This window comes from Phascolarctos cinereus, unplaced genomic scaffold, assembly GCF_003287225.1.
Source record: "Phascolarctos cinereus isolate Bilbo 61053 unplaced genomic scaffold, phaCin_HiC Scaffold_2;HRSCAF=192, whole genome shotgun sequence".
In the NCBI taxonomy this organism is placed as follows: Eukaryota; Metazoa; Chordata; class Mammalia; order Diprotodontia; family Phascolarctidae; genus Phascolarctos; species Phascolarctos cinereus.
In genome coordinates, this window is record NW_027555625.1 from 3473946 (window position 1) to 3614519 (window position 140574).

Consider the following 140574-nt stretch of genomic DNA (forward strand, 5'->3'; position numbering starts at 1 on the left):
GGCCTCAGTTCCCACATCTGTAAAATGGAGGCATAGGACCAAGTACCCACTAAGGATCCCTGGCAGCACCGAGCTGGTGATTCTCTAGCCCATTCCTCCATGCACCTTGATCAGACTAAGTGGTGAGTCTGAAGGCCTGGGGCAGGTCAGACCCACTAACCAGGGCATTCTCCAGTGCTCAGCCCTGGGCGTTCTTCTCTTCTCCCTCTCTATTTCTCTTGGTGGACTCACCACGACTCTATGATCATGTCTGTGCTGATGATTTTCAAGTCTCTTTGTCCACCCCCTTCTCCTTACTTCCACTCCCCCTCTCCAATAGGATGTCCAGGGTAGATATCTTACACTCAGCATGGCCCAAATGGAACCCATAAATCTTCTCCCCAAAACCTCCCTTCTTGCTAACTTTCTTCTTGCTGGGGAGTTACCATCTTCCTCCCAGGCACGTGGGCAGCTCATCCCAGCCGATGGGACTTTCTACCTTCCTGACATCTCTCCTATACACCCCCTCTCTGCTCCAACCCTGTTCCCCAGCCAGGTGCAGGCCTTCATCACCTCACCCCTAATGTAGCAGCAGTAGCTCCTGAAGGGGGTCTGCCTTCCTCAAGCCCCCCCCCCCCCATTCTCCACTCAGGTGTCGATCTGATCCTTCCAAAGGGCAGTTCTGCCCATATTACCATCCTCTTCAATAAACTGCAGTAGTTCCCTATCACCTCCAGGCTCAAACATAAAGTGGTCTGACATTCAAAGCCTCTTTCATAACCTGCACCCTTCCTGGCTTTTCAATATTCTTCCTCCTGACGCTTTTCCAGGTGCTCTACCCTAACACAGAGACGCCCGCCCCCTGGCTGTTCTCCAATGAGACGCTGCATCTCCTGACTCCGGACATTTCCTCCACTGTGCCCTTCGCTTGCAGGGTTCTCCCTCCTCATGTCGGCCTCCCAGCGGCCCGGCCTCTGTCGAGCCCCAGGTAAAAGCCCCCTTAGGGCCAGCGCCCTCCCTCCGAGATCATTTCCACCTTCGGCCAATGCAGATGCGATGCACTCCCAAGCTGTTGCTCAGCCTCCCCGGTCAGACCACACTGGGGCAGGGATCGTTTTTGGCTTGTTGGGGAGACGAATCTCCACGGCACCTAGAACAGTGCCTGGCGCATGGTAAGTGCTTGAGAAACGTTTGTTGACTTGACAAGTTGTGAGCCCGGTTTAGACTCTGGGCCTCAGCTTTCCCTTCTGGGAAATGGGAATTGTACTAATTACCACCACTCCCAAAACCTATCTCAACAGGTCATTGTGAAGAAAGCCTCTTCCAGCCCTGAAAGGCGGAGGTTCCTCCCCGTCTGCCCCGGCGGTCTAGGAGGGTCCCGTGGGTACACTCCCTGCCCTTGCCGCTGACTGGGCGCCTTTTATGACCTGTCTGGGCGTGTGTGTGAGTGTTTGACTTTCCATTTGGAGAGACGAGTGCGCAGCGTGCCTGTGGCTGTCCGAGGACTGCCAGAAGGCGCTCAATTCACGTTTGATTTTCTAAGGCTCTTTTAGAAGGAAAGCCCGCGTCAGGACCCCAGGTGCACCCCGCCTCGGAGGTGGGACGGGAAGCCGCAGCTGCGGACGCAGGAGCACCACGGCCTCTTCATTCACCGACCAGACAGGGCAGGGGCGGTGGGGGGCAGAGGGGTGATGGGGGGGGTCACAGAACACTGGGCTTCTGTCCTGCGGCTTAGGGAAGAGCATGGCTTTCTCTCCTGCCCCAGCCCTGCCCTGTGTCGGCTGAGTGACCCTGGACTAGTCTCACGTCTCCGAGCCTCATCGGAACACTTGCCTCAGGATTTTCCGCTGGAGTATGGGTCACCAGAGGCAGTGGAAGTCCCTTTTGTCTCTCCAGCTCCCCTACTGCTCCACTCCTGCTTTTGTCTTCTTTGACCCTTGGGGATTTAATAACCGCGAACAGCGAGCGCTGCTCCTGTAACTGCGTGCTCTTCCTAGGCATTTATTACCCTAGTATTCAGGTCATTGATATGTATGTGTATCCCTGTCTACTGGTGTAGAATGTAAGCTCCCTGAGGGCAGGGACTGTTTCGTTCTTTGTCTTCCTTGAAACACAGAGCCTGACACACAGCGGGCACCGTGATTGATTGCGTGATTCGTTATGCATGGATGGGGCACTTCGGCCAGGAGATTTTATCACTTAATACCAAGTGAAGTAAGCAGAAATCAATACAGACAAGGACTACGACCAGATAAACACCCGGAGCTGAGCCAGAGAGCTGGATGCTGGGTGATTCCGGATGATCTTGGCCCAGAGGGAGGAGATCAGCAAACGCATCTCTTTTCTTTCACTGAAGAAGTGGGGGCTATGGGTGTGAGATGTGGCCGACTCTGTTAGATGTGCTCAGCGAGGCTTGGTTTTGCTCCTCCCCCCTTCTTTGTTACTAAGGAAGGCTTACTGAGCAGAATGGGGGAGGGGGGAGAGACGTACCTAAAAAATAACTGATATAAAAACAAAAGCAACCAATTAAGAGTCACCAAACTTTTTTAAAGGTTAGGTAAGTCTGCAAGCATTTATTAAATGCCGACTGTGTGCCAGACGCTGTACTTTATTTGGTTGGTTAAGTGACTTGCCCAGGGTCACACAACTAGTTAAGTGTTATGAGGCTGAATTTGAACTCAGGTCCTCCTGAATCCAGGGTGCATGTTCTATTCACTGTGCCACCTAGCTGCCCCCAGACGCTGTACTTTATAAGCACTGGGAATAGGCAAAAGGCAAAAAGAAAGTCCATATTCTCAAGGACCTCTCAGTCCAATGGAGGAGATACATGCAGACAATTACACACAGGCCACATCGTGGCTGATCAGTAGAGGAAGAGTAGCAGAGAGCGTCTGGGGATTGGGGAAGCCCAGGAAGCCAGCAGACGTTGAAGAGGAGGGAGAGGATTCCAGGCATGGGGGATGGCCAGGGAAAGTGTTCAGATTCAGGAAATGGAGGGTCTTGTTTGAGTGACAGCCCGGAGGCCAGGGTCACCAGATCACAGAGCATGAGGTGGGAATGAAGTACAGGAAGGCTGAAAATGTAGAAAGGGGCTGGGTTCTGAAGGACTTGGATTTGATCCTGGAGGCAACTGAAGTTTATTGAGCAGGAGGACTAGGTCAGGCCTGTGCTTTCAGAAGATTGCTTTGCCAGGTGAGTGGAGGATGGACTGGAGTGGGGAGAGATTTGAGGCAGGCAAACTACCCCACCCCCAGCAACTACTACCATAGTCCAGGCATGAAGTGATGAGGGGCTGCACGGGGGAAGAGAGGGCGGAGCATCAGAGGAGAGAAGGAGGCGGATGTGACAGATGTTATGGAAGTAGAAACAACAGGCCTTGACAACTGATTGGATATGGAGCAGGGGAGGGGGCTACAGTGAAGAACTGAAGGTGAGATGACTGAGGAATTAGGAAGGGAAGACTTGGGGGTGGGGGAAGATCACAAACTCAGTTTTGGACATGTTGAATTTAAGATGTCTACTGGATATCCAATTTGAGATGTAAGACTGGAGGTCAGGATAGAGGTCAGGGCTGGACAGTAGATCTGAGAATTATCACCATAGAGATGATCATTGACTCCATGGAAGCTGATGAGATGATGAAGGGAAGCAGTCTAGTGGGAGAGGAGCAGAGGACCCAGGCCGGAGGCATAGGGGACATTCATGGGAATGAGGAGCATGAAGATCTTGCAAAGGAGACAGACGGAGAGGTCAGGTAGGAGGAGAGCTAGGAGACAGCAGCATCAGGAAAACCTAGAGAGAAGATGGTATCAAAGGGAAGAGAATGATGGACAACATCAAGGTCAAGGAGGATGAAATGAGATGGTACTTTAATGGAAGTGCTGTTATTTCTGACTTTCTTCAGTGACTTACCAGAGTTCCTACAGGTGGAATCTGAACCCAGCTCTTTGGATGTAGATGGCCAGAAATGGGTCCCCTACTCAGGCTGTCTCTCAGTAAACATTAATGGAACACCTGTTGGAGGAAAGTCTAGAGGAAAATTCAAACCCCTTAGTTGATGTTAGCTGCAGCTAGCCTCACTGTTTATTCTCTGGCTTAGGTCTAGACAGGAACAGGTCAAAAGATCTCATTCCAGAAGCTCCTTTTTCTAGAAAGGAAGGGGATCTTGTTCCCTTGACTAGTCACTGAACTTGGGACCTTTCCTCCACCAGACTTCCCTCTGGCCTTTGCTCACTGACCTGTTCCCAGGTGTCCTCTCATCCACTCATCACTTGCACAGTTCCTCCTGGGCATCCTTTAAAGGCCAGCTCCCACATTACCTCCAGAAATCCTTCTCTGGTTCTCCCTATTTGGTAAAGGCTTTTCTCTCCTCTTGGAGCTCAGTGACTGGGTGTACTGTGTCTGAGATGCGCTGACCAAGTCACATGAAGCATCACGGTTGCCTTTGTTGGTGTTATCACCTCCTTAAACTGGGGGAGGTGAGCAGTGCCTGAGTTTAGCTACTCTGCCCAACTCTAGGCTCTGGTCACAGCAGGTGCTCACGAAATGTTTGGGGAATTGAACAAGACATCTCTGTCCCCACGCCCCTATCTGTGGAAATCTTTCCCTTTCAGGGACTTCTGCAATGTCCCTCCCCAACCTGATGGTAATTAAATTGCTAATTACCAACTTAATGGTAAAAACTTAAAAGTCCTGAGGACTGAGCTCGTTCAATGTAAGGAGCAGGATTTAGGAGTTCCTCAGTGTAATAGCAGACATTTCTCTAGCATTCTAAGATTTACAGCCCTATGAGGGGAAGGGGCAGGGAGGGGCACAGGCTGTCAGACGAGGCTGGTCTGGATTCCCAGCAGTCCCGAGGGCGGGGGTGGGGGGCAAGGCCAGCCCATGGGTGGGGGGCCGGTTTCTCCTCCCCCAAGGGCCGGGCTGCTGCAGGGCTGGTCTCCAGCCCGAGTGGGGCCGCGCACTCCACTGCAGGAGCTCAGGACAGGATGGCCGGTGCGATGGGATTCCGGCTTGGAGCTAGCCCTCTTCGCTTCTTCGTCTTCCTCCTCCTCCTCTTCCTCCTCGTATGGGTGCCCACAGCTCGGGGGCAGCCTGCTCGTCGGAGCCGTCGCCAGCTGGGATTGCGCAAACTGGGGGGCAGCCTTGGGACCACCCTTGGCTCTACCGGCTACTCTAGGGCGGGCCAGCCCCAGGTGTTGCGCGGCGGCGGCGGCAGCGGCAGCGGCAGCAGCAACAGCAGCAGCAGCAGCAGCAGCAGCAGGAGCCCAGGTGAGGAACCCGCGGCTGACTGGTGGACGGGACGAGAGGGACGGAATGAGCTCTCTCGGATGCGGCGGAGGAGGGAGAGGAGTGAGCGCAGCCCCGACAGCCAGGAGCCAGGCTGAGGGCTCAGCGGGTGGGGAGCCCCGGGACCAGACAGGCACCAGCTGCGCCTGCATCGCACACGATTCTCTCTCGGGCAGAGCGGGGATGGGCAGAAGGGAGAAGCAGCTGTGGCCAGGGAAGGCTTCTGACCCTGCCGCTAACGGTTGTGGGGCCTTGGGCAAGCCTCAGGTCCAAGTGGACTGAGGTCTGGCTAAAGAGACTGGGAATGTGGAACCCAGCAAGGGAAGTCTTAGGGCAGGGCGCTGTCGCAGGGCAAAGTGTATGCTTTTCTTTACGAAACAGTCTATTGTGTGTTTTATGGAAACAAGCTTGGAAAACAGAATTAACTTGTATATCATACTAATTTGGGGTCAAGTAAAGTTTCGGAAAAGCCAAGGGCTTCAGGACCCAAACGAGGTTGGGAACCCGTGATTTCGGGTACACGAGCTAGGCTCAAGTATTTAAGGGACTGACACACAGAAGAGGGATTAGTCTTATTGAGCTTGGCCCCAGGTGCAAAGAGAGGCCAAATGAGGCTCAGTAGCAGGTAAAACTTCCGAACTAGGAGAGCTGTCCCATCGTGATCCCCGCTGGGTTGCCTCTAGTGGGGGCTGGGTGGGAGGGAGGACTCACCCTTACTCACTGGGACCTGGTTAAGCCAAAGGTGGTCCAGATGTTGCAGTGGAGAGATGCCACGAGGGCCCCACCAAGTTGGGCATTCTGAGGTTCTGCAGTTCTCTGCTCTGAAGTCTCTTCAGCTCCTGAGGCTGACAAGGCTGGCCCCAGCCTATGAGTCTGACCCTCCAAGTGCTGCTGCTGGCTGCCATTACTGCCCCTGGCTGAGAGGCCCTTGGTGAAGCAGCTGTGGAGCGAGGAGCTCAGCTCCCCACTGGCATCTTCGGAGACCACTCCCATCAGGCTTTGTGTTGGAGAGCTGTCAGGAGCTGAGACTGTGGCTCTGGGGAGCATACCCCTGAATCAATCATTCTGCTTTCACTTGAAGGTCTCCGTAGGCGCAGCCAAAGCCCTCTTGTGGGACACTGACCTGTGACATTTCTCTGAGCGCAAGGGCAGCCATGGACTTCTAGGTGGTACAGTGGGAGAGCTCTGGATCTGGAGTCAGGAAAACCTGGGTTCAGATTCTGCCTCTGATGCATACTCACCCTACGACTCTGAGCAAGTCATTTCTCTCTGTTTTCTCATCCATAAAATGAGGGGGTTGTATCTGGTTACCTCTAAGGTTCCTTCCAGCTCTTACTTTGTAATCCCATGATCTTTGTTATCTTCATCTGGGGTTGAGTATTCAGTAGATGCTTCATAAATGTCTATTTACTTGGGATTCTCTTCTACTGTTAAGCCGGCCAGGCAGTATACCCCTGGGAAAAGCTGCTCCAGAGAGTGGCAGGCAGAGGGCTTCACTATGGGGGGAGGTTGGTCCTCCAAAATTGCACCATATTGCTGGCCAGTGGTCAGTCAGTCTTTTCTCTACCTCTGTCTTTTTCTCCTCCATGCAGACATCTGCAAGAGCCAGCCCTTGGACCTGGTGTTTATCATTGACAGCTCTCGCAGTGTGCGGCCTCGGGAATTCACCAAAGTGAAAAGCTTCGTCACCAAGATTATTGACAGCCTGGACATTGGGGCGACTGCCACTCGGGTGGCCCTGGTGAACTATGCCAGCACTGTGAAAATCGAGTTCAACCTCCAGACCTATTCTGACAAGGCATCCGTGAAGCGGGCAGTGTCCCGGGTCATCCCTTTGTCCACGGGCACCATGTCAGGCCTGGCTATCCAGACGGCCATGGACGAAGCCTTCACTGTCGAGGCTGGGGCCCGCACTGCTTCCTTCAACATCCCCAAGGTGGCCATCATGGTGACCGATGGCCGGCCGCAGGACCAAGCGGAGGAGGTGGCAGCACAGGCACGGGCAGCAGGCATTGAGATCTATGCCGTGGGTGTGGACCGAGCAGACATGCAGTCGCTGAGGACGATTGCCAGTGAGCCACTTGATGACCATGTGTTCTATGTGGAGACCTATGGGGTGATCGAGAAGGTGACCTCGAGGTTCCGGGAAACTTTCTGTGGTAAGACCGAGGGTCAAACCCTCATCACAAAAAGGTGCTGGTAAGCGAGCAGACTCCTCTAATGGCCGTGGCCAAAAAGGTCTGTCTCGTTCTGCATCTTGAGCTCATTCTCTCCGTCAGGGTTGGCATGTTTCATTCTTTGTCCTCTGGCTTTGTGGTGGGTTATTGTGGCCATCAGAATTCCCAAGTCTTTCCCAGTTGTTCATCTTTCCAGTACTGCTATTATCGTAACAATGGTTTTCCTGGCTCTGCTCACTGCACTCTGTATCAGTTCATACGAGTCTTCCAAGGTTGCTCTGGAACCATCCATTTTATTATTTTTAGAGATCATCTTGTTCCATTTTATAGATGGGAAAATAGAGGCCCAGAGATGTTACTGCACTTACCTGTAAGTCATAGTCAGAACTTGAACCCAGCTCTTCTGACACCAGGCTCAGGGCTCTTACTTTCTCTAACTGAAGCACAGGACCTGAAGGTGGAAGGGGTCATCTAGTAGCCAATCCTCCCACTTTCCAGATGAGGGAACAGGCTCAGTTAGTGCTTATATAGGTGGTGGGGCACCATGGAATTTGGAAGCAGATCACCTGGGTGGGGGTCCTGCTTCTGACCTTGACAATTGCCATCCTCGTGGGCCTCATTGTCCCCACCTGAGGAGGCTGGACCTACTAGCCTGCCCTCACATTCTGCAAAATTCTTGCTGCCCCTCTAGGCTTGTTCAGGGAGTGAACACCTCTGTATATTTAGTGAGCCGACCTTTGTGGGAGTGATGACTGGACAACCCGAAGCAATGACACTACTTTTATTCTTCCTTCCTTCCCCTGAACCTTGCTCCATTTTCTTTTACATCTTCAGGTGTGTATCCCCAAGGACGTGGCTCCTCTCTGTCCCTGCCCATGAAATCTTGGGAGGCTTTAGTCAGGCGCTCCTCATTTTTCTAGGTTGGCTCTTTAACCTGAGAATCAGGGCCTGCGCACAGAGCTGATAAATCAGTTAGTTAACAGGCATTTGCTACATGCCAGGCACTCTGCTAGGCACTGGGGATGCAGAGAAAGGCAACAACAGAACCCGCCCCCTGGAAGTGCGCCAGCTGATCTGGGAGCCGGCTGTGCGTGCAAACAAGATACAGGCAGAAGTGCTGCTCCTCTCCAAGGCAGGTATCGGAATTCAGGGAGATCAAGAAAGGCTTCCCGCAGAAAATGAGCTCCAAGCCAAACCTGGCAAGATGCGGGGAAGCTGAGGGTGTGAGCTGGGTGAGCCTTCAGGGGAGCAGCCAAAGGCGGGGCTCCCAGGCTGCAGCAACTTGGCTGGGGTGGGAGCCTCCGTCCGGCCCCAGGGAGCCAGCCGCTTCCCCCGTCCCTGCTGTCAGCACCTCCAGTCTGGTTGGGGTCCCTTCTCTAAGCGAATGGGCTAGAAATCATAGGAGCAGCAGGGTTCTGGAAAGCGCCCAGGCCCTGAAATAGGACTATTCTCAAGCAGGGCTAGGATGGAGCAGGAACAGCTGTGACCATCGGCGGCTCTGCATTTTATCCCACAGGCAGCTGAAAACATTTCTTTAAAATATACATCTGTATTGATATCTCGTTTGTATATCATCTACATTTATCCTTTATCCATTCCCCAGACACTTCCCAGAGAGCTGGCCCTTATATTAAAGAAGAAAATGAGAGGAAGTTAAAAAGGTTCAGCAGAACTTGCCAACGTATTGAAAAAGTCTGGGGTTATGGACAGTGCCCTGCCCCATAGCTGTCCCCCTCCCCTCTGTATAAAGAAGTGTGTGTGGGGTGGGGGGGGGTCTTCTCTTACCTGGAGTGAATATTCTTTATAGATGCTTAGCCTCAGAATCAGAGACAGAGATGGAGAGAGACAGAAAGAGAAAGAAAGAGAGACAGACCAACAGAGACAGAGGGAGACAGACAGAGACAGACAGAGAGAGAAGTGACCTTAGGCATGGACTGATCAGAGGCTCTTAATACCAGAGCTCAAGGAAAGCTCTTTGGGCCTCAGTTTTTTCATCTGTAAAATGAGAATGATAATACCTGACAGGGCTGGTATGAGGCAGAGTTTGAATCCAGGTCTTTGGACACCAGAGCCATCATGCTTTCCACTGTCCTACCCTCCCTTCATTCCACTGCTAAGTGGATGTCTGGTAGAATTATTAGCAATAATATTTATAACAATAGCTCATGTTTCTAGAGCACTTGAAGGTTTCCAAGGCTGTGAATGAATCCTGTGAGTATAGTAGTATCAGTATTATTCTCATTTTACAGATGGGGAAACTGAGCCTTAGGAAGCCTAAGAGACTTGCCCAGCATCACCCAGGTAGCAGGGGCAGGAAGGGTTTGAGGTGGGGTCTCCTGACTCCAGGTCCAGGGCTGTAGTCACTAAACATGCTGACCCCAGCACTAGCCCCTCTGGTGTCTATGGGACAGAAGGTCTTGGGGGACCAAGAAAGAAAAGGGCTCTCTGTTTATCCAGTACCATCATGCCTGGTAGGCAGCTCTGCCTCTGGAGCCCTGAAGGCCAGCATCAAACTCTGGTCCCAGTTTCTCTCTGGCTCAGTGTTCTGCTACCGAAGGTCTTAGCACCAGGTCTGGAGCACCTCAAGCTGGAATCTCCGTCCCTGGCACAAAAGGGCTATTTGTTCAGGGGGAGAAAATGAAGTTCTGTCTGGGGGAAAAGGACATCGCTGTCCACTGCTTGGGACGACATGTGGTTCTTCGTGCTCTGGAAATCCTGCTCAATGAAAAGGCCCTTCTCGGGCAAATATTAGCCTTGTCCAGGTGCCAAGGGCAGCGGGGCTGGGGCCTCCTGCCTGCCCGCCCGCCACAGGCACGCCAGCCTCTAGCCTCAGACCCCCTCAGCTGCTCAGGTGGGACTCAGATCACAGATCCAGCTTTCAAAAAGATGTCACTGGGAAGGACCTGTTGTCTGGATGAAAAGTGTGATGTCAGTCGGCTGTCCTCCCCCTCAAATCCTGACTTCCTTTCTGTTTGTCCCTCCAGACTGCCCTCAGTGATGAGCTCAATACCCTGGAGAGCTCACAGGGCCAGGTGGGCAGCCTGAGAGAGAGACACACACACACACACACACACACACACACACACACACACGAATGCACACTCATACACATACATGTACACACACACATACTCACATACATACATTCACACACACTCATGCATACTCATACACATACACTCACATATGTACTCACACATACACACTCACATACATCTACTCACAGATATACACACATTCATATACTTACACTCACTCACACATTTACACACACACTCACACACTCACATATACATGTATTCTCACACTCATACACTTGGACACACATACATTCACAATACATGTGCACATACACTCACATAGACACACACATATACTCACACAATACACTCACATATATACACACTCACACACACTTATACACTTACACACACTCACAATACATATACACATACTCATACACTTATATAATACACATTCACATACCACACAATCACACACGTAATCATATACTCACACACACATACATTCACAATATGTACACCCACTTAAATATACACATATACTCATACACATTCTATATATCACAATACACATATACTCACACATGAACACACACATGAATACACACAAAAATGTGCACACACGAACACACTCACATATACACATACTCTCTCACACACACTCATACACTTGGACACACATACATTCACAATACATATACACATACACTCACATATTACGCTCACACATACACACATATACTCGCACTCACAATACATGTACTCACACACATATATATGTACATACACTCACAGATATACACACTCACGCACTCACAATACATATACATACACTCATACACTTATATAATACACATTCACATACCACACACTCACACACATAATCATACACTCACAATATGTACACACTTAAATATACATACACACACATACACATTCACATATACACACTCTATATACCACACATATACACTCACACACAATCACAAATACACATATGCTCACATACATACATTCATACACATACCACATACTCATATACACACACTCACCAACATTCCCAAGGAACACACTCTCACACACACACACACACACACACACACACACATTCCTCCACACTCCTCTACACACAGGTGTCTCTGTCTGAGCAGCCACATTCACACGTACGTGTCAGAAAGTTTGTCTTCCTTCCTTTCCTGTTTGCACATTTGGACACGTCCATCACTCTGAGCCAAGAGTTTCAAGTCAATGATTTTTCTGGGAAAAATCTTCTGGAAGCCATCCATGGAGCCTTCAAAATTCGGTTTCTGGTGGAACATGCCTAGCATTCAGAGCTGATCCAGAGTTGCTCTTGAGGGGCGGGGCAGGTGTCCCTGCATCCTTGGGCCTGGGCCAATAGCAGAGATGAATAAATCACCGTTACCAAGAAGGCCAGAACTGGAAAAAGACTAAAATCCCCTGCTCCAAATTCAAAGACTTTTTCATTCAAATGAATCTAAAAGGCATTTGATCAAGTGCTTACTGTGAATGAATGAATGAAGTGCTGGGGACACTAACACAAAAAGCAAAGACAGTCCCTACCCTCGGGTAGCTTATGCTCTAATACAAAGAGACAACACGTGGGAACTGCATCACAGATGTTGAGGGGGGCAGGCACTGTGCTAAGCTATCAAGTCAACAAGCATTTAAGTGCCCACAACAATGCGTGATGTGTGAGGTGATTTGTTAAGGTGCTGTATGAAGTGATGGCATACAAAGAAAGGGAAGGACAAAAAACCAATCCCTGCTCTCCTAGGGCTCAAGGTTTGTCTAAAGGGAAGACAGTGTGCAAATAACTAGAGAAACAAGATGTTTTGCCAAGTTGACAAGCATTTATTAAGCATGTACCAACTGCTGTACAAAGTGCCAGGGATAGGGGCAGCTAGGTGGCAAAGTGCATAGAGCGCCAGCCCTGGAGTCAGGAGGACCTGAGTTCGGATCTGACCGCTGACACTTACTAGCTGTGTGACCCTGGGCAAGTCACTTAATCCTGATTGCCTTCAAAAAAGAAAAAAAAAAGGTTCCACAAAGTGCTAGGGATACCAAGAAAGGCATTTCCTCCCCAACTGACTTTTAGGTGGTCAGAACTGGCCCAGATGGATGCTCTGCTCTCTCCCTCGGGCACCCCCTCACACACACACACACACACACACACACACACACACACACAAACACACACACAGTGTCCTGTTCTAGCATGTCGTCCCGCTCCCTCTGTTCCAGCGTGTTTTGAACCTGTGCCAGCAGTTTGGAGCTTTGCTGCTCTGATGCTACAGGGTTGTCTGCCCTGGACAGGGATCGTTGGCCGGCTCCAACACCTCTGGTGCTGTAGGGTTGCCTGTCCGGGCGTTTGTGGTTCAGAACGTTGCGGTATTGCTGCTGAACCCCGCCGAGGTTTCGCTCCTGCGGGGCTTTCACAGCCAGGACACATTTCCACAGCCTGGAGCCAGGGTCCCCGTGGTGCTAGGCAGAGGGAGGGAGGGCCAGAATGTGGTGGTGTCTTTGGTTGTAAGCCTGTGCCATGTCCTTGGTTGGGGATGCCAATGCAGCCTCTATGCTGATAGTGTGGGAGGTGGGAGAGGCATGCCGAGTGAGCTCCGTGTAAGCAGCCTCAGTTTATGGTTTTTCTTTTTAAAAAAAACCTTTTCAATTCTAGGCTTCCTAGGCCATAGAGATGCTGAAGTTGCTTTATCTTCAGAGCGCAATTTCTGTTTTGGAGAGGTCTGAGAGGTCATGGGGATCAGAGAAAATGCCTAGTCCACCATTTGGCTGCTCATATGATCTGAATGGCATCTCTTAAATGGAAAAAAGAAACTTTTGACTGCCTGTTAGCTGGTTCATCCCAACTAACAGAAACTCTCCCCCGACTTCTCCTGGCTAGCTCTGGACCAGTGTGCCCTAGGCACCCATCAGTGTGAACATGTCTGTGTAAGCGATGGAGGTGGTGCCCATCACTGTGAATGCAGCCAAGGATACACCTTGAATGAAGACCAGAAAACTTGCTCACGTAAGACTTTGGTGTGACTTCCCATCAGCAGGACAGAAAAGAGAGGCCGCTGCCCTTTCAGCCAGGCCTGCCCCCAGCAGCACTGAGGGAATCCTGGGAAATGCTATTGGCCGAGGCTGGGAATAATCCAGTCTATCTCTGGGTCTGGGACACAGAACATTAGTGCAGAGAGGGACCTTGAACAGATGATTCAGAACTGGGAGGGTCCTTTAGACATGGAACAGTGGTCACAACTGGAAGGGGGGGCAAGCATTTATTAAATACCTGCTGTGTGCCAGGTACTAGGCTAAGTACATCATAAATACTGCTCTCAAACCTCACAACAAGTCTGGGAGGCAGGTGCTATTATGATCCATTTTGTAGTTGAGAACACTGGGGAAAACACTCAACTAGTAAATGTTTGAGTCCAGATTTGAACTCAGGGGTTCCTGGCTCCAGACTCTATGCACTGTGACACCTCTAAGTGTCTCTAAGCAGCAGATGGACCTTAGAACTTAGCACCTAGAGTGGCACATCCTGGAGGCACTTTGGAGATCATCCTGCCCAAGCCTCTCTGAGACGGGAGGGGGACAGACTAGTCAGTGATGGGTAGGGTGTTCTTCTGCTCACACTGTGCTGTGACCTTATTGGCTGCCTACTGATCTGTGTACCTGCACTTACCCGTCTTTTGGCAGCTATTGATAAATGTGCCCTAAACACCCATGGGTGTGAACACATTTGTGTGAGAGACCGGGCGGGTGCCTACCACTGTGAGTGCTATGAAGGTTACATCCTGAATGAAGATAAGAAAACCTGTTCAGGTAAGGGTCAGGGTGGCAGCCTGGCACCTGCCCAGGCTTGGTGAGGTGCCTGGGGGGATGGCCCTGGGGGGATGGCCCTGGAGGGATGGCCCTGGGGGGATGGCCCTGGAGGGATGGCCCTGGGGGATGGCCCTGGGGGGATGGCTCTGGGGGGATGGCTCTAGGGGGATGGCCCTGGGGGGATGGCCCTGGGGGAGCTTTGGTCATCTCTCTTTACCCTCAGGGTGGCTTTTTCCCCATATTTTTAAACAATGAGAAAAGTGACCTCGTGCTGGCAGGGGGCATGGAGACATATGTGTTGTCTCTGGGGTCAGGCCTGGCCTCTGTGTGTGTAAACATTCCCCTGAGTTCACTTGCCCGTGATTGTCTTGGCCCTGCTCTGGGGCCAGTGTGAAAGGGGCCCTGGCAGGTATACAGTAGGACACCTCAGCTGGGCCTCCCCTCTTTCCTGACCACCTGAGTGGCCACGTGTCCTCTAAGGGCCTCACCAATGATGGGGTAACATAGTTGCCTACCTCCCTCACAGGGTTGTGGGGAGGGAAGCACGTCATGAAGAGGACAGCTTCTTACATACGTGTGAGTGAGAGCTGTCCCTCGATAGTGTCTAGAATACAGGAGGAAACAGTCCCAGAGGACACAGTGGCCAGGCTTGGAGACTCCCGGAGGAGGTTCCCAGAGACCTTCCTCAGAGGGTGTAGCCCCCGCCCCAGTGATGCTCCAGCTCAAGGTCGGGGTGTCCACTTTTTTTTTTGTCTGCTTACTGCTATACCTTTCAGCTAGGCTTTCCCAGCCTCCTAGCTGGCTGGCCCGCCCACCTGGGGCAGGGAAGATTTCCAAACATTTCAGCACATCTGGGAGAGAGGGTTGGGGTTCAGGATCTAGATTCCTCAGGAAGGCTGGGGATGTGCCCCGAGGGACGGGTCCCCCAACTGCACCCCACTGTCCTCCTGCAAACCGGGAATGCTCTTTGCTGGTGTCTTTGTGGGGCCTCCAAGGCTGCAAAGCCACAATGTCCTTGGGGCCTCAGCACAGCCATGTTGAGGTGGACAGTGCAGAAACCAGTGGCCCACTTTGTAGGGAGGCTCCTAGAGATGAAGGGACTTGTGCAGGGTCATGCAGCTAGACCATGCCAGGTGGGGTTCGAACCCAGGTCTTCCTGACCCCAACCCAGGTGTGCTATTTGATAGACCATGCTGGGTCTTGCGCTGCCTGGATGGAGGGTCCTTGGCAGCCAGTATCAGAGGTATTGTGACTAGGAGAATAATCAGCACGGACAAAGCATCAGCAGGTCCTTGGGGGAGAAAGTGCCAGGCTTTGAATGCTGCCGTGAATGTCTGCATGGGGCTGTGGGGAAAGCAGCCCAGTTGGGCTGTGCCCAGGGTGCTCTTCCTGCCCGTCTGTGCCCAGGGCCGATGGTCCCAATGACCTGCTTGGGCCCCAGTGGCCTTCTTCCTTTACCCAGGCCCAGAGCAGGGTTTTTCCCCTGGGCTGTAACCTGGGCAGTTCAGCTTTGTTCTTGTTTCTCTTCCCTATCCCGGCCCCTCTGTTTGGCAGCTCAGGACAAGTGTGCCCTCGGTACACATGAGTGTGAGCACATCTGTGTGAGTGACAGGGCTGGAGCCCACCACTGTGAGTGCTATGAAGGTTACGTCTTGAATCGGGATAAGAAGACGTGTTCTGGTAAGAGCCCCTCGGCAGCTTCCCTCCCCGAGCTTTTCACTGAGGGCCCCTCAGCAGGGCTGAAGAGGCTTTATTAAGCACCTACTGTGTGCCAGGTGCTGGGCTAAGCACTCGGGATACAGAATGAAAGGCTTCTGAGGGCCCACAGGCTCAGCCTACCCCATAGAGCTGCTCAGGACAGGCTTGACTCTGGGCTGCTCCAGGAGAACCTCGCACTGGGGGCTTAAGCACAGCAGCTGGAGAAGCATTCCACGGGAGACGGGCCGCAGCGTCCCCCTCTGGCCGAGTTCTTCTGGGATTTAGAAAGTCAAGGGAGACTTAGCTCAAGAGCCTTCCTGAGATGGTGGGGCTCCCCCTCTGGCAGAGCTGCCGGTAGAACAGCCTGGGAAGCACAAGGGAGCGGCCCCTTAGCCTTAGATGGAGGGATGTTGCCGCCTCTCCCTTGTTACCAACTCAGAGAATAGTGGGACGTCAGACGTCATGGGGCCTACCTTCTCATTTACAGCAAATACTCTGCGGCCCAGAGCAGGGAAGGAACATGTCCAAGGTCATACAATCACGGGCTAGGACCAGAATGCAGGCCTCCTTGCTCCCCTCTGTTCCACACCTTTTGCATTCTCTCTTTTCCCGAGGGGGCAGTAGAATGGCCAGAGATCAATTCCCAGTTCTCCTTTGGTCATAACATCCCTCACTTGCCCATAGCTCTGCTGAAGCTGTGATCCCATGGGTGGGTATGGGCATTCCCTCCACTGGTGCTGATTGCAGCCCACCCCTCTGTGTCCCACTTGGCCTCCTCAAAGGCCTCCTCAGAGAACCTCTCTCAAGTCTGGGAGGCCTTTCTGTGGCTCCTAAAGTTACTTGGGACCAGGGCAGCCCTTGGGCAATCTTTCTGTATCTCTCACTCACCGCACGACCCCATCCACTTTTTTTCTGGAAAAAGAAGAAAGAAAAAAATGAAAGCCAGGGCTGTTGGACACCCATTTATTGAGAATGTTACCACGTGCCCAGACTGTGCTTGGCAAAGGCACCAAGGAGGGGACAAACCGATCTCTGTCCTCAAAAGTTCAGCCTGGAGCTAGGGAGGTGATGGGAGAAGAGAAAGAGGCTTGGCCTTTGGGGGCCAGACGCCCTGGGTGTGAGTCTTAGCTCTGGGACTTCCTGAGGGTGTGATCAGGGTCAAGCGCTTTTATTTCTCCGGGCCTCAGTTTCTGAACCTGTCAGATGGGGGAGCTGGACCGGATGACTGACTTCTAAGGGTGAGAATGTGTGTATCTGAGTGTGTGTGAGTGTGTGAATGTTTCTCAATGTGTGAGTGTGTCTGAGTGTGTGTGTGTGTGTGTGTGTGTGTGTGTGTGTGTGTGTGTGTGTGTGTGTCTGTGTGTGTGTATGTGTGTGTGTCCTGCAGCTGCTCAGGGGAGGGCCCATCTTTAGACTAGTAAGGGAACAGACTGACATTCTGTGGCTGTGTGGTTTTTCCTTTGTGTTTCATCTGCACATGTTTTCCTCCTTCTCCTGTGCCCCCACCCCCCCCTTCCCCTGACAGCTCAGAACCAGTGTGCTCTAGGCACCCACCGCTGTGAGCATCTCTGCATGAGTGACGGGCCTGGGGCTTACCACTGTGAGTGCCGCCCGGGGTACCACTTGAATGAAGACGGGAGATCGTGCGCAGGTGAGGCCTGGGCTGGCGGGAGCAGGAAGGCCCAGCGAGGGGCAGTCCTTCCTTAATGTGACTTCCAGGCTTACGTTGCAGGCTCCAGCTCAGCAGACACAAGCTCCCTGACTCAGGGACCCTACCCAAAGGCTGGGGAGGCCAGAGCTGCTGCCTAATCATGGCTTAGGCAACCTTCATGAGTGGCCCAGAGGTGGTTCTCTGTGTAGGAAGGTGATTAAGGCTGAGGGGATGTTGGAGAGAGCACTGGGTCTGAAATTAGGGAGTCCTGAGTTCAAATCCAGACTAGCCGTGTGACCCTAGCCAAGCCATTTTGCCTCTGTTTGTCTCCATTTTCTCATCTGTAAAATGGGGATAACAATAACACCTAATTTCCAGAGCTGTTGTGAGAATCCTGTGAGACAATAATTGTACTTAGCCCAGGGCTTGGCACGGGGCAAAATACTCTACAAATGTTAACCTTCATTAGCTACTCTTATGATTTTGCTGGTTGGGTCACCCTTTGCATTTCCCCTTTATCCCTGAGAAGCCATGCATGCATGCATTGATTGATTCACTCATTCAGCAAGTCTGGGTCGAGCATTGCTGTGTGAGTCTCTCATAAAACAGGCTTTCAATCATCTTCATGGTGTGGCAGCAACCCTCCCATGGTTCTTGAGCGGTAGGGCCAGTGGGTGAGAGACCTTGCGTCTGCTGTTCAAGGACCCTTGTAAGTTCAGCAGGTATTCTCCCCAGGTCAGTTGTGGGAAGATGACACCGTCAGGGCCAACAGGTCTCCAAGACCTTCCAGGAAGTCAGAGGGGTTGCAATCTGCATTAGCACAGAGCCTAACCCACCGATCACTCATAGCACTCTGAAGGGCTGTGTTAGGTGCTAGGGTTCAGTGTGTGTCTTGGGGGAGGTGGTCTTGAAGTGTGAGACTGCTGTTTTTCTACACCCGTTTCCCCCGCTCCAGGGGCTGGCCAAGTCAATAGATTTTTTTTTTTTGGTTAGGCAATGAGGGTAAGTGACTTACCCAGGGTCACACAGTGAGTAAGTGTTATGTGTCTGGGGCCACATTTGAACTCAGGTTCCCCTGAATCCAAGGCCGGTACTCTATCCACTGCGCCACCCAGCTGCCCCTTGCCAATAGATTTTTAAAACCCCTTCCTCCCAGGAGGCTCCCAGGTTTTCCAAATCCTGATTGTTCTAATGCTGTGCTCAATGTACTTGTCTGCAGCCATTCAAGAAGCCCAGAGACTCGTCTCGACTGAAGATGCCTGTGGCTGTGAAGCCACATTGGCCTTCCAGGAGAAAGTCACCTCCCGCCTCCAGAGACTTTCAGCCAAGCATATCCTTTTCATCCCCTTCTTGATCCTTCCCGCTTGCCTTCAGCAAGGATCCACATGCTGTGGTTGACCCAGCCACTCGATTGGTCAATCAGTCAACTGACTGGTTAACAAGCAGTTATTAAACACCTACTCTGTGCCAGGCACTGGCATGGGTGCATGGAATAGAAGAGCCCTCCCCTCCAGGAGCTAGCCGGGGGAAGGGTGGGTGTGCAGGTATAACTGACAGAGGTAAAGGTCATTTGGTGGTGACAGAGGAGGAGGAGGAGGAGGAGAGGCCAGGCACTAGAGGATCCCAAAAGGTGCGTAGAGAAGCTGGCACTGCGTCCTCTGCGAGGCAGGGGGAGGCGGAAGGACAGGCCAGAACGGAGGAGGGCAGGACCTGCTTGTCTTTTTTTTCTAGTTTAGCGCCTGGTTAGGTGTTTACCACATGCTTGCTGGCTGGCCATCTCCAGGCAGGGTGCAGCTCCCAGTGACGGGAGATAGCACATAGTGAATGGGGAGCTAGCAGAAGGCCAGTCTGGCTGGACCCTAGTGAGTGGGAAGGGAAGTGACCTGCCATCAGGCTGGAGGGGCAGGAGGCTGGTGCCAGGCTGTGAAGGCCAAACAAAGGAGTTTCATTCATTCTATTAGCATTTCCTGGGCCCTCTTTGTGTTCTGGACCCCATGGAGTCACAGTGACAAACACACATAAGACACCTGCCCTGGAGGAGTTTGCATGCTTTGGGAGCTAAACAATCTGCACCCCAAAGTCATGTTCCAGAGCGAAAGCGCTTGGGGCTGGGGAGGGGCCTGGGGACAGGCTAACTGGTGGAGGGGGCTCGCGACCAACCGAAGGGAGCCACGGATCTTCCGAGAAGAGCGCAGGAGACAGTTTTCTGTTCTTTGTAGAGATTCCGTAGGGCCACTACTAGTGTGCTCCAAAGTTCTTAGCATAGAGGGTGGTGAAACAGATTGACTTGGTTTCTCCTGACCGTGGGCCTCCTGGCAGCCCAGCTCATGTCATATTCCTGTGCAGGTGATGCATGAATACTAGGTTCAGAGGAAGCCTTGAGCACTTACCTTACCAGTGTGGGGCAGTAGAACCCAATGGGGCTAGGTTTGGAGTCAGAAGAATTGGTTGGCCCCTGGGCCTGCCTGTCACCGAGCAAATCATGTCTGCTCTCTGGCCCTCAGTTTTCACATCTGTAAGATGAGAGTATTGGATCATTATGGCCTCTGAAGTACCTTCTAGGTACCAATGGTTCTCTGATCCTAGGAAGGCTTACCTCCCAGGAGAATGAATGGGTTCTCTTCCCATTCATTTGTAGTCCTTATTCAGGAGGACTCCCTTTGGGAGGAAACTCTCAGCTACTCAGTAGGGATTGCACAGTTCATACTCCATCCATGCCCAGCCATGGCACTGGGGCATGATGGCACCTGCAGTCACCGTGTGTCCAGAAAGCCCACTCCAAGATTGTTTCTGAGCACCATGGGTGCTTCCCCAAACACCCCAGCTTAGCCCTTGATCCACAGCCCATCCTTAGGAAACCCCGAAATTTTGAGCACCCCAAGTATCCTGATACAGGGGACGGGGTGATGGTACTGTGGATTTTATTGTTTTTTTCCACTGTAGCCTCAGGAGAGTTTAATAGAAAATCGATATGAGAGATTAACATGGAATCTGAGGCTTCCTGAAGGACAAAAAGTCCCTCTGGTCTCACAATCTTGATTATCTCTCAAGACCTGTGGGGTCTAGCTTTCTCTTTCTGGCAGGCTGTGCTCCTTTCTCCTCCTCCAGGTAGAGGAGAAAGGAGTTTGGCTTTGACTTTGGAGCATGTGTCTGAGCCGGGTGGGCTGGCCTGTGCAGAGGTGACAGCCTGTACCCGTTTCCCTGCATTCCTCCACTGAAAGGCACTCTTCAAGTGTCAGCTCGTAAAAATAACAGTGGATTCCCAGTGTGGTTTGTCAAGGCAGACTTGGGTTACCAAACGATGGGGAAAATGTGATAATAAATTCAACTTTTCCAAAGCTCTTGCCATAAACGGTGTTGACCTTAACAAGGAGTCACTTGACGATATCTTGGAGAAGTTACAAATCAATGATTTGAGACAGGTCCGCCGTTAGAGCTGCCATCCTTGCCCCATCAGGAGTCTGACAGCGCGCCCACAGGGTGGACGGGGCCCTGGTTTCCATCGTGCCAGCTGCCAAAAACATCACTGAGCAAATAGCAAGAGGAATTTCCAGAAACTAATATTTTTTTCCTTCAAGCAAAAAGCAACCCATGGAGAATAACTGGGAGCTTACTATATACCACCTCTGCTTTTAGAACAGCAAGGTGCCCACATGCTTCCCAATCTCACCCTAGCTGGGGGCAGCTCCCTTCCCATTCCTTGAGAATTCGATCGCTGAGTCCTTCAAAAGAAGCAAATGCTTCCCTCTCCCAGAACTGCATCTCTCTGAATCAGAACAGTGAAAAGGCTGCAAAAAAGCACAATGAGATGGTTCCCTCCACAAATTCCAGCGATTAATTGAGACATTCAGTTCTGGAATGACTACATGCTTATATCAGAAAATGAAAACAGTGGCCGCATTAACACAGGAAACTTTTCATCCCTTTTCATAGCATGTATCCTATTCACCTGTCTTATTAAAGTGTTTCTTTTCAAGTCTGTGTCTCCATTTGAATGTCTAGGTTATCCAGATAAACGATGGCACTATAATGGAGAACCAAGACCATTTGCTGAGTGCCCAGTTCGGGCTTCCATTTTGTCTGTTACTGTTATTGTTTGGGGTTGTGCACAGTCTGGAGACAAACACACACACAGATGGTTCTCCTTGTGCGCCAAGGTCACTCTCGTAGTCCATGAGGCCCCCTACCTGTACCACGAGGCTCCCCAAGACCTGTTCAGCTGTGATGTGGGCTCTCTATCCTTGTATCAAAAAAATGTAGTCATAAACTCTTTGGATAGAAACTTTAGATATTAGCATAACAGGGAAGCTCTGTTTCAAGCATTTTTGTAATTTAATAACCAACATGATTTTAAAAAAGAAACCTCATGCTAGGATTTTATTAACATATAAATTGGCTTGAATGCATTTTTATGACCACGTCTTTTGCATACGGAATACTGTAAAGTATTCTGGATCATTTTTAGTCATGTTGTATGAGTTGGTCTGTGCTATATTTAATGTTGGATTCTCACGTAAGTTTATATGACTTGTAGAAGAATAAACATATATTACTCACCTGAGACATGGATGTCATTTCTGCTTTCTCACGATGCCTAGTACCGCCATTAAAAGGGTAGTGGATTGAGGATTCTCAGAGAATCAGTCTGGATTCTCTGTATAAAGTCATGAGGTGTGGGATGGGGCGGGGCAGGGGCACCCTCCCTTCTCCATGGCGCCTCCCACCCCACATGGCTCTAGGCCAAAACAGACCAGGTCCAGTCCTGGAGGAACCTGGCCCTAAAGAGAGGGGAACCAGGCTCTCCTCAAACTCCCTGGATCACCATGCTCCAACCCGTGCCCAGAGGATATTACATGGCTCTTTATTCCTCCACCGCACAATGGACACATACATGTGCCCTGGAAAATACTTACAAGGTGATGCAGCAAGTCATAGCTCCTGTGATACTCCAATCAACATTTGTTAAGCACCTACTGTGTGCCAGGCTCTGTGCTAAGTGCTAGGAATCCAAAAAAAGGCAAGAGACAGTCCCTGTCCTCAAGGAGCTTACAGTCTAACGGGAGAGCCCATACGCGCACAAATAAGTACACACAAGCTACGTGGAGGAGAAATGGGACATGAGGAACAGAGGGAAGGCACTGGAATGAAAAGGGGCTGGGGAAGGCTTCCTGAAGGAGGTGGGGCTTTACCTGGGACTTAACAGAAGCCAAGGAAGTCAGGAAGCAGAGCTGAGGAGGGTGAGCATTCCAGGCCTTGTTCACGGGACAGCCAGGAGGCTGGTGTCCTGGGATTGAAGAGGACATGTTGAGGAGTGAGGTGTAAGGAGACTGGAGAGGGAGGAGGGGGAGGGTTAGAAAGGGCCTTGAATGCCAAACAGAGCATTTTGTATTTGCTTCCTGGGGGTGACAGGGAGCCTCTGGAGTTCACTGACTAGGGCGTGACATGGTCAGACCTGTACTTTAGGAAAGTCACTTTAGTGGCTGAGTGGAGGATGGAGTGGAGTGGCCAGACACCAGAGGTGTCAGATGCTCCGCCCTGCCCCCCAGCAGCTACTGCACCAGACCAGGCATAAGGTGATGAGAATCTGCACCAGGATGGGGCAGGGGCAGAGGCCAGGAGGGGGAGGAGGGGAGATTGGCAGGGCTTGGCACCAGCTTGGTTTGGGGGGCACCCAGGATGACTCCCGGGTTGGGAGCCGGGGGACCGGGAAGACTTGGTGCCCTCTTGGTTGGTTACTGTCCTCTGCTCTCGAAGAGGACCAAAATGGCATCATCAAGGTCCACTGTGTCAGAGTCTGGCAGATCAGAGCAATGGGAACTCCGAAGGCTCAACCACAGGCCAGCACAAATAGCGCACATGAGGATTTGGAGTGCAGAAGTCTCTGAATTGGTGCATCTCACATTTCTTTTGAGCTATTGCGATTCTGCTCTGTTCATAGAACACAGCACCTTCTCTGATGAGGGCATGCTATGCTGGGCGGTCCTGTGCCAGTGCCTCCTGTAACTCACAGTCAATTCAAAGTTCTTTAGAGAGACTTGGTGAGTGTCCTTGTATCACTTTTTCTGACCTCCATGTGAGAGCCTTCCTTGCATGAGTTCTCTTTAAAATAATCTTTTAGGCAAATGTACATTTGGCATTGGAATAACATGGCCGGCCCATCAGAATCGTACTCTCTGAAGCAGAGTTGGAATGCTTGGCAGTTCAGCTCGAGAAAGGACCTCAGTGTCTGGTATCTTATCCCGCTGAATGATCTTCAGAATCTTCCTAAGACAATTCCTGGCGTGGCGCTGGTAGACTGTCCAGGTTTCGAAGGCATACAACAATGAGGTCAGCACAATGGCTCTCTGTAGACCTTCAGTTTGGCAGTCAGTCTAATAGTTCTCCTCTCCCACACTTTCCTTGGGAGCCTCCCAAACACTGAGCTAGCGCGGGCAATGCCTGGGCTAACCTCATTATTAACATGTACATCTCTGGAAAGCACACTACCAAGGTCAGTGAATTTACCCACAGCATTCAAACTTCTCCATTGTCTGAGACTGCTGGTTCCACGTATGCATGGGAGTTGTGGTGCTGGCTGGTGGAGCGTCTGTGTTTTCTTGGTGTTAATTGCTAGGCCAAAATGAGCACAAGCAGCAGAGGATGGAGCCACGCTTTTTTTGCATGTCAGCTTCAGAGGCTGCATTGTGTGTCCACAGGAGAGGTAGGAGAGGACTGAGGTTTAGGGGAAAGATGAGGAGCCCACTTTTGGATGTGTCGAGTTTAAGCCATCTACTGGACGTCCAGCTGGAGATGTCTGAAAGGCGCTTGGAGATGCAAGATTGGAGGTCAGCAGAGTGTGAGGCAGGAGCTGTGAATCATCAGCATTTTTGTTGTGTTGTTCAGTTGTTTTCAGTCATGTCCAACTCTTTGGGACCCTTTGGGGGTTTTCTTGGCAAAGATACTGAAGGGGTTTGCCAGTTCCTTCTCCAGCTTATTTTACAGATAAAGAAACTGAGGCACACAGGGTTAAGTGACTTGACCAGGTCACATAGCTAGTCAATGTCTGGATTTGAAATCAAGAAGATGAGTCTTCCTGACTTCAGACCCAGCATTCTACCCACTGCACCCCCCAGCTGCCCCATAGAGATGGTAATTAAATCCACAGGAGTTGATGAGATCACCAAGTAAAGTAGCATAGAGGGAAAAAAGACAGGGCCCAGGACAGAACCCTAAGGGAAACCTGTGGTTAAAGGGTGTGGTCATGATGAGGATCCAGCAAAGGAGACACAGAAGGAGTGGTCAGAGAGGTAGGAGGAGAACCAGAAAGGAGAGATGGTGTCCTGAAAACCTAGAGACAAGGTAGTATCCAGAAGCAGGGAATGACCAATGTGTCCAAGGCTGTAGAGAGGCCAAGGAGCACAAGGCCTGAAAAAGGCCATCGGATTGGGCAGCTGAGATCATCAGTCACTGTGGAGAGAACAGTTTCAGGGCAATGATAAGGTTGCAAGCAGAAAGTGGAGGCACCGTCTTTTGGGAGAGTTTAGCTATGAAGTGCAGAAGGACCATAGGATCATACAGGACCATTGTCGGCAGGGATGGAGAGGTCTAGGGAGGCTTTTTGAGGATGGGGGAGAGTTGGGTATGTCTGTAGGCAGGAGGGAAGGAGCCAGTGGAGAGGGAGAGTGAAGGTAGAGGGGTCAACCTTGGTCAGGAGTAAGGCTACCTCATACTGTGAGACAGGGGTGAAGGAGGAGAGAGGGGCAGAAGGCACCTGAGAGACAGGAGATGAGAATGAAGCAAGAAGAGGGCGTTCATGGAGGACAGCCACCATTTTTTCCTGTAAAATGTGAGGGTCTCAGCTGAGGGAGTTAGGGTGGGAGGAGCCACAGAAGAGCTGAGGGATGAGAAGGTCTGGAAGAGCCTCTATGGAGGGTGGGGAGCACAGAAGGATTGCCTGACAGCAGGGAGGGCCCAGTGCAAATTTCATAATATACATGGATACAGTCACAACGGGGGCATGATTTTTCCCACCTTTGTTCAGCAGCACGAGTGTAGGAGCAAGGGTGGTGAATGGGAGTTACTCAAGGCTGAGGCTTGGCTAGGTATAACTGGCACCATAATAGGGGGCCAGGGATTCGAGAGAGGAGGCCAGTGTAGAGTTGAACTGGTTCACCAAGGGGTCAAGATGGGGAGAAGAGGAGAGAGTACAGGGCAGATGAGAACCAATGGTCAAGGGAATGGAGGTCACAGCGCAGATGAAGAAGGTTATGTACGGGAAGGCAGAGGGTGAGGCGGAAAGCCCATCGATCGTGGTCAAAGAAGGGGATTTCACGCCTCAGCCCTTCACATTCCTGGTTCTGACCTCATCACTCATCGGGAACTCTCTCCACTCTACCAGTTGAGCACTTCCTTGCTGGCTCTGTCTGTCTTATCTCAGCCCTCATCCTCCTGAGCTTCTCTGCCTCCTCGGACACTCCTGACCTCTGCTGTCTACCCTCTCTTCTGTTTCTCCTACTTGCCTGGTCCTTCTAAGATGCCTCTGAAGGACTGGCATCTCTGCCCTGCTCCCCGAGGCTCTGCATTGAGACCTCTTCTGTCCTCTCTCCTCATGGAGCTTTCATCAGCCCCTGTGGGTTTAATTGCCTCCCAGCTGGAAGAATCCAGCCCCGTTCCCTCCACATCCCCAGCTGTTTCTTGGGCATCTTGAACCTGACGTCCCAGGACACCTGAAGTTCGTCCTGTCCAGAATAGGGGTCACTATCTTTCTCCCCCAAATGGACGTCTCTTGTCAACCTCCCTCTTTGTGGAGAGCCTTGCCATCCTGGTACCGACCAGCTTCTTCCCTCTTGGCTCCCAGCATCTACTCAGTCTCTCCTGTCCTGGGAGCTCCTGGAGCCCAGGGACTTGTTGCATCGCCAGTGGTCGGCACACAGGAGGTGCTTAAGAGATGTTTATTCCCCCCCCCCCCCCCCCGCCCCGGTGCTGAGCCTCATCTGTCATGGATCGTGGGGGAGGAGGGGCTGTTTCCAGGCTCTCCCCTCTCTGGTCCATCCCCTGTCAAAGTGGGGTTCTAAAGCAGAGGTCGCCGTGGCCCTGTCCTCAAGAAGCTCCATGGCTCCCCATGCCCTCTGGGATTAAAGATTAAATCCTCCGCGTGGCATCTGCAGCCTTTCCGGCCCGGTTCTAGCGCTCCCTCGGTCCAGACTCAGCGTTCCCCACACCTCCCCTTCACTTGCTCCATGATCCAGGCAAAGGGGCCCGCTGCTCTTCGTTTTCCAGCCACTTTATCATCTCCCGCCTCCACGCCTTTGTCCTGGCTGCTGTTGTCCCCGCCTCTGCTCCAGTCCCTGTTCTGGCTGAGATCTCCCTACCCCAGTCCCAGTCCCAGTCCCAGTCCCGGCCCCGGCCCCGGCCCCGGCCCCCGGCGCCTCCGAGCGCCCCTCCCCCTCTCCTGCGCCTGCGCCGCCACGCCCACGCAACTTACGTAAGCACGCACACGCTGTCGGGCGGGGCCGGTGACGGCGGTTGCCAGGACGACAGCGGCTCCGGAGCGGCCCGGCCTGAGGAAGCTCGTCCTCCGCCGCCCCCCGAGGCTCCCGGGGCCGCAACGCCATGTTCATCTACCTCAGCAAAAAGGTGGGGGCGCGGGGGGGGGGGAACTGAGACACCGCGTGCCAGCCCGCAGCCCTCTCCCGGGCAACTTGAACCGAGGCCCGCCCCCACTCCCTATTGCCGGGGGCGCTGCCCTTCTTAGTAACGGCCGAGTCTGAGCCCCGAAGTCTGCAGTGGGGGGGTCCCGGGGCCATGGCCGGGACTATCGGGGTGCACGCAACGGTCCCCCTTGGCCATAACCGGCCAGCTGCTCAGCCCGTGGCCCGGAAAAAAGATCTGGGGGTTTCAGTGGACCCGAAGCTCAGTGGGGGTGATCCCGGAGGGGCAGAGAGGCCAGGACCAGCCGGTGGGGGAGGACAAGGGGGTGGTCGCTGACTGAGCACCTACTGTGTGCAGGGCCCCCGCTCTGGGGCCATGACCGTGGAAGTGGGGTCCCCTTGGGGGCGCGGGGCTTCCCTGGCGCCTCTGCCGGTGGGCTTCGCGGCCAGAGGGGCGGGGTCGCCTCCTGGACGCCCCCTTCAGGTCTGACCGCTGCGGGGCACATCCCTGGGGTCCCTGGGCTCAGCGGGTGCAGGGGGACCCCCCCCATGCCTCCCCCTGCCCGTCTGCGGGGTGAGCCCGGAGCCTGTGGGGAGCCCCCTCTGAACCCCACCTCTGACCCTCAGGGTCACTCCGGCCTCCTCGGCACGGTCCCCCTGGGCTTTGGGACGCCGCCAACCTCCTCCCCTCCCCCTCCTCCTCCACCCATCCTCCCCAGGGCTCCCTGCCGGCTCTGGGCGTCCCCCTCGTCCTTTAGACCCTCCCTCTCCTGGATCAGCCTCTCACTAGTTTATCCAGCCCCGACCTCCCTCCTGGCCTCGGGCTCTCATCCGCAGCTGCTGCTTGCAGGTGTCCTGCACACAGTGACTGACTCCTCCTCCTCCTCCCTCCCCTCCCGCTCCCACCTTCCCCGCTCTCACCTCCACCCCAGCTGTAGAACGCAGCCCCTTCTCTCTTGTGCTTTCCACCCTGGGGCCGACCTTCACCCCTTCGTGCCTGGACTGTGGCTGCGGGGGGGGGGCGCCTGCCTGCCCCCTCTCCAGTCCGTTTTCCACATAGCCACCAAAGAGATTTTCCTGAAGCGCAGATCCCACCGTGTCACCCCCTGCTCAACAAACTGCGGTGCTCCCTGCCACTTCCAGAAGTAAAGACGGAAGGCTTTGTTTGGCATTCAAAGCCCTCCCTATCCCCCCCCCCAGTCTCCTTACACCTCCCTGCCCCCGTGTCCATTTTGATCCATGTCCCCGGCCTCCAGGCTGCTCCCTAAACCAGACCCTCGGTCTCTTGGCTCTGGGCATTCTCTGGTTGTCCACCAGGCCTCTCTGAACCGCTGACCTCTCTCTGCCTTCCTCTGAGTCCGAAGTAAAACCCCAGCCCCTCTTCATTCCAGTGTCTCCCTTCGGTTACTGGTCTCCTGTTTCTCCTCTCTGCAGCTTGCGTTGTCTGTCTGTGTTTGAGTGTTGTCTCTCCCGTTGGATTGTAAGCTTCTGGAGGGCAGGGACTGCCCTTTGCCTCTTTTTTGCATCCCCAGCACTTGGCACAATGTTTATTGAATTGGATTGTCCAGGGTCGACCTTGCTCTAGTTCCATCACGTGGGCGTATAAGTCATGTTCCTTCCTAGTGAGTGTCAAGGTCATTTTGACAGGTTCGTTAATTTTTTACCTCTGTATTCCTTAGCACTGGGCCTTGCACACAGTGGGTGACTAATAAATGCTTATTGACCGAAGGGCATCTGTATTCCATGATTGGTTCAGCTGTTCTCTCATCAATGGGCGTTCTCTCGATTTTTTGCCACCCTACAAAGAGCTGCTGTAAATATTTTTGTGCACATGGGGCCTTTTCCTCTTTCTTTGATCCCTCTGGGGGACGGAATTAACGGCGATGGGGTTGGGAGTTTCATAGCAGCCTGCTTTCCAGAACGGTGGGACAGTTCACTGCTCCCCCAGCAGGGCCCTGACCTGCCTGTTTACCCTCAGCCCCTTCAGCATTTGCCCTTCTCCACTTTTGTCAGCTTTCACAACGTGATGGTTGTCAGGTGCAACCTCTGAGTTGTTTTAATTTGCATTTCTTCAATTACTGCTGGTTTGGGGCATTTCATTGACGGGGCTATTGATAGCTGGGATTTTTCCCTCTGAAAATTGCCTATTCATATCCCGTAACCATTTATCAGCTGGGGAATGCTTCTTCTATTTTATACATCTGAATCAATTTCCTGTCTCTCTTGGAAGGGAAACCTTTTTCAGAATCCTCTGGCGAAAGATGTCCGTCCCCCGCCTATTGGCTTCTTTTCTGATTTTAGCTGTATTGGTTTTGTTTGTGAAAAACTGTGACCTTGATGTAATTAACTGCTTTACCCTCCTTTGGTCACGAGCTGTCCTGTTGTTCTGACGGGTAATTTCTTCCTTGCTGCTCTGATTTGTTGATGAGGTCATCAGCTGCTGGTGGGATACTTGCTGCGGTAGGGTGGCTTCTACCTAATTTCTGCTGGACTGCTTCCCAGTTTTCCCAAAAGTTTTTGTCAGATAGCGAGTTCTTGCCCCAAGAGTGGGGATCTTTGGGTTTGTCAAACACTTGGCCACTGTGCCCGTTTGCTTCTGTATCTAATGTCCCCAGTAGGTTCCACTGGTGGACCTTCCTGGCATGAGCTGTGGCCACGTCATGTGGCCCATCGCTGTTGCTGAGTACTGTTTAGGACATGGGGGTGTAGGCCTTCTTCCTGCCCTTGGTTTTTCGTTATTTCCACAGGGCCTTATCCTGTCCTTACCCAAATGAGATTGTGGGTATAAAGGACTTGGCTAGACCTTGAAGTGCAGGATAAAGGCCAGTTGTGGTGGTGGTGATGGTGGTGGCTTCCAGTAGGGTGATGACAGCATTCCTAGACAGGAATTCCTATTCCTGTGTTTATAGAACAGTATGGGGGTGTGCTGGTAAATGTTTAACGATCAGGCTCTGTGGAAGAAAAAAGGGTGCACAGATTTTAATTTAATTTGCATTACTAATGCTTTCTTTAGTCTAGATGGTCAACAAGACAAGCCTTGGCAGAGTGATTTCTAGTTTCTGACATGTGAACGCTCTCACTGAAAGTTTAGCAGTCAGCTCCAGGAAGCTGGTTGGAGCTGGTTGTAGCAAGCTCCTGGTTGTGGAAGTTCTTGACCTTTTGTTCCTCCAGATGAATTCTGTTATTTTTTTCCCTAGTCCTATAAAGTAATCCTTTGGTAGTTTGATTGGTGAAGCACTAAATAGGTAAATTAATTTAGGTAATATTGTCATTTTTTATCATGGATTGACCTACCCATGAGCAGTGAATATTTCTCCAGTTATTTACATGTTTTTAATTGTGCAGTGTTTTATAGTTGGTTTTTATAGGCCCGTTATGTGCCTTGGCAGGTAAGACTCCCAAGTACTTTATATTTTCTGTAGATATTTTAAATGAAATTCCTCTTTTTATCTCTTCCTCCTGAGTTTTTTGGGGAGTAATGTATAAAATATATGGTATATATTATCCCATATTATTATGGTGCTATATATTTATTTTTGTCTTACAGTTTTGTTGTTTCAGTTACTTTCTTAGTTGACTTTCTAGAGCTCTTTAAACTATCACAGCATCTACAAAAAATAATAGCTGTTCTTCTTTGTCTGTACTTGTTACCTTAATTTCTTTTCCTTGTTTTATAGTTATAGCTAGCCCCATTTTTAGTGTTGTTTAAATAGAAATAGAGGTAATGGGCCTCCTTGCTTCATCCCTGGTTTTATTGGAAATCTCTTTTGTTTATCCCCACTACAAGTAATGTTGGTTTTTAGTTTTAGATAAGATACTGCTTGTTATATTAAGAAAAAAATCTGTGTATTTCTGTGCTTTCTAGAGTTTTTAACAGGGATGGGTGTTGTATCTTGTCAAAAGTTTTTTCTGCATCTATTGATGAAAGCATATGATTTTTGTTTTTGTTATTAATGGGTCAGCTGTATTTGTAGTTTCCCTAATTTTGAATCAGCCCTACGTTCTGTGCGCAAATCTAACGTGGTTATAATAGGTAATCTTTGTGATATGTTGTGGTTGCAGTCTTCTTGTTAAGGTTTTATTTAAAATGTTTGAATTAATATTTGTTAGGGATACTGGACTCTAACTTTCTTTCCCTCTTTTGACCCTCCCTGGTTTTGATATCAAGACCATATTTGTATCATAGACAGAATTTGGTAGGACTCTTTTCTTTTCCCTTAAATTTTTTTTTCAAGCAGTTTATAATACAGGCATTACTTATTCTGTAAATGTTTGGTAAAATTTGCTTGTAAACCCCTCTAGTCCTAGAATTTTTTCTTTTGGGAATTAATTTATGGCTTATCCAATTTCTTTTTCTTTTTTTTCCCCCATGTAAATGAATTTTTAAAAAAAATTTTTATTTTTAGTTTTCAACATTTACTTCCACAAGATTTTGAGTTCCAAATTTTCACCCCCACATCCCCCTTCCCCCCACCCCAAGATGGCATGCATTCTGAATATCCCTTCCCCTAGTCTGCCCTCCCTTCTTTCTCTCCCCCCCTTCTCTTATCGCCTTCCCCTTCTACTTTCCTGTAGGGCAGGATAGATTTCTGTACCCCATTTCCTGTGTTTCTTATTTCCCAGTTGCATGTGAAAACATTTTTTTAAAATGTGTGTTTTTAAAACTTTGGATTCCAAATTTTCTCCCTTTTTCCCTCCCCACTCACCGTCATTGAAAAGGCAAGCAACTCAATATAGGTTATACATGTAGGCAAAACACTTCCATAGTAGTCATGTTGTGAAAAACTAACTCTATTTCCCTTAATCCTATCCCCCCCCCATTTATTCTATTTTTTTTCACCCTGTCCCTCCTCAGAAGTGTTTGCTTCTGATTACCCCTTTCCCAATCTGCCCTTCTCTGTCATTCCCCTGCTCTCTTATCCCCTTCTCCCCCTATTTTCCTTTAAGGTAAGACATATTTCCATACCCAATTGAGTGTATATGTTATTCCCTCCTTAAGCCAAATCCTATGAGAATAAGATTCACTCATTCTCTCTCACCTTCCCCTGTTTCCCCTTCCAGTGTAAGAGCCTTTTTCTTTTGTTTTCTGTGAGATAATTTACCCTCTTCTACCTCTCTCTTTCTCCTTCTCCCAGTATAATCATCTCTCACCCCTTATTTTTATTCTCCAGTTATGACCCCTTCATCTTCAACTCACCCTGTGCCATCTATCTATCTATCTATACCTATATCTATCTATCTATCTATCTATCTATCTATATCTTTATCTATGTATACATACATGCAATTTTTTCCCTCCAACTACCCTAATACTGACAAAGGTCTCATGAGTTATAAATATCATCTTTCCATGTAGGAATGTAAACAGTTCAACCTTAATAAGTCTCTTATGATTTCTCTTTCCTGTTTACCTCTTCATGTTCCACTTGAGTCTTGTATTTGAAAGTCAAATTTTCTATTCAGTTCTGGTCTTTTCATCAAGAATGCTTGAAAGTCCTCTATTTCACTGAATGACCATTTTTTCCCTGAAGGATTATACTCAGTTTTGCTGGGTAGGTGATTCTTGGTTGTAATCCTATCTCCTTTGCCCTCCGGAATTTATATTCCATGCCCTCGGTCCTTAATGGAAGCTGCTAAATCTTGTGTTATCCTGATTGTGTTTCCACAATACTTGAATTGTTTCTTTCTGGCTGCTTGTAATATTTTCTCCTTGACCTGGGAACTCTGGAATTTGGCTACAATATTCCTAGGAGTTTTCCTTTGGGATCTCTTTCAGGAGATTGGTGGATTCTTTCAATTTCTATTTTGCCCTCTGGTTCTAAAATATCAGGGCAGTTTTCCTTGATAATTTCTTGAAAGATGATGTCTAGGCTCTTTTTTTGATCATGGCTTTCAGATAGTCCAATAATTTTTAAATTCTCTCTCCTGGATCTATTTTCCAGGTCAGTTGTTTTTCCAATGAGATATTTCACATTGTTTTCTAATTTTTCATTCTTTTGGATTTGTTTTACAGTGTCTTGATTTCTCATAAAGTCACTAGCTTCCAATTGCTCTATTCTAATTTTTAAGGAAGTATTTTCTTCAGTAAGCTTTTGGACTTCCTTTTCCATTTGGCCAATTTTGCTTTTTAGGGCATTCTTCTCCTCATTGGCTTTTTGGACCTCTTTTGCCATTTGGGTTAGGCTATTTTTTAAGGTGTTATTTTCTTCAGTATTTTTTTGGGTCTCCTTTAGCATCACTCTCAGTTTTTCCTCTACTTCCTTACTTGCTTCTCAAAATCCTTTTTGAGCTCTTCCATGGCCTGGGACCAATTCATATTTTTCTTGGAGGCTTTGGATGTAGGAGCTTTGGCTTCATTGTCTTCTTCTGGTTGTGTTTTGATCTTCTTTGTCACCAAAGTAAGATAATATAGTCTGACTCTTTTTGTGCTGCTTGCTCATGATCCTGGCCAATTACTTGAGTTATAAACTCTTTGTTAAGGTAGGAGTCTGTTTCCAGTGTGGAGAATGTACTGTCCCAAGCTTCAGGGGTTTTGTGCAGCTGTTTTCAGAGATACTTCTAGGGACCTGTAAATTTTCAGTTCTTCCAAGATGCTACGATGAAGGGCGAGGTGTTTACTCTTTCCTTGGCCTGTGCTCTGGTGTATAAGTGACCGCAAGGACTCTTTTCTGCCTTGGAGCTATGAGGAAGATTTCCTCTCCACAGCCACTGCAAGCTCCACCAAGCCAGCGCTTCTCCTCACCCCAGGACCACCACCACCCAGAACTGTGACCCAGATCCAAGCACAGGCAAAGCAAGAGAATCCTGCACCAGCAGAGAGATCCCTGCAGTCCCCCTCTGATCAGCCACTGGATTCCCCCTCAGTCTGTGGGCTGGAAGCTCAGGAGGCAGCTGCCTCCCAGGGCCATGCTTGGGTAATGAAGCTGAGACCCCGCCTTCCTTTCTCAGCACTGCAGAAACAGACTTTTCCCACTGACCTTCTAAGTTGTCTTTGGTGTTCATGGGTTGAGAAGTCTGGAAACCACCACAGCTGACTGCGATTCAGTCCTCTGAGGACCTCTCCAGGTTCGCTGCGGCCTGCGCACCCAGGCTGCACTGTGCTTTGCTCCCAGCCCGACATGATATATGTCTCTGATCAACCATCCAGATTGTCTTGGGCTGGAAATTTGTTTCACTCTGTCTTTTTGTGGGTTCTGCTGCTTCAGAATTTGTTTAGAGCCATTTTTAAAAGGTATTTGGAGGGGTTTGGGGGAGAGCTCAAGCAAGTCACTGCTTTCACTCCACCATTTTGTCTCCACCCCCCCATTTCTTTTTCTAAGATTGGGTTATTTAAGGCTTCTCCTTGTTCTGTTACCCTGGGTGTTCTATATTTTTGTAAATAATATATATTCTTTATTTTTGTAAAAATTAAAAATTATATATATTTGGAAAAAGGGTACAAGCCAAGAATAAAGTAGAGGGAGATTTGGTGCATGACTTTTTGTTCAAAGATGATTGTGCACTCCACTCAGTGTAGTCTCTGGGGCTGAGACACAACAGAGTATGGATTGTGCTACTTTTGGCCTGAGAGTTAACACCAAGAAAACAGAGGTTCTCTGCCAGCCAGCACCATCCATATGTGGAACCATCAGTTACAGGCAAAGGACAGATTTTGAATGCTGTGGACAAGTTTACTTACTTGGCAGTATACTTTCCAGGGCTGTTAACCTAGATGATGGGGTTGACGCACGTATTGCCAGAGCTAGCTCAGTGTTTGGGAGCCTCGGAAGGAAACTGTGGGAGAGAAGAGGTATTCGACTGACCACCAGACTGAAGGTCTGTAGAGGCATTGTGCTGACCTCGTTGCTGTATGGCTGTGAAGCCTGGGCAGTATACCAGTGCCATGCCAGGAAACTGAATTGCTTCCATTTAAATTGTCTTAGGAAGATTCTGAAGATAATCTAGCAAGATAAAGTACTGGTTCTTTCTCTGAGGATCTTTTTCTGAGGACCTGTTACTGAGAGCCTTTTTTTTCTTTTTTGGTGAGGCAATTGGGGTCAGGTGACTTGCTCAGGGCCACACAGCTAGTAAGTGTCAAATGTCTGAGGCCAGATTTGAACTCACGTCCTCCTGATTCCAAGGCCGGAGCTCTAACCACTGGGCTACCTAGCTGCCCCTACTGAGGTCCTTTCTTAAGCAGAACTGCCAAGCATTCAACCTCTACTGCAGAGAGCCAGTTCTGACGGGCTGGCCACATTGTTCGAATGCCAAACATACGCTTGCCTAAAAAACTATTTTACAGAGAGCTCACACAGGGTAAGCATTCACATGGTGGTTAGAAGAAGCAATATAAGGACACTTTCACTGTCTCTTTTAAGACCTTGGAGTCGATTGTGAGACGTGGGAGATGCTGACAGCCCAGTGTCCCAGCACGGCCTGCCCACAGTGAAGAAGAAGGTGCTGTGCGTCATGAGTGAAGCAGTGTTGCAGTGGCTCAGAAGAAAAGTGAGCCTCATATTTAGAGCCATTTCCCCTCCCGATGCCCCTGTGCACTATTTGTGCCCATCTTGTGGCGGGGCCTTCACAGCTCACAATTGGCCTGATCAGCTACAGTCGGACACAGCGCACCTTGACCAGGACAGAGTGATGTCACTTTGGTCCTGTTCAAGCATGAAGAGCAACAATTAATCACATATTTATCCATTTCATTTAGATTGTCAATTTTATTGGAATTGTTAAGATTTATTTTCAGTTCCAAATGCTCTGCCTTCCTTTACCCTTCTTCCACCCATTGTGAGAAGGTAAGAAATACAATAGCCATTATGTATATGAAGTTATCCAAAACATATCTTCCCAGTGATGATATTCTTTAAAAAAGCAAGAAAAATAAAGGATATTAATTCCGCCCCCCAAATCTTCCTTCCATAGCTCTAATTTCTTTGCCTTTTTTTCCCCCCTCCTATTGCTTTCATTTGATTTTTAAAATGATTTTTCATCCCTATTTAAAACCCCTTGTCTCTTTTAGGGATTCTAGTTGAACATGTACGTAAGCTGCATTTTTCTCTGATGGTTTGCTTGCTGACGTTTTAGAACACTCCTTAATTCTGGGTTTGTTTCTTGAGCATTGCTTTCACCATGATAACTCTTTGTTGTGATGTTCTTCTTTGCTTTGTTCATTCGTCCATTTTGCTTCCTGACTTTGCACTTTGTATTAGGGCCATGCTCCCTGCACGCCTGGAAAGAATATCTGGGCAGAGTTTGTGTCCTTTTTGGTCTTCCAGCTGCTTTCTTGGGGGTATTGAGTCTTATATTTTTGAGGATCTCAGGGATAGCTAAAATTGGGAACCTGCAAGCTGTCATTGCTCCTAAAGTGGTCTGATCCAGGGCAAAGTCTGATTGCTGCCCTTCTGGTCTGAGCTCTGCAAGTTTCTGACTGGGGTTTGGGTCTGTGTAACACACCTGTGTGCTTGCCCTGGTTGGAGTTCTAGGAGAATGTCCCTGGTGTCAGCCTCTTTCAGCCACATAGAAAGCTTTGCAGGTTCAGAGGATAGGAACTGCAGGCTCCCCTTTATTTTGGGATTCCTGCCCTGGTTATTGGCCTGTTGGCTTCAGGCAGGATTAGACACAGAAACAAAAACCCACCTCTACTCCTGAGAGCTACGTGGGGGCTGCTTCCTTCTGAACTTGATGAGCCTATGACCACCCCTGATCACAAGTCCTCTTCTCAGTCCATCTTGGAACTGGGTGGCTCTGTACCAGGCCAGGGTCCCCTCGTCTGGGTCTGGGACCTCTTCTTACCCTGTGGAATGGCATCAGTCCCCCTTCTGGTCCTGTAGAATGCTCTGTGTGATGCTCCCCTGTCCAGACCTCATCCCTAGCGTCCACAGACCCTTTTTGCTGGCACCCCATGCTGGCCTGGGATGGAAATAGGACTCACTGTGTTTTTTTTAATTTTCCCTTGGATTTCCCAGTTAGGACTTGGTGTGGGGCATTTTCTGGGTCTTTGTGGAGGAGCTGTGCTGGGGAGTTTGGTTGTAAGTCTTCCTGATAACTCTGCCATCTTGTCTCTGCCTGTCAATTCTGTGATTTCTAAGGGGCCTTCTGGCTTTGATATTCAGTGATCCCGTGGGCTAAATAAGGTAAACTGTGAATTGTTTGTAGTGATGAGATCTATTAGGAACAATATTTTGTGAGAGGAAAGAATTAGAAAATAATTTAAATGTCAATTTGGAGGACATTTGCGTGACTATGACCTTTCTTTGGTGACAGGCTTCCCAGTCTGGTCCAAGGCATGTGGGTCTTAGATGTGGAGATCTTCGTGGGAGGTCCTAGCATTGACCTTACACTGATGGTTTTACCGAATGTTCTAAATAGAGTGTTTATTACACAGAAAAGGAAAACAGAGTGCAGTTACATTTGGGGATGTTAGGTCCAGCAGCTCTTCAGAGGAGATGAGGATACTACAGCTCACAGGATTTCAATAATAACAGTTTTGTGAGAATAAACCAAATTCTAACTGAACGTGTATATAAATTGTGAATTGCTTGTGGTATCTGTGTACATACATACATATTTGTGGTGTATGATAGAATTCTCACATAGACTATTTTGTTTTGTCTGCTAGTAGCTTATAAATGCAAAGTCCTGATCAGCTTTAGCTAGTTTTTTAGATAATTATGTATTATTAATTTCATTTATCTATAAATTTGAGCCCCGGACATCTTCCTCCCCTCCTTGGGTCTAGGATTTGGTGGTGGTCTGTCTGCCCGTCCTCCGTGTTAGTGGGTCAGTGCGCAGGGCTTTTGTCTTTCCTCCAGTGGTGGGGAGGCTCCGGGGGCCCTGCCAACTCTGCCCTCCGTAGTCTGCTGTTCACATTCCTCCACATCCCTCAATGTTCCTTCTTCTCGGAAGACTTTGCCCTTCATTTCCTATTGCCTCCCATGGGATGTTTGGTGCTGAAAAGTGGTCACAGATTCACCGTGCTCTCTCTCTGTGGGTTTCAGATTGCCATCCCCAATAACGTTAAATTGAAATGTATTTCCTGGAACAAGGATCAAGGATTCATAGCTTGTGGTGGAGAGGACGGACTTCTGAAGGTTTTAAAATTAGAAACACAAACAGGTAAATTATATTTTGGTCGAGAATTGTTTGTAAAATGAGGCCTATTCATAGTGTTGTCCATGACACCTTGATTTATTTCCCTCTTAAAACAGTTCAAGAGATCTGTTTTGATATCACCTTCATTTCCACGTCTACCCCACCTTCTCCAACCCCCCCTGAAAAATAAAATGTGGAGTTCAGCAAGACAACCAACATAGCAAATGAACTCAACAGTTCATAAGCACTTATTTTCAAAGGAAAAAAGTGAGACTTTTCAAAAGTGCTTCATTTTTGTGTTAAGTCAGAGGATGTCAGAGTGGGGAGAGACATTAACTGTCAAGTTAGATTGTGTCTGACTGTGGCCCTGCCCTCCCCCTCAAGTCTCCTGCTTCTCTGACAGACAGTTCTGGGTTCAGCCTTTGACGGGAGACCCTCCAGTGGTGGAGACCGCCCTTCCTGAGGCAGCCCACCCGCTGTGGACGGTTTCGATTGCTGGGAAGACTTTCCCAACATCAAGTTAACGTTGGCCGCTTTGTGGCTCCTAGTTCTCCCCTCTGGGGTCGGGCGGAAAAGTCGAATCCCCAGACCCCACGGCAGCCATTGGGATGGTTGGCGTCCAGCATCCTGGCACCTGTGGCTTTGTCAGTCTGAGTGCCCCCGCCCCTACTGAGGTGGGCACTTTGTCTGAAGGCAGGAGAGCAGTGGGCCTCTGTCTTGGCTGGGTTGGTCCTCAGGCACAGATGCACCGTCTGTCAGTAGATCTGCATTCGGTGACTTTCTACCTGGGAAACTGCTGGTGTACACACCCGGGTACTCCAAGTGTCCCCAGAGACTCACAAGTATGGATGCTGTAAACTGACAAAAACGTCATTTAAAAATTTAATTATTTAAACGTATTTATACTTATTTAGCTTTGTGAATTTTGAATAATCAGTTTAAATTTTTTTTTCTTTTAGGCCATTGGGGTTAAGTGACTTGCCCAGGGTCACACAGCTAGTAAATGTCAAGTGTTTGGTCTGAGGCCGAATTTGAACTCAGGTCCTCCTGACTTCAGGGCCGGAGCTCTATCCACTGCGCCACCTAGCTGCCCCATCAGTTTAAAATTTTAGTTCCTCAAGCTGGTGGATCAGTGGAGAAGATCCTCTTGTTGGCCCCCTTGGTCACCTCATCGATCTGTATTAGACTTGTTTTTTTATGGGGTCAGTTTGTGGTGTGAGCATCAAAACCTTGTTCCTTGGATATTCTTAAGACTAGGATTATAAACTCAGTCTTTCTAGTCACTGAGCAGCAGCTGATGAAAGTTTTTACAAAATTAAAAAATCAACTACACAAGATAGTAGTTAAGTTCAAATTTTCCAAGAAACATCAGTATTTTAAAATTGAAATAATTTACCCTTTAAATGTTGTTTTTCATAAGTTTGTAGCATTTACATTTCGGAAGTTATTAAAGCTTAAAATGGCACTAAGCCTTTTGGGACGCTCTGTGTGTGACTGTTGCTGTGTGTGAGTGTGCAGGGCCTGGAAGCCCGCTCCCACATTTGAGACTTTTGCGGGATGTCTTTGGTGCCCTCCCTCTGCACCTTCATTGCTTGGAATCTGCAGGCTCCATCTAGGGGTGGGCATGTCTGGTGTGACTTTGCTCCGCAAGGCTTTGTCCTCTCTGCAGGAGGTCCAGGGCTTTGGGTTTAGTCCAGTGCCTGGCACATAGTAGGTGCTTGGTAAATCTTGGTTTTGGGGATGGAATGTGGCATATGATGGGTTTTTTCAGGAAAAGAAAGAACATTTAAAGCCATTTCCCTTCCTCTGAAATGTCTTTTGTGGTAAATCTGATGGATTTTATATAATTCCTCGAATGTCTGTTCATTTTCCTTAGATGATGCCAGAGTCCGGGGCCTGGCAGCTCCCAGCAATCTTTCCATGAACCAGACTCTGGAAGGCCACAGTGGTGAGTCACGGATGTTGCTCCTGGGGCATCTTTAGTCCGAGCAGCACTGCGCCTCCGCGAAAGAAGGGCATGCTTGTGAACTGTGGTCCTTTTTATTTGGAGGAGGGAAGGTAATCATTTTCATCAACTAATGACGTGGATTCAGTCAAGCCATATGAATGTTGGGATGGTAGAATCAGGTAAAAAAACCAAACAAACAACATTTATCCAAATGGGTAGCAAGACTGAGATGAGAGAAGGCATACGCAGGAGAATGTCTACCAGACAATGCAGAATGAAGGCGCTGTGCTCTCCCATTGAGAGACAGCTAGGTCAGTTTAGCCACGAGAGGGTCCCAGATCTCACGAAGGGTAAGGTCCCCACAGTCTGTGGTGTAGCAGGCTGGAGATATGGACAGGATGGAGACTGCCAGCTCCTCACATCTTCCCAGAGTTTTCTCCTTTGGCCTCCTGAGGTGGGCTTGTCCTTGTCCATCCTCTCTCCAAGCTGGAAGCCAGACGTGCTTGCGGAGCCCAAAGTACTTGAAAGAAAACTTGGAGAAGGCTCTGGGCCTTGACCTGGCCTCCAAGACTGGCTAGGCCGAGGAGATCTCTTCTCTCTCACTCTCACCCCTGCCACCAGTAAGCAGAGAGCCCATCCTGGGGGGGCTTTGGCGCCAGGGTGGCATCCCTGGGACAGTTGGATCAGACAGTTGAGCAGGGGCGGCCCAGCCACGAGCGCCGGCTCCAGCCGTTTGCTCCTTCTTCATTTCTCTACGGAGAGCTTGGCGGTGGCTCTAGTCCAGTCTGGTGTGTGCTTGGGGAGACGCATCCCAGACACTGTGTTTGTTTTGTAATCCTTTTGAAAAGAATTCCCCTTTCTGTTACTGCGTCTTGGCTTTTGTTATTACAGAATGCTGAAACGCGGCCCATTCTCAAGGTTGATTCTGTAGCCATCAGCTTCGCTGATGTTTGCACCTTTCACTTCTTTTTCTTTCCTTGTTGCCATTACCAGCATTTCTAGAACTATACACAAAATGTCAGGGAGGGTGGGTATCTTTTCTTTTTTTTTTAATGTTTTCCCCCCAATTATGTGCAAAAACAATTTTTAATATTCTTTTTTTCTTTTAAGCTTTGAGTTCCAAACTCCCTCCCTCCCTCCCTGAGATGGTAAGCAATCTGATATAGGTTATACATATGCAATTGTGTGAAACCTGTTTCCCTATTGGTCATTTTGTGGAAGAAAACTTGAACAAAAAGAAGAAAGGAAGGAAGAAAAAGAGAAAAATAGGATGCTGTGGTCTGACGTCATTAATTCTCTCTCTGGAGGGGGATAGCATTTTTCGTCTTGCGTCCTTTGGGACTGTCTTGGATGATTTTACTCAGTATCCCTGAGAGTAGCTAAGCCATTCACAGTTCTTCACTGACCAGCATTCCTGTTGCTGTGTCCAGTGCTCTCCTGGCTCTGCCCACTTCACTTAGCTTCGGTTCACGTAAGTCTTTCCAGGTTTTTCTGAAGTCATCTGCTCATCATTTCCTACAGTTTTCCATTACAGTCATGTACCACAGCTGCTTCAGCCTTTCCCCAACTGATGGGCTTCCCCTCAGTCACCAGTTCTTAGCTGAGTATGTGTCTTTTTGAATAATGAATTCTGCCTTTATTAAAACTGCCTTAGTGAAGCTGCAGTGGTTCATTTCCCAGCAACGGCCCCCGGCCCGTAAAGGGCAGAGTCAGCGTGGCAGATCAAGCCTGGACTCGCAATTTTGTAAGCCCTGATATACTCCCACACACTCAGATTTGCTGGAAACTCAGGCAGCTCTCAGACTGACACAAGACACTGAGACAGCTGAGTCCAGTGATCATTTGCCTCAGTTAGATTTTTTATTTCTGTGAGGCAGTCAGGGTGAAGTGACGTGCCCAGAGTCACACAGCTGGTGAGTATCATGTGTCTGAGGCTGGATTTGAACTCAGGTCCTCCTGACTCCAGGGCCAGTGTTCTGTCCACTGTGCCACCTAGCTGCCCCCTCCAGTGATCATTTGGGGTGAGAAACTGTGAATATCAGAGAAGTGGTTGGTGGCAAAGGTGGTGAAGACACTGAAAAGAGGGAATGCTGCTTACCATCCCCAGCCACATCGGCACACCTCTACTCTCCTGTACCTCATGTGCTCTATGGTACCCGTGTAGTCCAAGCTCTGGGTCACCCTCCCAAGCTACAGTTGGTTTGGAGTGCTTGGCTGCTTCCCTGGGCCCGTGAGGGGCTTGCTGGGTGGTTGGAGAGGCATTCCCCCTCATGTCACCCGACCAATTAGCATCAATTAGCTTTGGCAAAGAGATGCAGACCCCGAAGGCACAGCCAGGACGGAAGGATAGCCTGGCACACGCAGAGTGGGCTCAGACTCCGAGTGGAGCCCAACTGGTACAAACACTTCCCTAATGAATTCACTTCTCCAGAAGGCGGAGAGTCCGCTTGCCCCCGGGTAGCAGAGCTGACACAGTGTCTGGGCTGCGGGGGTCTTGGGCAGGGCCGGCTCCCCACCACGCTGCCTGGTGGGTCTCCCTTTTGAGGCCCCCACAGTGTAAACACAGTCTGTTCTTTCTCTGATATTCAGTCCCCGCTCCTGACCTCTGGAAGTCTTTTCTAACCCTTCCCGGGCCATTCTTGAAGCTCCCCTTAGCCGTGGTTCAGCTTATGCCAGGTGCCCTCTTGGATCCATCAGTGCTCACACTGGGCCCTGCCAGCAGTAGGAGGCCAGGGGTCATCTTCCCCTCCCCTTCGAGGGGTTCCCTCTCCGGGCCTGGCCTGGAATAGTTCTTCTTGATGCTGGCAGATGCTCAAATACAGGCAAAGGTTTTATAAGGAGACCTGGGCATGGAGTGGGATGATGAAGGGTCAGGCCCCTGGAGGGAGCCAGAAGGAGGTCAAATCGAGCCTGGTTGTGGGCTTGCCTTTGTCAGGAGATCCAGAGGCCAGAGTGATGGAGGGGAGTGCAGGCCAGCCTCGAGAGGCTTTGAAAGAAGGAGCCGGGGAGAGTCAGTGCAGGGTCAGCAGGCCTTCATCAGACCCCCTCCTGTGCCAGGCGCTCTGAGAGATGTTGCGATACAAAGGCCAAAGCAGAGCAGCCTTGTCCTTGGAGAGGTTGGCATCCCAGACCCAGAGCCAGGAGAGTGAGGCCAGGAAGCCGAGGCCTAGGGAAGTTAAATGAAAGTTGTTTGAGTAGGGGCTGTGTCCCTCATTGTACTCCTAGCACCCTGCACAATGCTTGGAGTGCAGTAGGTGCTTAGTAAGTACTGGCTTATTGGTGGGTTGAGTCTCCCCAGTCTTCTAAGCCAAACCTGTCATCCATAACCCAGGCGAGACGGGGTGAGAGCCTGACCTCCGACCTCTGGTGGGTCTGCAGAGGGGTGAGGATCAGAGACAGAAAGGAACACTTGGCTTTGGCTTGTATCCTCAAGACTTGGTACAGTGCCTGGTACATAGTATGCACTTAAGGCATGTTTGTTGATTGATTATTTAAAAATTCATTTTACTTGACAAAACACAAACTCAGAGATTGCCTTTGAATATTTTTAAAATTTATTTTATTAATTTATTTTGATTTATCAACGGTCACTTCCATATGCTTTTGAGTTTAAAATTTTTCTCCCCCTTCCTCCCTACCACCCTCCCCAAGACGGTGCACAATCTGATATAGGCTATACATTTACATTCCTATTAAACATATTTTCACATTAGGGAAGTTGTAAGTAAAAATTAAATCCAATAGGAGGAGCCATCAGAAAGAGGAAACAAAACTCAACAGAAGAGGAAAAAAAATAGTGATTCAACTTTCACAGTTATGATTACTCTCTGTGTCTTTTTCTCCATCCTTTTTTCCCCCTGTTTATGTTTTTCTTTCTCCTTTCTCCTTTCCCCCCTCACTAGTGTTTTGCTTTTGACCACCCTCCTTCAGTCTCCCTCCCTTCTATTATCCCTTTTCCTTTTCTTCCCCTTTGCCCTTACTGCTTCTTCCTTCCCTTCTATCCCCCTCCCTTTTCTTTCCCCTTTTCCCTCCTACTGCCTATAGGGCAAGTTAGATTTCTATACCTAACTGATTATGTTATTCCCTTCTTGAGCCAAATCTGATGAGAGTAAGGTTCAAACAATGCTCACCCCCTCCCTTCTTTCCCTCTGCTGTAATAGGATTTTTGTGTCTTTTCCTGTAATGTAATTTACCCTTGTCTGCCTCCTCCTTTCTCAGTACATTTTCTAAGATCAGACTAATCCACTTACTTGGATCCATTTAACCCACTTGATTAGATTTTTTTTTATCATTACATCAAAGTCAACTAATATCCACCCCCTTTATGTATACTCCTTTAACATGGTGTAATAACAATACAGTTCTCAAGAGTTGCAAGTGTCATCTTCCCTTGTAGGGATGTAAACAGTCCACCCTTATTAACAACATTTTGTATCTTTCTGTCCCATTTACCTTTTTATGTCTTTCTTGAATCTTGTACTTGAAGATCAAATTTTTTGTTGAGCTCTGGTCTTTTTATGAGGAAGGTTTGGAAGTCCCCTATTTCGTTGAATATCCATCTCCTCCCTTGAAAAATCACACTCATTTTTGCAGGGTAGTTGATCCTTGGCTGCAATCCAAGCTCCTTTGCCTTATGGAATATCATGTTCCACGCCCTGTGGTCTTTTAATGTAGAAGCTGCAAGGTCCTGTGTAATCCTGACTGTGGTTCCATGATATTTAAATTGTTTCTTTCTGGCTGCTTGCAGCACCTTCTCTTTCATCTGGTAATTTTGGAATTTTGCTATTATATTCCTTGGTGTTGTCAATTTGGGATCTCTTTCAGGTGGTGAGTGGTGTATTCTTTCTATGGTTATTTTACCTTCTGGTTCTAGGACTTCCGGGCAGTTTTCCTTTATGATTTCCTGAAAGATACTGTCCAGGCTCTTTTTTCATCATGATTTTCAGGTAGCCCAATGATTTTTAAATTGTCTCTCCTGGATTGATTTTCCAGGTCGGTTGTTTTACCAATGAGGTATTTTATGTTTTCGTCATTTTTTCATTTTTTTGTTTCTGTTTGACTGATTCTTGCTCTCTCATAGAGTCATTAGTTTCCATTTGTCCAATTCTAGTTTTTAACAGATCGTTTTCTTCTGTTAGTTTTTGTCCTTCCTTCTTCAATTGGCCAATTGTATTTTTAAAGGATTTTGTTTTCTTCAGTGTACTTTTTTTCCAGTTTGCCAATTGTGTTTTTTAGGGACTTGTTTTCTTCAGTGTACTTTTTTTCCAGTTGGCCAGTTGTATTTTTTAAGGATTCTTCTACCTCTCTCATTAGACTTTTAAAATCCTCTTGAACTCTTCCAAGAGGGCTTTTTGGGCTTCAGACCAGTTCATATTCCCTTTTGTTGTTGCAGATGTGGGTTTGTTGACAATGTTGTCTTCTTCAGAATTTCTGTCTTGATCTTCACTCTTCTCATAATGTGACTCTATGGTACATTTCTTTTTACTCATGGTTTCTTTATTCCCTGGCCTTTAAAGAGATCGAGCTCTCCTGCTGGGGAACAGAGGGCACTGACCCAAGCTTCTTGTGTTGGGAGCCTAAGTCTTGGTCACTGGCTTTGTGTGCTGGGGCCTCTTATGTTGGCAATTAGAGGCTGTAGGGTTCTGACAGCTTACCTGGTGTTGGGTTGGAATCAGCAAGGCTGGGGCTTTAGGAAGCCTTTAGGTTGTTTTCTTCACCTCCTTTCAGATGAATGCTGCAGGGTACTTATCCGCCTGGGGTCCTTTTTAGTGCTGTTTCCCTTATTTTTGCTGAGGCACTGGGAGACCCGTTTGCTGGGCTGCTGCACTGCTGCTCCCCGTCTTTCTTCTAGTTCAGCTGTTCTGGGTTTTTTTTTTTCTGGGGTGATATTTTCTGTGTTTTCAGAGGTTGATAGGGGAGAGTGAGAGCGACTACCTTTTCGCTGCCATCTTGGCTCCCGGAAGCGGACGCTAGAATCTCTGTTTTCCTTTAAGCTCCTTTGAATATTTTAAGAGCGTCTTTGATTGATATATCCATACAGAAGTCGTCGTTCAGCAATCCTCTTATTGATATCAAGTTACATCTAATACACGAGGGACGTGCTTCCGAAGGGCGTGTGCTGCTGTCCTGGAGAATGTCCTGCAGAGTCCATGGGGGTGGGGGCCCAGTGCCCAAGGCTCCCAATTGATTCTAGTTCCAGAGTCCTTCAGGGTCCCGTAAATGAGAGCCGCAGCCAGCCATCAGAAAACGGAACAAAGCCGAGGTGGTTGCAGAGTGCTTCTCTTCTACACCACTGTGTCCAGTGTAGTGGGCAGTCCACAGAGGTGACCCATCGGTCCTGATGTCTTAGATGGACAGTGAGCTGGGCTCAGATCTGACGAGGAGGAGGAGAATTGGCCAGTTTGCCTTCAGGACATTTCCCTGCTTTCAGTGATCCTTGTCCCCAGAGCCATCTGTCTATGACTGGTGTTTGCTCCGTAATGCCACGTGGCTGTGAATCATGCCACACCACAATCCTGGCAGAGTCAAAGTTGTGCTTGACTCAGAGGGCCAAAGAGAGGCGTGTCACCAGGAGTGGGATCGAGAGAGAGCCTGAGGGCCACCCCAGTGCCCACGGAAGAGAGAGTAGGGAATGGGAGCTACTAGCACACTGCGTTGGTGCAGAGGATGAATGAGAGGGCCTGGGGGAGACAGTGTCCCCAGGAGAAGGCGAGGTGGGCCTGGAGGCTCACCCTGCAGATCTCGGGTCCACGCTGGTACCCGCGTTGGTTTGGAGGCTGGGCGTTCCTGGCATGAGAGATTCTCCTCCGTCAGCCAGGGCGCCACGTCCTCCTAAGCCAGCGCTTTGTAGGAGAGCCTCTTTCTGCCGTCAGCCCGATGACAGTGCTTGTTAGCCCCTGCAGCATTCAGAGGAGGCAGAGGTGGGCAGCGGCGGGTACCAGGGGAGGTATGTGTGATGCCACGCTCAGCGTCCCATGGGATGTTGGCACACAGCTCAGGAGAGGAGCAGGAGCCTTTCTGGTCCTTGATTGTCACCTAGAGTTGCTTTTCAGAGGCATGGGCGGTGTGTATGTAGAGGTAATTGTAGTTTATAAACTGAATTTTCTAGGGTCTGTTCAAGTCGTCACTTGGAACGAGCAATACCAGAAGTTAACAACCAGTGACCAAAATGGATTGATCATTGTGTGGATGCTATACAAAGGTACCTTAAGGGAAGGGTGGAGAGGGCGGCTTGGCCTTCTGTCCTCAGCTAGAGAAATCGCCCCCTTTAGCCGGGAGCAAGCTTACTATTTGATCACTGCCTGCCTTGGCCTGGAGAATAACATGTGGCAAGAGAATAACATGAATCAGTAGTCACTGGCCATCACCAGTGTTTCTGCTCTGTTTTTGTTCAAGTTAGCAGAGTGAGCAGGCGGCTGTTTGAACCAAGGGTTTGTGATGTGGTTGGGGCTTGCTCAGGGAGTGGGGCCATCTTGTTGGGACCAGAGAAAGCAGACGCCTTGTCTTTGGTCTCACTATTGGCCACCTCAGGCTTTACGGGTGCGTGGAGTTCTCTAGGCCAGCTTCTCTTCATAGACCTAGGGAATTGGAAGCGACCAGAGAGGTCCCTTACTTCACCTCCCTCCTCCCATAAGTCCAATCTTTCCTGAAGACGTCTAGGAAGAGGCTCAATCCATTAAAAACACCTTCTAACTGTAGGGGACAAAGGGGGTCTCTGTTGTCCATAAGTGACATCCAGTGCATTTCTCCCACTGGAATACAACATGCAATATTGCAGGGTGAACAGCAGCCCCCTCCAGTCTGTTCTGGTCAGAACTATTTGCCCTGCTTTACAGTGAGGAGTGTGATCTACCACCACCGCCACCCCGACCCCCACCAGCATTATAATGGTTCTTGTCTTTTATGGCTTCTCTTGAACTGTTAGGAAGAAACGTTTTAGAGGCTGTTCATAATGAAGAAATCAACTGTTAGTTCTGCAAAAGCAAACCAGTTTGTGTTTTTAACAAAAAACAAAAATTATTTGTGGTGTTTTCTGTGTTAGTCCTTGAAGTGATTATAATTACAGAAGTTAAGAGTTACTTTTTTCACTTTAGTCATTCTGTTTGACATTTTATAAAGTTTAGTGACTGGGAGTGTAAACTTCTTGGGTGTGCTATGACAGTCATGCTGGGCTGTGCTCACCCTTCTGTTTGTGACCCCAGGCTCTTGGTATGAGGAAATGATCAATAACAGAAATAAGTCTGTTGTTCGGAGCATGAGCTGGAATGCTGATGGACAGAAGATCTGCATTGTGTATGAGGATGGCGCTGTGATTGTCGGCTCTGTGGATGGTAAGGCCCTGGAATCGTGGGTTGTTTTTTTTTTTTTCATACTGAGCCTATCATGACCAGCTCCAGCTGTGTGAGTCTGGGTACCACTGGGTAATCCCAGCATGGATGATGTGCAAAGGACTTGGGGGAGATCCACACCCTTGATACTCATGACTGTTGGGGGGCGGGGCTGCTGCTGTTCCCCTGGGTGTTCTTGCCTCCATTTTACTGATGAAGAAATGGAGGCTTGTCCCCCAGATAGTCATTGTCTGGGGGAGGATCTGAACCCTAGTCTTCGGGCCTCTCAAGTCCAGCACTTCTCCAAACCACACTCTTCCACCATTTCATTTTCAGGTAATCCAGTTCAGCAAATTTCTGTTAAGTGTTTTGACATCTCCTGGGGCTGGACAGAAAACAGACAGATGGGTTCCTTGGAATATTTTGTGAGTCTGAGCTTTTCAGGTGTTAGATGGCACAAGACTTCAGTGTTGAGTTTACAGGGAACATGAGTTGTTGGAGATTTATCCACGAAACTATTTTTAGTGCAGTTTTGCGTGCACCTGTCAATCATGTTTTATGAGCTCAGAAACTAGAACCTTGCTTCATGTAGATAGTAAGCTTTGTGAGGGCAGGGACTATGCCTTACTCATCTTTGCATCTCCTGGGTGGGGCACTTTTGTAGAAAAGAAAGGTCTGTTGTCTTATTGGTGTAGAGAACTCTTGGGGTGAAAACGTTCTCCCCTTTTGCAGGTTGGAAAGTTGTCTTTAATTTATAATCTTAGAGAGTTGCTTGGGTTGCACAGGTTAAGTGACTTGCCCAGGGTCACACAGCTGAGCTGTGGTAGGAGTGCAGCCAGTGTGACCCCAGGAATTCTTGCCTCTTTCGTAGACCAGGATGCCCATCTGTGGGGTCTACAGTCCCGTAGTTGCTTTATAAACATCTCTTGTATTGAGTCAGACCTTTCACACATGGGGTGCCAGAGTCAGTGGGGCTGATGAGCCCTGATGACCCAAGTCCTGGTGCTAAGGACCAGAGTCACCTGAGCTCCTCGTAAGGAAGGCCCATGTTCTGCTTGTGTTTTTGTTTCAGGAAATCGTATCTGGGGCAAAGACCTGAAAGGCATCCAGCTGTGCCATGTGGCATGGTCCTCAGACAGCAAGGCGCTGCTCTTTGGAATGGCCAACGGGGAGATCCACATCTATGACAGTCAGGGCAACTTCATTGTGAGTTTCCGTGAAGTTGTCACCAACTCTTCTTTTTTAATACGTGAAGGATTAAACGGTTGGTTAGGAGGGCTTTGCGCAGAAGTATTTTTAGTTAAATATTTTTTAATTAGTTGGAAATGGGATTTTAAAAGAATGAGGCAGGCACAAAATAAATGGAACATACCATGCAGGGGTTTTTGGCGAAAGTCTTTCTGGGCACTGGGAGTGCATCTTAGCACCTTGACCTGGCAGCCTATGAGCAGAGGCACTAGAAGGCCCAGTGGAAACTGTTGATTTGAAACTCCCTGAGGGCAGGGCTGCACTTCATTTAGCTCATTCTTAGTTATTTTGCTTAGTCCCAGAGGACAGCACCAGGAGAAAGTAGATGCAGGCCCAAGTGGAATGCGCTGCCCCGGCACTCAGTCTCAGGGCTAGAAGGCCTTGCAGAGGACCCGAGGCAGAGACCTCTCATCAGCCTGGCATGCAAGCGGTCCTCTCACCTTGGCCTGAGCACTTCTCGGGCCTTTCTCACTCCAGGTGCCCCTTGGCCTGGGGTTTGCTTTCACTGCAATGTGGGGGATGCTCAGAGGACCGGTGGAGTGGGTGGCTTCCTGGATGTCACCGTTCACGCACCTGCTCCATGGCACATCCTCTCCTCTGGCCTGCGAGTCCAAGGATTCACAAGTCCCAGCTTCTGTCCTCGGAAGCCTGCTTACCTTCTCAGGGAGGATGTGACTTCAATACAAGTCAGGATGAGAGGATGGGAGATGAGGGGTGCAAAGGTGACTTCCAGAATGCCCTGGGAAAACATGAGGAGGGATGTGGGGTGAGATCAGGAAGGGGAGGCTTCTGAGAGGCCACTGAGGCATGAGCACATTCTAAGATGGGGGCAGCTTCTGGCCCTGTGCAGAGATAGCAGGTCCGCAGCATTTTGTGGGGCTCTATTTGGCTCCAATGTGAGCATGTGAAAGGAAATAAGGGGAGAGAGCAACCAGATAACCAGGTTGTTGGGAGCTCAAGAATACTAGGCTTGTTAAATTTTTTATCCTAGAGCCAATCGTATTTGTAATTTTGCATCCTCAGCACCAAGTACGGTGCCGGGGACATCGTCAGCTCTTGACAAATAAAGGCTTGTTAACTGGGTGAGCCCCTGACTGTTTCTGAGCAGGGCGGTACTTAGGAAGATTATTTTGGGGGCTGCATACATGGAGGATTGCAGGGAGAAAGCAAGTGTTGGAGGCCTGAACCAGGGTAGTGACTGCAGGATGGACAGATGGATGCTGGTGGTGCCCTGGACGGAGAATCAGAAGGTCATGGTGGCTCACTGGAGGCGGGGCTGAGAAAGGGCAGGGACAGAGAGGACTGGAAGGTTTCTAAGCAGGGGTGAGTGATGGGGAGGATGGAGGTGCTACCCCCAGAAGTAACAGAGGTGGCAGGAGGACAAGGACAGCCCTGAGAGGTGGGCAGGACATGGAGTGAGCCAGTGGAGGGGGAACCTAGTGCAAATCCTGGCCTCTGACTACCGCAGCTACTGTTGGAGCTGACCAGAGGAAAGAGGGAGGCTGAGCCAGGAGATGCCCCGCTGGAGGAGGCAGTTCTGGAGGAAGAGCGGTCCTGTTTGTCTTTTAGTTCTCTGCATCCCCAAGGGTCTTGCACATTTTTTTGGGGGGCTGGACCTAAAGCCTCCTGGTTATAAGCAGCTCCTGGCAAGGAAACTCTTCCCTATGAGGTGGATTGGTACCTGCTGAGAACACTGAAGTCTTAGAGACCTGAGGCCCCGGAAAGTTCGGTGCCTTACCTAGGGTCACGCAGCCAGTGTGTGTCTGTGGCAAGACTGAACCTGATTTTTCCTCATCTGCTGCTGTACGTCACTGCTTCCTGCCTTGCCCAGAGCAGACACTAATAAATGCTTGTTTACTTGAGTTAAATGTGAGATGGGATGGGCCAAGGTAGAGTGACTGGAAGAAATGTGTTGTCTCTGAAGATGGTGATGCTTTTATCTACAGAGAACGCTTGGTTTTAGACAGGGCAGTGTGGGCACTGGTCCACACTGCCTGTTGGTAGTGATTGGGCGTTTGTCATGATTAACATTGGCATGAGATGCTCTGGAGAATGACGTTGGTTTAGACAAAATTGTACTGCTGCCATTTTGGCTCAGGCCGACCACCTGAGGGCCATCTCTGTCGTTGGGTGTGTGTGTCCTTTTGGAGTCCCCTTGAGCCTGCTGATGGCTACCTCCTCTCCTTGCAGTTGTAAGCTCTATGAGAGGGTGGCCTTCCATGATTCATATGACTCAAACATACACAACTGTGACACTTCTAAAACTATTTAAACTTTTTTTTAGATGAAAATGAAGCTCAGCTGTTTGGTGAATGTAACTGGAGCCATCAGCATTGCTGGGATCCATTGGTACCATGGCACAGAGGGCTATGTGGAGCCGGACTGCCCTTGTCTTGCCATCTGCTTTGACAATGGAAGATGCCAGATAATGAGACAGGAGAGTGACCAAAGTAAGGCTTTTTCCTTTCATGATGTTGGGAATTAGGGTCTTGGGGTTACTTGTGACTCTGAGGAAAAGTTTTTTAGGCCATGTATTAGAAGTTATTTGGAACTGAAACCAGCATTCGACCATGGAAAATCAACCTGTGCCTCAGGCCTCAGTTTCCTCTTCTGTAAAATGAGGGGCCTGAGCGGAGCCAATATAATAAAAATGACAATTCTAAATTAGTGACTAAATTAATTTACGTATTCCGTGCCATACCAATCAGACTACCCAAAAATTATTTTACAGAGCTAGAAAAAATGGCAACAAATTCATCTGGAAAAACAAAAGGTCAAGAATATCAAAGGAATCAGTGAAAAAAGTGTGAAGGAAGGTAGCCTAGTAGTACCATATCACCAACTCCATTACAAAGCGTAATCATGGAAACAGTCTGATACTGAATAAGAAATAGAGTGGTGGGTCAGTGGGATAGATTAGGTACGCAAGACACAGTAGTGACTTTATGATTTAGTGTTTGATAAGCCCAGAGACCCCAGCCTCTGGGATGAGAACTCACTCTTTGACAAAAACTGCCGGGAAAACTGGAAAAGAGTATGGCAGAAACGAGGCATAAACCAGCATCTCACACTCTGTACGAAGATAAGTTTGAAATGTGAACATGATTTAGACATGAAGGATGATGCCCTAAACAGATTAGCAGAGCGAGGAGTAGTTTACCTGTCAGGGGAGAATTTATGACCAAATAAGAGATAGAGAGCATTATGAAATGCAAAATGGATAATTTTGATTACTTCAAATTAAGTTTTTGCACAAACAAAACCAATGCAGCCAAGATTAGAAGAAAAGCAGAAAACTGGGAAAAAATTTACAGCCAGTGTCTCTGATCAAGGCCTCATTCCTCAGATATAGAGAGAGCTGAGTCAGGTTTATAAGAATATAAGTCATTCCTCAATTGACAATTGGTCAAAGGATATGAACAGCAGTTTTCAGATGAAGAAATCAAAGCTCTCTGTAGTCATATAAAAAATGCTCTAAATCACTATTGTTTAGAGAAATGATTAGAGAATTGATTAGAGAAATTAAAACAGCTCTGAGGTACCACATTGCACCTATCAGATTGGCTAATATGACAGAAAAGGAAAATGATAAATGTTGAAAGGGATGTGGAAAAATTGGGACACTACTACGTTATTGGTGGAGTTGTGAACTAATCCAGCCATTCTGGAGAGCAATTTGGAACTGTGCCCAGAGGGCTATTGAACTGCACATACTCTTTGATCCAGCCATAGCACTTCTAGGGCTATATCCCAAAGAGATCATAAAAACGGGAAAAGGACCCACATGTACAAAAATGTTTGTAGCAGCTCTTTGTGTGGTGGCAAAGAATTGGAAATTGAGGGGATGCCCATCCATTGGGGAATGGCTGAACAAGTTGTAGTGTGTGATTATGACGGAATACTATTGTGCTATGAGCAATAATGAGCAGGCAGATTTCAGAAAACCCTGGAAAAACTTAGTTGAACTGATGCAAAGTGAAGTGAGCAGAACCAGGAGAACATTGTAAACAGCAACAGCAGCATTGTGTGATGAATTGTGAATGACTTAGCTCTTCTCAACAATACAGTAATCCAAGACAATCCCAAAGGACTCATGATGAGACATGCTATCTACCTCCAGAGAAAGAATAGATGACATCTGAATAGAGAATGAAGCGTGCTGTTTTTCACTTTCATTTTTTTCTTTGATTTGAGTGTTTTTGAACAACATGGATATATATATTTTATGTGATTGTAGTTGTATAACCTATATCAGATTGCTTATCACCTCAGTGAGGGACAAATTAATGTTAAAAATTGTTTTTACATGTAATTGGGAAAAAAATGAAATATTCTTTTAAAAATGGAGGGCCTGAGTTTTCAGATGAAGAAATTAAAGGTAGAGTCATATGAAACTATTCTCTAAATCACTATTGATTAGAGAAATGCAAATTAAAACAGCTCTGAAGTACCACCTCACACCTGTAAGATTGGCTAATGTAACAGAAAAGGAAAATGATGAATGTTGGAGAAGATGTGGGAAAATTGGAACACTAATGCATTGTTGGTGGAGTTGTGAACTGATCCTACCATTCTGGAAAGCAATTTGAAACTATGCCCAAAGGGCTATCAAACTGTGCGTACCCTTTGACCCAGCAATAGCACTTCTAGTGCTGTATCTCAAAGAGATCATAAAAATGGGAAAAGGACCCACATGTACAAAAATATTTATAGCAGCTCTTTTTGTGGTGGCAAAGAATTGGAAATGGAGAGGATGCCCATCCATTGGGAAATGGCTGAACAAGTTGTGGTACGTGAATGTAATGGAATACTATTGTGCTAGAAGAAATGATGAGCAGGTGGATTTCAGAAGAACCTGGAAAGACTTACACGAACTGATGCTGAGTGAAGTGAGCAGAACCAGGAGAACGTTGTTCACAGGAACAGCAGCATTGTGTGATGATCGACTCTGATGGACTTAGCCCTTCTCAGCAATGCAAGGATCTAAGACAACTCCAAAAGACTCATGATGGAAAACGCCGTCCACCTCCAGAAGGAAGAGCTCTGGAGTCTGAGTGCAGGTGGAGCCTACCTGCGCTTTCACTTTTGTTGTTGCTGTTGTTTTTTGTTTTTTCTTTCTTGTGGTTTTTCACTTCTGTTCTGATTTTTCTTTCACAATATGACTAATGTGGAAATATGTTTGATATCATTGTACATGTATAACCTATGGCAGATTGCTGTCTTAGGGAGGGAGAAAAAATTTGGAGCTCAAAATCTTATAAAAGTGAATGGTGAAAACTTTCTTTAATACGATTGGAAAAAACAAAATACCGTGAAGTGGGAAAAAAATGGGGAACCTGAAGAAATGAGTTCAAAGGACCTTCTATCTCTAAATTCTTTGCATCGTGTCTTTTGTTTTTTTTCTGGCTAGACCCTGTTTTGATTGATACTGGCATGAATGTTGTTAGTATCCAGTGGAACCACATTGGGAGTGTCTTGGCTGTGGCTGGCTCCCAGAAGGCCATCTCTCAGGACAAAGACATCAACATGGTGCAGTTTTACACTCCATTTGGGGAGGTAAAAACATTTAGTTTTCACTCATTTTTCCTTAAGCTCTCAAATGTTCACTGAGGAGGCGGGGGGGAAGGAGAGCCACAGCCCATGAAGGTTCTGTGGTTGTCAGCAGAGGGCACTCCTTGTGTGGGGGTGCTGGGAAGACTGACTCGCCAAGAGGCTGCACAATTGGCCTGGCTCGCAGAGAGGCTTTGCCCCTGGGGCCTCATGGCCTGAGATGGCAGGACCCCGGTCACTGGGCCACACTGCCTGTTAGGTTCCCAGCGTCTGTGAGTGGGATAGTGCATGCAGCGTCCGTGCCATTTTAGAGGTGAGGAGACTGAGTAAAAGAAGAGGGATTCTTGGTTTTCTCTTCTCTTATCCCGCCTCTCTGTGATGATCTTAATAATGGGATAAAGAACACTAATGAGAACATTAGGCACCTGTTGATTTTGCTGTAAAATCTGATTGACGTTGGGAAAAGCAGCTCTTGGCCAAAGATCTTTTGGATTAACACAGACTGACTCGTTAAACAGCTTTCTGAAGTGTGGTGCCATTATCCACTTCTTTCCCATGACTTTGCCCTGTGCTCCCCAGATCTGTCACTGCCTTTCCGAGGGGCAGCAGCACTGAAGTGGAGAGATCGCTTGACTTAGAGTCAGGAAGACCTGGATCTGAATGTGGCCTCAAACGCCGTTGGCCTCTTTGCTCCGATGGGAAATGGGGACCTGCGGAAAGCCCTTTTGTAGCTGTTAGTGCTGGGCATCAGCTGTTGTGACTGGTGTCATTGGTGACATGTCCCTGCTGCACACCCAGACGGCCATTGTGTCAGGCTGTATTTCAGCTGCCTTTTTAGGCTAGACAAGGGTGGATTAAGGAAAAATCTTTGGAAGGTGTAGAATGTGTAGTTTGAATTGGAATTGTTATTGAGGACTTTGGATCCAGCTCTCTGGACTTCACAAATACCAAATAAACAAGCATTTCCATATAGAAAAAAAGATCAGAAAAAGAAGATTGCAGTCTTTGTTATATACAGCTTACTTATTCTCAAGTATATAATAAATTCATTATGTAGCTTCTTTTTAAATATTATATTTTTTTCAGTCAGCAAAAATCCATCTCCTCTCCCCTCCTCCAGTTGAGAACAAAAAGAAAAACAAAACCTGCTATAAACAGGCATAGTCACATCAAAACATATTTCCACATTGGGTATGTCCAAGAAAACATGTGTCTGATTCTGAGCCCTTCACCTCTCTACCAGGGGTGAGTCCTCTGCAATCATGCTTGGTCATTCAATGGATTAGAGTTCTTAAATCTTTCAGAGTTGTTTACCTTTACCATATTGTGTTGCAAAAATGGTTCTTTTGGTTCTGCTCGCTTCAGTCTGCATCAGTTCATACAAGTCTTCCCAGGTTTCTCGGAAACCCTCTACTTCTTAATTTCTTACAGCAGTGGTATTCCTTCACATTTATGTGCCATAGCTTGTTCAGCTATTCCACATGGATGGGCATCCCCATCAATTTCTAATTTTTTGCCACCACAGAAAGAGCTAGAAATGTTTTTATACATCTTTAGAGTTTGAGTTTTGCTTAGGACTAATCCCTCCCTTGATCTGCCTGTTAAGGTCTGAGAGGTTTCTATCCCTCAAGGACTGGAGTATAGGACAGGGTCATCTGGAATGAATTCACAGACTCAAGCATTCTTTAAGTCAAGGTGGCAAAGATTTATTGTTGCACTATACAGCGGGCAAGGATTCTCAAGGATCCTGCCGTGGTGGGCAGAGCTCCTTAGGGAACTTGCAACCTAACGAGAATGATGCTAAAACTTTTATAGGAAAAGTAGTGAATTATGTGGCAAGTATGCTAATTGGGTGATAACATACATCTGTGTCATTCACTACTGGAAACCTGGGTGTGGGGTGGGGAAGAGAAGGTTCTTAAAGGGTGTATTTTTGTCTGTTATGTCTGATGTCTGTAGCTTGACCTCTGGATTGTATACGGTAACCATGGGCATCAATACCTGATATTCTGCTGGTACAAGATGGTCCTGTTCATACAGGGAAATTCTAGAGGTCAGCTTGTTCTTGTAAGAGGGAGAGATAGTTTGCCTTAATGGGTCCACTCATGAGTCACTGCCAGAGACAGGGCCCTTGGGCTGGAGGGAAACTGTCAGGGATGGTGGTTCTGAGGCCAGGGAGAAATTGGGGTCCAAGTACTCAAGCACACCATCCTGTCCTCCCTCTACCTTCTCCTCTTTCCGTCTTGTTTCACTGTTGAGTGAAATACATTTCTGTACCCGATTCTGTGTGTGTGTGTGTGTGTGTGTGTGTGTGTGTGTGTGTGTGTGGTTCCAAGAGTTCTGGGCAGTTTTTTGAAAAGGCTCCTTTTTTGGCCATGGCGGTCAGATTCAGTGATTCTTCATTTTTTTCTCCTTGATCTATTTTCCAGTTTGGTGGTTTTCACTATAAGATTCTTTGTATTTTCTTCAGCTTTTTTCAGTGTTTTGTCTTTGCTTTCTCCTTTCTGGTTGCCTCTTGGAGCCGTTGGCTTCTGATTTTGGGGGAGTTTGTGACCTGGGCAGGTTTGGTGCCGCTTGTCCCCAGCTGCTAATTCATTCCCTTTCTGGTTCTGTCTTCAGCAATTCTCATTGCTTTTCCACTTGTTTCCTCCAGTCCTTTCATTTCGCTTATGAAAACATTGTAAACTTGTACAAAAAACCTCTCCCTTCATCTCTTTCAGTAATTCTCGTTGAATTTGTGCCCGGGCTGGTTTTTCTGGGAGGCTTTGCTTGCAGGTGTGTTGGAGTCATTCTCTTCTTCTGGATTTGGCTTTCAAGCCTCCCTAGCACCATAGTAGCTCTTGCTGGTGGGCTTCTTTTTAGTTTGCCCATTCTTCCGGCCTGCTTCCTGACTGCAGACTTGATGTTAGGATTGGGCTCTGGAGCACTTCCAGAGAGAAGGTTGGGGCTGCTTCTGTTGCCGCTTTCTCTGGGTGATGAGTCTTGTGTTACTCTAGGATCTCAGGGACAGGCTGGGACCTGCACGCTTTCCCTGCTCCCAAAGGGCTCAGATCCGGGACAAAGTCTGATCGTTGCTCTCTTGATCTGAGCTCTGTAAGTTCCTGGCCTGAGTTTGGGGCTGAGCAAGAGTTGGTGCTGTTGGACTCTGCTCTTATCAGCCGGCTGGTGAGCTCTCAACATGTAGCTGTCGAAGCCGTCCTGCTTGTCTGTGTTTCCTGTTAGCCTTTTTTCTCTTCTCTTCTATGCATTGAAGAAGACGCTTCAATGATCCTCTTTTCTTTCTCCTTTTTGTTAACTTTATTGTTGGGCCCCCCCTTCCAACCCCACCCCAGTGGGAAAAAAAGAAGACACTTGCAGCATTTGCATGGTCAAGCAAACAAACTCTTATGCTGGCTGTGGGCAAAAATGGGGGTGTCCTTGTTTCCCTTGAGTCAAGAGCCAGGTAGCATCCTCCATCGTTGGTCCTTTGGAGTTGTGTGCGACCGTGGCATCGATCATAGTACTGATGCCTTTCAGAATAGAGGTTGGTGTTGTGGCTCTGCTCCCCTCACATTGCCTCAGTTCCTACAGGTCTTCCCAGGTGTCTTGGGAGCTGGGCCCTTTGTAGTTGGATAGGGTATGGTAATATTTTATGACATTCATGAGCCATTCTTACTCAGCCATTCCCCAACTGGTGGGCACCCCTGACCTTTCGAGTTCTTCGCTACCACAGAATGAGCTGCTGCTCTACAAGTTTTTGTCCAGAAATGTTCTTTTCCTTCTTCTTTGATCTCTTTGGGGTGCAGGGATAGTTGTTGTATTACTTCCTGGGTCACACTTCAGGGGCCATTTGGGCATGGTTCCCAGTTTTTTTCCCTAATGGCAGGACCAGTTCATACGGCATTCATTCCCTCTTTTCCCACTGACTCACACTTTTTCTGTGTTGACACAACTATTTTTTCTTGAGAAAAATCTCAGTAAACCAACTGTAAAATCAGAGCAAAATATGTTTTTAACAGTTACTTTAATTTCTGTAAAACTGTAGGTATTCATTTGTATTTGGGTTGATTGGCACATGTTATTCTAAAGTACTGACTGATTGTTTTTAAGCATTTGCGAACATTGAAGGTTCCTGGAAAGCAGATGTCTGCACTGTCTTGGGAAGGAGGTGGATTAAAGATTGGCCTTGCTGTTGACTCTTTTATCTATTTTGCAAATATCAGACCCGATTACAAGGTGAGTACAAAGAGTGGGTATCACAAGAACTTTATCAATAGGTATTTTGTCACGGCTCAGAGGATTTCTCTCCTTGGTTTATTCAGAGAAAGTCTAATTTTTTGAAACTAACCAGGAAAGGGACTTTTGAGGATGAATCTCAGGGTACTTTTTCTAGAACCATGATTTGAGTACTTTAAAGCTCTTTGGAGCTACTTAGGTGAGTATGACCTTTACCATATTGAAACCTTCCATATCCCAGGAGATGAAGCCATTGAATTGCAGGGGCCAAATGACTGCCTCAGGTAGCAGCATTATGTGAAGATGAGCCTTCCTGAATTTAGCTGTGCTCTTGCTCTTATGCCAGACAGGCCACTTGGTATGGGGCCTGTGCTGGGAGCCTCTTGGACCTTGTGTCCCACTGGGCTGGCCTCGTCTCCACAGTGAGACATTTGAGGAGGATTCAGTAGTGTGGCTCTTTTTGGCCAACCAAGTTCCCATCCAAAGCTTTGGTATCTGTTTTAGAGGGCCTGGGCCCTGGCCTACCTAGTTATTCTACTTGTGCTGCTCCATAAGCTAGCAGTATTCACAGTGAAAAACTCACTTGGAAACTGAAAATGTGGTACTAATATTCCGCCATCTTTGTTACAGTCTCCCAAGGTCAGAAATTCGTGTACAACAATCCCTTTGTGGTTTTATTTTGTAACCTATTTACTGAAGCTGTTATTGAACTCTTCTATTGCTTTTAAAAAGTTCTCAGTTTCTTTTCTGATTCTCTAGGGTCCTCTAAGTGAAGCATCATGTTGTCTCTTCTTAGCCTATATTTATGCCTTTACTTTCTTTTGCTAGCATTTGTAGGACTATGCAAAGGAGAAACAGCTTTATTCTTACACTTATTCAGAAAACTCAGAGTGATTCCTACTGCATAGAACGTTAGCTTTTGATTTTTAAAAACATATTTCTTAAAAATCTGTTTTTGTATCTGTTAATGGTAGATCCTTTTTTTGGCCAGGATTTTATTTTTAAAATTTCAGATAATATTCACTAGTTCTACTGGTGTACAAGAAAGTTCTTTGTCTTTGTTTTATCCTTTTCCTGGTTTGGCTACTAGGACTGTATTTGTCTTATAAAAAGAATGTAATGGAGTGTTTTCTTTCTCAGTTTTTAGACCAATTTGTGTAGCGTGGATATGAATTTCCTTTAAAAGTCTGATAGAATTCACCTCTGAGTACATTTGGACCAGGTGCTTTCTTTCCTTTTCTGAAATTAGGTGGTTTAATGTCTCTTTGGTGCTCTGTTAATTTGGGCATTTCACACTTTTGTGGCTAAGCTTCCATTTCTTTTCCATCCTCAGTTTTGCTGGTATGGAACTGTGTATTGTAGGTTCTGATAATTAAAAAAATTCCTCTCTGTGGCGCTTAAGCCTTGTTCATTTAGAAATTTTGTTAGTCTGATTTTCCTCCTCAGGCTAGCTAAGGTTTATCACTTTGGTTAGTCTTGTCAAAGAAGAAGCATTTACTTTTCTTGTTCTCTCTTTGTTTGGAACTTGCTTAAGTACAGCCATTTCTGAGTCCTCATGCTGAGGGGGTTTGTGTGGATAGACTACAGCTTACAGATCTGCTGACCTGTGACTTTTTAATGTAACAAAGGGTGAATGGATGATTTCTGCACTTTTTGTTTGGGTGCCCTTGAATTTTCCTAGAACATTTCCTCTGAACATCTCCTCTGCCTCTGTCACTTTCTGCCCCGGGACGTGTCCCTGGAGGTCTGCTACAGTGTCCTTTTCACCTTCATATCTCCAGCATTCAGTGCTGGGCCTTGAATGTGGGTGTTGACAGCATTGTTGCATCGTGTAATCCTGCTGATCCCCACTTTTCTGCACCCCTTTATCCCTGTTGGTGTTGAATTCTGACACTTGGGATGAGGCTTTGACCGTTGAAACTTCTCTCTCACATAAAAAATTGGGAAATTTCACAAAAACGTTTTTATTTAGTTGGCATTTCTAGCTTTTCATCTCTGGATTTCCTCTGTATGCGTGTTAACATAATAACTTCTTTTTATTGTAGTATTTTTTTTTTTGAGAGAAGTGCTAGAAACGTGAGTCCCTCAGTCCCAGAAGAGGGTGTCTTTTGTGTTTCCCCACCCCCAAATACAGAAAGACAGAACAAAGGCCCCCCCTTCCACCTCCCAAGACAAGCAGAGCTCTTCTGGGCTAGATCCACAGCATGTTTATTTTCCATCTTTCCAGTGGGGTTACTGCTCCAACACGGTTGTATATGCATATACCAGGCCCGATCGTCCTGAGTACTGTGTGGTTTTTTGGGATACCAAGAACAATGAGAAATATGTAAAGTATGTAAAAAGCCTGATTTCCATCACTACCTGTGGTGACTTCTGCATTTTGGCAACCAAAGCTGACGAAAATCATCCCCAGGTAAGTGTTTCCCCTGAAACCCGGCATCACTTTGCTAAAACGTCCACTCAGTGGAATGGGGCCACATTGTCCTCCCACGCTGGCAGGGAGAAAACATCGGCGTCTCCTGCGGCTCTCTGGGGTCATGGGTGCTGCCTCCCTATCTTAAAGCTTGCAGCTTCTGAAATAGACTTGAAATGTCAAGATCCTTTTCTGGGCTAGAATTCCTTGGGCAGGTGAGATCTCCAGATGTCAGTTCAGGCATGGGTGGCTGTGGCACGTCTCAGCCTTTTCACAAGGTGAGCTCTGCTTGCGACAGTGGCGGAGGATTCCCCTGTGAGTTCGGCCGATAACTGCGTCACAGTGACGTCGTGATAGCAGTAACGGCCTGTGTATTTTCAAGAGGATCTAAAATTAGAGATGAAAACACAGGAGCAAACAGTGGCTTATGTTGGCATAGAAATTATTTTACATGATTAGGAAGTTTGGTGTGGGAAGGATCCTTTGTGACAGCAACAAGACTTTTAAGCAATGGAAAAGCAAATTGTGCCTTTGGAAATATCAGTGTCCACCTAAAAGAATGTAAAAGATGTTTGTCAGCCCTAAATAGCGATAAAATATGGGAAGGTCAAATGTATGTGTTTGCACAGGGCTGGAGAGAGTCTCAGTGCCGGTTAAGTCCTTCTCTGAGATTAAAAGCTAAGTAAATTATCCCACGCACACGTAGAGCAGGGCCAGTGGGCAGGGCAGCCTGCTTATTTCTCTGAAATGAGTCGATCAGAGTGCTCGTGCGGGGCTCGGGCACGGCGCCCGGCCCCACACGGTGTTGCAGTCACTTTCACCTCCACTGGGGGTTGCCTCATTTGTGGATGAACTGACCCGTTTCTTCAGTGATCTACATGTTGCTTTGAAGCTTGTCCCTTTCCTTAGCTTGGCTGTGATGAAAAAGATCAACATTTCATGCGTGTTACGAGACTGAGGCCGCATGGGCCTGACCCCCGGACGCACATGTGGTCTGATTCTGTTTTCTTTTCTGACAGTTTGTGCTGGTCCTGTGCAACTCTATCGGCACCCCCTTGGATCCCAAATACATTGATATCGGTAAGCAGGAGCTGTAGCCGAATCGTTACTCAGATCAGGTACTTGGTTGTGATTCTGATTTTGAACTTTGTCATAGTGTGATTAGAGAGAACAGTGTTTTCTAGTGCATGTCATCCAGCTTGATTGTTCAGGAGTGGGGAGCCATCAGAGGACCCGGAGGGCTGCCCCCGGGGACCCAGAGGGCCACATGCAGCCTGGAGGCCACGGGTTCCCCAGCCCTGGTTCAGCTAGTTTCAGGGTCCTCTTTTGTCTCAGTTAGAAATGTTGCATTTGGCATCACATAACGTTTTCCACTGTGCCCCTCACCTAACCACCTTGGGAAAAGTCTAGCAAAACGAGCAAGCAGCTGAAAAAGCTCTTGGCTTTGTGTGCACTGTTCCGTACCCCTGGTCCCCCGCCTCTCGGAATCAGTGGGGAGGTGCCTTCCTGTCGCTCTTCTCTGCGACCGAGCTTGGTTGTTACCGTTTCCCCTCGTTCCATTTTGGCGGCTTGGTTCTGTTCTTTCCACTTAGGTGGTTTATCACAGTCACTGCTTATGTCCCTTCCCTGGTTGTGTTTCCTTCGCACGCTTCCTCGCCTTCCTCCCACGCCTTCTGTCACACTTATGTACCGCGGCTCGTTGGGTCTCGTTTGTCAGCCTTTGCCACCACAAGCGCTGCTCTCGATGTTCTGATGTCTCTGGGCCTTTCTTTTGCCACGGATGTCTTCGGGGTTGACGTGCATCTAGCTGTGGGATGGGGCTCCGGGTGAGAGGGTGTGGCCATAGTAGTCGCTCTTTCTGCATCCCGGGCATGCCTCTGTGAGGCAGTCTGGGAGCAGCGTCAGGGCCAGGATAGGAGAGAATCTGCCCTTAAAACGCTTTATTTTTAATGACCTAGTTGTAAATAGGTCTGTTTAATAAAAACGTTCCCGGTCCTCATAAAAAGGAGCACTCGTCCCAGATTTCTGCCCACGCACTGTGTGGTATCGGGGCCATCATTCAGAGTTCTGGGTTTGGAGCATCTCTGGAAGGCCTGCAAAAGAAAACTGTCTTCTCACGCTGGTGTTGGCCGGTGTCATCAGCCAGACTCTCACGCGGTGGGGGGCTGCCGCTGTCCAGAGTCACGGCTTGGGCGTGTTCCAGTGGTCTTAAGAAATTAAAGACTTGGAGGCCTGGTCCGGAGGCTGAGGGGAAGCAGCGCGCTTTGTTGTCATGTGCTCCCGACAGAAAAGAGAGAACCCACGGTCCAGGTGGACCCCTTGCTTTGGAGAGTCGTCGCTTAGTCACTGGAGGGGCGGGGAGGAATGTTCTGGAAGCGCAGTGCCCTTCGAGAGAGTGCTGGGCGGCCGTCTGGACGGAGGAGAGAGAAAGCAGACTTAGCCCCTTCTTCAGTAGGTCAGGATGGCCCTTGGCTGGCATGGAGGCCCCAGTGCAGATCCAGCTGCAGGTGCTGACTAGCCATGTGGCCCTGGGCAGGTCACTTCATCTCTGCCTGCCTCGGTTTCCAGAATTGTAAAATGAGACCAGAGGGAGGAAAGCAAGAGATCATGTTTGTGTAGCGCTTAGAGCCAGGCACATAGTCGGTGCTTAATAAATGCTGTGTTCTCTTTCCTTCTGCTTCCTGTCTCTCTTTACTTGGCCTCATTCATCAGTGTTTGGGATACCTGAGGCCACAGTGGCCCTTGACTTGGGGGACAGCTGTGGTGGAGAGAAGGGAACCTATGTGAGAGATGCAGTGGAGGTGGGAAGGGCGGGGGTGTGCTTCTTTGCCCTCTTCCTCTACCCTGCCACCTGCCACCCCAGCTGAATTAGTCACAGGTGATGAGTTTTGGGTAGGGTGCCGGGGTGTGTGACTGTCAGCCTGTGGGCAGGCCTGTCTTTGGGAGCGGTGCACAAGGGGGTCCCTGGGAGGGAGGAGGCTGTCTGAGCAGAAGTGCCGAGGTGATGACAAGACTGCCACTTGTCAGGCTGGGAGCCAGCAGTGGAAGAAGGGTCCCTGAGGGCCACGAGGGCCCTCTCCCCACTTGGCATGAAGCTACCTGACCAGGAGGAGACACTTCACCAGGCAGGATCAACCTCACTCCCAACAGACACGGCCACAGGACCACCACTAGTGGCCTGAAGGGAGGCTTGGCCCAAGGCCGGGCACCTGGCGAGCGTGCCCAGGGCTGCAGGAGGTGGTTCAGCCCCTCCTCATTCAGCCTTTTTTCTTCAGCAAGGTCTGTGACGAGAGATGAGAGAGAGAGGATGCCCAGGTCATGTGCCCAGGCCCCCCCCGCAGAAAAGGGGACGGACGGGCATCAGGAGGAGGGTTGTGAGTGGGGCAGAATGAGCTGTGCTTTTGACAGGTTGAGCTTGAGACGGTGCTAGAACGCCCGATCTGCGAGGGGAGTCCGGGGCTTAGGACCCACTGGACTGGCCCATCAGTGAGCTGACCAGAGTCTGAGGGCAGGGTGCGGAGGAAAGGGCTGGCACAGGCACAGCAGCTGAGACCTGGTGGAGAGGCCGTGGAGCGCCAGCTTTCAGAGCTGATTTATTAAAACTGAAGGAGAAGTGGGGTGTGTGGGCGACAAGAGCCAGGGCTTACAGAGCGCCATCCACACATCTCCTTTGATCCTCTGTGGCTGTGGTGGAGTTATTGTTGAGTCGTGTCTGGCTTTTTGTGGCCCCACTCTTGGCAGAGATACTGGAGTGGTTTGCCATTTCCTTCTGCAGCTCATTTCACAGATGGGGAAATTGAGGCAAACAGGGTGAAGTGACTTGCCCAGGATCACACAGCAGGAAGTGTCTGAAGCCAGATTTGAACTCAGGAAGAGGAATCTTCCTGACTCCAGGCCTAGCACTCTACCCACTGCACCACCTAGCTGCCCCGGCCCTGTTTTAATAGATGAGGACACTGAACAGACAGAGGTGGAGTGACTTGCCCAGGGTCACACAGCAGGAAGTGTCTGAAGCCAGATTTGAACTCAGGAAGAGGAATCTTCCTGACTCCAGGCCTAGCACTCTACCCACTGCACCACCTAGCTGCCCCGGCCCTGTTTTAATAGATGAGGACACTGAACAGACAGAGGTGGAGTGACTTGCCCAGGGTCACACAGCTAGAAAGTGTCTGAGGCCAAATTTGAACTCATGGCTTCCTAACTCCAGGCTAAGCAGTATTCTGTCCCTGGGGCCCTTAGGGGAGGTCTTTACAACCTGATACAAATACCATAACCAGGTACTAGTTCAGTCTAAATTTAGATTGCTTAAACTTACTTGTATTTTTGCAGTGCTAGTAATAATAACCTACTTATGTTACAAAAATTAATAGACACAGTGCTTTTCTGTTAATACTTTAATCACATGATAGTTGACTTTTTCCCTGTTCGTGGTTCCATTGATCATTATAACCCTAGCTTATTTTCCTCTCTTTTATCATGTCTTTTCCAAATTCAGTTCACCAAACACGTATTAAATTTTCCATGAACATTTTCCATTTTCATTTTCCCAGATAATGTATCTCCAGTATTTTTTCCTCATTTTAAAAGATATTTTTGTAGTCCTTGAGAGATTTTCTTCTTGGAAGTAATAGGGAGTCACTGGTTTATTGAGTGGTGGTGGTGGTGGGGAATGACATGTTTTTACCTGGAGATTTTATCGGGTAATTCTAGACGATAGAACTTTCCATACCACGTTATTGGCCACCCATGTCTCCTACTTGATAAAGTAGAAACTATAAATTACGTAGGAAAAACTCCTGGGAAAACTGGAAACAGTCTGGCAGAAAGTAGGCCTACAGCACCGCTGTACAGCGCCTTCCACAGCACATTCTACGTGGATATGTGACCTTAACATTAATGAGACTGTGTCTAGTGATTTGCTGATATTAAAGGCACTACCAAAAACAGTGACAAGAGGAACAGATCTCATGTCTCTCGTAGCTATGGATCTGAAACATATTCTTAACCAAGCGAATGCTCGAGGCAGTTAGATAAAGTAGCTAACTTCAGGTATGTGAAACTGAAAGCTTCCTCACGGAAAAAAATAATACCTCGAGGATAAGAAACCTAGTGGTCAAATGAAGGGAAAAGGGGGCAGCTAGGTGGTGCAGTGGAAAGAGCACCAGCCCTGAAGTCAGGAGGATCCGAGTTCAAATCCGGCCTCAGACCAAACACTGGACACTTACTAGCTGTGTGAGCTTGGGCAAGTCACTTAACCCTAGTTGCCTTTAAAAAAGAAAATGAGGGAAAAGAATCTTTGGATCAGATTTCTCTAAGGATTTAGTGTCTAAGATATAGAAATAATTTCTATGTATATGTATATGTTGTGTACATATACAGTATATATACATATATCCTTACACATACACACATATTTGTATATACACTAAAAATGATTCCCTGGTAGATCAGTGGTTAATGGATATAAGGTTTTCAAAGGAAGAATTGCTAAGTATTCATAACCACAGAGGAGAATGCTTCAGATCACTAATAAGAAGAGAAATACCAGTGAAAACAACCTCAAGGTTTGACTTCATACCCTGTGGATTGGCAAAGATAACAAATGAAGGCAATGGTCAGTGTAGGCTCACCTGTACGTCGTTGGTGAAACTTAAAATGGTACGACTGTTTTGGAAACAATTTAGAATTATGTGAACAAAGGGACTTCGATGTCCACACCTTTTGAACCAGAGATTTCATTACTGGGCTTACACCCCAAGGAAGCCATCCATGAGAAGAAAGCCCTCGTATGCTCCAGAACATTTATGGCAGCACTCTGTGTGGGAGCAAAGACCTGGCCATCAGTTGGGGAATGCCTAAACTAACTGGCACCTGCATGTCATGGACCATTCCTGTGCTATAAGAAACAGCGCGCGTGATGAAGACAGAGAAGCCTGGGAAGAGCTGCATGAAGGGATGCAGAGGGAAGTCAGCAGAACCAGAAGGCACTGGACACAGAGACCACAATCGTGTAAACACCTGAAGAAGAACCATGCACCCCCAGAGTCCAGAGTGAATGGGACAGAATTGCAAAGCCCTTGCCGGGTCCCCGGGGACAGACGAGAGGCCCCCAGGCCACCCTCGGAGGCGGGAGGCGTCCCGGTGTCCCACAAGGAGGCACGGGGTTTTGGACTTTTTCTCTGTGCGTTGATCAGTTGTGCTGACTCTTTTTCCTCTTTAAAGAATGCTGTTATAGGGGATGGCTCTCTGAGAAGGGGAAAGGGAGGGGTCCTGGGGATAACTCTGATGATGTAAGAAACAGAAACCATCAATAAAAAGCTGTTAAAAAAGAAAAAAGAGGGAGAGAGAACCGGTAACTTTCCGGGACAAGATGGACCTTCTGATTAATTCTGGGAAGGGAGTGAACTCAGTGGAATCATCTTCTCCAAAAGGAGTGTATTTTTTTTTTCCTGTAAAGGTTCAGCTAATCTTGGCTAAAGTTAGTCAGTTAATAAACATTTATTAAACACTGACTGTGTGCCAGGTGCTGTGCTAAGTGCTGGAGATAAAAAGAAAGGTAAAACACAGTCCCTGCCCTCAGGGAGCTCCCGGTCTGGGCTGGGGAGACAACGTGCAAACCCTGTTTACAAATGGGCCATGGCCAGGATCAGCTGCAGGTAACCTCAGAAGAAGGCACCAATGTCAGGGGATCCGGACTTGAAGGAAGCCGGGGCAGGCAGGAGGCAGAGATGGGGAGGGAGGGCGAGCCTTCCAAGCGTGGGGCAGACGCCCAGAGCCCCAAAGTGGAGACCAGCCAGCATCACTGCATTGAGGAGTGGGTGCGAGGGAGGGGCCAGGAGGGTGGGAGGAGGATTTGGTATTTGATGCTGGAGGTGATTGGAGACCCCTGGAAGTTGTTGCCTAGGAGGGTGACCCCTTTTCACTTGGTGTTTCTTGTCCTGTAAAACTGCCCACAGCATATTATTGGCCACCCTTGTCCTTCAGAGACTTGAGGGTTCTCCCCAGGTTGGGAAGGTGTGCACTGTTGGTCCCGGGGATAAGGGAGGACCTAGCTCCTGGCCAAGATTGGCCACACCCATTGGGGGTGCAGGGATAGGACTGTGCGGGGAGGACAGATGGGGGGGATGGGGGGAGTCTGGCCATGCTCCGGCTGGATTCCATGGTTCTAGAGTGACCTGGAGTGCAAGCCAAGGATGGAGGCTTCTTTATTTCCCGTACATTTAGGAACTGTGTGCAAGTATGCCTATGGATCAGTGTGTACATTATTAATTAATTAATTTGCTTCTTTTTAAAAAAAAACCAACAGTGCCGTTATTTGTTGCCATGACCAAAACGCATGTGATCGCAGCTTCCAAAGAAGCCTTTTACACGTGGCAGTATCGTGTGGCCAAGAAGCTGACGGCCTTGGAAATCAACCAGGCGGCAAGGTCCAGAAAAGAAGGACGAGAAAGGTGGGTGGCTGGCACCCCAGCGGGTCTCGTGCCCACTTCCGCCGCATCGTCCTGGGGGTCTGGAGGAAGCTCGTCTGTCTGCGTTCTGATGCACTGTCCCCTAATCCGAAGAGAAGGGCTCAGGCAGGCCCTGCCTGAGAGCGGTGCAGCCTGGGGCTTCAGAGCTGTCTTGGGTCTGCAGAATGATGGTGCTTGTAGGGGTTCCTGGACTCTGGGATGGCTCTGGAGCCCGGGAGGGCCATTGCTCACAGGCTGGGAAGCACGCAGCTCCAGGTGAGTTTAGTGAGAGGCCTTTGTGGTGGTCCTGCAGGGACCGCCCCCTCCTCCCCAGCCCCTGAGCGGCTGGTCATCCCTGTGGGTCTGAGCGCCTTATCAGAAGGCTGGGATGGAGATGCCTTACCAACCCAGAGGCGGGCATTGGACCGTCCAGGCAGGTGATCTTAATGAAACCACGATTCCACCAGTCGTGAAAAGAAATGGAGAGTGGCTGCTCACGTTGGAAAAATTACAACATTTTCCTCTGAAATCTGGAGATTTGTTTTTTAGAAAAAGTTATTAATCCGCAAGCACCTATGAAATGCCTGCCGTGTTCTGAGTGTTGTAGGTGTTGGGGATGTGAAGAGGGGACGGCCCTGCCTCCAAAGAGCTTATGCATATGTATAATATATATATATATATATATATGTATAAATCGATTGTCCCATTTTCATCTTGTGTGCCTTTCTGTTATTTAAAGCAGAATGAGCTTCACTGGGTAATCATGAGTTCAAAAAGCACTTTACATCTGTGACCTCATCTGCCCTCCCTGGCAGGCCCATGAGGTTGGTGCCATTGTTATCTCCATGTTACAGAGGAGGAAACTGAGGCGGGGAGAGGGTCAGAGACTCCCCCCTCCCCCGCCAGCACATTGTGTCTGAGGCAGGATTTGAACCCAGGCTTCACGCCTTCAAGGCCAGCTCTCTGGAAACGGGAATTCTCTCCACATTGAGAAGTGTCCTAAGGACGTGTCAGCAGGGGCTCAGAACAGGATCCGTGAGAAGCGACCTTTCCATCCCACGGGTCGTCTTCACTGAACCGAAAGACTCGTGAAGGAGAGCCCAGCGCCAGATTGGGGGATTTCCTTCCCAGGCCCGTGTGAGCCCGTGAAGCCCGGGTCCGCCTTTGTCTTAGAGAGGAGGACGCACAGCTGGCGAGCCGGCTTCTGACCAGACTCCTCCTGCACCCAACTGTGGGTGGTTCACAGATGGCTGACCAGTGGATGGAAGAGAGAGGTGGAGGAGCAAGCGCTTGCAGGCATTCTTCAGGTGTGCCCCGGGACTCAGCCTGTGATGCACATCAGCTTCTTTACCAGGGCCTTGTATAAAGCGAGGCCTAGCTGCAAGGTCTGATCATCTCCTGCAAGTTTGGGCTTACGCTCCAATACGACTTCTTGTGTATTGGAGGGAGCGAGGCAGCGCGCGGATAGAGCGTTGAGTCCGGAAGACCTGAGTTCAGAACCAGCCTCAGGCACTGGACCGAGAAGCCCCGTCCCTCCTGCCTGCCTCAGTTTCCTTGATTGTAAACTGATAATGACAGCCCCTGCCTCCCAGGGTTGTTGTGAGGCTCAGAGGAGGGGCTTAGCTCAGGGCATGGTATGTAGTAGGCGCTTTGTGCATGCGGGTTTCTTTCCTTCCCATATCTATTTCAAGCCTTCTGTCCAGTTGTGAACCTTGACTTGATGCTCACTGGGAAGCCCTGGTCTTCCCGACTGTGCCCTCGGCCTCCTCTCTTCCCAGGCTTCCTCTGAGTCCCGGCTCGGATCTCACCTTGGAAGCCCCTCTTAGTTCCAGCTCTGAGCTGCCTCCCCTCCCTTCCTTCTGTCCCGCTTTTCCTGTGGGGGCTCACTTGGGATCTGGCTTGTCATCCCCCATCAGGCCGGGAGCTCCGGGAGGACAGGGACTGTCTGTGCCTCTTGGGGCATCCCCGCTGCTCAGCACAGCGCCGGGCACACGGTAGGGGCTGGAGCAGTGGGTACTGATGGATTGATGCCTTGATTTCCCCAGGATTTATCATGTTGATGATACTCCTTCTGGAGCTGTCGATGGAGTGCTGGACTACAGCAAGGCCTCACAAGTAGGTGACCTCTGTTTACTTCAGTTTAAGATAAAAGTCTTGTCACACACAAGCTTCTCTGATGCTTTGTTATAGACATCGAATAGCGGCAGCTGGGGGTGCGATGGAGAGAGAGCCGGGCCTGAGTGCAGACCCTGCCACGGGGTCCTGACAAGTCACTTGTGCTTTGTCAGCCTCAGTTTCCTCATCTGTAAAATGGGGACTGTAAAAGCACTTGTCCTTTACGGTTGTTGTGAGGATCAAGCAAGATCCAGCTGTGAAGCCCTGTGCAAACTTGGAAGCTTCCTATCACTTTCCCATCGAGTTGCGGCAGTCCTGACGCCACGGGGCCGCTTGTTGGCAAGGCGGCGCTGCTTAGCAGCCCCGAGGGGTCTTCTGGTCATCCTGTGTGACTGCAGCTTGCCTGCCTTGTCCGGCATTCAAGGCCCTCCTGGGCCTTACAGAGCTGACAGCATTGTAGACTGCTTCTGTCGTGATTTCACTGATGGGCCAGAACAAGGGGGAGGAAGAGAATAAGTCTTTATGTAGTGCCTACTGTGCACCAGGTGCAAAGCACTTTACAAATATCCTCAAACAGCCTGGGGGGGAAGGGCTATTATCCCCATTTTACAGTGGAGACTGAGGCAGGCAGAGGAAGTGGAGCTGAATTTGAACTCAGATCTTCCTGACTGCAGGCCCAGAGCTCCGTGCACTGTGGTGCCACCTTGTTGCCGACTGTGATGGAGATCCCAAGCCTTCCATATCCATTACTGCTTTGTCTGGGTATTACCTCCAGTGAAGTGGAGCTGTCCCCTCTGCCTTCCCCCCCGTCTCTCCCTGGAAATCATCCCTGTTAGCTGTTTAAAGCATTCCCACAGAAGCGAGGGGCCTCCTCCTCAGAATGCCCCCAACCCTGCTGGTGGTGAGGATACTCATCACCAGCTCACTTGCTTTCTTCCCTTTTAGATTATAATCTCCTTGAGGGCAGGGGTTAGGTTTTATTCATCCTTGTAAGTGCTTAATAAATATTTGTTGATTGAATCAATGAATCATAGTATTCTTTTGGATTTTAGGGAACTGGGGATCCCATTTGTGCTATAACAGCATCTGATAAGACACTGATTGTGGTAAGTGATGAACATTTTATTTTGTGAATAATTTGTTTCAATCATAAAAGTAAAGTAAAGTAAAAAAAAAGCCTAGCCTAGCCAAAAGCCTAGCACCATAATATGTTCTCATTATCCATCAAGAGATGGACTCAGAGTTTGAAAATGTGTCTTGCAGGTTAGACAATGGTTGTCAAAACAGCTGCCTCCAAATCTGTTGCCCTGGCGGTCCCTTAGGAGGATAGAAGAGAGAGGAACTGGCCCCTTTGGGTGGCTCCAAGGAGCCTGGTATAGACAGGAAGGAAAGGAGTTCACAAAGACTGCTTGCTTCCCCACTGTAGGTGGCTGCATTGTACTGGAGACCCTGGCCTAGCTGCTTGTCCGGGTTCAGTCAGTCTCTGTGCTATGGCAAAAAGAGTTAGGAAAGACCTGCCTTTGAATTCTGCCCTGGCACCTACCATCAGTGTCATTGCAGTCAAGTGACGTCACTGAGAAGTGCCTCAGTTTCCTTTTCTGTGCCTCCCTCGCTGGAATATTTCAAGGGTCAAGGGAGATGTAACAGAAACCTAATGTGAGTGAGGTGTGGCAGGAGCCTTAGGGTCTGTGTTAAACCAGCTTACTGTTATACTTGCTGACTAACAATGAATCAGATTTACAGTCCTCATGCAATGCAGTCAAACTGTATTAATCAAAAGTATACAAACATTAGTTTGTAATCATCTCCTAGACCACAAAAACATCAACTCCACTAGAAACGCACTGCCATTCTGATTCCTAGGGTTCCAGCTAAGTGGCTCTCCTTCCAGTATTCAATGGCAGGGTTCCACCTCTGCCCTCTGAGGTAGTGTTCTGACGAGTTGGTGAGTCCCCATCAATCACCTCTGCCCACAAGTCATCAAGTGGGAGTGGGAATGCAGGAGCCAGCCCTAGTCCTGCCCTCAGAACGGCCTGAAGATTGGTGCCTGTGGTGGGTTGTTAATAGTTCTTGCTGTGGACATTACTTTTGTACCCAAGTGTTGGTTACACCCAAGTACTGGTTATATTCTGGTTCTGACTGGTGACCAGTGATTTGTTTACCAATTAATTTGATTGGTACCTTATGATCCAAGGTAATAACAAGGTGATTTACCAAAATTTCCCACTGATGGTCAGTTCTGTCTGAGGGTCCCTTCAGTTTATTATTTATTTATGAACAGACATGCTGTTTACCAAATTATACCACACAGGTCCTTCTCTTAATATTGAAAAATACATCAAAATGCTTCTGCCCAAAACGGCAGCCGAATACAAGATGGAGTCATTTATGTAAAGGCAGCAGACTTATGGTCGTTATATGAAGTGATCTGCATGGAGGGCTTTGTAAACTCTGTAAAGTGCTGCCCAACTGGCAGCTGTTATTACTGTGCTTAATTATGTCACGACATAGGAAAAGATGTCACTTGGAAAGATCGGGAGACTGTTGGCAAGCTAGTGTTTGCCTTTTTCTGATCTTTGAAATGGACTCACTGGGCTACTGTATTTAACACATTAACTTGAGAAATGAGTGTTTCCCCAATCTTTAATGTCCTCAGAGTTAACTGAATGTGAATTTTTTGCACGTATGGAACTCAGTTACAGTGTAGTTCAAGTACGGTCAGGCTTGCTTAACTTTTAAAAACAGTCTTCTGATAATGTGATTTAATCTTTGTATCCCAATGAGTTTTCTGTCTCCTTGGGACATTTGGGCAGAATTAGCTATATGGCAAGTAAACCAAGGGCGCAGCTAGGTGGCACAGTGGTTAGAGTGCTGGGCCTGGAGTTAGGAGGACCCGAGTTCGAATTTGATCTGAGATATTGATTAGCTGTGACCCTGGGCAAGTCACTTCACCCTGTTTGCCTCAGTTTCCTCATCTGTAAAATGAGCTGGAGAAGGACATGGCAGACTGCTCCAGTACCGCTGCCAAGAACACCCCAGATGGGCTCATGGGGAGCCAGACATGATGGAAATGACCGAACAGCAACAGCGACAGCAGCAGAGGTCTGGCCGCGTCACTCCCTTGCGCATTAGTCTTCATTTATTAAGCACCTACTGTTTGCATTACCAATATTATCTCATTTGATTTCAAGCTGGAAGGGACCTCAAAGGCCATATCTAGTCCAGCCCCTCATTTGACACATGGGGAAACTGAGACCCAGGGAAGTCAGACTTGAGGACAAACAGTCTTCATTTCTCCTAGGAGAAAAGTGAGACCCAGAGGGTAGAAGGGACTTCTCTATGGCCATGCAGTGAAGCCAGTGATAAAAGCAGGACTAGAACCCATATCTTCTTTCTTAATTTATCACCCATTTACTTACCTCTCAGATTGGCTCTGAAGTCTGCAGCTGGCCTGCATCCACACTCTCTCTCCGGCGCCCCTCCTTCCTCATCTCCCACACTCTAGTCAGACTGGTTTTGCTGCCCCTGAGGCTCCATCTCTGGCCTAGGCTGGTTCCTTCACAGGGTTCTTGTATGAGATCTTTCCTAATGCTCTCCCGGTCACTGGAGGTGGGAGCCGCTTTTCACTCATTCAGGTCTTTGAGGTCGAGACGCTTTTTAATTATGTAAACATAGAAAAAGGTGTAGATGAGACACCACAGATTGTGGAGACCGGTAAACAAAACCTCTCTCCCTAATTTTTCAGGGGCGTGAATCTGGCACCGTTCAGAGATACAGTCTTCCTAATGTTGGTCTGATTCAAAAGTATTCCCTGCCCTGTCGAGCTTACCAGTTGTCTTTGAATTGCAACTCCAGGTAAGGATTTTTAGCCATTTCCAAAAAAAGTGTGACTTGGAAAGAATCCTGTCATTGAAGAGAGTTGGAATCATTTTTAAAGATGTGAAAGGCACATGTTTTATGCAGATAATACAGTTCTAGTCTAGTGGTAATGTACAGGGTGGGTCCATATCGCATTTTGTATAGATCCCTCTTTTGTTTGCGATATCTATTCTGATGTAAAATGTGGGCTCTGAGCATTATTTCAGGAACTGCAAGATAACTTTTGCCTTTTTGTGTTCATTGTTCTTGTCTCTGTACTCATTTATCACTAAAGGAATTTGGTTTTATAAGTGGAATAATTGTGGACTCTGAACAACATTTAGCTAAGTTCTTTAACTCCTATTCATGAAAGTTGGTGTTGGGAAGCCACTGATCATGGTAGAGCTCCTTTGCCTTCTTGAGTTTTCTGTCTGTGTGTTTTTCTGACGAATGATGGCTGATCCTTTTTGTAAGTGCCGCTGATCATCTTCCAATGGCATTTTCTCTTCCTTCCCAAATTCTCAGCCGTCTTGCTGTCATAGACATTTCTGGTGTCCTGACCTTCTTTGACTTGGACGCTCGCGTGACAGACAGCACGGGGCAGCAGACAATAGGCGAGCTGTTGAAGCTGGAGCGTAAAGATGTCTGGGATATGAAATGGGCCAAAGACAATCCAGACTTGTTGGCAATGATGGAGAAGACAAGGATGTATGTGTTCAGAAACCTGGATCCCGAGGTAAAAGCGAGGACTGGGGGGAGGCTGGAGCCTGGGCGCGTTGCCGGGCGCTCCGGGCTGGGGTTCCTAAGCACAGATAGAGAACGCGTCCCTGTAATTTATGGGCGTGCGTCTGCATGCTTTTAGAATGGCTTTTCCTTCTGATGCTGTCTCTTCCTCCTCCCCTTTTCTTGTGACACAGGCATCACTGAGCCTGGTCCCTGCCCCATCGGTGAAGGAGGATGTGTTTTCCCGGCTCCTCCCAGGGCTGTGTGTAGTCATAGCAACGCACGCAGTGTTCGGTTTCGTGCGGATGCTCTCTCCCATTATGTTGTCCTGCTGTGTGTTATTTTGGGGGGCACCTACTTTTAATTCCTTTGGACATTCCTGACTTTCTCTGAAAGGACCTGCAGTAAACATGTGACTGTGGTCCACCTCGTGACAGAGAAGCCCTGGGCCCCGAGGCAGGCTGAGACCTGCGTGTTGTGGAGACAGTCAGTGGAAGTCATTTGTCGGGCTTGACTATGAGTATTTGTTCCCAGAGTTTTGGTTTTGGTCTTTTTCTTTCCAATATTAGGGGCTGTGGGAGGGGGAGAAAGTAGTTTTTGGTTAATTGCAGAGACTTAAATTAAAAGGAAGAAAAGACAGGAGCTCTGAAGATAGAGGTGCGATCGATGGGGCTGGGATGAAAAACCTACCCTCTTGGTGGATTGGGAGTCCCTGTTAAATTGTCCTCAGAGACACCTGTACTCAGGCTGTCACCCCTTTGGCTGTCTGGCCGTGCCTGGCCTGTCACTGGCACTTGGCCGAAGCTCGTGGAGTCCTTGGTTACAGCATCCTCGGCTCCCCGCTTGTCCCCCCTGCCCCCTCACTCTCATCTGTTCCCTGTTTATCGATGAGCAGAGCAGGCCTAGCCGAGCTAATCCCCACTGGCACAGGGAACCGCTGCCCCGCGGAGGGCAGGGCTGCCTTATCTCCCGGGTCCTCAGGAGCCGTCCAGACCCGTCATGCTTGGCTCTGTGGGCAGAGCTAGTCCGGAAGCTGCAGTGAGGCCGATTCAGGCCAGGTGTGAGGAGGAGCTTGCTGCTCCTGGGACAGAGGGGGGAGGGGGCCTTCCCCCAGCACAGTGGGACACAGGTGAGCTAGGAATAGTTGGATGATGGGCCAGTCTGGAGGGGCTCCTCAGCTCCGACCCTGGCACTGAGAATCAGGGGCTGCCTGGAGACGGGAGCCCCCTTGTGGCTTCTCCACCAAACCCTGAGCGGAATGCCCTTACTTCTCCCACATATCGCCCGCTGAGACCTGCTTGGGTCAGAGTGATCTGGACTTGATAAAAGGCCTCATGTTGTGATTTCCCTCTGAGGCTTGTTTTAAGCTTGAAGCCAGCCTCTGTACTGTTTAGACCTTGAGCAGCAGCACTGCAGCTGAACTGGGAAGGCCCAGGGCTGAGGGCATCCATACCTTGGGGCTGCTGGACGTGGTGCTACCTCCTGGAGACTCATGGCAGGGGCATTAGGGCAAAGGGGGGTGAGGTGGCTGTGGAGGCGGACTTGTACGTCCAGTGTCCCTTCCGGTTGGGTGGGCTCTGCACCCCATCTTCCGGTCAGTGTGGTCAGATGCTTGTGGGTGTGCCAGGCTGCACAGAATGGGGTGTGTGTGTCTCATACTCACCCATTCCTTCCCGTGCATGCAAATGCATGTACACACGCATGCACACACACACACACATGCACACACACATGCACACACACACACAGAAGCAGTCAGTGCTGAGTGAAATGTTCTCCTGGTGGAAGATTGTTTCTCAGGAAGCTTGAATAGAAAAGGCCACTTCTAGGGGCATGAGCTTCTGTTCTGGGCCTGGCTCCCTTACTGTTTGGCTTGAGTTAGTTTTAGAGGGAGGTGGGTTTCCGGGAGCTTGACCGCTGTCTGGACTTCTCTCTGGAGCCTCCCGTTCCTTAGCAAAGGCCGAGGCTGTGGGTGTTCAGTGGGCAGTGGGGCTCACGTCCTCTGGAATCCGTCCCTCTACCTGCTTGTTGACATTCTGAGGACATGCTTTTAAACAGGCCTCTTCTCGGCGGCCTGTGAAAGCCCGTGCTGTGCCCTTTCTGACCACGAGATGAAGCATTTTTTCTTGAAAATTTTAGAGGTTAGCCACAAATTCCAGGCTCACACCTTTCTTTGATTTGCCCATGAAACTTTGTGGGTGGCACTCTGTCTCCCAGCTCTTTTTTTGCTGACAAGGACATTTCCATTGAGGATTGAGGGCAAGGAGTTTATTTTTCTTGAAGGACTTGTGAGGACGTTGTAGACCTTGTGGCATCGTGCTGAAATCTTCCCTGCGGCTTCGGCTTGGCCTGCTCCTTCTCCAGGCTCCTTCCAGGCGCTCATCTGGCTGCGGGGCCTTACTTGGGTTTCCCTGGGCCCTGCAGCTCCGGCTCGGCCTGCTCCTTCTCCAGGCTCCCTCCAGGCACTCCTCTGGCTGCGGGGCCTTGCTTGGGTTTCCCTGTGCCCTGCGGCTCCGGCTTGGCCTGCTCCTTCTCCAGGCTCCCTCCAGGCGCTCCTCTGGCTGCGGGGCCTTGCTTGGGTTTCCCTGTGCCCTGCGGCTCTGGCTTGGCCTGCTTCTTCTCCAGGCTCCCTCCAGGCGCTCCTCTGGCTGCGGCGCCTTGCTTGGGTTTCCCTGGGCCCTGCGGCCACTGCTTTTGGATCCTGACTTAGCTCGCTTCTTCTTTTTGTGAAACAGCCTCGTGAACCAGGGGGTGGGGTGGGAGATATCATCGGGTGGTCCCGGGCCTTGGCTCAGTCATCCCACAGGAGGACTCCTGACGTCAGGCAGCCTTGGAGTCTGTGTTCTGGCAGCCCTTCTTCCTCTCCTTCCAGGCTCGGTGAAGGGTGTGCTCTCCTCTCTTTCATGTCATGAGTGGCCATGAATTCCAGCCAAAACCGCTCTTCTCCCTTCGTGCTTTCCCAGGTTTTAAGTTTGTTATCTCCTACTTGTCTCTTTCTTTTGTCAGCATTGAGCCCACAGTAAAAATGGGCCGGGGACAGATGTGTGGTCACATCACCAGCTGGTGTCCTGCGGCTCCCGGAGAGCGCTAGCTGCCTCTAAGTGCTTTCTTTTCCTTTTTCTCTGAGGAGATTCATTCCTGTTCACACATTTCTGTCTTGTTATTGTCTGGTCGCTTTTAGGAGAAATGTTGGCGTCTGGTAATGTTTTCTCAGAGAATGCAGCCACTTGAATGGGTTTTATGATTTGGGTGAAAAGCTTGGACCCAGTAGAACTCTGCCGTTCCCGTTCTCTCCTGGTCAGAGAGCCCGCAGAGCCAAGCCCAGCTCCAGCCTCGCCCTCTGGGGCCACTTAGCTCCAGTTAGGTTTGATAGCTTTTTTCCTCACGGTTCTGGCAGTTTTTACCTTTGTTCATTCCAAAGGGCTGACTCTCAGAGATGAACCTGTTGCCCCTTTCTTTCTGGTTACTGTTCTTTTGATCATCTGAACCTGTTCTGATGTTGTATCAGCTTCTAGGATAACGAAGCTGTTGCCCCAGGGCCGCGTCATTGTGATTCTCAGCTTTAGAGCCTAGCACAGGACAGGTTTTTGGAAGCACACTTGTGGCCACAGTTGCTCACGGTGTTTGTTAGTCTTTCTCTTACACGTGGAGTTCTGTGTCACTCCAGCATCGTATTTGACATCTTTGATTGGCCGACGTGTCCTCGTGCAAGCGACATCCCTTCTGTTAGAGGAGAGCCTGTGAAAAGCCTTCAGATTGCTGTTTTAAGCAGAGGAAGCTTAGATGCCTAACTAGACATGAGGAAGACTTTGTATAAATAAAAAATAAGATTGGTTTGTCTTTTAAAGGAACCCATTCAGACTTCTGGATACATTTGTAACTTTGAAGATTTGGAAATTAAATCGGTTCTCTTGGATGAAATACTAAAGGTAATGCCCTTTTCTTGTTTTACTTCTCAACTCACTGTTTGGCTGAAGAAAAGGGTCACATGGAGAGCTGGAGTCCACTCTCCTGCTTGAGATGTAGTGCATGACTCCTTGCTTCCCTTCCAGTACCTTTAAGTTGTCCCTTCTGCTTCTGGGTGTTCTCTGAGGCCCCTAGCACCACCCAGGGTGCCTCAGTGGAAGTTCTCCTGGTGTCCGGGGTGGGGGGCTTATTGCTGCAGGGTTGCCCTCAGAACCCTCCCCTGGGCTCTGACCCTGGGGACTGTCACCTCTGCCAGCAGAAGGGTCTTTAGGGGCACTTTGGTCCTGGTGGCTGTTGCTGGGTGGGGGTCTAGAGGACCGGTGATCTTGCTGCAGGGCCGATCCTCCTCCTCCCCCCAGCTTCATGTTCACTTTGGACAAGTCTCAGAGGGTCAGTGGCTGAATAGGCCATTCCCTCCCCTTCCCTGGGCCTCTCTGCAGGGATCACCTTTCCTTGTTAAAAAGACCAGGTGTAGGTATGTTTTAAGGAAGTGCTTGGGAATTTCTGGTTTCATTTTGTCATTCTAGAACCCTGAACACCCTAATAAGGATTATATCATTAACTTTGAGATCCGATCCCTGCGAGACAGTCGAGCGTTGATTGAGAAGGTCGGCATTGATGATGCTTCCCAGTTCATTGAGGACAATCCCCATCCCCGGCTATGGTAAGAACTCAGCCCAGCTCTCGGCTTCCTCAGTGTCTGCAGTGGGGGCGGGCCCGGCCCTTTGGTTCTTGACTCTTCTTCCTTTTCTAGATGGGCTTTGGGCAGCACTAGGTGGGAGTCCTTCCAGTGAAGCCCCATCGTGTACCATCTCATTCAAGCCTCCAATGGCCTGGGGGGTGGGGGAGGTCCTGGGAGGATGGGCGTCCCAGTGTTAGAGATGAGGAGACTGAGGCTGCCTGGTCCGAACCAGGCTTTCTGGTTCCAGGCCCAAGCTCATCTATGCTAGAGATGGGGCAAAGCCCGCTCTGCCTCCCTGCACTAGAAGCAGATGGGTCAGGACTCCATCTCTGTGTTTCCGAGCAGGCGCCTGCTGGCGGAAGCCGCCCTTCAGAAGCTGGACCTGCAGACGGCCGAGCAGGCCTTCGTGCGCTGCAAGGATTACCAGGGCATCAAGTTTGTGAAGCGGCTTGGCAACCTGCAGAGCGAGTCCATGAAGCAGTGCGAGGTGGCAGCCTACTTTGGCCGGTTTGAGGAGGCGGAGAGAATGTACCTGGACATGGATAGAAGGTGAGCTGGCAGCGGCCTGCCCCCGGCAGGGTCTGAGCAGAGATGCCCATGGACTTGGTACATCGGGGTGAGGCCGTGCGTGGCAGGCACATCCCTGGCCGCTCTCTGGTGCCTGCGCCCTCTTCCCTTTCAGTCTGTCCTGTGTGCGCTGCCCGAGGAGTCTTCAGGCTTGCATCTGCCTGTGTCACTCCCTGCTTCCAGACCCTTCCTAGCCGCCTCCCTAGGTCTTGGGAAGCAGCCTCCCCATAGGCCGCTGCCCCTCCCCCCCCAAGGCCCCCGAGGCCATGTGCTGAGCTACCTTGTTAAAAAGTCTGAACTCAGCATTAAGTTAAAAGGTCATCTCTGTAGACAAAGCAGAACTGTGAGACTGCAGCTCTGTGCCTCACGTGGCCTGTTTCCCCTTTGAAGGGTGGAATCGATTTAATAGAGGTTTGTGAGGAAAGCTGTCGGGGTGTTAGTGGGCTCCATCCACGGAGCCGTCCCAGGTCATGCCCTTTATGAGTCACACAACTGGTGTTCACAGGCGCCTGCGAGGACGTGGCCTCTGTTTTTCCAGGGTTGGCAGGTTCTTTGTGGAAGAAGCATTTGAGTGTCTTGCCTGTCCGGAAAGCCAGAGAGCCAGGATAGGGCGCTGCCAAGAGGCCAAAAGAGGGCATTCCTCCCTGGTGGGAGGGCTGCAACCAGAGGCCGGATGGCTGGCGGTCTGAGGTGTCGTCCATGGAATTCCTGTTCCTGTGTGGAGCATTCATTAGGTGCTTACTGTGTGCTCTGCTCAGTGCTAAGTGACCTCGCTCTGAGGCTGCCATTTTGAGCAAGCTTTGTCTCCCTCAGCAGACCGTGCAAGGTCTTGGGTCTCGTTTATGTCCGTACACAGTAAAAAAAAAAGGAATTACTGCAGAATCAAAGAGACTCCCTTCGACACTTATTTGTGTTTTTTAACTCCGTTTTTGGCAGTTGGATGAGTGACTATTCTGTTCCTTGGCTCTCGCCTCTCTTCTTCTTATCCATGTAGGGCAGAAACCCCCCAAACAAGCAAGAATCAGGGGCGGAGAACCTGCAGCCTCGAGGCCATATGTGGCCTTCTACCTTCTAGGTCCTCAAGTGCAGCCCTTTGATTGAGTCCAAAGTTCACAGAAATCCTCTTCATAAAAGGATTGGTTCTGTAAAACTTGGACTCAATCAAAAGGCCGCACCCGAGGACCTCGAGGGACACATGTGACCTCGAGGCCGCGGGCTTCCCACCCATGTCCTATGTTGTATTTGTACAGCTCAGGTTAGATTGACCATTAATACATCAGATTTGTGAAACAGCTGTCTTTATGGGTGTAAACTGCCCTTATCCTTAGTCAATGTTGTTTGAAATCCAGAAAGAGGGATGTCTGATGCAACCAATCAGAATGCATTTAGTAAGCACCTAGTGTGTGCAGGTACTGTGCTAAGTCCTGAAGATACAGAGAAAGGTAAAAACAGCTCTGGGCCTCACGCTCATAATCCAGCGGGGAGACCTCATTTCAGTCACCAGATACCTCTGTGTCCTCTGTAGAGGGTAGATGGAAGGCACACTGAACATTATCTTTTCCAAAGTAAGATCATAGACCTTTACCAAGGAGGGACAGCAGAAATCTTGTTCTGTAGGTGTCCTACCCGCTGCTCAGGATTAGAAGGCCTGTGGTAATGCGCTTCTGAGGCCCTGCTGAGGTTTTAGGGTCTACCCCATGTCTTCCTGTCGTCTGTAGGGACCTGGCCATCGGCCTTCGATTGAAATTGGGAGACTGGTTCCGGGTGCTGCAGTTACTGAAGACGGGATCTGGTGATGCTGACGACAGCCTCCTTGAGCAAGCCCACAATGCCATTGGAGACTACTTTGCTGATCGACAAAAATGGTACCTGTCTGGACCTGCCCATGTGTGTGTATGGTGCCCAGAGGCGGGCGATGGTTGCTGCTGCCTTTGGAGGATGTGTCAAGGCCACTAGGGGGTGCCACAGGGCAGGCCCTGGGGGCAGGAACTGGTTTCTGCCTCAATGTCCTCATCTGTAAAGTGGGGCTTTCCTTTCCCTTTGACAAGCCCATATCGGCACATGACTTAACACAAAGGAAGGAGCTGCATGACTCGGCTAGTCCCAGCCTTGGGGCCGCAGGTGTTTGCAAAAGCTCAGGAGTTTTGGAAGCCTGGGCTGAGCTGGAGGCCCAGGCAGCTTCTCCCTCCCTTCGCCCTGGTCTGAGGCCCTTGATGCCTCAGAGCAACCTTTCCTTGTGGGATTCATTTGTAACCAGGAGAAGGTGGACTTTCCTTCTGGAGATCCCCAACCATGTCCTTTTTGAGGACTTTGTACCATGCCCTCATCTTTAGGGGCCGGTGTGGAGAATAGAGGTGAAGAGAGCACTCCCGGCCTGGCTGTGGGGGAGCGAGGCGGATGACCCACTCTGACTAGCGAGGGCTCCCAGCTGGTCGTGCTAGCATGGAGGATGGCAGTGCCCAGCCGTGGTCCGTCACACTCTTTGTCTGCACAGGTTGAATGCCGTACAGTATTACGTGCAAGGTCGAAACCAGGAGCGCTTGGCCGAGTGTTACTACATGTTGGAAGACTACGAGGGTCTCGAGAACCTGGCCAATTCCCTGCCAGAAAACAACAAACTTCTTCCTGTGAGTGTTTTCAGATGGGGTGCAGGCACTTTGCTGATGTCCTTGCCCTGGGAGAAGGGCACTTTGCCAGGTAGAAGAACTTTGGAGCCTTGATTCTGGCCCCAGGACCTCTCCTTCCACCCCAGGGGTCAGAGCACAGGACTTCAGGGGTCAGTCCTGGGGGAGTGAGGGGTCTTGGCATCAGACACTGTCCGAGCACACACCATGGCTTTGCAGAGCAGGTATTCCTTTGAGGGAGGGGTTGCTTGCAGCTGTCCCTCCGTGACCTCTTGGCCTCTGGGAACCTTGTCTGGGTCTGGGGATCTGGGCAGGTGTGTGTGTGGAACTGAGGCAGAAAGGGGCAGGGTGGTTCAGGGTTGCATCATGGAGACGCACAGGATGCTTGTCATGGAAATGGGAAGGTCAGCCAAGCAGCGGGAGCGGCCGTCCTTTTCCTTGTGATCTAGACCTTTGTGCTTGCCACCCAGGCTGGAGCCAAGTGTCCAGTGTGGCTAAGCTCTCTAGAGTGTGCCTTCGAGGCTTCCCACCTCCCATTATTGATCACCAAGAGCGAGTGAAGAGACCCAAGTTCCATGCACTGCGGAGGGGAAGGAAGGGTAGGCACCACGGGGCAGAGCTGGCAGCGTCCTGGCTTCAACCTGGGGACCTTGTACAGAGCGCCTCACCTTTGCCCTCTGTTTCTTCTTCTGTAAAATGGGAGTCAGTAGAGGGTGGGATCACTTCCATCTCTAAATGGACGATCCCTGAGCTGTGTAGACAGCTTAGAGTGAATGAGCAAAGAGCACTCCCGGTTCTGCTTAAGGACAGGGCCGCGGTCAGCGGGGTCCATCCCGGGGTGATGGAAAGATGGTGGCTTGCAGAAAAGTCCTCTGGGACCTGGTCAGGTGACTCCTGGCCAGATCCCAGTTTCTGTCATTGTTACAGGAGATTGCCCAGATGTTTGTGAGGGTCGGGATGTGTGAGCAGGCTGTGGCCGCCTTTTTGAAGTGCAACCAACCCAAAGCCGCTGTGGACACGTGCGTGCACCTGAACCAGGTGAGGCATCGAGCTGCCTGCGCAGCACCTCAGCCCTTCGTGCCACTCCACTCACCTTCCTAGAGCAGGTGGAGCTTAGGAGGGTGGCTGTCGGTCCTCTGGTTTGATTGTGAGGAGGCTGTGGCAGGTTTGGAGGGAGCTAGAGGGTGGCGTGGTGTGCAGAGTCAGGGTGTGTGTGTGTGGTCCAGGGGGAGTAACCTGGGGGCAGGAAAAGGGAAGCCCTGTTTGTTAAGCACCTGCTGTGTGCCAGGCATGCGCTCAGTAGGAGCTTTGCAGAGCTACATGAGCTACAGCCCCATGAGGTGGCAGGGAGAGGCCTTTACTGCGGGCCAGGGAGACTCTTGGGGGCCATTCTCCTCTCTCTCCAGATAAGATCCAGGAGGTTCTCTCCCATTCCCCCAGGCTGTGTGTGTGTGTGTGTGTGTGTGTGTGTGTGTGTGTGTGTGTGTGTGTGCACACGCACGTGTCTGCTTGTGTGTGTGTGTGTGTGTGTGTATGTGGGGTGGTACCCGGGGCTCAGGAAGCCGACGGTCAGCACAGGCAGCCTTGTCCTCTTTGTTTTGAGGAGCCTGTCTTCATTCCCACAAGAGTCCTTTTCTTGACCCTGAGACGGCTTTGCGCTTATTTCCTGGCTCTTCTGTCTTTACTCTTCTGGGTACATATTCTTTCTCCCACATAGAATGTAAGCACCCCAAGGGCAGGTCCTGGGTCTCTGGCTCCTAGCCTGGTTCTTGACATATAGAAGGCTTGTTGAGTTGGACTGAAGGTTAGTCTGGCAGCTTTGTGTGCAGAAATCATCTCATCATTCCCTACGTTTTATTAGGAGTTTGTTTGTCTTTTTTTTTGGTCACAGCCAGGGGAAGGAACCGCGTGGACGTACCTTAGATTTCTTTGGACTTAGCTGTTCCTCTTCCCTTCCTGGTGTGTCTAATTGATATTGTAGAAAGATATGGAATGAGATAAATGAAAATGCTCAGTTAGGATAGGAAGGGCCTCTTACCAGCCTGCAGAGTAGGAGCATCCGGTGAAATACATTTTGTGAAGAAGAAAGTGCTGCTGCCTTTGTGAAAATAGTGGATGAGCTGTGCATGGTCCCGATCTGAAACAGCACCTTTGCTTGACTGTGGGAAAATGCATTTTTGTTTTCTTGTGTTTGGTGCTGGTTGAGTGTGCCTGGAAATGTGGAGCCTCCACGGCCGTAGTGCAGCTTCCATCTACAGGACTCACGGTACTTTTGTGGGTGTGGCACGTCAGCTCCAGGCCAGCAGTCCGTCATTTCCCCGTGGCCTGGGTTAGCCAGGTGCTGGCATCACAGCCTCTGTCTCTTTAACATCTGTGTTGGTTTTCTGTGCTTGGCTGGAAAACTGCACGTTGTGGGTTCTCTTGTGTGTCCTCAGTGGAACAAAGCCGTCGAGCTGGCTAAAAATCACAGCATGAAGGAAATCGGCTCCTTGCTGGCTCGTTATGCGGCTCACCTGCTGGAGAAGAACAAGACTCTGGACGCCATCGAGCTCTACCGGAAAGCCAATTACTTCTTTGACGCTGCTAAACTCATGTTCAAGGTACGGCCGCTCCCTGTTAGGGAGTGCATCGAGGGTCATAGCGGGCTGGGGAGGGGGAGGCCCTTTGTTCTTGGAGCCAGCTTCCTCGTCCACGCGGCGGAGGCTGGATGAGGGCTCAGCTGACTTGGCAGGAGGAGGACGCTCCCTGGTCACCCCATGCAAGTGTTCCTCCTTTAGTTATGGGGCAGCTGACGTAACTCGGGACCTTGTGTGTGGGGCCTTCGGTGGGGGAGCTCCTGGGGAGCCAGGGTGGGCTGCTGCCCTGATTGTCTGTTCTAAGATTGCGGATGAAGAAGCCAAGAAAAGGTCCAAGCCTTTGCGAGTGAAGAAGCTGTACGTGCTGTCGGCTCTGCTCATAGAGCAGTACCACGAGCAGATGAAGAACGCCCAGCGGGGAAAGGTTAAAGGGAAGAGTTCAGAGGTGAGAGCTCCTACCCTCTTCTGGGCTTCCCTCCTCCTGCCATTGACGTTGGGCTTTGGGCCGAGACTGAGAGGGTAGATCAGCATTTATGGGGGGGGGGACAGTCCTTGCCTCACTGCTTTATTGGCCTTAAGAACATCATTGATGAAATGGGTATGCTTTTTAAATGGAGTTTAATTACATTTTCTTAGAATGAGTTTCTTATTTTCATGGGTGTAAACACCATATTTTAGCAAATAAATCCCTTTGAAACATGTACTTAAATTTTTAAAAATTAACACCAATTGATCATAATATGTGTTATCATGGAAAACTTTATTTTTAATGGAGTTTCTGAAAGGCTGTGTTCTCTTCCCTTGGTGCCCAGCACGTCTCTGATGTGACCCCTCAGGTACCACCCACCCTGAGACTTTACTTTAGCAATGTCCCCATTCCCACAAAAAAAACTAAATTAAAACCAAACTAAGTCCAAACCACAACTGCTTAGCTAAGACGTAGATGAGTAGGTGAGGAAGACAATTGGTGGTGCCGCAGTCCCTAGAGTGTTGGGCCTAGGGTCAGGAGATCCGAGTTCAAATCTACCCTCAGACACTCTTTAACTCCGAGTGAGGCATTTAGCCTGTTTCCTCTGTGAATGGGAATAATGGTAGCAGCTACTCGAGAGGATTGTTGTGAGGATCAAATGAGACAGAGTGGGCACTGTGTAAGTCTTTACTCCCTTCCCTCCTCCTCTACCTGAAGACAGGGTTTGGCCCCGTGAACCTAGCTTCTCTTTCATGAAACCTGGGAAACCTCAGTTGAGCCTCATCCGTCGGGCTGGAAACCTGGTTTCAGAATTGAGACAACCTGACTTCTTTGGCCCTGCTGATGTCAAGACAGTTCAGCTGGGCTGTGTCAGGTTCCTCAGAAACTATGACCTGGCACTGTCTGGCTGATGGACTGCTGCTAAAAATTCCATACATTCATGCGCCTAAGAGGATTCATTGTTATCATTAAAAAATTTAGGGGCAGCTAGGTGGCGCAGTGGATGGAGCACTGGCCCTGGATTCAGGAGGACCTGAGTTCAAAAATGGCCTCAGACACGTAACACTTACTAGCTGTGTGACCCTGGGCAAGTCACTTAACCCCATCGCCTAGCCAACAAACAAACAAACAAAAAATTTGGCCTGTCCTCAGAGATTTCTGATTAGCTCATTCCAGAAAAGCTCAGACGCCCCGGTCTACCTTCTGCCCTTGAAAGGGGCCGGCTTAGTTCCTAGAGGCGAATGTCAGGCCCTCTGTTTGCAGGCTACCTCAGCCTTAGCTGGCTTGCTCGAGGAGGAAGTCCTGTCTTCAGCTAATCGGTTCACAGACAATGCCTGGAGAGGGGCCGAAGCTTACCACTTCTTCATCCTCGCACAGAGGCAGCTGTATGAGGGCTATGTCGACACCGCTCTGAAAACAGGTGAGCAGAATGTGCTTGGGAAGCCCTTGTATGTGATCCTTTGAGCGCCCATTCTCTAGATTTGGTGGCGAGGCAGGGCCAGCTAGGGACAAGGACAGAAAACAGGAGTGGACTAGTGAGGCTTGTCTCGTGCAGGCAGCCAGATGAAAAACCCTAAAGATTTGATGGTCATCTGATTGTGAAAGACAGTGTATCCATCCTCCATGTGCTTATTTATCTTATTTGGTGAAATAAGTAATTTGATTACACCATAATATACCGTAGGTGAATCACCAAGGCCTGCCTACGTAAGAGAATGGGCCTTGAACGAGGCTGTTCTGATGCCGGGCAGCTTTACGGAGCTCAGCTCTGCAGCAGAGAAATGCAGCAGGAGCTCAGTCCCGCCGGTGGCTAATTCCCTCCTACTGACAACTCACCTGCACCTTTCTTCGTTGCTGTATTTGTGCCTTCTTGTGTTTCTGTTGTCTGGGGTTTTCACAAAGCAAAGAATCTGCTTACATTTGGTTTTCTTTGCAAGAAAACTTCAAATCCTGCTTTTTTATTTAAAATCATCTTTTTTCATGGGTTGTTAGGCTGAGGTTTGTAAGGTAGGTCAGCCTGGGTTGCAGTGTGGAGTCGTCAAAGCGTATTATTCCATTACCTTCTTTGCTTTCAGGCAGGTATTAAGGAGTCTTGTTTTATTCAGGTTTTGTTTCCTCATTTACATTTGAAGGTTTTTCTCCTGGTCAGTTGCAGAATATATTGTTTGTCATTGGAATTGCTATATGTAACTGCAACGTGTCTTGGAGTTTGCAGCATAGGGCTTTTTCTGGAGGTGGTCTGTGAGTCCTTTCACTTGACGCTGTGTTGTTATTTCGTGTGTTGTACGTGTGTGTGTTGTGTGTGTTCAGAATTTTTGGATAGTTTTCTTAGATTATTTCTTGCATTACAGTATTCAAGTTTTTTTTACTTGTCATGTTCTTCTGGGAGACCTGTCATCCTTAAATTGTTTCTACACATCCTCTCTCTGAGATCAATTATGTTTTGCTTGTATGGAGATCACATTTACATTTAAAAGTTCCAGGCTACCTACCACCTCTGTGTATTTGCATTCTTAATCTGTTGTTTTCTCTTGTTCCTTTTGTGAGGTTTGCCAACGTGGATTCAGTTTTTTCATTCCACCAGTTACTTCTGCTGTGCCAGCTATAAGTTCTGCTCTCGCAAGCCTCCTTTCCCTCCTAATTCATTCAGGGACGGCATTGTGGGGACACTCTTGGCAGTCCCCAGGGTCCTCGGCCTCATCAGGGGTTTCTTGCAGTATTCATCCATAGATGTCTGGACTCACGTACAGGATGTGGGGGCCATCTGCCCATCTCTTTTTATTTTATTTTATTTTTTAGGTAATTGGGGTTAAGTGACTTACCCAGGGTCACACAGCCAGTAAGTGTTACATGTCTGAGGCCAGATTTGAACTCAGGTCCTCCTGACTTCAGGGCCAGTGCTCTATCCACTGCGCCACCTAGCGGCCCCCCGTCTTCTGGTCTCTTAATAATATTTTTCCTGTTGGTTTGTCTGCTTGTCCTCAGGGTCTTTAGCGAAGTTCTCTTCCTCTTCAGGTCTTTCGTAATTTCAGTCTCTCCCCACCCACAATATTCCTTTATTGCCTATTTTCCAGCATGAGCCTCAGTAAGCTTAGCTAAGCTGACCTTGGATTCAGAATCAGAGGATTTGAGTGTTGGAAGGGACCTCCCTGGTCATCTAGTCCAACGCACCTCCACAGGGAATCCCCAGCTCCAGTGATGAGCTCACTTCCTGCGCAGGCAGCCCACCCCACCTCTGGGACAGCTTCCTCCCACAGTTCCTGGTTCTGCCCTTGGGCCCAGCAGAACATGGCCAGTCTCTGCCATGTAATAACAGGTCTCACGTCCCCACCGTTCACATTTGTAGTTGCCCAGGGCCTGCATGCGCTCCGCTTTGTCAGCGTCCTTTCAAAATGTGGTGCCCAGAACCCCCACGGAGTGCCTGCGCAGACGGGCCATCCTGCCCTGCCTTATTCTTGTACACTTGGCCTTTCTTTGTGGGGTGGCCTCGCACCGAGCTGATGTTGTGCTGTCTGCGAGGCTGGTCTACCTTGTTTTGTGCGTGAGCTGGATCTCTGCACGCTAGAGTCTCCCCTCGACTCCAGTTCAGCTGTCTCTGATTCGATTCTACCCCACATCCCACGTCCTACCCTTTCTGGATGGTGGGGAGTCCTGAGCCTATCATCCTCCCTCTCCCTCCTGTTTGTGGCTTGTGCCCCAGCTCCTCCCTCCAGGAAGTGGGTTGGAGAGAGGCTCTTTGTGATCCGGGAGGAGGAGGCTCCTCCGGCTGTTTGCACAGCAAGATGGCTTTCCCATTCCTCCTGTTCCAGCCAGGGGTGGTGTGGATGGGCCAGGGCTTTTGCCACATTCTTGGCAGACTTTTCTCTGCTCCTGGGTCCTTGGCATTTCTGCTCATGGGCACCCTCTTTGTTTCGGCCCCTCCTGAACCCTGAAAGGTGAGGTGAGTGAGGGTTCAGTGAAATGACTGTTCTTGTTGCCTTTGGGGGGGTGGTGAAACAGGTCCTTGATTTGCCCCTCCAAGGAGATGCTGTGAACTGTCCTACTGTCCACACCTTCTTCACGTTCCACGTTTCCTTCACAGTTGTGAATATCCTTCCTTCCTTCTCCATTTGTTGGCGGGGGGACAAGGGCTGCCTCTCTGGAATGACACCAGTGTGATCAGTGTGTGGAGCCCACCTCCCCCTTGTCCGCTACTGTCCTTGCAAAGGGAGATTGTGGTGGGACAGGGCTGGGAGCCATTTTGAATTCTCTTTGCTTCCTAAAGGGTCACCTTCACTGGCCAAAGAATCGGTTCCCTGGTGGCCGCCCTGGCAGAAATGAGTCTGTTGGCACTTTAGCAGATGGGTAGGGGGCCTCCAACTGCAGGCAAACACAGTGATATGGAAGTGCATGTTAAATATGTCAAGTTTCCTTTTGCTGCAGTGAAAGATTAAGCAGCACAAAGAACACTAACATATGTTTGTCCTGTGTGTGCACGTGTGCTCGCGTACTCGTCTAGCTTGGTACAACTCCATCCTGCTATATTTTTCTTTTTTTTTTCTTTCTGGTGAGACATTTGGGGTTAAGTGACTTGCCCAGGGTCAAACAGCTAGTAAGTGTCAACTGTCTGAGGTCAGATTTGAACTCAGGTCCTCCTGACTCCAGGGCTGGCTGCCCCTACCAAGGTGCCTTTAAATGAGTAGCATGACCCCTCCCCCCAACCTTTGTTCCCCCGTGGCCTTTCCCCAGGCCCCATGACAGGGTCCAGGGCCACACCTGTAAGGACCCACCACGTAAAGACCTGCGTTGACTTCCTAGCTCTCCACCTGCGGGACTACGAGGACATCATCCCTGCCGTGGAGATCTACTCCCTGCTGGCTCTGTGTGGGTGTGCCAGCCGGGCCTTTGGGACCTGCTCCAAAGCCTTCATCAAGCTGGAGTCCTTGGAGACCCTGAGCCTGGAGCAGAAGCAGCAGTACGAGGATCTGGCTCTGGAGATCTTCACCAAGCACACCCCGAAGGACAACCGCAAGTCAGAGCTGGACAGTCTCCTGGAGGGGTGAGTGGGGCCTCCCTCGGGGACCCCCGGGTGCCCCCAGGAGTCGGAGACATTTCCTCCAGAGTTCATCTCCGCAGTTCTCTCATAGCGTTCAGTGGTCCGGAGAAGGGGCTGGTTCAGGCTCAGAATTGGGGACTGATTTTTTTCTCTCCTTCCTGCAGTGGAGAAGGGAAGCTCCCGACGTGTGTGGCCACGGGAAGCCCCATCATGGAGTACCAATTCTGGATGTGTAACGTGTGCAAGCACTGTGTCCTGGCCCAGGAGATCAGCAACTATAACTTCTGCCCCCTGTGCCACAGCTCAGTGGGGTAGCAGCTGGTGCGGGGAGTGGGGGATGGGGTGCCTAGGGACTTCACAAGAGGAAATACACTCTCCTCCCTGGGCCCAGGGGCTGTCTGTTTTGTTTTGGGATATGCCTAGGGGAAGATGCACCCAGTCCGTATTAGGTAAAAGTCACACTTCAAGCGCTGAGCACAGATGCGCTCTGGCTGCGTCCACGCGGCTCTGGGACCAGCAGGACATAGGCTTTCCTGGTGTGGCTCTGTGTCTGATCTCTAGTCTCAGGGAGGCAAAGGTGGCCCTCAGATGGGCGGGTGCCTTCTCTTCTGTTTTCCAGGCTTGTTCTTGGGAGACAGCGTCCTCTGGACGGAACCCAGGCTCCCAAAGAGAGGCTGCCTCAGAGGGAGGACGGCAATTATCTATTTAAGTTCCAAGATCGGAATCTCGGATTTTTATTTGACGGTTCTTCTTTCATGGAGAAAACAATAAAACGATATCTTGTTGCTCAAATGACTTGTCTTTGTGTGCAGCTCTGTATTACAGTCAGCTTCACTGCATGTGTGATGCTTCCTCTCCGGGGTGTGCTGTGAGCAGATCGGGGCATCGGGGTGTCCAGGTCTCCTCTGCAACTCTGACAGATCGAAGGGCGTCGAAGAACTGCCATCTGATGATGTCTGCATTATCAGAATGGAGGCCAGCCCCAAGCAAACAGCATTTGTGGCTGCCTGAGCCAGTGTCTGATGACCAGGGGAGGACGGCCTCGGGCCTCCAAGGAAGGGTCACAAAGTCTAAGTGTTTGTTTGTGGGAGATGAAAGCCCAGCTTCCTTAACACCCACCTGTATAATACATAATACAACTGACTGACCAAAGCACATTCATTCATGGAGTGCTCCCTTTGTGCCAGACACTGACTCCAAAGCAAAGACGATGCCAGGTTCTAACAGAGATAACACCCCAGGGACCTGGTGGTCAGAGAGGGGCCCTCTAGTCCGGGAAGTTCCAGGGAGAGTGGGTGGGGCCGCAGGAGAGGAGACTGAGATGCTCCCTCCAGGAAGAATGGCTGAGGTGACTTGTTGACTGGTTCGTCATTCATGCCTTCAGAACTCCAGGGCAGGGCACAGGGGAGAGGAGGGAAATATTCAACTGTGCACTTGGGTGCTTTCAGGAATCTCTGATTTCCTCTGCATCTCAGCACATCATCACGAGCCATCCGTGATCTTCCACACATCACCAAGCATCTAGTGTGGGCCAGGCACTGGAGATACAAACAGTACGGGGAGTGGAGAATGCCCTCTGTTGCAGAGGTGAGGCCTCATGTGGGAGCTGGGCTTGGGCTGAGGGAGTGCTCCAGACAGCCCCCCAGAGGGGAGGCGGGAGAGAGCATTCCAGATTTGCGACAGGAGGCTGAGATGGATTGTGGTGTGGACAGCAAGGCACACGTGGGTGCGTGTGTGTGCACAAAGGGGAGCGATGTATGATACAGCGGGGAGGTTGTGAGGGGCTTCTGGTGCCAAGTGGAAGAGTCTGGAGCCGTCCTACGGGCAGTGGGGAGCATCGGGTTTCTTGAGAAGGCAGTGCCATGCTCAGCTGACGGCCATTCATTATGTGCTAGTCACTGCTAAACTCGGGGATACAAAGAAGGGCAAAAACACGTCCCGGCCCTGGAGGAGGTCACCTTCGGACAGGGGATAACTATGTACCTGGGCAGTGCTCTTAGAGGGAAGGCCCTGGGGGCCTGGGGAGGCTGGAGAAGGGAGAGCCTGGGGGGGGGGGGTCAGCCGATGGTGAGATCTGTGCCTCCGCAATCGCTCGGCGGCCGTGAGGGGCACGGATTGCCGAGGAGACGCTGGAGGCACTGAAGGCCCCTGCTGCTTACTATTAATGGCATTAACTGACTGCAGGCCTCCTCGCACAAGGTTTATGAAACTCTTTGCAGACTTTAACTCACTGGCTGATTAGAACAACTATGTGAGGCAGGCACCCCACACTCTATTTCCTCATTGTAGAGATGGGTAAACTGAGTTCAGGAGCCTGCTAAGGGTCCCGTCCGGGAAGCGTGAAAGCCCGGATTCGGAAGTGCTTACTATGGGGTATGCGCCTACATATTAGAGTGTGAGGAAGGCCACTTTGGGCCCAATCTCGAGAGACCACGAGGTGGCGGCGAAGAGGCAGAGCGCTGCAGGTGCAAAGGCCTGGAGACTGGAGATGGGGCGTAGCGGCGGGGCAGATTTCCGCCTCACGCAAGGCCACCTTCCCCGGGGGCCCGGGCTGTCTGCAGTGTGCGTGGGTGCCAGATGGGTTGTCCCTCCTTTACCGTCGATCCCGTCTTACGGCGGCGCTGCCGTCAGCCATCCTCCCTCACGGCGACCTCTGTCGGGAAGGGCTGCTTTCCTTCGTCCCCGCCCATCTGAGCGGCTCGGGACGGCGTCCCCCGTGGTGGACTCGAGGAGGTGCTGGGCGGGTCCGGGCCGCGGCCCTCCTCCCCTGGCCGCGGCAGCGCCCCCTGCGGGCGGGCGTGGGAGGGCAGGCTCCTCCTGCTCCTGGCTCGGGGGCTGCTGAGGAGCCTCCCAGAAATGTCGCCCGGGGTAGGCGGCATCAGGGGTGGGGGCCGATGGCAGGGGGTCAGCCTCGATGGTCCCTACCAACCCTATCCTAGGGTGCCCACAAAAACAGGGCAGGGGGGTGGGCGGGACATCGCCCTCTGCTGGCCGCTCAGCCACACGCGCCAGTCTTTCCTCAGATGAAATCGCAGCCCCTCCCCTCCCCCGACGCGAAGTCACGGGGGTGGGATGGCAGGATGGAGCATGCCCGGGATTCCCACGCGTGGGAGCTTCGTGACTCCTGACGCGCCCCGCCAACATGTCACGCGAAGAGCGGGATAAGGAGAAGCGTCCTCACCAGGGGAGGCCCGCGGGCCTCTGTCATTCACTCTACGCTTTGTCTCCCCTCACGTGACCCTCCCATCCCCCGCTAACTAGACGCCTAGTTCTCTTCGCTACGACCCCAGCAGAGCCGGGCGCCGATTGGACGCGCCCCCATCAGGAAGCCGCCTATCGGTCGCGTTCCCAAACCTGCTCCGCCCTATCCCTTTGCTTGATGGTCGGAAGAGACTTAGGCCAGAGGCCCACGCGCAAGGATGCCTCCGGTAGCCGGGATGATCGCCCGCAAAATACCGCGAGAAGAACGGAGCTCCTCCTACCGGACGCTCCCTAGCCCTGGCCCTGGCCCCGGCCCCGCCCCCAAGAGAGGAAAAGCTTGGCCGCCATGGATGGACAGCCGCCCCGGGGCGGCGACGGGCCCCTAGCCGAGGCCCACGCGCACTTCCGGAGCGGCGAACATGACGAAGCCGAGGCGCTTTATTCGGCCTATATTCGCCAGTGCGTCTGCGCAGCCGGGGGAGCGCGCGCTGGCCCGTGAGTCTCGCGAAAGCTGCGTGCGCGGGGGGGGGGTGTCGGCGTCGTGGTATCGTCATCACGGGTTCGCGGGAGGGATGGGGAAACTGAGGCCCGGCCTTAGTCGGGGGGCTCCTCTTGAACATCCCTTCCAACCCCCCGTGAGACCCTGGCAGCGCACTCGGCGTCTCTGGGCCTCAGTTTCCCCGTCTCGGAATGGCTCTGTCCCGTACAGGAAGGGAAACAGAGGCAGGCTGGGTCTCGGTCAGAGGTCAGCGAGATGCTTACGTTTTACACGTAGGGAAACTGAGGCAAGAGAGGCCCGTGCCCACGGGGGATTAAGGTGAGATTATGGGCCTGGAACCAGCTTTACGGGGAAACTGAGGCAGGCAGCGGTGAAAGGATCCTCCGGGCTCACCTCTGGCCTCAGACCCTTCTGCTGCTTGCCTGCCTCAGTTTCCTTGTCTGTAGAATGGGGACAGTCAGGCCCCCACCTCCAGGGTTGTCCGAGGCTGCGAGTCTTTCCTGGGGTTCAGGGATCCCAACTTTGGGGGGGGTCATCTACTCCACCCCGTAGATCTTACGGCCACAGGCGGGTTTAAAAAAATAGGAGGATTGCGGGGACCCGTCCACGTGCTCCTGGGCCCCCCCAAAAGGCCCCCCCTTGTAGCCCAGAGGTGGTGAAGGCAGGCCGGGGTGCTGAGTGAGGTCTGGCCTCTGAGGCCATCCGCCCCTCGGCCAGCCACAGGGGAGGGGGCTTCTTCCTGCCTCAGGTCAGCTCCCCCCAACTCAGTAAGCTCCAGGGTGTCCCCGTTACCTGCCCCTCCCCCACCCTCCCCTGCCCCTCCTCCCCTCCACCTCTTAGCGTCTCTGCCTTCAAGGCTTCACTCCAACCCAGCCCCCCCCCCCTCCCCAGGCACCAGGGCTTTCCATCAGCTTTCACTGTCATTTCATGCAGTTCTTCCCAGGTCTCTGACTCCATGACATTTGTCATTCTGTACGGGGAGCTTCGTTTAAAGCCATGGATACATGGGGGTGGGGGTGGGGGCCCTGTGAACTTGGGGAAAAGGTTGGAAGTGCCACAGTGCAGAGCCCTTGTCCTGCAGTCAGCAAGACCCGAGTTCAAATCCTGCCAGAGAAATGTTCTAGCTATGTGAATTTGGGTAAGCCACTCCTACTTTCCAAATGAAAACATATAAACATCATAACGTTTATTTAGTTAGTAATATAGGAGTCTAGTTTACATGATGAAATATATAATTATTATATACATATAATTAAGTAATATATAAAGCATACCCTGGGGTGGCTAGGTGGTATAGCGGGGAGTCAGGAAGACTCATCTTCCTGAGTTCAAAGCTGGCCTCAGACACTTCCTAGCTGTGTGACTCTGTTTGCCTCAGTTTCCTCCTCTGTAAAATGAGCTGCAGAAGGGAATGGCAGACCACTGCAGTGTCTCTGCCAAGAAAACCCCAGTTGGGTCATGGAGAGCTGGACATGTGTGAACAACAGAAAGGGTGACCCGGGAATGCTCAGAAATTCTCTTATGAATCTAGGGTGGACCGGCCTCCGTATTTTAATTCAATTCAGCAAGCCTTTATTAAGGCCAAGCATGTGCAGGGGTCGATCTGTATCAGGGATACGGACATGTGCACACAGGTCCTCCTCGAGCAGCTTCCATGCTGTGGGGAGTTAGGGTTTGTGAGAAGGTGAGCCAGGGCAGCACACCTGGAGGAGGGGAGGGGGGCGCCCTGGAAGGGTCACCTGAGCTGGACCTTGAAAGAAGCTAGCCAGCTAGCCGCTCCAAGAGGCAGAGCTGGGGGGGGGGGCTCCAGTGGGAGAGGACAGGCTTTTCTTTCCTGAAACCTTGAATTCCCCTTCTAATCGGGATGGATGGAGTTATCAGGAAGATCACTTTGAACCAGGCTAGCTTGTGCCTTTTTTTCTTTGAGTTAATCTGGCCTCTGCGTTCGTGGGGATTGTGGCCGGGCTCCCGCTCTTCCAGCCCGGGGCATCTGTGCCATCCGGCTCGCTATTCCCGGGCGCGTTCGGTCCCGACGTCCGTCTTTCTGCTCGAGCTTTCCTCGCGGCACGGACGGTCCATACTGTCCAGTTTGCTAATTCGTACCAGAAGAGGTGTGGACGAGCGCTGGAGAGACGACATTTCTAAGCTCAGTGTTCCATTTTGCCTTTAAGCCCCTACTCCCCGGAGGATCTGGCCACTGCCTACAACAACAGGGGTCAAATCAGATATCTTCGGGTGGACTTTTACGAAGCCGTGGACGATTACAGCGCCGCCATCCAAACCCTGCCCCATTTTGAGGTGCCCTATTACAACCGAGGCCTGATCTACTACAGGATGGGTGAGGACGTCCTTTGTTCACTGCATGCTGCTGACATGCATGCTGCCCTTGGGGATCCTGTAAATGGGAACGTGGTAGAGCTGAGGCAGGGCAGAGGGTCGTGGGCCCGGAGAGGAGCTGGGAGAAGGTCCTGGGCATGGCCAGCGTCTGGGAGGGGAGGGAGGGGAGGAGAGGGGAGAAGAGGGTGGGGAGGGGAAGAGAGGGGAGGAGAGAGGGGGGAGAAGAGAGGGGAGGGAGGGAGGAAAAAGAAGAGAGGAGAGGAAGGGGAGGAGAGGAGGGGAGGGAGAGGAGGAGAGGGGAGAAGAGGGGTGGGGAGGGAAGAGAGGGGAGGAGAGAGGAGGGGTGAAAAGAAGAGGAGGGGAAGGGAAGGGAGGGTAGAGGATGGGAAGAGAGGGGGGAAGGGAGAGGAAGGATAGGGAGGGGAAGAGAGGGGAGGAGAGAGGAGGGGAGGGGAAGAGAGGGGAGGGAGGGAGGAAAGAAGAAGAGAGGAGAGGAAGGGGAGGAGAGGAGGGGAGGGGACAGGAGGGGTGAAAAGAAGAGGAGAGGAAGAGGGGGAGGGGAGGGGGGAGGAAAAGAGAAGGAGGGGAGAGGAGGGGTGTTCCCCAGCCTCTGGGGACACATTGCCAGAGAACCCTGTTTCTAGACAGAAATCCCTAAGGACCTCTGGGGTGATAGGAAGGGGAGGGTTCCAGCAGGTTATATAGAGATTTAAAAAGCTCCCTGGCTTTCTCTTGTGGGCTTGTGCTGCAGGGCAGTTTGATGAAGCTTTTGAAGATTTCAAGAAAGTGCTAGACTTGAATCCTGGTTTTCAAGATGCTAGGCTGAGCTTAAAACAGACTATTTTAGATAAAGAAGAAAAACAGAGAAGAAATTATTAAAAATTCTACCATAAGGAAAACATTGACTGACTTTTTCACCTGACAACCTGGATTTTCTTTGTTATTGACTAGAGCAGAAGAATACATGGAGCTGTTTTCATTCCCATGTAAGATAAAGAGACTCTTGATAGCAGGTGGGAGCCAGAATGGCCCGTGGCCTGGGCCTGTGGGTGGTTTTCAGGGTGACCGAAGGTGAACGATCATTTTCACTGCTTGTGTTGAATGATGGTTTTTAAATGTTCAAATATTTGAATTGGGAAAAATGTATATTTTTTGTAGTTGAGATTTACAGATGTGTGCAGTTTTTCTTTAATGATCTTATTTTAGTAGGTCTGTGATAAAACAAAAATTATTAGAGTGAAAAAAAAAGATACTTCTCAAGGAAGTATAATGTGAAATCGTACATTCCTTACACGGCTGTGGTCAGCAGGTACTTTGCACACCCTAACAGATTGCAGAGAAGGGGCTGTCCTACCCCAGAGAACGTCTGGATGTGGCTGAGATGAGGACTTACTCTCTGCAAACACTGTGCAAAGAGTCCTGTCAGAAGACAGTTTGATTTTTCTGGTGAGAGTTATTGATGACATGTCAATAGACAATAAACCTAAAAATACAGTCTCTTATTGGCCTGACTCAGTTCTGTAGGGAATTTGTAGCCTTGTGTTTTCCTGAAAACAGGCATGGTGAGAACCCACCCTGAATCTGTGTTGGACGTTGAAGGAAAAACGAACCAAAGTGGGCTCCATAAATCTGTGTGTGTTATTTTAATACTTTGATGCTTATTTTAATAGAATAGGTTTCCTTTGTAATCCTTTGTTTTTATACTATGAATTTAAAAACACAACCCCAAGAAGGGGCCCCAGGCCTTCACCAGATCACCAGAGGGCTCCATCCCACACCTGAAGCCTCCTCATCTGGTGTTGTGGGGTCTTTGATGCTTTTCCACTCCACCCCCTCAACAATATAGGTTGGGGATCTAGGTACCTTCCCAGGAGGGGAGGCCTTTGAGTCACACCAAACTGCGTTGTGTGAGAGCTCTAAGCCTTCAGAGGAGCTAGGGCTGGTGGAGAAAGCAGAGGGCTGACTCGAGAAGTCTTTGCTGGTCAGAGAGTGTTGGTCAGACGAATGGTTTTCTGGGTGTGCTCCTGACCTGAGAGGGAAGAGAGTGGCTGGCCCCTTAAAACACAGAGACTGTCCACCTTCACACAGGAGACTAATGTGATAGAGGCAGCTATGTGTGGGGAGGAGAGGGCAGTGTCCTCCACTGCCGGTCATGGCTAAGGCCTGGCAGAGTCGGCAGGTGCAGTCGGCGAAGAAGGAATTAGGTTTGATGGCCTATGGAGCTGTGTCCGGGTGGGTGCCTTTTTGGAATTATTTGTTTTTCCAGGATCATGTTTTTTTCAGGCTTTATGTTGGGGAAGACGTTTTTAAGTTGCATTAGGAGTTTAGGAAAAAAAAAACACTTGACAGACTTTTTATTTTTCCAGATATCATTCATTTAAGCTCTTAGACCTTGGGCGAGCTCAAAGTCCACTCCAGGGTGAAACCGAACACTTAGATGGCCTGGTTCTGGCTCCATAAAGATGGAACTCTAGGCAGAGCTCAGCTGTAATAGCGGCTTTAAAAACAAAGCGTTAGCTTGGGGGTTGTTTCTGCCCAAAGTTTTTCCGTTTTCCATTGGCCAGAAAGAAGTGCTTGAAGCCTCGTTTTAATGAACAAACACTTCTCGTTAGAGCGCTAGCACTCATTGGACAGTGAAGGTGTGTACAGCTTTCTCATTCCTTTCCAACCTTTCAACCTCACAGATTCAAGTTCTGTTGCTTATGGGTTGATTTTTTAACATTTTATGTCCAGAATTCTTTTAATTACAGGGGAAACAAATATAAGTTATGTTAAGTACCTTTTGTTTGAACTTCAGAAAAAAACTAAAAAATAGCAAAAGATCTTTACAGAGTGAAAAGCACATATGTGTGCCTGGGTAAATTTCCGTTTCACCAGGACTGAGCACCTGTGGGCTGAGCTGAAGGCCATTCCCCCTTGCCCAGACCCCCAGGCCATCACCCAGTTCTGTTCCAGACCAGGCCTTGACCTCATGGAGCTGACAAGATGTGTTGGGGTGGGAGGGGGATGGGACCCTCTGCAGTAACTGAGACACAATAGCAGGTGTGTAATGAGGGAGGTGCAGACTTCAGGGGGTCGGGTCAATAGACATGATGAACTAACCGGGTAGAATCTAGAATGGTTTGGTGGTGACCCTAGAACCAGCCCTCCATCAGCAGATCATCTGAGGATGAAAGATCACCTCATTGCACCCCAGGACAGCTGACTCTGCATTAAATTATGTTAAATACGGGGACAGCCGAGTGCTGAGACTGGAGCCGCTTCATCTTCCTGGGATGATGGCCCTTTTGGCCCCTGCCTGCCTGGCCGCACCCAGGGACGAGAGGTGGTTTGGGATCGGTTAGCTGTGAAGAGCAGCATCTGCTGAGAGCTGATCTTGGGGCTCAGGACAGTGGGCCCTCAGAAGAAACGGGCCTGAATTTGTGGTCAGCCCTTCCTCTCTTGTCCAGGAAGGCTGCAGGAGAAACTCTGTCAAAGGCTTTGCTGAAATCCTCCAGCCTGTCTCTCCTATGATCCCAGATAAAGGGCAGGAAGGGACCTCGGTCCAACCCCACAATTTACGGCTGAGGCCCGGAAGTGTTGAGCGACTTGGTAAGGGTCAGAAGCAGGATCAAAGGGACCTCAGTGGTTATCTTGTCTGCCATTTTGCGGATGAAGAAACAGGCAGAGAGAGGTTAAATGGCTCTCCCGTTGCTTGGGAGAAAGTAGCACGGCTCCATGCCGCCTAGGGGCCAGGAGTCACACAGCCAGTATGGGTCAAAAGCAGGTCTCTGAGGTCAGCCCTTTGTCCTCTCCCTCAGGAACAGGCATGACACCAGCTAATGTTTATGTACAGGGTTTCCCAAAAATCTTAGTGCAGATTGAAGGTTCATTAGCTTCAACATTTGCAAAACATCCTTGATCTCATTTCACAAAATCTATAGCCAGAACCCTCTACCATGTCACCAACAAGAGGTCCCAAAGACCTCTGTGGGAGGGCGCCCACCCTCTCCCGAGGCATCCCCTTCCACCTGGGGCAGCTGGAAGCTCTAAGCAAGTGTTGCAATGCTCAGTTTAACATTGCCTCTTTACCAGCCCCCCTCCCCCTCCCCAGGCTCCCTCTGGGACCCCTCCTTCCCAAGGTCTGCAGACCCCAAGGCTTCTCCAGGCTGGTTGTCAGCCCGTCCTTTAACTGGTCTCCAGTCATGCATGTGTGCCCTGAAGTGAGCACCATCCTCCGGATTTGTTCTGGCCAAGGCTGAGGCTGAGGCTAGGCCTGAAGGCCTCCCCATCACTGCTTGCCCTCCGTCCACTCTGGGGACTGCCTTAATCACAATGCTCTCTTGTATGGACCTTGTGATCCCTTAACAAACACCAGGGTTTGTCTTAGAGCAGCTGTGGATAACCTGCCTCCCCATACTGAGCTTGTGAAATGGGTTTATTGTCCGCAAGGGTGAGGCTGCCTGCATCTCAGGCTTAATTTTCATTTATTAGAATCCACCCAATGCCTGGAGCTGGGACTTTATAACCTCTCCCCCACCCTCATTTACCCTGTTTTAACAAAGGTTACATGATGCTCCCATGGTCATGTAGCTAGTAAGGGTCATAACCAATTTTGATCCTGGAGAATGGAAAATGAAACTCGTTTCACCAGAAGTCAGGGTCACTCATTCAGCCAGCCTTTGCTGTCCACTTCCTATACTCTGGGCAAGGGGAGGGGAGGGGGGAGATAAGCCCTGGGGACGAAGAAAGGGGGAGGGATGGTGTACAGTGTCAGGTGTGTCACTGTATGCAGGCCTGGTTTTCTTTGTGACAAGTGAGAACTTAGTGTGGGGACCTGGAATATCCAGAAATGTCTAAAGGGAAACAAAAGCATCCACAGATCTTAGGTGGTGTCCTTCAGGCCCTTCATAAACATCGTTGTCTCTTGGTAGCCCCTTGGCTCGGTCACCACATACCCCAAACCCGCCTGTGTTACCACCCCTGCCTTCACGTCCTCTTCCCCATTCCCTTCTCGTCCCCCGGGGGGAGGCCTGCCTCACTTTCTCCTTCAGTCTGTGGCCCTGGGAGTAACCCGGTGCATCCGTGGTCTGTCTGCAGTCACCCACCCTCCCGCCCATGACCAGCCCCCCATCCTTTTCTTGTAGCAGTGGATCCTGGATGAGGAGGCTTATGCCTTCCACTGCACGTGGTCCCTGATGCCGCAGCACGTGGCCTTTGGGTCGCTGCATCGTGCGAGCTGCGTGTCTGCTCCGGAAGACCCGGCCAGGCTTGGAGAGCCCTGAGTCCAACAGTGTCCGCAGTCTCATCAGTCAGTTCGTAGGCATTTATGAAGTACCTGCTATGTGCCGGGTGCCGTGCTAAGTGCTGTCAAAAGTGCCTGCCCTCGAGGAACTTACGATCTAACGGGGGAGACAACGTGCAAGCCAACGGACAAAGCAAGTTCTACCCAGGATAAACAGGAGATAATGAACAGAGGGCAGGCACTGGAGTTAAGAGGGGCTGGGGGAGGCCTCCTGTGCAAGGTAGGATTTTCGTTGGGGGGTCGGGAGTCAGGGAGAGCTTTCCAGGCCTAGGGGAGAGCCCGAGGTGGAGGGTCTTGTTTGAGAAACAGCCAGTTTATGAATTTGGCTGGTTTTGACTATTTTTGAGAGACGGAGTGCCCTGGAGTGTGCGCCTCAGGGAGGAAGGTGTTGGGTGACTGGCGGGGGCGGGGAAAGGTTCTAAGGCCAGGCAGAGCGCGCCTTACTGGTCAGATCTGCCCTTCGGTGGCTGAATGGAGGATGGACTGCAGGCGGGCACGGCCCCCCTCCCCTGCCTGCAGCAGCTCCTGCAGTAGTCCAGGCCGAAGAGAGCAGAAGAGGCGGGGCTGTACCATCTGCTGCCCTGCGGAGGCTGAGTTCCCGCAGAGGCGCTTGGCTGAGGTTGGGCTGGAGCTCAGGACTTTTCCGGCTTCGACTCTGGGAGCAGCGGAGCAGCCGAAGGGCTTGTGGAAGGAGGGTCTCGCCGCCCCTGGGGGAATCCCCGTTGGACATTTTCCAACTCACCGAGGCAGCCCCCGTGGCTGCCTGGCCTCCTCGTCTTCCTCGTGCTTTGTGATCCCTGAACGTGGCTTGTACACGGGGGCAGCAGGCGGGGGCAGCGAGACTGCGGGGAGGGGGGCCAGGGCAGGATCTGTGGAGCTCAGGGACCGCCATCCCTGTCGGTGCGCATACAGATAAACCCAGGAGTCGCGGTAGCCGCACCGTGAAGCCTGCAAAGCCCCGTGCGGACGGTATTGCATTTGAGCCTCCCTGCAGGATTGTTAGCCCATTTTACAGTTGAGGAAACTGAGGCTGGGAGAAGGCGACCAACCTGCCCCAGCCATGTAGCTGGTAAGCATGAGAGGCAGGGCCCAAGGCCAGCCCGAGTGTGGCCCAGAGCAGGCGCTTCTGAGCTTGGACCCACCAACAGCCGCCCCAGGGAGGCTACTTGGGGCAGCAGGTGAGCCTTGAGGCTGTCCACCATGAGCCAGGCTGCTTCAAGGATGTAGACGGCGTCTGTGGCAGGGACGCTGAAGAGGGTCTACGCTGGCCCTGCCTGTCTGTCCTGGTCCTGCTGAATCCAGACTGCTCTCCTTCTGAGGGCATCTCTCTCTAAACACTGAAAGGACCAACATGTCTTTGGGAACATAAATCACAAGCTTTTATTGTACAGAAGAGCTAGAAATACCTCTTCTGTGGCGGTGATAACTGCAGGGTGGGAATGGGCAAGGAAAGACTCTCACAGAAGGAAAAAGACCAGCTAAGGCTAATGATGGAATGAATGTGGGGAGGCGAGGGGGGCAGCAAGAGGGAGTCTGCCCAGCCAGGCCACCCCCCTCCCACATCTTTCACCCGCTGCCTGGAGGCAGGGACCACAGCTTCCTACATTTCCCTTCCTCTGCACACCGGGCATATCTGTATTTGATCTGCATTGTTTTTTTCTTAAAGCTCTCTCTCCCCATCTCCTCTTTCCCCACCCCCAGCTTCAAGCAGCTTTGGGAGCCCCAGGGACTGAGGCTGGCCTGCAGGGGGGGGTCTGGGCTCAATGTTTCACTGCAGCAGAAGGAACCTGGCCCACCAGCATCCTGGGCAGTCCTGCCAAGGCCTATAAAACTATGGTCTAAAACCTGATCTGGGTTAGGGTGTGTGTGTGGTGTGTGTGTAGAAGGGCCCAGAGCATTAGAGTACAGTGTGTGGGGGGGGAGGGATGCAGGAAGGGGCCAGGTTACTGACTGCTGGGGAAGCTGGGCTAGGTGGGCCCCATGGAGCAAGAGGCCACTAGCTTTGGCCTAATGGGGATGGGAGGGGGGTTTGAAAGCCCCCAGGGCATGGTTCTCACCCAGAGTCAGAGGGACCTCAGACACTAAGTCTGAGCCTCTCATATTACAGATGAGGACGGTGAGGAGGGGGAAGGGAGTCACCTCAGGATCACCCAGGCAGGATTTGAACCTGGGCCCTTTAGCTTGAGCACCTAATTGCTCTCCCCCCACTGCTGCCCCATTACTCAGGTTTCCACCACAGGGACCTCAGTGCCAGATGACAGCCAGCCTCACTTAATGTAGGGACCCCCCTCTACTCTCATCTCCTTTTTTTATAGGGGCCCAGAGAAGGGAAGAGATTGGCTTATCCCCAGATCCACTGGTTCCCCCCCCACCCCATGCGGCTCCCTCCCCAGGTGAGCACAGGGAAGCCCAGGGAGCCGGGTAGCCATCACTGCTGCCCAGGGGAATGGACGGGAGGTGGTGACAAGAACCGTCTACAGCAGGGAGAGAAGGAAAAGACCTGGGCCATCTCCTCCCATCTCTAGGTTATAGGAAGTGAAGGCTGCCATGTTCCTTTTGAGAGTGTGTGTAGGGGGGAGGGAGCACTAGCTCTGGCCTCAAAGGACAGCCGCTCTTGGTCCTGGCCTTGACCTCTGACTTCTGTGCTTTGAACAAGCTGCAGCTCAGTCTTGCTCTTCAACAGAGCGGGTGGCTTACCCAGGGTCACACAGCCAGCATGTGGCAGTGAGGATTGAATCTAGGTCTTCCTGGCTTTGGGGCCAGCCATTGCCACCCCCCCCCCCTGTTCTTCTTCCCTATGTTGCCTCAAGACAGACAAGCTGATGATGGTGTGGGCACGATGCCTGCCTGCCACAGGAAGGGCCATCTTGTTCCTGTCTTCTCACCCGCTGTCCTTGGGCACCAGCAGGTTGGTGGTTCGGGTGGTCGCATCCCTGCCTGCCTCCTGTGAGAAAGCTGACTCTACACTCCAGCCCTTTGGCTCCGGTTCCCACAGGTTCTGCTGACTGACTGAGGGGAGTGGCCCGTTCTTACTGCAAGCGGGAGCCGCAGGGGCTGACGTCTGGGAAAGAAGAGTGGACACGCTTGGATTAGGAAGGGTTTATTTTTCCCTTCTGACAGTCGTTGTCGTTGCAGGCACCCTGCCTTTGGGGAGGGTGAGGAAGGCCAGCACCGTGACAAGGATTCCGACAGCCATCCAGAGCCAGGCCTGGTAGAAGAAGCTATTCCCTGAAAGAAAAGGACAGCCTCATTTCTCCCCCCTCCCTAGACTCCAGCATCTCTGCTTAGCTCTGTCCGGACTTGGAGGACTACTTGGGGCCTGCCCCTCCTCCCCATGCCCCGTACCTAGCAGGCCACTTCCTGCCCTCCCTGGCTTGTGGTCAGCTTCCCTGGCTCTGGGAGCCTGGCCCACCGGACCCAGACCCTGGTTAGGACCCCCCAGGAAGAACATCAGAGAAAATGCCGGGTCACGAGCCTCTCTGGACACCTGACCAAGTTCCTGCTCCCCTGCCCATGTGGGGAGCGTGCTGTAGCGCTCACCCAGTCTCGCAGGCGCCCCTTCCCCGGCAGGAAGCCCTTCAGGAGCTTTGAGCACAATGGGGCCGATGGCTATGTAGCCTGTTCAGAAAGCTTGTCTGGAAGGTCAAGCACAGTTCAGAGATGGGAGCGCTCCCCACACTTGTGGGGCTTAAACAGAAAAGCAGAGCTTTGCTCCTTGTGACTCCTGGGAGGAGTTGTCGCCTCCATTTTACAGGCCTTATACTGAGGGTCTTGTGACTTGGCCAAGGTGACGCAGCCAGGATTGGAGGGTGGAGGGAGAAAGGACACATTGCTCAGGGAGGGATGGGGCCTGAACTTATGATTTTATTGGTGTAGGAACCTCCCAGGAGGGCAGGCTGGCACCTTCTCTGCCACTTAACATATCAGACGTGCCTAGAGCTGGATCAAAGGCAGGGCTTGAAAAGGCCAGCTCCTGGCCTGCTAGGCCACACTGCCCCTTAGGACTCCCCAGCTGCATATTAGCCCTAGGTGTTTCCCAATATGGTCACTCACCTGCTTCCTCCTGTCCAGGGGGACACTGGCCTCCACAAGGAGGCTGGCTGTGATGGGCAGAAGCTCCCTCAGGGCACACCTGTGCCCTGTCAGACAGTGTAGTTGCACCTGAAGAACAGACAAATGCAGAAGCGGCCTCAAAGCCGGAGACTGGAGCTTCTGAAGAGCACCCAGGGTGGGGCCTCAGCTGCCAGCGATTCCAGCCAAGCCTCCCTCTGAGGGGCCGAGGCCAGCGAGGTTATAGCTCCCAGTTCCCAGCCTAGCCCTACCCCTCTACTCCTGCTGCTTAGGTCCCACCTGGTCGATGCCCTGGTCAATTAGAAGGGAGTGGGGGAGACCTGAGTTAGAATCCCTGCCGCAGACCCAGACTAGCTGTGTGACCTTGGACAAGTCTCTGTGCCTCAGTTTCCTCATCCATGAGAGTGGGGATAGGAGCATTTACCTCATGTTGTTTTAGTGAGAACCAAATACCAACTGTAAAGTGCATTGCAAACTTAAAGTGTTCTATAAATGCAACTATTATTTGTCAGAAACCAGCATCCCAGTGAGCCGGGCTGCATTCCAGGCCTCGTGTGATCTGGTCCCAGTGGCCCTTCCCTGGCACTGCTCCCCCACAGCGGGAATGAGGGAGTGGTGAGGGTCCGCTGCCCTTCCTCATTCCCAGCAGAGATCACTTTCTTCCTTGGAAAGGCTCATCATAGCCTCAGACTTAACTGGTGAAAAGGGCCCCTGGTGTTGAGCCCTTCTGGGTAAGGCTCATCTGTTTTACACTAAATGCGCGTGCTCAGTTTGGGGGTGGGGGTTGCTCTTGGGGGCATGCACACAGTATGTCTCAGTGTTTGCCTGGACCAGGTGCCATGCTCAGTGCTGGGGACTCAGACGCAGAGCAAGGACCCGGCTGCTGTCCTCCAGCAGCTTACCGTCTATCGCGTTGGGGTGGGCCAGAAGGAAGAAAGAAGACGGAGCATTTATATCCTCTCTAAGATTTGCAAGAGCTTCACACAATATCTCCTTTGGGCCTCCACCACCCTGGAAGGGAAGGAGGTGCCCATGGTCACACAGCTGTCTGAGGCAGGATTTGAACTCAGCTCTTCCTGTCTGTCACTCTGGCTGTCTCTGCACTGTGCCTTTTAGGTGGCTTCCCCATCTGTCTACCTCAGAGTAGCCTGATCTGGCTCTCCTAGCTACCTGACCCTGAAGGAGGGGTCCCTCTCTTGTGAGATGCCAAGGGTGTGTGAACCTGGTTCTAGGAGATACTGGGAGCTCTTGGGAGATGGCTGCTGTGAATTTGTTCCTTCATGGAGGAAGGAGCTTCCCCTGACCTTTCCAGACCTGGTGTCTACAAGAGAGGCTTCCTGTAGGGCCACGCCCCAGCCTCCCACGCCCCGGTTTCCAGGGGGCTGTCAAGCACGTGGGAGTCTGAGGATCCCATGTCTCATCCCAAGTGCTGCCAGCTTAGAACCTTGAACCTCAGCCGCTCACAGGACTGGGCTCGGCTGAGTCTGCTGCTCACCTCCCCAGGCGCAGGCCTTGCGTGTCTCACCAGCAGCCTCATAAGGAGTCTGGGACACCTGACCCGCTTGCCCTCGTCCACAAGGTGGAACTCTGCTATCATCTCACTGTCCTTTTCCCCCACATCTGGGAAAGGAAGTGGAGGGACTGATGGGGAAGTGTGCCCCAGACACATCTGGCGCAGGGGGAGCTTGCCTGCCTCCATCATCCGAATTGTCTGGTAATGCAGACATTCGCAGGGGGAGCAGGTGGAACCAGATTCAGGTTCGACATCAGCAAAACCTCCCTGCGGGAGGAGCTCTCCCAGCGTGGGACAGGCTACCCAAAGAGGGCATGAGCTTCCCATCTCAGACAGGCTTCACACAGAGTTTACACATCACCCTGATGGCCACGTCGGACAAGGGAGTTTTGTTCAAGTCGACTTGGACCACGTGGTCCAACTCTAAAGCTGAGAGTCTGTCAAGTATTATGAAAAGCAGGTGAGGCAGAGACTAATTCCATTTTGTAAGTCAGGAAACTGAGGCCAAAAAGAAAAAATTTTCTACAGGAAACCTGGGTAGGGCACAGGGATTTAACTTCCCTGAAGTTTAGATAGCCATGGGCCAGAGGAGCGCCCCTCCCTGCTAAGATTCCTGTGGAGCTGGTGTGAGCATGTGCATGTGTGCACAGGCGCGCGGTGCAGGTTCAGGTCAGCGAGTGGGGCTGCAGCTGCCGGTGGGCATGGTCCCCTCGGTCACAGAGGGCAGGGCTCCAGAGCTGGAAGCCCCAGCACAGCTCAGAGGCCTTGCCTGTAGAGCACCATGTTCCACTGAGGTTGGCCCTCGAATTCCCAAGGCCCTGACGTCCCGCACTTGTCCAGCAGGAGCTCCGTGGGGGCCGCCTCGCGGTTCGTCAGTTCCACCTCAAAGAACTGGGGCTCGGACGACCGTTTGGTGGCAATGGCGTCTCCTTCGTAGGATTCTGAGAATGTGGGATCTTGGAGAGGGAAAGCCGCCAGGCAGAGAGTGAGTGCTGGGGATGCGGAGCTGGAGGGCCCTCCACCCATTTTGCAGATGCAGAAATAGACTCAGAAGGAAAGCGAATCTCACAGGGAGTAGAGAAGAGCTGGGCTCTGAACCCAGCCCCGACACCAAGCTGAGGGTTCCCCAGATCTCACCACCTGGCTTCCATGTCGGTCTTCCCTTTTGATACCCTCGATTGTATCTCCAGCATTTGTCTGGCTTGCCTGGGACCTACGGAGAGAGGGATAGAGCTGCCAGCTCCGGGGACAGAGCAGAGTAACAAGAAAATGCCTATCCTCCCTGGTCACCCACCTCACATGTGAGCCTGCTGTACCATTGTCCCATCACTGCAGGGAAGAAGGGGCCTTCCTCGAGGCTGGCTCCCCAGCCTCACCACCTGGGTCAGCGTCTCCTTGGCCTGGTGGTAGCAGAGCAGCGTTAGCCTGGGACAGGGAGGGAGAGGCCCTTGGGTCACTTGTGGGCTGTGCTGGTCTCCCCACCTGGCGTGAGCCAGGCTAGTGTCGGCCCTGGCGCCCCAGCTCACTCTGCTCCCCTCCGAAAGAGTCTGGCAGCCCAGACTTCTAGAGCTTCTCTCCTCAGATCTGTCCTCGGGATTTTACACACTCCTGACCTCTGGAGAGATGATTGTAGACTGGCTGATGAAGCTGGCGAGCTTGGCGGTAGAATCGTTCCCTCGACCTCAATCACGCCAGGCATGATTTACCCTTTTGTCTTAATTGTGCCCAGTCCCAGGCTAAGCTAGAGAAGATGCCAGGGTGAGAAAGGATGGGGAACGTTTCCTTACAGGAGCTCCCGCCTGGCAGTGACAGGGACACAGCAATCAGAGCACACATTTGGGGTACTTGAAGGGTCCACAAAGTGCTGACATACTTAGGATAAGAACATAACAGCTGTAATATCCCCATTTTGCACATGGGGAAATGAGCTGAAAGGTTAAAAGGGGCCAGCCCAGTCACACAGCTGGTAAGTGCCTAGGGCAGGATCAGAACTCAGGTCTTCCTGATCGCAAGCCCAAGGCTCTGTCCGCTGAGCTGCCTTAGCAGGGAAACTCCCAGGATTGCTGACCTCTCCACCTCCCATCCCCCACTAAGTGAGAAAGAAAGAAAGAACAGCTCTATAGTTCCATTAGTATAAAGGGAGTACAAGTGTGAAGACTCCTTCTGCCAGAATAGTTCTGCTGTTCTTAGAGAACTCTTACAGACCTAAGAGGTGCCTGGGGCACTGAAGTCGGTGACCTGCCCATGGTCACCCAGCCAGTGAGTGTTAGAATTCAGATCCCAAGAGCCCAGGTCCCCTCAATGCCCAGGCCAGGCTCCTTCATCTCCTGCTCCGCAGAAGGCAATGTAGTGCTCAGACTGGAAAGAAGCTGGGAAGCGCAGCTGTGACTTGCAAGCCAACTTCCGGAGCCTCAAAGGCCTCCTTTCCAAACTGTCTCAGACAACAATGAAAACGGCAGTGATGGTTCTTTTTTGAAGATGCACCCAACGGGTCCCGGACATGAGGACCCAGGAGCTTTGCCCTGAGTGTCCCTTCGGTGCCCTGCAGCTGAGTGGGCCCAGAGGGAGGCCCCAAGCCTCAGCCAGGAGGGCTCTGTCTTACCTGTACTCTGGATCTCTGGTAATGGTGGGCACGCCCTGCAGAGGCGGGGCCTCTCTCTCATAGATGACCTCATTTTCATAGACAAGATGACCGCCTTCAACCTGAATGTGCAGTTAGTTTAGGATTAGACCAGCTTGGAGGAACCCTTAGGGTCATCAGACCTAATCTCATTATTCAAGATCTGGGGAAAGGAGAGCCCCAAGGGTCCAAGCCAGTTACATAACCAGGCCCAACTCTTTCTATTGCACTATGCCAGCAGCAACTCAAATCAAAACAGAGGGGGCAGAAGGTGGGAAACATGGCAGAACTGTGAGCCTTTGCCTCACAGAGGTCCCATGGTTGGTGATGTGAAGCCAGAAGAAGGACTGGTCCTGGCTAGATTCTCTGGGCTTGCAAGTACGGTCTTTGAATGTGGCCTTGCCCATGTCAGTAGAAGGGTCAGTCCCCACGAGGGCAGGCACAGCTATAGTTCCGTTGGGGAAGCACACTAGAGACAAGATAAGAAGGATGATCCCTCTATGTCCCATCCTTGGTCCATGTGCTGGCCAATGCACCTGTTCCTGAGGAACGTATGTACCAGGACCGGCTGTAATTTATGTTGCCTCCTGTGATGGAGCTGGCATCCCTACTGCAACCTGTGCCCACCCAGATGTTCCTTGTAGTTACACTTTTGGTACAGGTGTATAAGCAGGGATGGTAGCTGTAAAGCTAATTTGGAAGGGTCTTGATGACTCAGGGCTGCACTTGAGGGTTGGAGCCGACACTAAATTGGTTCATGGTCTTTTACCATGTCACCCTTAGAGTCCAATGAAGACAAGTTCTCCTAGAGCTTGGTCAGGCTAGGAATGATCTAGCTACAGAACAGGCCGTGTTACTGCCCATGGTTGGAAGGAGAATGGAGTGAATTTGGAGATGACAGAACCAAGACGGGCTGAAGGGAGGAGAAGCAGGCAGGAAGCAGGGACCTGAACTGGTCACCTGCCCAGGGGAACTCGAAGGGACTAGTGTAGCTTGGTGCTTGGAGAAGAAAGCAAGATGGTACTTACCAATGAAATCTGTAGACACTTGGTAGTCACAGCTGACTGAAACGATATCCAATGTCTCCAACGTGTCCACTTTCATCAATGCGACATCGAGCCCTGCCTGAATGCTCTGGAGGCCAAAATACTGAAAGTCACCATTGAAGGGTCACCTAGGAGTCTTTGCTGGGGACAGTGCAGAGCAGGTGTGCTTACCTGGTCCTATGTCTGCATAGCTGAGGATCATGGGGTGGCAGAGGTGGCATTTCCCAGGATGGCTTCACTGGCTAGTCACCCCTCTGAGCTCTGAGGCCCAGGGATGCTGGGCTTATAGGTCCCTCCCAACTTATCTTTTTGGGATCCAGTTATCTAGTCTAATCTATACTAGAATGAGAATTTCCTCTACAACATCTGACAAGTTGGTCTCCAGCCACTGCTGGAAGACTTACGCAGAAGGGGAACTCACTACCTTCCAAGACTGCTTGCTCTACTTCTCAATCATTTCTCTTTCCACCCTGATTTTCCTCCCCGCATCTTCTACCCATTTTTCCCAGTTCTTCCTTTCTGAGGCCAAGCAGGATTCCAATCTCTTCTACAGGACAGCCCTTCAACCATCTGAAGAGAACCAGCGTCTCCCCCAACTCTTCTCATGGCCACACTTCCCCAATTCCTTCAACCAACCCACATACAGCATGAGCTTGAAGCCACTGGGCACGCTGGCTTCCCAGGTGCTCTCTGGTCCTGAAAGTGGGATGCCCACACCTGCATCCAATGGTTTAGAGTCAGTCTAATCAGGGTAGGCAAGACGTCTGCCTGGCGCCCCCTTCTGGGGCTCTTCAGTGCTGCCGGGGACCAGGTATCCTTTCTTAGAGCTTGGCTGTCACTAAACCCGGAGACCTTTTCCAGACCAGCTACTTTCTGGTCTTACGTGTGCCATCCTGTATGGAAGTACAGGTTTGGGGTTCCGAGCACACGGCTCAGTGAGCCCGATGAAGTTTCGCCTTACTTGACTTGGCCCGATGCTGTATCTGGTTAAGTTTCCTTTTCCTCTTCCCCCTTTTTCGGGGACAGCCAGCATTTCATAGTTAGCCCTTCAAGATTTGAATCACCTGTAGAGTTATTTAGCATGCCACCTGTGCCTTTCTCCAAGTCACTGAGAAAAATAGGAAATGGCATGGAGCTCCGGGGTGCTAGAGACCTTCCAACTTGGCGCACCATTAACTATGACCCTTTGGGTCTGGCCATTTAGTCAATTTCAAATAAAGCTTCAATGTCCTCTTACTTAGCTCACACCTTTCCATCTCGTCCCAAAGGTTCACAGGAGACTTTAATCATGTTTAGCTAAAAATCAGGCAAATTTATTAACATTCCCTGAATCTCAGAAGGCAGGAAGGAAAGAGTCTAGCATAACCCATTTTGGCTAAAGTGGTGTGGTCATGATGATTGCCGTCCCCTTTTCTGCCTGTCCATTGACTAACTGCTCCTTTGATGCTCTATCCTAGAGTCATGTCACGCTGCCCATGCATGACTTTGGGATCTCTGTGCCTCCCAGACAGGAGTGAGTGGCAAGGCCCCATGAGGGCCCTCGGTGTCACCACTAGGATGTTCGGGAAGATTTCATAACCCCATGCTTTAATCAGTGTGGGGTCTGTGCGGGCTTAACATTTCATCAACGCTATTGGCAAGACCTGCCAGTTTCACCCTTGCAACATAGTTGGAGCATGCCCCCTTCTCTCCTCTGACCCTCATCCCCTCACACCTGGACTATGGCAGTAGCTGCTGGGTCTCTGTCTGCCTCAGGGCTTTCCTCGCTCCTGTCCATCCTCCACTGGACCACTAAAGCAATGTTCCCCAGGTGTAGGCATGATCACGTTGCCCCCTACTCAAACTCCAGTGGCTCATCACATACAAAATGCTCCATGTGGTGTTCAAGGCTCTTCACAACCTGCTCCCTTCCCCTCCCTTTCCAGTCCTTCTGCATCTTTCTCTCCAGCCTCCCAGCCATTCCTCAAACAAGAGCCTCCGTCTCTTGGCTCTGGGCATTTTCTCCGACTTTCCCTCTTGCGTGGCACTCTCTCTCTCCCTCTGTGCTGACCGACTGACCTCTCTGGCTTCCTTCAAGTCCTCCCTAAAGCCCCGCCTCCTACAGGAAGCCTTCCCCAGCCCTCTTCATTCCAGCCTTCCCTCCCGCAACTGTTTCATATTCCTCCTGAACGTTGTTTGCTTTGTGTGTATTTGTGTGTCATCTCCACCGCTAGATTGTAAGTGCATTGAGGGCAGGGACTGTCTTCTGCCTTTTTTTGTATCCTCCCAGCTTAGCACAGTGTCTGGCATGCAGTAGGCACTTAATAAATGTTTGGTTGATTGATCATATGACTTAGGATCCTAGAAATTGGTATGAGACAGACAGACCTTCGAGGCCATTTCATCCAACTTCCTCAATTTATGGTGGAGAAAACAGGAGCCTTGGGACTCCCAAGGCCCCCCGGCTTGCTTGGACTCGAGCCCGCCTCCCCTGCCTGAGCTCCCTCTCTGAGGAGCTTCCCTCATGACAATGCTGGAGGACTAGATTAGACAGTCCTCCCTTCTCTGGGCCTCAGCCACACCTTCAGAGAAGTGAGAGTCTACAAGGGTCCAGATGGCCTGAGGGTCTTTCTGGTTCTGAGGCCAAGGCAGGTGCTGCTGCTTTTAACCCCAAGGAAGCCAGCTGCACAGAGGGGCTCGATGGCCTGCCCAGGGCCACACAGCATATCTCTTCATGGTCTATTCTAGAGGCAGCCAGGTGGGGCAGCAGATAGAGCAATGGACTGAAAGTCAGGGAGACCCAAGTTCAAATGCCTTAGATACTGTGTAACCCTGGGCAAGTCACTTCAGCTCTGCCTCGGTCTCCTCATCTGTCAAAAGGGAATAATAATAACAGCACCTCCCTCTCAGTTTGTGAGGATCAGATATTTGTAGAGCACTCTGCAAACTTCCAAACGCTCCACAAGTACTCACCTCCTCCATCTCCTGTTACCAAGGGCCATCTAAAACATGCTATTTATTACCACGGCCTCAGAGACACGTCACTTCCACAGCAGGAGGTGTTCATCCTGGCATGGGGGGAGAGCTGGGAGATACCCTGGATTCTAAAAGAAGGTAACCATCTAGATGGAGGCTCATACACATGACCCAAGTACCCACTGGTAAATGGTAAGGCTACTCGGCTCATTGGTACAACATTAGTGTCCAGGGCTTCTTAACCAGCTTACCTGGCCTGTAACACACCTACCTCATACTAACCCCCTTAGAGAAGGAGGCCACCTTCAGCAGCAAGTGAGTGCCATTGGTGGTCAGGAGATAGCCCTCAGGCAGGGTCGAGGTGGGGCTCAGGAGCCGGTTGCCAACATAGAGATGCCAGTCCAGTTGCAGTCCAGCCACAGGGACAGTCAGGGCCGTGTTTTCCCCATTACAGGTGCCAGTAGCTTGGGGAAGCTCTGGAGAGAAGGCAGGGCAGTTAAGACCCCTCGATGCTCCCATTAAAATGGCGTTGGTCATGGGGGAGCGCATTGGGCCCAGTCTGGAAGCTGATACAGCTTGTGCTCGGACAAGCTCCTGTTTATATGATGCTTGAGAATCTTGTTCCTTTCCAGCCCTGTGGGGTAAGAAGGTAGAATATTGTCCTTGCCACAGATGGCCTGGAAAGGTAGAGTGAGGGCTGCTTCCCAAGGCTGCCATGAGGAAGCCTGGGTTCAGTCACCAGCTCTCTCCCAGGCAGCAAAGATTAGCCCAAAGGTATAGAGTCCTAGGCCCTGTGCCTGGAGGAATGGATGGAGATGTGCTCGTGCCCACTGAGGGCATCTGTGCGGGCAGGGGCTTAAGGCAAGGTTAGAGCTCATGTTTCCCGAGCTGCCTGTGGCTTGTGGGAAGGTGGCATTGATGGAAAGCCAGAGAAAGTCAGAGAAGTCTTTTTTTTTTTTATTCAGTTGTTTTTCAGTTGTGGCCTGACTCTTCCTGACCCTATTTGGGGTTTTCTTGGCAAAGATACTGGAGCAGTTTGCCATTTACTGGAAACTGAGCAAACAGGGTGAAGCGACTCACCCAGGGTCATACAGCTAGTAAGTGTCTAAGGTCACATTTGAACTCAGGTCTTCCTCACTCCAGGCCCAGTGCTCTATCCACTGTCACCTTAGTGGCCTTAGTCTTTTAGGGACCAGCTTATTCTGCTGGAGGCCAATACCTTCTCCCCAGCTGGCCTGTAGGGCCGTGACATCCCAGGCCAGTGTGACCACTAAGGACCTGGAGGAAACCTCCCTCAGTTCCTGGGCCAGGGCACAGCTGAGATGTCCCCACGTTCCATGTGTCTGGATCTAGCCTTTCAGAGCGAGGGCCAAACACTGCCATGACCTTGGTCAGCAATAGGGTCTCATTGCCAGAGTCCCAGCTGGACCCTTCCAACAGGCCAGTGAATACTTCAGACGAGCGGGTCGGATGGATGAAGCCTGGAGCCCGCCCAGTCCAGCGTCCTGGTCTCTCAGAGAGTGCCCTGGGCTTCTAGGGAACCGGAGCATTCCGGGAGCTTGTGAGTAGGTTAGAGAGACAAGACTTGAGCCCCGTATCATCACGGCACAGAACCACGGGGAGTTCTTTCTCCCTCCCGGGGCCCTGGGGGCCGGCTCTCCTAGAGGGCCCAGTCGGGCTCCACTTACTGTCAGTGACCATGAGTGTCTGGGCCACGAAGGGTGTGGCGATGGGCTTGATCACAAGAAGCTTGGTTAGGTGCCAGTCACTGTAGGTCCACGTGTGCTCCAGGAATGGGTCAGTGCTGTAGGCGGTCCCATAGTGGCCGCGACAGACATCACTCTGGAGGAAGGAGAGCCTGGTGAGTGGGAAAGGACTTCAGCCACAGCCTCACCCGGGACCCTGGAAGGCTCGACCCCCCAACACCCGGGCATTGTTGCTGCCCTCTCCAAGGGGTGTCTACACTGGCAGCCATCTTCTGACAACAGGTAATGGTAAGTCTGGCCAAGTAGAAGCTTAGACTCTGCTTGGCATTCGGGGCCCCCAGAGCTCCACAGCTACCGCCTGCTCAGAAAAGCTTCTTCATGCCCCTTTTCATTCAGTCTCTACCAGTGGTCCCTTCAGTCACCTCTCAACTCCAGTTACAGTGTTCCCTGTGCATCCTTCTGCCCCCTCACAGTTATGCAAGCTCGCTTTCCCCCCAGCACCTTACGCTGAGCTCCCAGGTGTGGCTGCTCCCGTACTCTGCCTCTTCCCAGGGCCTAAAGCAGTGCTCCAGGGGGCACACAGGAGGGGACCAGGGGGTCAAGCCCCTTTGAGGTGACCACTGGCAGACCGAGGCTCTACAGCATCGTCCGTCAGTCCCGCAGCGAGAGGGCTCTGGTTGTAGAGACGCTGGATCCAAATGGGGGCAGGCAGGGAGAGAGAGGATTTCTACTCTTTCCTTGCCATAGAAGCTTTGGGTGCTCATCTGCCCCCTCCCCACCCCCAGTTTGCCACTCATCCTTCAAGGCCTAGCATGGACATCCATGCAAAGGTTATGGGGATGGATCCCCTGAAGAGTCCAGTGACCGAGTCCATGCTGTGCCGGCTCCAAAGGGGAGGGCGCTCACTTCCCTTCCTGATCCCCACACCTCTGGCCCTTTGTGGCCCATGTGGGCTTGGACCCAGGGGGTCCTGGGACTTGCTCTCACTCTAGGGACGGGGCTCATTGGGGGCCAGCATTCCGACATGGAACCCTGCTTCTGACACCCGCCAGCTGTGACCAGTAACGAATCATTTAACCTTAGCTTCCTCATCTGTGAAATGGGGCTAGGAAAATATTGGCACTACCTTCCTCAGAGTCGAGGATCAAATGGGAACATAAGGGCCTGGTAAGGGCAAGTCACCAAGCAGGTATTTGTGTGGGAGGTACCCAGAGATCTCATCAGCCCAGCACAGCATGCTGCATTGTTTCAGACATGCCTGACTCTTCATGACTCCATTTGGGGTTTTCTCGGCAAAGATTCTGGGGTGGTTTGCCTTTCCTTCTCCATCTCACTTTACACATGAGGAAACTGAGGCAAATGGGGTTAAGTGACTGGCCCAGGATCACACAGCTAGGCTGGATTTGAACTCAAGTCTTCCTGATTCCAGTCCCAAAGCTCTGTGCACTGTGCCACCTAGCTGCCCTTGGCATGGTTGTAGGGGAGCCAAAGATGCCTGCAGCTTAGCTAGGGTTTTAGGGGAGCTAAGGCAGGCTGTGATGTCAGGAAGGCCATTCCTAGAACAGGCAAGAGAACCGTCCCAGGAGCTCTGCCCTGCCCCCTCCTGGCCCCGCCTTACTGGCCATCCCTGTAGAGGAAGGCTTGAATCCAGCCCCAGTGCCCAGCTGCTAACCGAGGTTCTGGGTCTGCCAGATACTCACCCGTAACCACCCCCTCTGGTGCCCACGGGGACGGTCACTTCAGTGTGGGTCACATTGGAGCTGAGCCCATAGCCATGGGATGCCAGGTCAGTTACTGTTTGGCCATCAACCCTTGGGGAGAGGTTTTCTGACCTGAAGGCACTTGGCTGAAGGGTCAGTGAGGGGAGGATGGTTGGGATGACCCAGGCAATGGTGCTGGGGGTGAAGCTGAGGCCTCCTGCAGATCAAGAAAAGCCACGTCTCACTCGGGAGCAGAGCAGGGAGAAGACAGAAGGAGCCAGAAGGCCTGGGGCCAGTAATCCTGCCCCTCTGGACCGCCATGATTTCCTCAGTTGTCAGATGGGGCTAAGAGCTCTCTCCCTGCTGGGCTACAGAAGTCAGCACCCAAGCTGCCCAGAGATCTGGAGGGCCAAGGGCAGCTCCCCAAACCCCTCCCTTCCTACTCTGATCATCTGCATCTGCTTGGTGCTTTCTGCCCAAGGAGCACGAGGACTCGAGTCGCCCGAAGGAGCCAGAATGATCAGGGGATGAGGAGTTCTGGTGTGCTCTTTTCTCAGTTGGCTGGAGTTAATCAGAATGCAGCAATGGAGAGGACTCCGAGACCACTTGGCCATGCCTGTGGGCAGCGTCCCCAACAAATGGCAGTTCGAAGTCCCTTTGGCTCAACCTTTGTCACTGACCATTCCTAGAGGTGGTTACTGCGCTTCTGGGAAGGTGGGACTGACACAGAGATGGTTTCTGAGTCAGGAATAATAACAATAATAATTATTATCATTTTGATAGCACTTTAACACTGCAGAGAGCTTGGGAGACTTTCTCATTTGATCCTCACAACATCCCTGTGAGATGGCGCCATTATTATCCTCATTGTATAGATGAGGAAACTGAGGCGAACAGGGTGAAGTGCCTTGCCCAGGGTCACACAGCTTGTGAGTGTCTCAGGCAGGATTTGAACTCGGTTCTTCAGTTCCAGGCCCTATCAAGTCCTGCCTTTGACATGCCTGTAGGACTCTGGGAAAGCAGCTTTACTTCTCAGCCCTCCGGGTGTCAGGCTTTCTGTTGCACATGGACATTGGCAGATGACATTTCTTCACTGGAAGTTCCCCGTGTTACTGAGGTGATGTGGCTGGTTAGAGGCAGCGTGCTAAGCCCAGGGTGGCTCAGTGTTGTCGTGAATGGGACTTGACCGTCCAGCACACGACTGAGCCAGGTGTGTGCTGCCTTTGGCCACACCTGCCAGCAGGACCAGCTAGAACAGGAGGGCTCTGGTTGACTGGGGGCTGTCAGGTCAGGCCAGCCTTAGCGGGCTATGAGATCTCTGGCTTGGGAAGGACATGGGACAGAAGCCGAGCAAACATTTCCTAGGAGGTGGGAGCCTGCCCTGCCTTCTCTCTCACTTTGGGGACCAGGGCTCAAGGCCGGGCGCTTGCCAACAGGACAGGAGACAGATGGGTCAATCAGAAGCAGCAGCCATCTCCGCTTGTACAGGGCTGTGGAACGGACTGTGGTGACAGACACACCTTCCACCTGTTCAGTGAGAGGAGGGGCAGAGTGAGGGGGAGAACCCAAGGCAGCATCCCAGTGGGCCTGATGGACCAGGGGGTGGGGCTTGCCAGAGTGATCTCCCACTCATTGGTGGAACATGGCGATCTCAGGAACGCCCTGGCCCTGGTGTTGAAGCCTTAGCCCAGCTTGGACGCAGCGCTCACTACCATGATCTTTCTGCCCCTGGGTTTGTCAAACACCATCTGCCGTGTTTTATAGGCAGTTTCTTGGGCCTGCCAAAGGGAGTGAGGTGAGGTTTTCAGTCCTTCATCCTGGACTGCTGCAGAATAATGGGGGTTTGTTCATTGTCTTTAAGAGCGGCTCCTTTTCTCTGTAAGAGGTGACCATGACTTATCTTCCCCCTCTGCCCCTCAAAGACCTAAACCTTCTTGTACTTGACGTAGAAATGTTCCTTTTCCAATGAGGCAAAGCTCTCTAGAATAGAAGCTCCCTGAGGGCAGGAATGGTTTCATTTGTCCTTGTGTGCCCAGCATCTCTTAGGCACTTAATAAATGTTGACCATGGGTCTTGGAATTGGGATTGAGTGGTGCCACCTACTGGTGAATTAGGTTATGGTGAACTAGCTATACTAGAGATTATCAATACCCAGGCCAAAGGAGAAGGGAAGACTAATTCTGACAGCTATACATACAGAGTTTAAGCATACAGTCCTCGTGGTTTGGGAGGCTTAGGAGAGTCCTCTGAGTCATAAAAGGGTGGTAAGAAAGGATGGGGTAGGGAGAGCACGCAGTGAGGAGACCAGAGTTCAAATCTGGCCTCAGGTACTTATTAACTGTATGACCCTCCACAAGTCCTTCCCCTTTCACTCCCAGTTTCATCATCTGTTAAAAAAAAAAGTGGGGTGGGGCAGAATAATAGCATCTGGCTTATAAGAGAGAAGGTATGTCCTTTGCATATATCATTGCACTATTGAAATAATGTGAGATATTGCATCCATTCTACAACAGCAGTTGGCAAACCTTGGAGAACCCTAGAAACACTGGCCTTTTATGATCTTGGCACAAAGGGATCCGTGAGCCTTGGGGCCCCTTGGGAGGAGGGACAAAGGGTGCACTGAGAAGGTTCTCTGCTCCATACCCCAGGCAGCGCATCCATCCACTGCCTTGAGATCTGCTGCTCTGGGACTTTGACTTCAGAGACCATGGGTACATCAAACTTCACCAAGACCTGCCAAGAAATTTGGTCATTGCCCTCGAGGACAGTCGATCTTGAAGGATCAGGCTTGGGGGATGGACTCTGGAGGCTGAGGCTGTTTTTAATGGCTATTCACTAGTTGGGACCCTGGGCAAATAGAAGCCCTCATTCAGTCTCCCCAGCAGAAGCAAACCCAAGTGAAGGGTCAGGGCACCCCTCGTAACCACAGAGGGTGTCAGGGAGCTTCGCTAGAGGACAGAGGATCCAGCTTGACTTTTGTCTCCGATTCTCGTGTCCAGGCTCGTGTAGCCAGGGGTGCATCTCAGCTTCTGTTCTCTCATCTACGGGATGGGAATACTAATGCTTGCATTATCTGCCTTATGGGACTCTAGAGAATTGATTAGGTGCCTCTATAGGTTCCTCTTAAAAGAAGTTTGTAAACCAGAGCAGTGTGGGATAGATATTATTCAGTCCTACAGCCCCAGCACCAGGGCCAAGTTCATCATGCTTCTCTCCCTGTTCCCTCCCCACAACATCCTTTCCATCTCTTTTCCCATAACCCCTCCCCTTCCCCATCATTGTACCATCGAGCCAGACTCTCTAGTGCAGCTTAAGCTTAAGCAACCTTGTCTAGGGGTATTGGGAGCAGGTGGACAAAGCTACTGCTGGCCTTGGGGCAGGGGAACTGCTTTCTCAACTCCACTGGCTCCTAGGAAGCCACCTGCCCCCCCACACTTTCTGGCTCATTACCTCCATGTAGTTTTCCTCACACAGAATCTCCTGGGGGCCCAGAGGCCGTAGGTACAGTGCATGGTGTAGAGAGAGGTGGTGGTCATCTAGGGGTCAGAAAGCCTGGACACATTTATATTGATGCACAGGGAAAATGATTCATCCCCCTACAAGAGAAGGGGCCTTCATGAGCACTTCCTGTCATCAAAAAGGAATTTTGAGAATCTTGTGGCTTAGGTAGGCAACATTTGTACCCTTATACTTTAGTGGGATTTGGCTGGAGGGGGCTCAGGGCCCTGGGGATAGAGAATTGGAAGTCACAGAAGATGCTTGGAGGGTATCTTACAATCCCACTTTGCCATTCACTTCCCTGCTCAGGAGCCTAGAATTGCTTCCTGATGCTGCAGGTGGCCCCATTTGGCCCACCCTCCTCCCCTGCCACATGCCACAGCTGCCTCTGGGCTTCCTCGATCCTGGGACATCTGGGCTTCTTTGTTGCCCTGAGAAGACCTCAGCTACTTTTGGACAGGCCTACTTCTTACAAAATTTTCCCTTTCATCTGCTTCTCTGAAGCCTCCACCCCCTTTTCCCCATTTGGGGCCAAGCAGAGCCAGACTTCTTCTGTCTCATACTTGAGGGTGCCCACTATCAACTCAGAAGGCAAGCCCTCTAATGCCTCACCCAATTCATCACATGACAGCTCAGCAGAGATGCCCAGAATACAGGATTTCCCCAGACATCTGAAGACAGGACACAGCCACAGAGAGAGGCCAGCTCAGCCTCCAAGGGGATAGCTGCCTGACTTTTGGGATCTGAAAGGGAAACCATGCTTCCAAAGTCCCATGCCCCCTGATGCTCCACCATTGAGGCAGGTGCTGGGGCTGGGACTTTAGGGGGAGCCATCTTTTTTTTGGCGAGGCAGTTGGGGTTAAGCGACTTGCCCAGGGTCACACAGCTAGTGAGTGTTAAGTGTCTGAGGCTGGATTTGAACTAAGGTCCTCCTGACTCCAGGGCTAGTGCTCTATCTACTGTGCCACCTAGCTGCCCCAGGAGCCATCTTTTGGCAACAGTCCCATGCTCTTTAAAAGCTAAGTTTACAACCTTTTATACCAGCCTCCCGAAAAGAGGGGGGGCATTTGGGTATCAAAGATTAGACCCAGGCCTTTACTTAGAAATGGGCCATAGGCATTCTCAGAGGAGACTCCCTGGCCAGCCTGAAGGAGGCCATCTGGCTCTGCCCCTTATACCACACCCCTTTAGAGAGAGGTTAAGATCCACCCAAGTTTTCTCCTTGGGTCCTTTATGGTCTAGGCACACTGTCCAGCAGCTGCAGAGACAGGTGTTAGGCTGATGTAAGGAAGGGTTCTCTAACCCTTAGGGAAATCCCATGGTGGGATGGGCTGCTTTGAAAGGTGGGGGGAGGAGTATAGTACTCTTTATGCCTCCTACCTGAGATCTGCAAGCAGAGGCTTCATGCCCCCTTGTTAGGGAATTGGACCAGATGCCTAAGGGCCCTACCAGCTCTGAGATTCTGGCCATCAACCCCAGAGCAGATAACTTACCCAGCAGGGTATGGCCAAGAGCCTAGGCCCCAGGCCCCTCCCTACCTCCCCAGCCAGGACTCTTGTTTAGAGAGGGCAATGAGGCAGGCTAAAACTCACCGACTAGCTCCAGACTGAAGTGTTTCCCTTCTAGGAAGGTACAGTTTAGTTTTGGCCAAAACATCCTGGGGAGGCAGTGGCTTCTCCACAGATCCTGGGGAGGCAGAGAGGGCATAGATCAGTTCTGTTCCCTTTGCATCCCTAGGAATCCATCCAGCCTTTGGGCAAAGTGAGTCCCTGGGTAGCCCAGACTGGAATCACTTCCTTACCCACAAGTCCTCAGGCACTAGGTTGGCACCTAGGGAAGGGGGCATAGTTCCTGCCTGCTAGGGGCTTATATTGTAGGGGGGGTCTGGGATCCAGGGCTCATGCCTCTGTACCAGACTGCCTCCAGGTGGGAGCAGAGGCCAGGGCTGGACCCTGGGGAAAATACAGAAAGGAGATAAGGCTCAGGCTCCTCTCTTAGGAAGCTCCTGGTCTACTCTGGAGTAAGACACAAACCTATACTTCCTTCCCTCCCCCACCAACAATGCGCATTTTGGGGCAAGCACAGCTGAGGGGGGAAGGTCACAGCCAACTGTGAAGGCATCCTGGAGGAGGAGGGGAGAGAGGGACATCCAGGCTCAGGGATTGGGAGCTGCCTAGGCCAAGTCAGAGGCAAGGGTGCCTTCCCTCTTACCCACCTGGGGAGAACACAAGAGGCTGCTGGGGGCTCCCCTCCAAGCCTAGCCATGGCAAGAGCAGTAGCAAAAATAGCAGAGGATGAGGGTGAGATTCTGCAAGAGAGGAACAGGCTTGGCTTGGGAAGAGGAGTGGAATGGAAGAGAGGACTGAGGGTCCAGCAGGCCCCAGGGCTGCTGCCTCACCTGGGGAGCATGGCATCTGGGGGCAGCCAGTGAAGCTCTGGCATCTTTGATGAAGGGCTGTGGGACAGAGCAGGAGCCCCACCCTTAGTGAGCTTGGCTTTTCAAGGCTTCCAACGAGAGAGAGTCCTCAGGGGGTCATTGGGAACAGCTGGGGATGTGGCCACACCCAGCCCAGCTGAGTGGAGTCCAGAAGCTGAGAGCCCTCACCTGTGGGGTCTGCTCTGTGGAGCAAGTGAGAGGGGGCTGTGCCCCATTATCCCTCCCCGCCCTTCCCATCTCCCCCACAACCCTCCACTCTCTACCTTTTCTGTCCTGGGGGAGGTGGAGAGTGTCACTGGACCTCAGAGGTCCCACTCCTCATTGCCCTCTGTTTTTTTCATCGCCCGGCCTGCTGATTCAGGGGGGCCACCCTGACCCCATTGGACTGCTGTGAAGTTGGGGAGAACATCTGAGCCTGGGCAAGAGCTCTTAGACCAGCCCCAGCCTAGTGCTAAGGGGCAGCAGAGGCCATTCACTGAGTGGGGCTCTTCATTTCTCTTTGGCTTTAGGGATTTCTTCAATGGGCCTGTTGGGAAGCCCCCTCAGGCTGTAAACAGAGGCCCAGTCCCTGGCTGCTGGACAAGGTCCATAAAGACTGGAGGGAGGAATGGCGGAGCCTCTTTGTAGCCTAGGCATTGACACATTGTAGACACTTAAAAGTCCTTGCTGAATTAAATTGAGTCCCAGATCCATGTCAGCTCTGATCTCTTATGTTCTAGGTCTCACCCTCCCCATTTTCACATTCTGTTTTCTGTTCCAAGCTCCCTCCCAGCGCTAATGCTCTTTTCCGTGTTCTAGGACCCTCCTGGCTTTGATGGTCTCTGTTCTCTGCTCTCAGGCCTCCTCTTCCAGCTCTGACATTCCATGATTCCATCATTCTATTAACGGGGAATTTCTGAAAATTTGTTTGCATTCAATCTAAACAATCAGGCTTATTTGTACTTTTGTGAAAATGAGAACCATCTGTGCTGTTGATATGAAATGTTCCTCTCTTTGCAGTGAGCTGGCTGGAGCCCCTGGGAGGCATGAGTGGGGTCTCTCTGGTCCTGAGTACAAATGTCTGGCCTTGGCTAGCACCTGCAGCCGGTGCATTCTGTCTGGGCCCCTCCTGGTAGCCACTGAGTGTTGAGATCTGGGGGAGTCCTAGGGAGAGAATGCGTTGCAGTCACTGAGAGCATGGTGCTTCATCCTCAGACAGAGGATTTCCATCTAAGGCCCTGCAGCGCCCTGGGCTGGCTTGCCCCACACTCCTCCTGTGGCTGGCCTGGAGACCTTCCAGCCTCTGCCCTGGCTGATTCATTTACTCTGTCATGGAAGGCTGACAAGCTGGAAGACCTCTGTGCCCTCAGGTTGGGGGGGAGGGTAAGGCTGGCTTCCAGGCATCCTGAGACCCAGGGCTTCTGAATTCTAACACTGGCATCCTGGGGTTGGGGGAGGAGAAGACAGGCTAGGTCTCCATATGTCTTAGGACTAGAATGAGAGACCTTGGTATGATGTCATTCAGTCCTTTCACCTCACAGAGAGGCAAACTGGGGCCCAGAGAGGAGAAGGGATAACAGCAAGTCAGTGGGATTCAGGAAGGTGTCCGTCCCAAAGCAGCAGCTCTGCCTAAGACGCTAGGGAGTGGTAACAAGTTCCTAAAGGCAGGATTGGGGCTGGACTGGGAGGGGCTGGGAGTAGCCTGGGTACCCCATCGAGGCAGCACTGGCTTCCTTCCACACTGCCTCCCACCCAGTCCAGCAGCCTCCATCTCACCTGGGCTGTGGTGGGGGTGGTCAGAGGTGCCCAGAGTCTGTCTGTAGCAGCCACCTGCCTGCCAATCCCATGGACCACCCACAGTCAGTGGCTAGGGGAGGCAGCATGGGGGATGGAACAGGCCAATCTGTCTTTTCCTGCCAGTGTGGTGATCTCTCATGGAGATAGATTGGAAAGCTGGGAGGGATTTTAGGACATAGAACAGAGAATGTCAGAACCTTAGAACAGAGAATGTCAGAACTGGAGGGACATTAAAACACAGAACCTGGAATGCCAGGTCCTTAGAACAGAGAATGTCAGAGTTGGGAGGGACCTTAGAACAAAGAACTTGTAATGTCATGTCCTTAGAACAGAGAGTGTCAGAGCTAGGAGAACCTTAGAACACAGAACCTGGAATGTCATGTCCTTAGAACACAGAATGTCAGAGCTGAGTGGGACCTTAGAACACAGCACCTGGAATGTCAGGTCCTTAGAAGAGAGAGCGCCAGAACTGGGAGAGACCCTAGAACATAGAACCTGGAATGTCAGGTCCTTAGAACAGAGAATATCAGAGCTGGAGGAATCTTAGAACACAGCACCTGGAATGTTAGGTACTTAGAACAGAGAGTGTCAGAGCTAGGAGAACCTTAGAACACAGCACCCAGAATGTCAAGTCCTTAGAACATAAAATATGAGAGCTGGAGGAACCTTAGAACATAGAACCTGGAATGTCAGGTCTTTAGAACAGAGAGTGTCAGAACTGGGAGAGACCTTAGAACATAGAGCCTGGAATGTCAGGTCCTTAGAAAAGAAAGTATCAGAGCTGGGAGGGACTTTAAAATAGAGGACACAGAATGTTGGAACTGGGAGGATATGAGAATGTGGATTATCAGAACTGGAGGAATCTTTGAGATTGTCTTGTTTAGCCTCTTCATGAGATTTAGAACGAGAGTGAGGCTTAGGGAAGGAAAAGGACATGCCCAGGATCACACTGTCAGAATTAGGATTATATACCAGACCAGATTATATACCAGGTGATGCCACCCCCTGGGGTGCACTGGAACAATCCAAGGGGGCAGTAGCAACCTCGGGTACAATGTGGGATCATTGAATAAAAATAAGGGGGTGGTGGAAGCATAGGGAAAGAAGAGAAGAACAATTTGAAAAACTGTTAGTACATGCTTCATCTGCTGTAAGACAAAGTTAAAGTCATAGTGATTGCATTATTTTCCAAATGAACACACAAAATGCAAATTATAACCAATCAGTGGTCAAGTACTCTGACAGGTCTTAACAAGCAAGTGTTGGCCTGTGAGCCTGTCGCGCATTGTTGGGAAATCCAGCATGCATCGGCAGGAATATGTGTGTGTAATGACTTGTTTATAATGTGATACTACACGGTTACATGACACAATGTTGATCAAAATTTCACTGCAGGAAAACCCCCACAAATTTACAATAAATTATTAAAATTAAGATGCATCATTAAAAAAATAATTTATATATACATGCATACATACATACATACATACATATACACACACACACATATACACACATATATATATATATATATATATATATTTTGAAAAGACACAAATTTCAAAAAAAGTGAAAGGGTTAAAGAAAGTAGATCAAGACCTTCCTCTCGGTGGGGGCCTGGAAAGAGGAAGGGACCCTCCCAAGGTCTCAGTCAGTGACGCCACTGGTCTCCAGGTGTTCCCAGTGTCTGGGCCTCCTGCCTCTCAGGCCAGGGCCCTCACCAAGTAGCTGGAGGCTCTCTTTGCCACCACACGGTGCCTATGGAGGAGGCGGGTCAGACATCTTCCCTGGTAGTATCTCTGCCAGAGCAGGGCCCTGGGATTTGCTCCTTGGGGGTGCTTTTCCTCTCCTCTTTTATCTTGTGGAATCCTCTGGGCAGCCCCTTGATTTTACAGAAGATGCCCAGAAGGTTTAGGGACTAGACCAAGGTGGCTCAGGCAGTGAGTGGCCGAGGTGTCATTTAAACCCAGACTCCTTTCCATCATACAGCCCCACCTCTTTGGCAGGTAAACAAACGGTTGTTATCATTCTGCTCTGGGACAAGAGCTTTTGAATGCTCTTACTCATGATTCCTATTAGCTATGACATCATAGGCAACTGAGGCTTGGACAGGCTGTGACTATCCCTCCCTCCATGGGCCGTTCATTTCTGCCAACTAATCTCCTGCGCTGGGCATGGGATTAGGGGTCGGGAGGATGAGGGTCCAATCTTAGGTCTACTGCTGACTTGCTGTGTGACCTTAGCTAAGTCCCTTCAGCCCTGTGGGCCTCAGTTTCCTCACATGCACGGTGAGGGGGTTTGACAGCTCTGACTTTTTCCATGAAGGCTCTGTGAGTTGTACTTGGGGGGGGGGACCAGTCCCAGAGCAGCACCTGGGGAGTCAGGGTCATTCTAGGGGCCCATAGCTTGGCTGCCGATTAGGGGGGTCCTGGGGGCAGATGTCACTGACTGGCCCTTGATACTCTGTCCTCCATACCAGGATCTGGCCCTGTGGTTTCTGGAGAGGGGGCAGTGAGGCTGCTCAGTGCCCGGGCTACACTTTCTGACTTGTCCAGTGGGTGTCTCTCTTCCTCTGTGAGTGGGGAGAGCTTTGCTAGGCATTAGTCAGGAGTCCTGGTCAGTGGGAAAAGCCAGCAGCTGGGAGAGCAGCGGCCAAAGGCTGTGGGCCGAGGCATGGCCTTGTTCCTGTAGCCCTCATTTGTCTCAACAAGAGCTGTCTGGTCCAAAGCTTTTTGGTTCTGCTCAGAGGATGGCTTCTTATTATTTTTTTATTTTATTTTATTTTATTTTATTTTTTATTTATTTTATTTTATTTTATTTTATTTTATTTTATTTTATTTTATTTTATTTTATTTTATTTTATTTTATTTTGTTTTGTTTTATTTTATTATGTTTTTACCAGACAACACTCCTCTGTGTAAAACATACCCAAGTGTCAGTGTGGAGGAGAGAAATGGAGACTGTGGCTCATGAGAGCTAGTCAGGGCCTTAGGGATGGTCCAGTTGAGCCCTTAGGAGCATGGGCTTGATCACTGGGAGGGTCTTGGAGCACACCTATTCTAATGCTTTCATTTTACAGGAGGAGAAAACTGAGGGGTGTGTGTGTATGTGTGTGTGTGTGTGAGAGAGAGAGAGAGAAGGAGTGTGTGTTTGTGTGAGAGTTTGTGAGTGTGTGAGTGTGACTGTGTGTGTGTGAGCGAGTGAGTGAGTGTGTGTGTGTGTGTGTGTGTGTATTTCTGAGGTGTAAATGTTCCCACTAACAATCTAATCCAGGATTTCTGGATCTTTCACAGTGGCTTCGTCCTATGCAGTGACCCATTTGCACTCGGATCAGTTGCTGTGAACTCTGTGAGCCAGGTGGGGCGTGGGGGCATTTGAATGGGACACTTGCTAGATGTAAACTCCAGCTGAGAGCAGCCTCGGCTGTGTCCCGTCGGCCTGGACGGCTGGCTAAGTCAGTGCCCAATATCTGTCTCTCATTATGGAAGGTTCCCTCTCTTCCGGTCTCTCTTGCTTCTTGGTGGTGCTACATAGAAAGGTGATTTTATGATGTTTATCTTGTGGCCTGCTGCTTATGAAATCATTTATTGCCATTGGTAATGGATTTGTTGATTCTCTTGAGGTTCCTAGGTTCATGATCATTTTACCTAAAAGGAAGATAGTTCAACTTTCTGCTGAGGCACATTAATTTAATTTTGTTTTCACTTTTGTCTGGGTGGTGCAGTGGACAAAGTGCTGGCTGTAGAGGCAGGAAGCCCTACATTGGTCATTAGCTAGCTGTGTGACCTTGGGCAAGTCACTTAACTGGTGCCTGCCTTGATTTCCTCATCTGTAAAATGGGGATAACAATAGCACCTACTTCCCAGGGTAGTTGTGAGGATCCAATGAAATCTGTATGTATGGCTTTGCCCCCTTAAAGCCCTGTACACATGCTAATTATTGTCATCGTTGTGATTGTTTAGAGGCCAGAAGTCTAACTCCCTAGTTTTTTGTTTTTTGGTGAGGCAATCAAGGTTAAGTGACTTGCCCAGGGTCACACAGCTAGTAAGCATCAAGTGTCTGAGGCTGGATTTGAACTCTGGTCCTCCTGACTCCAAGGCTGGAGTTCTATCCACTGTGCCACCTAGCTGCCCCAAACTCCCTAGTTTTACAGAGAAGAAACTAAGGCCCAGAGGGCAACTTGGCCGAGGTTGAGTAAGCAGTCTGCTTCAGACATGGGATTCGAACCCGGGTCTTCTGACTACAGAGTTGAGGGCCTTTTCCCTTGTGTTCTGCCAGCTCCCTGCAGGGTGGATTGCTTGGAATGCCAGGGCTCCTCAGGGCAGAGCTGAGGAAGTTCTGCCCCAAGAATTTGCTGCTGAAAGGGATCCGGTCTCTGAGAACCTTGTGTGAAGGGAGGGTGTTCCTGGGATGGGAAGCTGTACTGCAGTTTACTGCCCTGCAAGTTTAGAAACCCTTTGAATCAAGCCCAGGGAGGGCTTGGACCCCAGACTCTGTGAGCTGGAGGATGTGGGACTGCCTTCGATCATCCTGAGACTTGGGGAGTCTGGGAACCCCAGAATAGGACTGACTCCCCCCTGATCCCCCAGGTGCAACTTCTGGGACTGGGACCCTGACCCCCCAGGTGCAGCTTCTGGGGCTGGGATGCTGACCCCCCCAGGTGCTGCTCTGGGGCTGGGATCCCCCAAGTACAGCTTCTGGGATTCTAACTCTGGGCAGCCTGTGGGTAGGGGAGGGAGATCAAGGGAAAGAGGCCCCTCTCTGTGGGAGGGGTGGGAGGAAGAGGTCTCCCTCCTGGTCCCCAGAGGGGAACAGCAGCAGTAGCAGCAGCAACACCGACTAGTATTCATACAGCACCTACTATGTGCCGGACCTTGTGCTAAGCACACTACAAATATTACCTCATTTGCTCCTCACAACAACCCTGGGAGGAAGGGACTGTTATTATCCCCATTTTACAGATGAGGAAACTGAGGCAGACAACAGATAAGTTCCACAGCTAGTCAGTATCTGAGGCCAGATTTGAACTCAGGTCTTCCTTGACTGTAGGCCCAGGGCTCCTTCTATGGTACCACCAGCTCTAAAAGAGGAACATGGACCTTCAGGTATCAGAGAGAATTTGGGGTGGGGGGGAGGGTGGTCCCCACTGTGGGCATCCTTCTCATGCCAAGTTGGGTCAAGGGTTTGAGTTAGAAGGAGCCCTGGTTGTTACCTGGCTCGAGCCCTTCTTCTTTGACAGACTCGGGGCTGCGCCTCTGGGCGCCGGGTGGGTCTCTTGAAGGGAAGTGGGTCGGGCACCATGGCCTGATGTCTGCCCTGTGAGCTGATGGGCACTTTGGAAAGCCTCTGGAGAGCCTTCTAAATCAAGCCAATTCAGCCAGCATTCCTTAGGGCCTGCTGGCTCCCAGGCAATGAGGCAGGAGCAGATGATCCTGGCACTGTAGAGTGCGGGCACCATTTTTGTCTTAGAACCCCCAGCACCTCCCCTGGTGGCTGGCACACAGTGGGCCCTTAACTGATGCTTTCTCTGTGGTCACATCTTCATTCATGTCTCAGCCACTTCAGAAGAACTGCCTGTCAGAAGAAGGGACTCCTCGGGCTGGGGGAGTCAGGGAGGTCTTCCCAGGGCAGGTGGGATTGGTTTGGGCCTTGGGGGTGGGAAAGTGGTGGATAGCAAGGAGCAGGGAGGGAGCTCCAGGCAGCAGGACAGCAGCAGCAGGGGCTTGGAGGCAGGAAGTTAGACTGAGGTGTTTGGGAGACAGAAGGGAGATTGGACACCTGGTCAACTCGGTGCCCAATGCTTGCTGCCTGACCAGTTGGCCTCCACTGAAGGGCAGGGAGGTTCCCCAACCTCTCCCAGCTCAGCACACCTGAGCCGCTGAGCCCATCTCCACAGAGGACTGGAGGATGCAGCAGGGTTGGGCCGATCTGGGAAGAGCCTTGAATGCTGAGGACTTGATCTGGTAGGTGATGAGGAGCCGCAGAAGAATTTGGGGTGCAAGTCTCCTGTCTCTGCATCTGCCAGAGGAAGGATGTTAAGGGGTTGGGGCCGGGAGGGACCTTGGGGATCCCAGAACCAGGCACTGGGAGGGACCTGGGGGCCTTCCCTTCCCCCAGCAGGCTCCCCCACCTCCAGGCAACCCTCCAAACAGCCCTGGCTTGATCTTCTCACAGCTTGGTGCCTGCCTGGCACACAGGAGGTGCTGATAAATGCTTGTGGACTGTTTGGCTGGGTCAGCAAACTTCAGTCTCGCTGCCTCTAGGGCAGGGGGCTTTAGCGTTGCATCTGTAGACTTGTTAAAAATTTTTTGATAACTATTTTTAAATGTAATTGTTTTCCTTTGTAATCCTGCGTAATTTATTATATGTTTTAAAGTAGAATAGGATACACTAGACTGTCCAATGGGTCCATGATACTAAAAAGGTAAAGACCCTCACATTAGCCCAACATACAACCTTCTGTGGGGCCATCAAAAGCCCCCCAGACCCGCCTAGACCTCCCCTGAGGCAGCATTTTCAAGTTTGTCTGACAGAGTTCTGATGGGGAGAGGAAGTGGATGAAGAACTGCTCCCAGATTGTGTCCTTAGAGAATCTGCCCAAGGCACTGGGGATGTTGGGCAGTGACAAGGGAAGGCTGAGGCCCTCAGCTGCCTTTGGGGCTGTGAAGGTCTGCCTAGAGGAGAGCTGTCAGACTTGCCCTCTGGCCGCGGAGCGCAGAGCCAGGGGCAGCGTGAGCAGGGAGTTCCTAAGAGGCAAGCTCCGGGCCTGGAGAGGGGTGGAGGTCTCCAGGCCGGGGCTGGAGGGCCACTCAGGATCCTTGGCCAGCTCTGGGCCCCTTGACCCCGGGAAGGGCTCTGCTCCAACCAGGAGGAAGCCCTGGGCCCTTCGGAGCTCCGCTCACCAGACAAAACATTTCTATCTTGACGTCTTTCCCCAGGATCTTTTGGGACCATAAAATAGGCAGCTGGGGGAGCGAGCAGCCTCTCTGAGCCATCTTTCCCCTCTTTTCTCTAAGTAAAACAAACCTCTATCGAAAAGCTTCCCGCCATGGCCCCTGGGCCCAGGGTCCCCTGGGCCAGCCCCTGCGGCCTGCCCGTGGCTCCCAGGGGAGACCCCAGGGTGTCCCTGGGCCAGGAGCCACCCTGAAGATGCTTGGTCTCTCTTCCCCCGTGCCGGGCCGCCTCACTTTGGAGGGAGGACCCTTAGACCTGCACGTCCATCAGGGAGTGTGGGTGGCCTCGATGAGACAAAACGCCTGCGTGGTGCAGTGGGGACGCTTCTTCTTCCGCTCGGAATCTGGCTGCAGGACCGCTTGAGGACCGGTGCTGCCTCTCGCCTCTCGGGCTCCTGGGTCCGTGTTGCCAGGCAGCAGCAGAGAAGAGGGCACAGGAGGCGCTTCCTACCAGGTTTGCATCGGAATGCCAGAAATTCTGCTTTTATCCTCTATAAAGGAAAACAATGACAACTCAAGTCTCTGTTTAATTCTGAGGTGGAGAATTCTACATCATTGCCTCGACATGGATGAGGATCTGGGCCTGGGGCAGACTCCTATCCTCCTAGGAACTTGCCCAAGGCAGAGCTGGGTTGGGATGGGCTCTGATCATCACCTTCCACTCCTTATTCAACCTTCTTGAGGCAGGAAAGAGACCGAGAGGGGGTCTTAATCCTCTGAGCTTCTGGCCCCTGGAGGCACCATCTCTACCCTCATAGGATGGACCTGCTCCCAGCCCTCACATTCTCCCCATCTCTCTGGACCTGTTCCTCAGCTTCGGACCAGGACAACCCTGCCCTGGGGAGTTTCTATCAAGCTGCAGCTGTCAGTCAAAGCCTTTTCACTTTGACAGACATGAAATGAGAACATTCAAACAAAAAACAAAAATAAAGCATCAGTGCTGTGCCCAAACCCTGTGTGTCCATCTAGGAAGGCCTCAGCTGTAGCCATGCCAGAAGCTCCAGATGCCCTCATACTGCCTGTCCGGGACTGGCATCAGTCAGGTTTGTTTGAACCCGGTGCTTCCGGCCAAGAGGGCTGACGGTGACAAGGGCCATTTTGCTAGCAGGATTCTGGGCTGTTTACAGCCTGCCCAAATGCTGAGCTGGTCACACCCAGGTAGGAGTGTGGGGTGTGTGTATTGTCTCATAATATTATGTAAGTTGCAAATGGAGTCAGCTCATGCCTGGGGATCTGCATCTCTGATGCCAAGATATTCCTGCTGGTCACTTTGTGCTGGCAGCTGAGCGAGCCCTTCCTGCTAGTGGGCAAGTTGGTTTACTTTTCTGAGTCCCAGTTTTTTTCTATGAAAGGGGGATAATAATGACACCTACCTCACAGGGGTATTGTGAGGTTCATATGAGATGATATGTATAAAGCTCTTTGAAAACATATAGACATGTCAGTTTTCATAATAATATTATTACTAATAACAATCGCACTATCATTCTATACAAAGGCTCATTATATTGGGGTATGTATGCATATATGTATATATGTCACATGTATACGTATATACATAGATATGCATCCCTTATACACACCCACCCACATGCCCAGCCAATCAATGAGCATTTTTTATGTGTCTGAGAAAGACCAGACCTGTACTAAGCTGTGGAGAGACAAAGACAAAAGTGAAACCAGTCTCTACCCATAAGAGTTCTGTCCAAATATGTGCGTGCACACATGTGGGCACATGCATGATATGCACACACGTGCGGGTGCATAAGAACACACGCAGGCACACACGGTGCATGCACACACGGGCACACGTAATGTACATATGTGGGCACATTTGTACACATGTAGGCATGTATAGGCATTTTACACCACATAGTGGACAGACAGAACACACATGGGGATACAAATGATGCATGTGGACACGTGGACACACACATGTGTGAAGACATGTGTGATGCATGTACATGTGTGGGTAGATGCATTATACAAATCCGGTATAAACAAGGTGACCTAGGCTAGGCGGGCACCAGGTGCCTTTCCTGGGGAGCCTTGGAGAGGTCTTCGCTGAAAGGTCACCTAGAGTTGGGTCTTGAAGGAAGCCAGAGAGTCCAGGGTAGCTGGACCTTGGGGCCCCGTGGAGGGAAGAGTGTGTAAGGCAACAAAGGTGGGAAGGGGCCAGGCTGGGAAAGGACTAAAAAGCCCACCAGAGGACTTCACACCAGATGGGGAGCTGGACAAAGAGATGCATGCTTTCCCTGTTATGAGGACTCCCAGGGGAGGAAATTCCCTCTGCTGAAGCAGGTCAGCACCTTTTCTACACCTCAGCAGGTTTAAAGAGTTGCCTAGACCACCGAGAGGTTAAGGAACCTGCCCAAGGTCACACAGCAAGGCTGCCACCAACATGTGACTTGGGTCCGGGACTCCCCAGCTCCACCAGGCCGAGCTCCCTCTGCTTTCCATCTGTCGGTGCGGGGGATCCGGCCACAGCCCCAGCGGTCACCAGGGTATCAAAGCCTCCTTCAGGAAAAAGGACAAGAAAGCAGGGGCTTGGGGTGGGTCATGGCTAAAGGAGGCAGAGGGGCTGGGTCTGAATCCTGCCTGTGCTGCTAGCTCCCTCTCTGGGTCTCTTCTCTCAAGTAACCTCATAATCTGGATTGGGGGGTTAGAGTCCTGGCTCTGCTACCTGTGCTACCTGGGACACTCCACCTTCCTCTTCTGGGCCTCAGTTTCCTCATCTGTACAATGGGAGGGATGGAGCAGGGGCTCTCAAAGTGCCGCACAGGCTTAGGTCTCTGAGCCAGTATCTCTGAGGGCCAAACCTGTTGTCATGATAGATGCCTGCCTCGGAAGGCCCCGCAGGCCTGCCCGGCTGGCTTTGGAGCAGAGACCCTCTGAGTCTGGGGAGGTTTACACATGAACTGTCCCGACCCCAACTGTACTAGTCCCCTCGGGTTCTTCTGCAGTCAGAGTGAGAACAGCAGGGGCGGCCCCCCTGGAGGACCGGACCACATCATGACCGGATGAGAGGCGACCTCGTCCAGGCTCCCGGTGTGTCCTACTCCGTGTCTGGCTCAGGACAGGCTGCCTCAGGATGCCCAACATTGCGGGTGGGGAGGAGGCCACGAGGGGTGACAGGCCACGTGTGGGATACGGGGTTTTCTGGGATTCATGGGTGACATGCAAACGGGGGGTGGGGCAGAGAGTTGGGTTTGCCAGCCTGAGTTGTTCAGGGATTAAGAGGGGACTGAGGAGCTGACATTTTTCACGGTCAGTAACAGGTGAGGGGGCAGAGGAAGGAAAGGTGATCTTTTCCTCCTTCTTCCTCTTTTCATCTTGTCTCAGATGGCTCACCCTGTCCGGGCCCCCTTCTCAGCCGCTCCCTCTGCAGGGGCCAGCAGCAGACGAGGGGAAGCAGGAAGGGCCTGAGTCCTCTCTGGTGTCAGAGAAGCCACGCTCCTCCTAGCTCAGAACAGTCTAGCCTCGGCCTCCACCTTGGGTTTGTTCTCCATTCTGAGGGAAGGGGGGCAGACCCTGAGCCGGCTGAGTCTGGTTTTTCTGGCCATGGCAAATCCACTCAACCCGCTGGCCAGCGGAGAGGAAATGTGCGAGCTGGCTGCCTGACTGGGCGCTCTCCCCGAGTCCTGGGAACAGGACTGACCGGCCGGCCTTTTGTTTTCTTTCAGTGGGGGGAGGCCCTGGTCTGGATACAAATTGGACTCGAGCATAATTGATATTTTAAGTCTCTCTCTGGAAACGGAAACTTTGATAGTTTATATCTTCAGTTAATAACATATTAAATCATTTTATAACCCGCACAACAGCTTAATCATGCCATTGTTGAAAAATGAGGTAATTGACCTGAACCATGTCAAAATATGCCAGGAAAAAACATGTTTCAATGTGCCCTTGGTTGGGGAGTTCAGGAAAACACAACTCCCCCATTGTCCCAGCTTGTGTGCGGCTCCCCTCGGGGCTGAGGTGGGAGAGCGACTCCCCCCAGTGAGGTCAGGGACCCTAGAGCCAAGCAGACAAGGCGGGAAGGATGGCTGGGGGGCTGGCGCTCTGGTCTCAAGGCCAGACCCTCACCCAGGATCAAGGGTCTGGAAGCACATACGTGAGTAGTGTGCAAATCCCCCTCCCTTGTCCAGCCACCAGCGTGTTCCCTGGCCGGGCTGAGTGGGGTAGTGGGGAACTGTCCCAATGACAAAGCTAATAGCAGCGAGAAAGGTCTGCTGATCAGAAAACAAGCCTGCCTCCTCCTTGGGACTAACACCAGAGAACACCTTCAGAATGAAGTATGCTTCCCATCAGAGATTACAGCATCACTTGCTCAAAGTCCCCTGAAAACAGCTTTTGGCTGGCCCAGGTTCCCTAGCTCTTCCTTGGCTCCAGGCACTGATGGGGACCTGGGAGAAGGAAGCTGGTTTGGGGGGGCCTGGGACTGAGGGGTTGGGAGACGAAGGCGTCCCCCCATCTCTGGCTTTGCAAACAAAGTGGGGAGCGGCGGGACGGGTGGGGTGAACGAAAGGGACGAGCTTGCCCGTGGTGGATGGCTGGCCTGGGGTGTCCTAGTAATGCAACCCAGGCGTCATTTAAGCTTAGACAAGTTTTTGGCAATCTGGGGCGAAATCCACTGTCATCGGCCAGCGCCGTGACATATGCAGTAGAATTGAAGAATGTTTGGCCCCGCGCCTCCATCCCTTTCGGGGTCGACGTTAATGAAAGTCTGGGCCATGGAAATGTCTACCTGGCAATGGAGAGACAGTCCACGTTAATTATTGCTGAGCTCGCCTGTCTCCCCTAGTCGGACACACAGGCTCATGCACTTGTATACATTCTCTATGGTTGAGTTCCATTATAAATTGCCCATAAATTAAATACATATTTCCCTAGTAATTTTCTTTTAAAGTGACCTAGGCCATCCATGTCAGTGGAATGAGGGGTGACCAGATTATGAAGGAGAGAGGGGGCAGGTGGTGAGCTGGCCCAGGGAGGTCAGCTGTCTTGGCTAAGGAAGCTTGTTTCTGTTTGAGCCACACCTTTCCTTAATCTTTCAATGTCATGATCTTTAAGAAAAAATGGTGAGAAAAAACCAGTTGGGTCTAATGGCCTGGAGCAGGTCCAGAGCAGCCACTAGCATGGGTGGGACTGGAGACCTGGTTGGACGCGGAGCTGGCTAAGAGGACTTCCTGGGATGTGGTGTCCTCCAGTTTGGAAAGAGGACTTTTTCGGGGAGGAGGGGCTTGGGTCACGCCATGCCGCTCTGGGGGCAGAACTAGAGTGAAAATAATCGCAGCTGCTGCACGTTGATACAGAAGATGCCTTGTCAGGCAGTGAGCTCCCCATCCCAGAGTGTGTTCAGAGCAGGCTTGAGACAGGTAGACCATAGAGGGGCCTCCTTGAGGAGGTGGGAGGTTGCGTTAGAAGACCCAGAAGAACCTCTCTGGACGGGACCTTGGGATTGGAGGCCTGCCTGCGCCACTTTCCATTCCGACTGTATTCCCAAGTCCAGCCTTCTTGGGGGTTCGGGTCTAGATGGGAGGTGAAAGTTTGTCTTCCTCGCCCTGGGGGCAGCTGCAATGAGCATGGTTCTGTTTGCAAACTGTCAGGCTGCTAGTCTGTTCCAAGAGACCCTCTCTGAGCCAACTCAGCAAGTATCTATTAAGTGCCTACTGTGTGCCAAACAGTGTTTGTGGCCTTGGGGATGCCAAGACAGCTGAAACAGCCCCGCTTTGAAGGGGGTGATGTTCTCCTGGGGAAGCACTGAGTTCCCAGAGAAGTAAATGTCGCATGTCCAAATCTAAGGTGACGAGGTGGGGTGTGAATGAACAAAGCCGAATTTCATAGGATCATTTAAGTGGATACTGCCATATTAAGTCATTGAGCGTCATTCATTCATTCATTCATTCATTCGTTTATTTGTTTATTTATTTATCTATCTATTTATTTATTTATTTATTTATATTACATGACTAATCGCCAAAGGCTTCATGCGGCGTCTCCTGCCTTTGAGCTGAGCCTCGAAGGATGCAAGCAGTTTAGCAAACAACAGAGTTCTCCAGGCATTTGTCACAGAGTCTCTGGGCTTCAGGTTCTGGGCTGGACATTGGAGGAAAACAGCCATCCCAACAACCCCAGCAAGAGTGTCTCTAGGGCTTGGAGGTGTGCAAAGTGCTTCGAAAACTCGACCTCATCGTATCCTCACGAAAGCCCAGGAGGTAGGTGCTGTTATCTTCCCTCACTTGACAGATGAGGAAACTGAGGCAGGCAGTGGGGACTTGCCCAGAGTCACACTGTTAGTAGATGTCTGGGGCAGGATTCACACTCGGGGCTCACAGGGCCCTATATGCTGTAACACCAGCTGCCACAGACCAAGAGGAGACAACTCCTGCCCACTTGGGCCGGGGAGAGACAGCATACACACAGAGGAGCCGGCGAGGGGGGTGCGGCAAAGGGGAGAGGGCAATAAGCCCCCCCGGAAAGCCCGAGAAGGGCGAGGATACCTGCAGCCAATGGACCAGGGCCGCTTCCTGGCGGGGGCGATCCTGGGTTCCACGACCTTGACAGGTCAGGAAATCTCCAGTGAGGGTTCAGAAAGCTGCACAGGTCTGTCCTTTACCCAACAGACTCTGGTGGCCCTTGGGATCAAGTAGAAATGCTTCTGTTCAGCCTTTGAAGCCCTTCCCAACATGGCCCCAACCTGCCTTTCCAGAGTATTACCCATTGCTCCCTTCTGCTGGAGTCCCATCAGTCTGTCCTCGCTCCTCCTACTTGGCTCTTGCTTGTCTACCCTGCATCCCTTAGAATCCCTAGTTTCCTTCAAGGGGCAACTATTCATTCATTCAT

The 140574-nt window shown here is 50.7% G+C and overlaps 3 protein-coding genes across 4 annotated transcripts; all 3 read left to right on the forward strand.

Moving 5' to 3' along the window:
* Positions 1-3599: 3599 nt before the first annotated feature.
* Positions 3600-21609, forward strand: MATN3 (matrilin 3). Its single transcript, XM_078148914.1, has 9 exons — positions 3600-3733; positions 4856-5199; positions 6861-7427; positions 13389-13514; positions 14189-14314; positions 15869-15994; positions 17538-17663; positions 18883-18993; positions 21042-21609. Exons 1-9 carry the CDS (start codon positions 3600-3602, stop codon positions 21095-21097), a joined length of 1716 nt encoding a protein of 571 aa, XP_078005040.1. The 3' UTR covers positions 21098-21609.
* A 5524-nt stretch (positions 21610-27133) lies between these two features.
* WDR35 (WD repeat domain 35) lies at positions 27134-92924 on the forward strand. 2 transcript variants are annotated; one of them, XM_020967416.2, is made up of 27 exons: positions 27134-27278; positions 38275-38392; positions 40245-40316; positions 47425-47517; positions 48518-48646; positions 49716-49849; positions 52176-52341; positions 55302-55447; positions 59531-59656; positions 61884-62069; positions 63089-63149; positions 69376-69520; positions 71563-71632; positions 72685-72738; positions 75378-75487; positions 76016-76226; positions 80062-80142; positions 80707-80843; positions 81207-81410; positions 83147-83293; positions 83923-84055; positions 84980-85090; positions 86488-86652; positions 86933-87073; positions 88361-88517; positions 91895-92135; positions 92297-92924. In XM_020967416.2, the coding sequence occupies exons 1-27, from the start codon at positions 27255-27257 to the stop codon at positions 92445-92447; spliced, it is 3513 nt and encodes a 1170-aa protein (XP_020823075.1). In that variant the 5' UTR covers positions 27134-27254; the 3' UTR covers positions 92448-92924. The 2 variants fall into 2 exon arrangements, with proteins under 2 accessions (XP_020823075.1, XP_020823076.1); XM_020967417.2 differs by lacking the exons at positions 27134-27278; positions 38275-38392; positions 40245-40316 and adding an exon at positions 40323-40495.
* A 2659-nt stretch (positions 92925-95583) lies between these two features.
* TTC32 (tetratricopeptide repeat domain 32) lies at positions 95584-99666 on the forward strand. The gene is made up of 3 exons (XM_020967466.2): positions 95584-95828; positions 98004-98170; positions 98921-99666. The coding sequence occupies exons 1-3, from the start codon at positions 95680-95682 to the stop codon at positions 99046-99048; spliced, it is 444 nt and encodes a 147-aa protein (XP_020823125.1). The 5' UTR covers positions 95584-95679; the 3' UTR covers positions 99049-99666.
* The last annotated feature ends 40908 nt before the right edge of the window (positions 99667-140574 follow it).

Excerpts from the sequence above, each read along its gene's own strand:
- TTC32 (XM_020967466.2), top strand. The coding sequence starts at position 95,680 with ATGGATGGACAGCCGCCCCGGGGCGGCGACGGGCCCCTAGCCGAGGCC. Across the intron at positions 95,829-98,003 it reads GGGGGAGCGCGCGCTGGCCC|CCCCTACTCCCCGGAGGATC; the intron begins GTGAGTCTCGCG and ends TTTGCCTTTAAG. Across the intron at positions 98,171-98,920 it reads CCTGATCTACTACAGGATGG|GGCAGTTTGATGAAGCTTTT; the intron begins GTGAGGACGTCC and ends CTTGTGCTGCAG.
- MATN3 (XM_078148914.1), top strand. The coding sequence starts at position 3,600 with ATGGAAGCTGATGAGATGATGAAGGGAAGCAGTCTAGTGGGAGAGGAG. Across the intron at positions 5,200-6,860 it reads GCGCGGCGGCGGCGGCAGCG|ACATCTGCAAGAGCCAGCCC; the intron begins GCAGCGGCAGCA and ends TCCTCCATGCAG. Across the intron at positions 7,428-13,388 it reads GTTCCGGGAAACTTTCTGTG|CTCTGGACCAGTGTGCCCTA; the intron begins GTAAGACCGAGG and ends TCTCCTGGCTAG.
- WDR35 (XM_020967416.2), top strand. The coding sequence starts at position 27,255 with ATGTTCATCTACCTCAGCAAAAAG. Across the intron at positions 52,342-55,301 it reads GAGACAGGAGAGTGACCAAA|ACCCTGTTTTGATTGATACT; the intron begins GTAAGGCTTTTT and ends TTTTCTGGCTAG. Across the intron at positions 59,657-61,883 it reads ATATCAGACCCGATTACAAG|TGGGGTTACTGCTCCAACAC; the intron begins GTGAGTACAAAG and ends CCATCTTTCCAG.